The sequence below is a fragment of the Megalobrama amblycephala genome, linkage group LG10 (assembly GCF_018812025.1).
Source record: "Megalobrama amblycephala isolate DHTTF-2021 linkage group LG10, ASM1881202v1, whole genome shotgun sequence".
NCBI lineage: Eukaryota > Metazoa > Chordata > Actinopteri > Cypriniformes > Xenocyprididae > Megalobrama > Megalobrama amblycephala.
In genome coordinates this window covers 37669752-37776882 of record NC_063053.1, presented here as the reverse complement: position 1 = coordinate 37776882, position 107131 = coordinate 37669752, and the positions used below count along the sequence as shown (strand labels likewise).

Below are 107131 nucleotides of genomic sequence, written 5' to 3'. Positions count from 1 at the left end.
CTGAATATGCACATGAATCACGGTCACACGCTCAGAGCAATATTGTTTTATAGTTATAGCTACGTTTTATGGTATTAAAGTATTTCGAAGGACAAAAACATGAACTTTATTGGCTTTACTTCAAGTCAGCTGTCACTTTACTTTGGCGCGAGCCCCTATGCGCTTGACACAGCCCTTGCGACAGATCTGCATTCATTAATATGAATTAATATGATTAGCCTTTTGCTTGACAACGTTATCAAACAACTAATAATGTGTTGCTAATGTTACACACACCGTTGCCTTCTAACAATCAGTATCCTCAGAAACGCTTTGAACACTCAGAACGTCAGTGGAGAAAGCTTATAGTTCATCATAACATCGTAATAGACTCGCTATATTGATAAATCTACACAATTTTTCATATCAACAGAAAATGTACAGGGATAACCTGCTTCTCTCAAGACTTTCCTGCTTCAGAGCAGTCATAGTTAAAGGGGTACTTCACCCCTGGAAAGATGAATGTGTATTTAAAATGGTCATTTATGTAGTAGAAATGTGAAATTATTTTTGAATTTGGAGCTTTCTAGACTGAGAAAAGGCAGAAAATGTATTTTTGACTAATGTGGATGAAAGACAACAACTCCCAGAATGCACTTGTTTTGCTGCCCTTGCGAGGCCACGCCCAAACCACGCCTATCGGTTACAGGCGGAATTACCAGGAAAATTCAAACAACTAGGCTTGCTTTGTTACATATTAATTCTATAAATCGTGAGTTAGTTCATACATTTACAGCGAAATGGTGCTAAATTGCTTTGTGCCTGGATGTACACCCAAAACCAGGAAAGGACAAGTAAGTTTCCATCATTTTCCGATTAAGTTAAAGATTTTAAAGAGTGGCTGCGATGTAAACAGTTTGGAGATGACACCGTTATAGAAAAGCTAAAAAACGCAGAATATGTAGTCTCCATTTCAAGCACGAGGACTACGAAACAAATATCCTTGCAATGAAGAGAACCATTCTGAAGGACACCGCGATACCATCGATATTCACTTTCCCAGAGGACGAACAGCCTGGGCATCTGGTACTAAGCGTATTCGCCTAGAGGTAAGACTCGCTGATACTAGACTGATAACACAGTAGCCTATATGTAGTGTTGTAGGTAGCAGTAAAACTGCAAACTTAGCAAAGTAACGTTAGATAGACAATTACATATAAGTTGCATATAAGTTGACTGTTATCAAAGTAAAGCCACTGTTCTGTAAAACTGAGTTAGTCTATTTATCTATTTATGCTAACGTTACCACAAAAGCCTGTTGCTGTATTGGTTGAGATGACTGCAGAGACCGATAAATTTGCGAGATGAACCGCTGATGTAGTGCAGACAAAATAAAGTTAATTACTGTAAGCTTAAAAATATAATTGACACCCACTTTTGATAAAATCTTTGATCTATGTCCGTGAGTAACCTCAAACGCGCATATGTATGGGCGTGGTGAAAAAATGCGGAACTACCTGCTATTACTGGCCTCTGGCCAAAAAAGCCTCCGATGACGCAAAATGACGATTTTTGCGTCATCGGAGGCTTTTTTACAGAATAAAAATGCATAAATCTCTCATCTCGGGCTGATATGAAGGGGGAAAGCACGGTAATTTGAAAATACTAGTGGTATTCTACTAATACAAAGCTTAATGCTAAATCCTGAAGTAACCCTTTAATGATATGCTAAAGCCTGCTGGCACGTTGTTGTGATTGGTTACAAGGTAGTCTGTGACATCACAAACACCAACGATTTCAAACCGCGGGTTTTTAGACTGTCTTTGGTTCACTGCACTTTCAAACATAAAATACTCAGCAATGGTGCTGACTTATGAATTTGCACATGGTTTGTCTTAAAGCATATTAAAACACCACAAAGACATATAAACATTAAAAACTTGATTTTCACCACAGGGGGTCTTTAAATAGTTCACACTAGAAACAAAATATAAGAAGTATAAAAAATAAATAATTTTGAACAAATTACTAAACACAGATATATAAATAAAAATAAAACAGCAGAATAAAAATAAAATAGAAAAATGTAAGAAACAGTATAACAAGTTCTTTATAGAAAAAAAAAATAGAAACAGTATATAAATTGTGACGTCTCATTGAGTCACCCGAGCTACAGGTGACTGGCAGACTGTGATTGGCTGATGTAGTTTTGCACCTTCACGAAATCAACGCGCTTTCGAAAAGGGACTCGTTCGAACTGATGGCGGGAGGAGAGCTGCTGCTGGTTTGTCATGAGGCTCCGGAGCTCTCAGGGATGTGGAGGTTGCGGGACATCATGCACCACCGACGCACTCGAGTTCTCGATCTGATCCGCCTTTCCTAGAACGGATTTTTGGATTTCTTGATCTTTCGTGGGTTGTGTTTGTTTGAACGGTTCACACTTGTATCACATGCACAAGCTGACACACTGACTATTCATAAATACTGACTACTAAACAGTTCGTGTTTATTTCTTTAGTTTAATAAATCGTTTATGAAGCGGTTGTGTGGCGTCTCCCGGATTTTGTTGCATTCCTTGAAAAAGAATCGTAACAAAATGGGGGCTCGTCCTAAAGAGTAATTAGATGACAAATGAGAGTTCGTTTGATTCAAAATGAAAGATGGTTTAGCTCATTTGGCTTATTAATTATTGCTCTGTTGGATAAATGTGAAAGGAAAAAGTAAATCCTTGAGATGCACGTAAAAGTTGAATTTGTTTGAAATGTCCCGCGAGTTCAAAGGTAGTCACTGAAGGTAAGTGCATTTTTATTAAGGTACAGATGAAACATTGTTCATTTTCCCCTTTAGGTATTAGCAACGCTTTGCGTTGATTTGTTATTTTGCCTTTTTTGTTTTTGTGCAGGCTTTTGGGTGAAGCACACCGCCGTGGGCACGGATTGGGCTGTTCTGCTCAGTTTCGGAACTGTCGGTATTCTGGTGTTTAATGTCGCTTTACTCTTGAAAGCTGCACGAAGATTAGGCACAGAACAGTTTAGTGTGTGGATAGGCAGGGTAGAAGGGGAAAGAGTGAACGATGTTTTGTCTGTAGCTATTATGTTTTAAATGCACTTGCTTTAAATTGAGAGAGTAACCAACAAGTTTAAGATTTTAAAATGGCATTTGTTGTTGTATTGTTAACTTCATCAGAGGACGTGTTGAATCTGTTTGTGAAGCAACAGTTGTGGAAACTTGTACAGCATTTTAAAATTGGTGATGTGGATAAGTGAATAATAAAAAATGAACTTTGTTCTATTGTGTAGATTGAAAATAATCTTTTAATCATTTCCGCACAGGAAAAAACGCGAGGTTGCCAGAAATTTGGTGGATATTTTTCAGGGTTATCTTTTGAACAGAGAAAAGAAATTTAGCAAATGCAACAGAATCATGATAAAAGATGGATCAAGGAAACTAAGCGGTATATAATTAAGAACCGGTAACAAACAATGCAAAATTTAATTTGCACAGAAACATCAGCACGCGAGTTTGAGCTGCAAGTGGAGCTCTTAAAGTTGGTAAAGGAAGGTAAACTATCCTCAGTGAGAGAAATTTAAATTTGTCTGGCAGTTTTGACTTGGCCAGTAATTTAAGACTGCTCCCTAAATTTAACAAACATGACCTTGATGTGTTTTTCTAGAAATGTCTAGATCTCTTTGTCTCATTAATTTGCTTTCAGGATCCAGATGGCTGGGGGGTAAGATGAGCAGTCTATTGAGAGAACTGTGAGAACATGATTGTACTGGTGGGTCGGATGCTATGAAAAGAATGAAGAAAAATATATATAGCTATATGCTATTATAAAAAAAGAAACAAAAGTATGCTTTTAAAATTTAACTTTTTTGTTTTCTTATCTTGAGTTACAATGGCCCTCATTTATCAAACAAACGTAGAAACCAGCGTAGATCTGAACAACAAAAAAAAAATCAGCTTACGACAACATGTGTGATTCATTAAACTTCCGTAAGCGGCCAGTAGAGTACCTCAGAGATGACGTGTTTTTGTAGGCCAACCCAGAAGTTAGCGGTGCACGGGTTCCCTCGATCGAAAGCCTATGCATTTTTTTTTTTATTCCTTGTAGGCTATATTTTTCTGTTTTTCCTCAGCATTGCAGGCGTATGAAGTGTGAATCCTAATGTTCTGTTGATGCAGCCATTTGCGCATCCATTTTAATCACGTCATTTAATGGTTAATGATTGGTTAGTGAGTGATTTTCGGTCAGGAAAATAATCTAAATGCTCTCATAAGTTCTCCACCAGATTTACTATTCTGCACACGCGAATTCCTGCTGACTCAAACGTGTAGATGAGCTGAGACCTGACGTGAGATCTGATCGCTCACGCTCATGTTGATAAGTGCCAAAGTTTGTGTGGAAACGAGCGTAGGCAGTTTTCTGGCGTACGATCGTTTGATAAATGAGGGCCAGGATCTTTTAAAAGGGGGTGTGTGACATCTCAGTGAGTCACATGCTGTGTTCGAAATTGCCCCCTATACCCTCATTCACTATTCCCTACATTACCACACTAATATAGTCCACTTGAAGGAGTGAGTGAATTCGGACACCGTTTGCGCCGGAAGGGCTGCCGATTTCTCACAGTTTGTGCTTGCTGTTTAATAATCATTTGAAAAGTAGAAAACTGGCAGCTCCAGTAGTAATGAATATATATGTTGAACTCTGCCATGGAAACTAGCATGTACAAACCTTAAATGATTTAATGATTAATTAAAAAATAATTTATACCTGTATGATATTATGCTGGACCAGTGTGTTTGGAAAATTGAATGGATTGCTTCAGCTGCAGGCGCCATCTCCTGGCGAGACACGGGACTTTATTCAGCGTATGACTCACAGTGCATTATGGGTATTCTCTAGACATTGAGCTGCATCAGTTGTGCAGTAAAGACTAGAAGGGATACATGCGCACGCTGACTTTATCTACATTGACTACTGAACATTTCATGTTTTTCTTTAGTTTAATTGTTTTGTTATGAAGCGGTTGTGTGGCGTCTCCCGGATTGTTGCGTTCCTTGAAGAATTGTAACAAATGTAAATAAAACACCAAATAGAAATATTATAATAAAATTAACATAATAGATTCATCAAATAGTTCACATTAGAAACATTTATATAATATATGTAAACTAAATACAAATTGAATTAGAAAAAAAAAATATTTAAGAATTAGCAAAGATAAAAGATTAAATAGTACTTGAATAGTTCTTAAATTAGAAACCGTATATAAATGTAAAAAATACTAAATATAAATATTACAATAAAACAAAAATTAAGAGCAGAAACGGTATAATAAAATTAACAAGGGTAATAAAAGATGAAGATGAATTAAATATTAAGTCCTTCACTCAACAGGAGCAAGGGCCCGTTGCTCTGCCAACCAAAGTTCCACAGTTTTGCCCTCATAGGTGCTGCAGAAGGCCTTGCCAGCGTCCCGTGAGTGTCCGTACTCTTTGGTCTTTGGCTGCAGGTGAATATCTTGCGGTCTTTTACCTGCTTCTCTGAAAGACCTTCAGCAATGGCCTCCTCCCTCTTCTTCCTCCTCCAAGCAGTGGTCCGAGGAACATCCCTGACATTGTCAGCAGCAGCTAACCTCTTCTGCTCGGACCGCCAGTCAGAGACAGATCTTCCCGCAGCCGTGGCACAGAAATGTTTCCCTCTGTAGAAGCTGTGCCCAAACTCCAGTCTCTTGGGCTTTCCACAGAGCCCGCAGGGATACCCCTTTGGATCCCTTCTCCGTGCCGTGGCTCTGCCATGCTTCACGGCTTTCTTATCTTCTATAGCCCTCTTCCTCCTCCTCCAGGCTGTGGCCCTTGGCACTCTTTTAAGAGCCGTGTCAGTCACAGCTGGTGGAGCAGGGAGCACTGCCAAAGACGCACATGGAGGAACTGTAAAAGACAGTTATTTTAGACATTTGTTGACTTTCATATGACTTCATTCTTTTACATTCATTCATACTTCATACAAATCTTACTTGACACTTTGGCTGTCTTCATTTTTAGAGGCCACTGCTTGGATGTGGATGGGGTGGCTTCAGAACCATCTTCCAGGCTCTCACGAAACCTTCTCTTCTCGCATTCCTCCGCAGAAATAACAGGAGGCCAATGTGGTTTGCAGAACTTCATCTTCCTCTGTTCTTGTTTGGAGGCTTCTGCCTTGCAGACACGTAGTGTTGTGTCGTCCACATGTGAGGATAGCTTCTCCCTCCGTTCCTGGTCTCTCTGGGAAAGGACTGGAGGCCATCTCTGCTTTCTTGCCATTTTACAATGTAAACACTGCTTTCTCAACTCAAACTGGTCAATATTTCACACTGTGGGGCCACAACACTTATACTCGGGTGAATGGGCGGGGAGCAGGTGGCCGCTGGGGGGCCAACAGAGAAGACTGGCCCGGATTTTCCCAACCCTATGATGTATAAAACGATGAACACACCAGGGTTTCCACAGACTTCAAATGATTAGTAAATCTAGACTGTATATGTAGCATCTAAATGTCAGAATTAACTAATCAATTATTTTAAGTTATTAACATGAAGAAAGTCTGTATCTAGCTTACAGACATTATAGATCAAAGCCGTGGGCAGTTCTTCTAAACTGATGTTTTGGTTTGCATTTAAAAAAAAAAAAAAAAAAAAAATTCTTCACTAACCTGATATTTATGGCGAAAACTTTGCATACAGACAGCGACGTGAGTCGAAGGCGCTCTCAAAGTTGCTCGGAGAACTGGAAGAGTCCATAAAATGGCAGTTTGTGGTTTTTCACGGTCACTTCGTATTGCTGTATTTAAATTTACAGTAACATGTCCCAAACTACATTGAAAGTCCATTTGTACATGAGTCCACTTAAAAAGGGTGGTCTGGGGTGCAGTTTAAGTGAACTCTGGTACGGTTCGCTGCTGATATGAACGCAAACATACCAAATGGTGGAAGTGAACCGCTATTAATACCGTGTTATTTGATTTTAAAAATGCGTGTTTGAGTGAAACACACTTTCCTGACGAGCTTGACGCATGCTGCAAGCAGAGAACTGTAGTGTAGCCTCTCATTTCTGCTCGTCTTCAGCGTTCCACATTCTCGGCAGATGAACAAAACCAACGGTTCAAAAACAAATATAAAAGGGAGGAGCAACGTTATGCATTTTGCCACCTTCTCCTGCGCTGTCGTTACTAAGCAACGGAGTAAACCGCTGCTAATTTGACGCAAACGAACTGCAGGTCGGACCCAAATAATATAATGTGAGGGCAGGGGGAGGGGGGAACAATCGAACTTTGGTTCGGTCCAGGCAATCGAACCAAGTGTGAAAGCACCCTTAAGTGTCACGGTTTCGGTACAGTTCGGTATGTGCTATGTTCCGTAAAAAATACGAAATAAACTACAAGAAAAAGCACAAAAATACATGAGAGCTAAGATGCAAATAAAATAATGCTTTACAGGTTCAGGTACAGAAATTGAATAAAGTAATCAAATATAAAATAACACTGCATATAAACTTATTTGAATAGTTAAAGATGAAACATTATTGAAGTTACAAAAGCTATTCAGTCAAGAGTGATTTCCTCGCCATTTGTCGTTCGATGAACAAAACTCAGAGCAGGATTATTAGCCTGCTGTCCCTTTAAGACAATTCAAAGATCCAGTACACTTATACACATGCGTTGTCTGTCTGGTTTTTCTCCTAAGACATAACCTACTCGCTAAGATGGGCATGTTGACAATGTGTAAATTTGTCTGTTTAAACAATTTTTTTTTTTTTTTTTTTTTATTTGAAAATGCATGTCAACTCTGACAAAGTCTTAAGTCTGATGTTAAAAGTTTATGAAAATGCAGTGTACCAGTCCAGAATGCCTCAAGTCTCTCTTTCTCTCATTCAAAGTCCGCTATCTGAGCTTGTGTCATAAGTGATAAGCTATTTAACGTGAAGCACCATGTTTCAGTTGAAAAATCACAGACATGGAGATGTTAAAAGAAATGATTGCCATGAAAAGGGCAAGTTGTTAAATGTGACAAAAGTAAAACTCAATGAGTATAAAGAGGTCTTTAAAATAATACAAACCTTGAATGATAGAAGTGACTATTTTGATGAATTTATTCTGTGACCAGTAACTTTTGTCTGATCTTTGTCACCACCATGTGCAGGGCAGATGGCTCCGGTTCAAATGTAGCAGAACACTGAATGGACAGTTGTGAGAATTAAATTCACTGAGTGTAATCTCAGCATTTGCTATGTTTCTGATTTGAAGATGTCTAATGAATTTTAGTTATTAAATACTGCTGTCATTAACCTGTCTCCATGTTTTAACACTATTAGGCAGTCCAATGGCTCTGGTGGCTCTTGAGTGCACCTTCCCTAAGCTCCAGAAAACACCTGATTCTTAGAAAACTAAGATTTCTCTATACCACTCACCAGAAACCGCATTCCTAGGATGGCTTGGTTTTCATTGTGACAACTCCAGAACTTGATGCAACTATGCCAGGGGACAAGATAGAGCTAGAGATAGAGCTGATGGGAATGAGCTTTCAAGAGCCGGCTGAGACCATGAGGTGATTGTCCATAATTCATGGGGAGACCATAGCAAAATGTATTAACATGTTGGTTGCCCTATTGGCAAAACCTGTATAGAAGTTATGGATTCAGCATTGCGATGAATCCCTGAATTCATGAGCTGTGTTGATTCTGAACTATGTCTCTGTCATAGTTTCACTCCTGCAGGTCATTAGACAGGATAAGACACAAGACAGTTCCAAGGCATGGTGGTGGTTAAAGATGAAGACTGCTTTTGATGATTCAAGAGAAAGTTAAGTGAATTCAGCATTTAAACTAAAAAATTTAGGTTTGGAGGGTGAGGATGCCGCCCCGGGGTCCCCGAAGGCCTGCAAAAAGTCGGGCAAAAGGTCTGGCAAGAGTTTGGGCAAGCGGCCGGCACCCGCCGACAGCCCACCCACCTCCTCCAGCCCGTCGCCCCCTGGCAGCCTGTCGGGGGACAAACACCCGAGGGAATCCGCTTCCGTAAGTCCGTCTTCTCACGGGGGGCTCCTTTAACCGTTTGTGCGCCGAGTAGGTGTGTTTGCTGACTACTTCTCTTTTTTTTTTTTTTTTTTCTTTTTTTTTTTTCAGGAGCCGACTACGCCGTCCAAGCAGCGCAAACTCAGAGGAAGACGGGATTCCCTCAGGCTCACCTGTCCCCCCTGAAGAGGATGATGCTGCTGAAGGTTGCCAAGAGGGCCCGAAAGCAAACTGTTCTTTTTTTTTTTTTTTTTTTTTTTTTTTTTAAATACACGTTTAATTTAATAACAATTGAGGGCAAAATAATACTGACCCAAAAAAAACAAAAAACAAAAAAAAAATAATATTAAAAGGAAAAATATTAATTAAAAGTGGGCGGGGCATTTTTGATTAGTGGGCGTTCCCTGTTCATGGACAGGTGACTAGTTGTCATGGTCATTAACAAGGGCCGCTATTGGTTAACAAAGGGGAGTATAACGACCTCCATTTTGTGGATCTCATTACTGATGCAGTCATCACGAGAAGTGAGGTAATCTGTTGTATTTTTCTTAATTTATGCAATTAAGTGTTGTTATAAATGGCACGTTTGTACATTTTTCGACATCCATCGGTACAGTTAGGGTTAGTTCACCAGTACATGCTGCTCATAAAGCTGTATCGCGAGATTCTTATGAATTATAATCCGTATATATATATTTTTGGGCCTAAACCTGAGCAGCCAGGTGAGTTATTTGAGCCAAGGTCCTGGAAGGTCACTGCAATAAAACAAGTAAAAAATTTTTAAAACAGTCATATCTTAGTCTAAACCTAAAGTAATATTGTCAAACTATATATCATTTGAAAGCTTGCAGTCTCTAGATGTTATATTTGTTGCCTGCTTTTCTCAAAAAAAACAACTACACATGTACAGTAATTTTAAAATTACAATTTTTTTTTTTTCCCTTTACAGATCATGCCGAAAAGATACAGCTCCGGTAAGTTGATCTATTCTGTGATCCTAGTTCCTTGTGCCATCACAAAGTGTTATGAATCGTTTATGACACAGTAATAAATCATTTTGCATCATACACTGTGTGTTCGAACAAGTTTTTTTCATTTTTCTCCTATTAAAATCGTCTTTTCATATAGCAGTCAAGTGCCCGATGTGCCCCGCGTGGATCGTCAACATAAGCAAGCATCTGAGGACGGTCCACGAAGTGGCCAATGAACAACAAAGAGGCCTCCTGGCCCAGCTTGGCCGGCACAGAGTGAGGCTGGCCAACCTGGTTTGCCCACTCTGCGGCAAGCTGGTGAAATACCCCGAGAGTCACCTGGAGAAAGGCCACAGGGGCATGTCGGTAAGTCAGTCTTAAAACTAAAACGTTTACATTAATGTATGAAATAGCTGTCTGTTTTACTGAAATGTTGTTTTTATAATGTTTAAGGAGTCATCGCGCTCCGCGACGGTGAGGTCACTGGAGAGGTCAGTGACCGCGGGGAAGCTCAAAATCTTGAGGGATTCGGAGCCGGCGATCCCCCTGGTCCCCGACTTCTCCCAGCACGAGGCCCCACCCGACGTTCAACTGTCTCAGGAGGCGGCCTCACTGACCACGGCTGCAGAGGAACTGACCCTGATGCAGATATAGAGTAGGAATCCGTTGATCATCATAATCCTAATAGTGCTGAAGTTACTCAATAAGTGAACTTAAATTGATGGTTTGTGTTTCAGGTGAACTTTTTCCACCGGTCCACCACAAGGAGTTGGCGTCCAAAAATGTGGATTTTTATTTTAGTTGGTGACATTTTTCATTTGTTTTGTTTTTATATATTGTTACTCTTGTAAATAAAACATTGTTCTTTTAATTTTGTTCTTGTCTTTTTTGGCTGCAAACTTGAAACTTAGTGGAATGCATCCGACAGAGTGCGCCAAGCATGGTACAGGTGGTTTCATCCATAAAAATTTATATAAAATGTAAAAAAACATCTATAAGCACTTTTTCCGGGAACCATTATTTGGCGGCCACTATGTAATTGGGGAAATGGGATGTCTTTGTATTCCCGGCTCCCGTTCATACCAGAAGGTCCCAAACGACTTGAAACTTAGTGGGATGTATCCGACAGAGTGTGCTTAGTACAGTTATAGGGTTTTAATCCATAAAACTTTATTCAAAATATGAAACATCATCTATAAACACTGTGTCCAGGAACCCATTATTTGGCAGCCATTACTTAATTGGGAAGTGGAATATCTTTGAGTTTCAGCTCATATCTCGGGAACGCTATGGACTTTTTTTTTTTATATTGAAACTGTTGAAAATACAAAGTTGTTCCACATATATGACCGCCTCTGAACTTGGTCAATACTAATCCTATATACAGGCACTGGACTAAAAATACATTTAGTCATCGCTCCAAAAATTAATTCAACGGGACATGCTATAAATTAAGTCTCTGTTTGTCATTAACACTTATATTTCTCAAATTGCCGTATACGCTCTCGTTCTTGAACCCGCATTTTTTCTAATTCGAGCCGTCTATCGAATTCACGTTCCTTATTCTGCAGATTTAATATATCTAGCTGTTGCTCAAAAGTTAACCCGCTCTGTACTCCCGTCAAAACAACTGAAGAAACCTCTGGTGACAACGCTTCTTCATATTGTGTATATACAGTTAAAATCTATTTCTATTTTTCAAGATCATGAAAAGCTTTTAATTTTATATTACTCCTACTTCAAAATTAAAATGCTCAACTACTTTAGTCAGTTGCTCTTTTGTAAGGCCATTCAATTTCTCTACAGTAGGAGCAGCTAAAAAGTCCTGTAACTTATCCATTTTATCTTATCTTTTCTCAACAATAAAATTAATAAATGAAATTCTCACCAAGTCTCCTTAAATGCACAGACCAGAGGAAGATGAAATAAACAGACCAAAACAAAGTAGACAGCACTCTAATGCCAGAAGAAATTAAGAGCCATCCCGTATCTAACTAAGAGATCAAATAGCTAAATAAACTCAACCCTAGTCTTCAGTACGCCCACATGCAGCTCAACGGCTAATCCATCTACCCGCGTCCGACGTACCAAAAATAACAAACTAAAATAACAAACTAAAATAAAAAACAGCGTTACCGCTCTACAGCCTAACACGGGAGTTCGCGTGGCTCTGACGGTCTAACCCGTCTCGCTTCTTGGCAATTAGAGTGCAAGTCTTACTGACCTTTGGTCATGTACAAAAGAGCTTAACCCACCATCAAAGCCTCAATTGCAGAACAATTCTTTCCTCTCCAGTCCCAGCAAAATTATCCAAATCAAAATCCAAACTTTCAGTATGGCATTATGCAAACTCTCCCCAAAAATTCACAATATTACATAACTCAAACTTGACCGAATAACACGGCAGATATTGCATTTTGAGAAATAAAAAATGGACTTTTCAATATCGATCAGATACAATACGGATTTTGGTAAGAACTGAGGATTTTGGCAAGGAATGAGATAAATATCACTGCCAAATGACAGGTTTAAGGTTGAGGTCATTTAGCCCAAGATGTTCTAACGGACAAAACATTGAGAACAAAACTGACTTTATGAATGACTGAATGTTATCCATATGTAATCCAAGAAAAGTTGTTGTTTTATTAATTTGTACGTTTTGATGCTTGTCATTTTGCTGAAATGATTTTAACATTAGGTTTGTTCATTTGTTTTTTTATGGACTATAATGACTAAATAGATCGGTTGTAAAAAGAAAACAAAAGGGTTATTACGTAAATGTTTTGAGCCATTTTGAAATACTGTGAATTTTCTATTTTTGAAAGGATTTAAAAAAAAAAAAAATCTGCAGTTAAGATGATATACGTCTGTAGACTGTAAGCTGAAGGATGATTCTCTAGAGACTTTAAAGTGCTTGCATGGATTATCATGGGTCTTATTTTTCAGTGTTTACTTGTAGTTGGACCACAATTATGTTTTGAATCTTAAACATGATCTATAAGGGGTATAGTGAAAGGAGTGAATTGACCATCCCTCTTCTTGTATTGTATAATGAATTGGAAATCATAGTTTTCTAAAACACAGATGTAAATATACTGGTGTTTATGAGAACAGGCAATATCTGTATTTAGCATATAAGGGTCTGGCTTATGCCAGGAATGCAGTAACAGTGCTTACTCGTTTAGCCCGGATTCCAGAGAATAAATATGTACTCGTTTTGTAATCAATGAATTTGGTGAAAAAAAGAGAATTAGCCAAGATCGATAAGATCTGTAAAAGACATGTAAAGACAGTATGTGTAAGATCTGAAAGTCAATAAAGCTTTGTAGGATATTCTGTTCTAGTTAAGTCCTTTGAAGGGTAAACGTATTGCGTTTTATCCAGTTGTAACCTGTCAGGGGAGCATGGGTCAGCAATGTAAAATTTTGAAGCGCTCTCAATTGTATGACCAGATGTGGTGTTTAGGACTCAACATTAGCCTATAAGGGGGTACTGAAGGGGTGGATTCTGGAATCAAATACATCTTTTGAGCGATTTATATTCAAGATATTAATCAATATTTAGCCTTATAAATATTAAATTATTTGAATGACTTCAACTTGTTTAAGCATTTTCCTATCCATCTTCAAACACTAGAGAATAATGATGAATATTGTCTGTACCTCTCACTGAAAGAAAGGCACAACTCAGTATGTTTTGGGAATCTTTCCTGTTTATAGTTAAAGCTCGGGTCAACTTCAACCTTGAAGAAGCTCTGAATCTTGTGTATCTATGCTACTTAAGACCTTTTCACGACCTAGAAGGTCACCATGTACCTAAATCCCGGGTCCGAGCGTCAGAATCGTGATGGATGGAGATGAAGCTGGCTTCTGCTGATAAAACTGCAAACTATTCAGTAAAATTTTTTTAAACTCTGACTCTGGGTCTTCATTCATCATATCTGGTCTTTAACTGTAAAATTTCATTTCACCATGTCATTTGTTTCTTTTGTGTCTTGTAGAAGATGGATTACAGTGTCCAGTTCCGCAGGGAGGCCTCCGGTGAGCTCACCCTTAAACCCTCTCCTGAGGCAGCGGCTCTTGCTACTGCCTACAGGAAAAATCCCACCCCGGGACGCTCATGGCCTGCTGAAAGGGTGAAGGAGGAGGCCATCGCTCGCGTGGCAGCAGCAGGAGGTGACAAGTCCAATCGCCAGCTTGTGCTCAGTGAAGGCACCCTGCAGTTTGGCCAGTACCGGGGTAAAACCTTTAAATGGTTGCTTTCCAATGATGTTGATTACGCAGCCATGGTGCTGGCCGTGCATCAGCGGGAGCGTGAGGGCGGCGACACCACCCAGTCTGCTGTCATGGGCAACAAGGATGCATTGCTGAGGTATGCAGGCCTGTTTCCTGACATGGTGGCTGCCATCAATGAGCGCCGGGTCAGAGAGGGCACTGGCACACCGGCCTAGGAAGACCAGGTGCTTGTTGGATTTGGCAACTTTGCCACCATCTCTTTCAAGGACCTTTATGAGGCGACAGACCTCATATGGGTTCACATCTCTAACAGAGGATGCAGACAGTAGAGAATGCGTAATGTTGGGGCTTGAGCTAATTCTGTGTCCCTCCTTTTCAGCTTCATCAAGTGGGTGAGGAAGCAGACAGCCAGACCGGGTACGAAGATGGAAACTCTGCAGAAGTACATTCGGAGAAGAGACACTGAGATGCCGTCAAAATCAGCGCCTCCAGGCATGAAACTTAACCTTGTTTTGTTTATGTAGGGTTTATATTATAATTCTTGCATAAACTTAAGTTATTGACGCTCATTGGGGAACAGTTCAACTTTTGTATACCGGAACCTGTGCGTCAGGCACAGAGCATTGGATTGCCCAGACAACCCATTATCTCTCTGTGGTTGGCAAGTTCCCGGACTATGCCACAGACCCTAGCAGTCTCGCTGCCCAGCTGCCTCAGAAAAACTGACAGGTCTTTGCACATTAATAATTCTTTACATCCTATTTCAGGTCACTAAGAAACTGGCTGGTGAGGCTGCTGGCACAGCAGCATGGGCTACAGATGTAGGAAATGAGTTTGGGCAGGTCCTCATATGTGTCTTCACTGAAGCAGAGGGTGACGGCCTGCTTCCCATGTGCTCAGGACTCGTAGAGCGCTACCGGAGAGCTGGAGAAGCTCCTCCCCAAGTCCTCTACGTAGACGGTGACTGTTGCTCTGCCACCGGGAAAGGAAAGGCGGCAGCTATGTTTAGTGAGTGGGACCAGCTGATTGTCAGGCTGGACGTGTGGCACTTCATGCAGAGGTTTGCAGTAGGAGTGACCACAGACAGCCACCCGCTTTATGGCCGCACTTGAGGGGCCCAGGAGACTGAGCAGCTAATTGAAAAGCTGCTTAAAGACTTCGCAGGGGCAACAGACACCATGGGCATCAAGCTCCTTGACCAAGAGAGGATGCAGGAGATCTGGCGGACCCAGCAGCGCCACATCCAGTGCATCCAGGACCCGCCAGGTGTACAGCTGTACAGGAAGACGGGACAGGTGACCAAGGATGTGGTCATTCTACCCGTGTACCGCTGTGCACGTGGCTCGACATCCCTGGAGTCGTTCCACCTGCACCTGAATCGCTTCGTGCCAGGTTTGCATTACTCAAAAATAGCGTTTGTTGTTTATTTGTGTTTGCACTGTTTGTTTGTTTTTTCCATGGTGATAATTTCTTCTTTTTCTTTTTTAGGTACAAGGGCAAATGCCTTGCATTTTCAAATGTACCTGTTGGATGGACTGGTGCAGTGGAACGAGGTGCGTGGGCCCGCGGCAGTTGAAGGTGCCAGCAGGGAGGAGATCTGCTATGGCGGCCAGCTGCTGCAGAACTGTAATGCACTGAGCCAGCAGCTTCTGGGTCTGAAACTGGTTCAGGATTACACCAGCCCCGGGGAATACACAGGTTTGTGTTCACGCAGACATTCTACTTTTTACTGTTTTTCACCCTGTATTTTTACAGGAGAGCTCATTGGTGTGGAATACTTGTATTCCCAAACCAGCAGAGCGTTTGAAGAAAAGCAAGGTGTAGATCCTGACATTCCAGATGGGATTCAGGATGAAGACCTGCAGGGTGATCTGGAGGGTGATGAGGGGTTTGAGGATCTGTGCCTTGATGAGCCCATAGAATTTAAGGAGCTCGAGGGCAATGACCTGCAGCCCCTTCAGGAACAGAAAGCGGATCTGCAACCTCCTGGTCAGTCCTCATCCCAGAGGGACCCAACTGCTGAATCTTCCTCTCCTGCCTCGTCCAGGTAAATGAACACCCATAAACACACTGTGTACACTGAGATTTTAGGGTGTGTGATAATGTTAATATTTCATTTTGGGGTCTATTTTGTAATAATGGGCCCCATTCATGAAACTTTAGTAAATATACACAAGCAAATTGTGGGTAATTTGCTCATAAAATGGACCTTTATGAAAACTCTTCTCCGGATTCACAAACACTTTGTATACAACGGATTTAGTAATTAAATGCATGTATATGAATGAATTCTAGGCATTCATAAATAGGGCGCATGTGCATGCTCATTCGTCATTAGCTTAATCCCCGCCCATGAGATATCATACAACTATGCAAATTACATGTCCAGGAATGCTGTGGAATCTTCTGGACTTTTCTTAGGTTTGGCTTCAGTATATTGCATAAATTCAACAGGGACTAATAGGCCATATGCCTAGCAATAAATAATCAATTATCGTGTCTACCAAAGTGTTTTTAGCCAGCTAAAACATGTCTGGTTCTCTCCTGAAAACGGCCAGCTGCTGGCGCTTGAAAGTGCATTGCCAGCACAGCGTTTTTCCAGCTGAGATACTTTGGTTGCTATGATACAGAATATCCATGACAATAACATGTTATTATTATCTCATTTTGAAGAATATTACTGAATATAAAAATGCAGTATCCAACAATATTAACTTCATTGTTGTTCAGTCGTTGTACAAGTAGAATGATTGGTCGGTATAATATTATATATATAGAATCCGAACATTTACAACAGAACGACTTTTCGAACGATTTACACATTTGTTCTGCATGTGTTTCATGAATAAGGCCCATTGACTGTAGATTATCTCACTTATTTCACAGCTATAGTAGATAAACGGTTGTGAAAATTCCTTTAAATTTTGGTACATTTATTTGACATCACAGGTGAAAAAAAATTCTATAATGTACTTAAAGTACTCCATTTTCAAGTACAAAATTAGTGCATGAAAATAGAGCACCTTAAATACATTATGGAAGTGTACTTTTTCACCTGGGATTGAATTGGAGTTTATTAACTTATTTTCATGTACAGATTGAGAGTGTGGGACCAGATGGTCAAGCTGGTTACGACCACGTCATTAGGCTGGCCGACAGTCTGGTTGACCTGCACCATCAGGGGTTTGTCACTCAGAGTAAGGTGGATGAGATCGTCATGCTGTGGAACAACCTGTCAGATCATGACGAGTGCTGGGCCACTGAAAGTGCCCAAGTCGAGTAGTGGAAGCCATCTGCCTGGCTCTCTGCTGAATTTACCCTGCTGGTCAGACCATCGCCGGAGTCCAGGTAAACCGATGGGCTGCCATCCTAAGGGATTACAGGATGATCCGAGACATAGTCCTGGGCAGCCCCGGAATCATGGCTGGAACAAAATTAAAGCTCTCTGAGCTAAACCAACTCACAATCTCCCAGCGGTAGGTTCAGTAATTAATCGTTTTCATTTTTGTCTGTTTTCATATTCATAATCATCATTACACACGTATACTGTCTTTTATGGTCTTTTCTGTACATAGGCACAATGCTCGAATAAAGAAGCAGGAGAGGGAGGTCTTACAGCTGGACACTGAGCCTTTTACTGCTCCTTTGGTGGCACCTGAACACCTCCCACCGGTACTGCCAAAACTAATGGAAGCAATCCAGCATGGACACTCATCTTTTGAGTTTGAAATACCTCAGGATGCGTCTGGACAGGCAGCACCGTGTTCTCAAGGCCAGCCTCCTCCAGCGGGCTCGACGGCAGCAGCTATTGCCAGACCTACATCCCACTCAGCCACTTCTTCCATACCTGCCTCTGCTGCTGCACATACATCTACCGCAGCACCTGTGCCTTCTGCGTCTACAGCCACGCCCATACCTGTTGTAGGAGCACCTGTACCAGTCTCAGCACCAGACGAGAAGAGGGTGCCCAGGACCACAACATGGCGGCGAAAGAAGCTGTCAGAGGCAGCCGCAGCTCAAGGTTTGAACCCGACGAAACGTCAGATACCTCTGCAGTTCCTTTGCCAAAAGTGTGGCCAGCGAAAGACTAAAGATTTTGGCCACAGACAGTTCCGGGGTGTCTACTTCTGTGCAAAGGCTTCTGGGAAGACAAGAGAGGAGAGACATATGTATATATAAATATTTATTTATTCATGGTTTAATGCCATATCAGCAGCAATGGCTATATTCATGGCAATCAGCAGTATCACTTCAATACATTGTATACCATAATTTAACAATTTTGTCTTAAAAACAAACACTATACAAAATCAGACATATATACCAATAACAACAACATAAATAACAACAATTACATAGAGTCTTTCAATTGAATATTCGACAAAAATTCTAAAATTACTCCAGGAGAAACCTTTTTAAAAAGGTCCATTAATGTGTTCTCTGTATAAAACCGTTGTCTAATATTATTTAAAAAAGGACATTCTATTAAAATATTTTTACACTCATGAAATTCTTACACAAATCACAGACTGGTTTTTCTTCCCCCATCAGTAAATATGAATGAGTGAGTCTTGAATGACCAATTCGGCATCTCGTATATACAACCTGGTCATATCGGTTTTCAAAATAATAACTAATAACTCCTTGATTTAACACTGGATTCACCTCATATAATTTGTTATTTACACATTCGTTCCATTCCATTTGCCATTTCAAAAGGACTGATGTATCTGGGTCTGGCTTCATACAAATGTGAATATGGAGGATGAAAAACTGAAAAATATGCTGGGTTACTTTCATTAGCTTTTAGCTTAACTACATAGTTGAGAGACAGTTTCAGCCTTCTGTTATATATAACGATGGTTCTCTTGCTTCTGTATACAAGCTCTGAATTGGGGAAGTCCTAAATGCTCCTAAGGCAAGTCTCAATCCTGTATGATGTCCTGTGTCCAGCATTTTGATGTATGACTTCCTAGCAGATCCATAAACAATACTCCCATAGTCCATTTTTGATCGAACAAGTGTCCTATAAAGTCTCAAGAGTACTTCACAGTCTGCACCCCATTTAATCCTTGCTAGCACTTTTATAATATCCATTGCTTTAAAACATCTATTTCGCAGCATTTTAATATGAGGAATAAAGGATAGTTTGTTATCAAAACTAATTCTCTTTTACGACTTTTATAAGTTCTCTTTCTAAAAAAAGCTCAGGATCTAGATGCATAGATCGCAAAAAAACAAAAATGCATACATACGGTTTTTGATTTAGAAAATTTAAAGCCATTTTTTACTGACCAGTCATACATTTTATTTATACATATTTGTATTTGTCTTTCAATTACATTCATATTTTTCCCTTTATAACAAATACACACATCATCTACATATAAACTACTAAATACCCATTTTTATTTCAAATTTATCCAATAGAGTTTTTCGTGTTCGAGTAAGAGATGTATTATCTGACTTGCATGTACAAGAATCAGGAGTGCCTCAAGGAAGTATACTTTCAGTAACTCTTTTTAGTATTAAAATTAATGGTATTGTAAGAGTTATGGGGTCTAATATCCCCTAAACCCCATATCGTACAAATCTTTTAAAATACCATACCTCCACATAGTATCATAGGCTTTTTCTAAATCAAAAAATACCGCTACTACATGTTCTTTTTTAATAAAACCATCGCGTACAAAAGATTCTAATCTTATAAGTACTTTTTCCTCGTCTAAATCCACACTGATATTTACTGATCTTTTCATTTTTTTCCAAGGTCCACACCAGCCGGTCATTGATCATACGTTCCATGGTTTTACATAAACAACTAGTTAGGCTATTGGACGATAATTATTTGAGTCAGTATGGTCTTTTCCAGGTTTAGGTATTGGTATAATTATTGCCTCTTTCCAGTAATATGGTAATTCTACTGATTTCCAGATCTTATTGAAATTTTCCAGTAGAATCAATAATACACTATAGGGTAAATGTTTCAAAAACTGATAGTGAACTTTGTCAGGTCCAACGGCAGTGTCATTGGAGTTTTTTATGGCTTTCAAAAGTGTATATATAAATAAACATTTTCCTTTTTCTAATGTCTGTGTACATTTCTGCTTTATTAGATATGTGCAATACTTACAGTATACCAAGTATGAGTGACTCAAAAATCTATTAAATAATATAACATGTATAAAGGTTTTACAATACCATAGTAATTTTATTGCATACCAGATAAAGAACCTGTTCAAAATTAATTTAAAAGCACTTCAAAAACTTTAAAATGCTAATGGATAGGGAGGATTGGAAACAAATACCTCATTGTCCAGAAGTCAGAAAGAAAAGATGACTGAGTCCTGAATTACATTGATGCATATGGTATAAACAACACATTCTGTATTTGATCATTTTTTATTATTATTATATATGTATATGTAAAAAACAAAAACAAAAAAAACCACACGCACAAGGATTGATTACTTAATTTTACTGATTCCAAATTAGTTAGTAACGTAATCCTTTACCTTAATTGTGTAACGTAATCAGACTACTTTGATTACTTTTGACTATCCTATTTAGATCAGTGAAATGAGATTAATCTTGTACCATATTGATATAAAAATACAAAGAAAATATATTCCATTCTTTATCAACATGAAGTGTGTTAAATATTACATTAAGTCAGAGATTAAATAAAAGCTAAAAAATTAACATTTACATTTTTTTTTAAAAATCTAAATAAAACTAAAAAAAAAAAAAAAAAAAAAAAAATATATATATATATATATATATATATATATATATATATATATATATATAGTTTCTCCATGTCATGTGACCACTGACTGACAGAACTGTGAACTTAATTTTATTATTTCTGTATTATTGGCCTAACTTATTAACTTGGGAAAAAAAAAAAAAAAAAAACAGGAGGTTCAGCTGACAAAAAAACCAACAACAAAAAAAAAAATATTAGAGAATCCCTGCATTGCATGTTAATATGAAATGTGAATTTGCACATTTTAATGTGTTTGAAAGACAAAAGCCTTCCAAAGACACTAATACATGGTCAAATGACTATATTCAATAATTACAGGGATAGTTCACCCAAAAATGAAAATTATCCCATGATTTACTCGCCCTCAATCCATCCTAGACGTATGTGACCATCTTCTTTCAGACGAACACAATCTGAGATATATTAAAAATATCATTAGTGCTCAAAGGTTTATAATGGTTCTGAATGGGGGGGGGCGCGTTTTGAAGTCAAAAATAATGCATCCATCCATAACAAAAAATCCATACGACTCCAGTGGGTTAATAAAGGCCTTCTGAAGCGATGCATTTTTTTGTAAGAGAAATATCCATTTAAAACTTTATAAATTCAAATAACTAGCTTCCTCATTTTAAAGAGAAATTTCAGAGTAAATCATGATAATTTTCATTTTATGGTGAACTATCCTTTTAATGTGTTCATCAGGACTGGATTAAATATGCAATGCTGCAATGCTGAGAAAACCTTTTTTAAAAGTGAAATGATTTCTGTAAATCTAGTGATCAAATGCTGTGTGTGTCTCAGTTTTCAGTGATTGCACAGACAGACCAGCCACTAGTCATGTGAATGTTACACAAACCTGGAAGACCTTCTGGACATATATAAGCAGTAGACTTTTATAGAGAGAAAAAAAAAAAGATTAAAAAGTAGTGGGGAGAATCAATGAATTATGATCAATTTACTGCCATCGTGAGAATAATGTAACCAATAATAAGTAAAAAAGTAACTGTAGTCTTATTACAAGTATTTTAAAATGTAATATAATCTAATAATCTATATACTTATTTTTGTGAACCACTTTCAGAATCTGTGAAAATGAATAATTTTAACAAAATAAGAGGGATCATACAAAATGCATGTTTTTTTTTTAATTTAGTACAGTCCTGAATAAGATATTTTACACAAGAGATGTTTACATAAAGTCCACAAGGGAAAAAAAATAGCTGAAATTATAAATATAACCCCATTCAAAAGTTTGTGAACCCTTGATTCTGTGTGTGGTCACCTGATGATCCATGACTGTTTGTGTGTTTTATGATGGTTGTTAGAGCCCTGCACGGCCCGTGTCCAACAGCTTGTCAGAAATTTCGAGCCCAACTGGAGCCCGTTCTTCTTTTTTTATATCCTCCCGTAACGCAGCCTTTGCAGTTTTGTTTTTAATTGCAAAGTAGTTGTAATCCTTCTCGTTTCTTTATTAAGTCAATTTAGAAAAATATTTGGAGCACTTTTTTGTTTGTTAAAGTTTGTTTCTTAGAAGTGTGCAGCTGCCGACAGGAAGTTGACCACGTTTGATCGATTTAGACTCTCAAATCAACACTCGTCTTGCCTACAATAAAAGCCATTAGATATAAAACACTAATATAAACATTTCACGGTGTTAGTTTATACGTTTATTAGCACTAGCACAGTAAAAAAGCAATTCTGACAAGCTTTTCAACGGGCTGCTCACAACAGCGTGCGGAAAAAACTCACAGGTTGTCTTACTTCAGGCCTACAGCTAGCTATGCATTAATCAAAGCTTCGCCACAGAACATAGTCATTTTCAAATGAAAAGTGAGACCACATGCTACAGCCAGAAGATCACTCATATAGAGAGAATCGTGGAGAAAAAGCACAGCATCCGTACTGGAAAGTTTTAATTAGGGACGCTCATAATTGACTGGTTAACTGTTAACCAAGACGTTTGACCAATTAATACTATCGGTTAGACGGTTTAAAAAGAAAACAAACCATAAACATACAGCTATAGACAATAAATCCTATAAACCGTAGCCTATTCAGAACAGAACCATAACGAAAAATAAAAGAACATGTCGCCTACCTCTCCAATTCAGCACAAATCCAAATGTTTCCATGTTCACAATGTATTTGAATGCTAAACTATTATTTAATATGTAAATTATAAGCTTTGTACTTAGCTCGCATTCCAACAATTATTTTGATAATAAACAGGCTGCGATGTCCAGTTAGAAATGTGAGAACTGATAAGCTATGTTGTGTATGTGCGCAAGGCGCCGGCACGATTTCTCCATTGAGCGCTGAATGATTTTGAGATTCATCTTTTCACACTGAGGACGACTGAGGGACTCAAACTCAACTATTAAAAAAGGTTCAAACATTCACTGATGCTCCAGAAGGAAACACGATGCATTAAGAGTCGGGGGTGAAAACTTTTGAATTTGAAGATCAAGGTAAATTGTATTTAATTTGTCTTCCGGGAAACATGCAAGTATCTTCTGTTGCTTCCGAAGGGCAGTACTAAATGAAAAACAATGATATTTAAACAAAATAAGAAAAATTGTGACATCTTCATCCTGTTCAAATGTTTTCACCCCCAGCTCTTACTGCATCGTGTTTCCTTCTGGAGCATCAGTGAATGTTTGAACCTTTTTAATAGTTGAGTTTGAGTCCCTCAGTTGTCCTCAGTGTGAAAAGATGGATCTCAAAATCATTCAGTCACTGCTGGAAAGGGTTCAAATACGCAAAAAATGCTGGAAAACTGAAGAATCTGCAGCAGCTGGAGGATTTTTCTGAAGAACAGAGCTCAGTTTAACTGCTCAGAACAAACAAGAGACTCATGAACAACCATCACAAAACACACAAACAGTCGTGGGTCATCAGGTGACCACACACAGTATTGAGAATCAATGGGTTATTTTAATAAATTCAGCTTTTTTTTTTTGTCTTATGGATTATATGTAAACATCTTATGTAAAATATCTTACTCAGGACAGTACTTAATAAAAAAAATAACATGCATTTTGTATGATCTCTTATTTTGTTAAAATTATTCACTTTTTCACAGATTCTGCAAGAGGTTCACAAACTGTACTTATATAAATATGAATACAATACTGTTGAAATAACAATATGACACTATTTAAATACAAAAAATAAGTTTAATATATTCTAAAATGATTTATTATACATTGAAATATTTAAATATGATTTAAATGACTTGATATATAAGGGTCCTGAATGTCATTTATGCATATTTATGGTATGAACAAGACATTTTATGTAATTGACATTAAAACTTGAGTTTTTTTTATGAGTAATTTAAATACAAAAATATTTTATTAATAGAAATAAAATACTATTTAAATAGAATACTCATTTTAATACATTTAAATATTTTATGATACATTTAAACAATGACTTAAACTGTGAACAATATAAAGGGTCCTTTATATCAATAATGTATAAACAAGAAATGTTATGGAACTGACAATTCAAACACTGAATGTTTTAAAAAAAAAAATATATATATAATTTTTTAAAATATAAATTGAATATTATTTGAATATTTAATTTGTTTTATATTCAGTTTAATATATTTTAAATATTTGACTATACATTGAAATATAATTTAATTAATTAAAATATAATGGTTCTTGATATCGTTGACATAGATGGTATAAACAAGACATTTTATTGAATTTTACCGAGTGCTTTAAGAAATATCATTTTGAATGATACAAAACTATTATATGATGTTGATATGTTTTAAAATATTTTATTTTACATTGAAATATTTAAATATTGCTTAGCCCGCCCCTGAACGATCCCAATTCCCTGATTTCTCTCATTCTCTCAAGGCTCCCAGGGGCCTGATAAGATCCAGCAGGTTCCTGTTTCTCAGAGACAGTAGAGACGTCTCTTTAGTGTTTATAACGGTGACATTAATTCTCTTCCACCTGTAAACCACTGGTGTCTGCAGGAGCATGTTATCGTTCCCTGAAACAGTGTTTTAAGCCTTTCTGCAGTCTGGACTTTCCTAAAGACAAAAGTAGAAAAACATTTATTATTTAACTTGATCAGGTTAATGAACAGTCTTTAAAACAAACAAACAAACTGTTGTTTAATGCATCAGAGCATGATGGGATTAACACTAGCCGAGCTTAACAAGTGATGAATAAATGTTGTTTCGTTAAACTAATGCAGTTAACTAATGTTACACAGCATTCTTCAGCTGATATAACTCAAGTGAGCTGTTACTTTACTAATTATAGAAACACAGGACATTTAGAAATTAAACAAATTTAAAGAAAAACAAAAAAGGGGCATTTTTTTCCACTACACGTGTCTCAATATCTGTAAACAATGACAGAGCCACAATCAGCTCAAATGATGCTGCATCATAATTAAACAGTTAACGTTAACAAACACAAATGATTACATGAGGAAATGTCATTTACTCACCAGAACCGGAACATGTGAGCTGCTCATCTTCCCGCTTCACTGCTGCGGGTTTCGGGACTTTAATAACACTTTAATAACCCGCCAGAGGGAGCATTAAACCACTGAGCAACACTGGCCTCACTGAAACTTTATATTTATATTCTTTTAATAGCAGGATTATATTATCACGCCTGCGCATCAAGCGCCTCCCGCCGATGTTTTGAACGCGCTCGAGCTCGACACCTAACCGGAAACCGGAACAAAGACGTCATTTCCTTAAAACGAACAAATAGCCGTTAAAAATATTTATATTTTTCTGTGTCTTTGGTTGAAATGATCTGATAGATTAGATATTTTTAAGAAGTTTAACAAAATATAATTAAAGAGTTTGGAATCTCTCAGCCGTACTCGCGTCTGGTTAGGACAGTCTATGGTTAGGACGCGGTGTGCAGCTCCCCCTCGTGGACAAGAGTGGTACTAGCCTAGTCATTACTGTTGACTCTCTTTTTCTGGCCACTAGAGGAGATATTTTAAATGTCCTGCTCGCGTCCGTCTATATGATGGCAGTGAACAAAACTTTAAAAACATATGAGTATCAACAAAAAAGCGCCGAGTATATCGTTCCTCAAATAATGTCATGGTCTTTGAAAATGGTTTAAATGTCATTGCTAATTCATTATTCGTATAACAGCAGACGATATGGCCATTCGTGAGGGACACAGATTCATATTTTTGTTGAGAAATATTAATTTTTACCAGTGTGTTCGGAAACGGAGGGAAAACGCCACTAGATGGCGACAAGAGCGTGTCTTTTGAGTGTTTACAGCTGCTTACAATTCACATAAAACTCCTTTTCTATAAATTCTACACAAACACGCACACAACATGCAAAACATCACACACATGAAGTGAGAAATGCAAGTTTGAACATTTATTGGTTTTGATTTCTAAGTGAACATATTAGATTTAAATGTTTTCACACATGATCAATGGATGTAGATAGTTAGAAAATGATCAAAAACGCATTAAAACAGAAATATTAAGCTATTCCAATTATAGTAAAATGTAATTAAGTTAGCTTGAGAAAAACAACTTACTAGCGCTATTTAAATGTATTCTGAGACTAAAATTCTGACTTGAACTCCTTGAGCTTTGAAGCTGGAATCACCAAACTCTGCTTAATGTGATCTTTTCCTAAAAATGACTATTAAAACTCTGAGGGGGATAGATAAATAAATAAATAAACAAATAAACAAATAAACAACAGACTTATATGGACGGAAAGTTCGAATGAGGCAGAACTGTTGAAACTCCAACTGTCAAAATTCTAATTTAAACTACCAGAAGCCATTTTATGTATTATTTCTATATCCATCTATATACATGGGTTTCATGTGACGTCACTGTATTCTATCGCCGCCATATTTGGGACCGGTCACAGCTGCGCGCCCTGTTTAAGTCTATGGTGACAGCAGCTACAACTACCAGAGGAAGGCCAACGAAACGCTTTCAGAAGGTTCACAACAAATTTATAATATATCTTGGATATGTGGTGCTGTTAGCCGTTTCAACAGTCGTCAGAACTACAAATTTATTTGATCCCAAAGTAGTTAGATCGGCAGAATTATTGGCTTCATTCAGAAGGGACCACACCACTGGCAGCCAAACAGCAATGCACAACATTAATAACTGCTGGGACTGTCATTTACGTAACATTATAACGAGGACACTATTGTAATAAAATGTTGTGAATTCTCTGTGTTGTTGTTTCAGCGTGTTGTTGTGGTAAGAGCGCGTCGACTGAGTTAAACATTGATTACATAACTTGTTCAAACTTCACTTGTGCATTCGCGTCATTTTGTACAGATAAAACTTATTAATTTTATTAAGTATAAATATCTGATTATTCTCATAAAGGATGTGTTTCGTTGAGGTAAATAACCCACAGAGCTGATGATCATCTATAGCTTCAGTGCGAGCGCTCAAAAAGACAAAACATTAATATGATTGGGACTGTCTTCTTCTTATACATGATATTATAATCGTATATACTTGTAAAATAACGTTGTGAATTATTTGGGCTTATTTGCTGTGTTTCGGAGTTTCAATGAGGTTACTTCAAGTTCATCTGTGCGTGATTTTGTGCAAATACTAGTTGTAATATTATTTTTATTTTGTATTAATATCTGGATTATTTTATATAGGATGTGTTCCGTTGATTAATTAAAAAGTTGAAAGTTAATTAACTTTCAGTTTATGGGTTTTTTTATTCTCTTCAGCTTCAGCGTGCGCAGCTCAAACAGCAATGATTAAGTCATTAAAATGTTTAACGTTACTACACAGTATTATTAAAACTTTAATATTTCTTTTAGAAAACGAATGCATTATTTTTAATAACTAGCTCTTATATTCTAGTATTATTTTCATCAACACATAGTTTGATTAATAATAAGGATCATGAACAATAACAGATTTTTTTTTGTATACAATAACATCAATAACAGATTCATTTTGATAACAGTATTATTTGAGCTGCGCGCGCTGAATGAACACCCGTAAACTGAAGCGCTTTGCTAGAAGGTTAATTAACTCAACAGGACACATCCTATGGTAATTCATATATATTTATACAAGCTATACATAAAATTACAACTTATATTTGCACAAAATCATGCACGCATGTACTTGAACTAAGTAATGTAGTCAGCTGGTGTCGTGAATTTGTTCATCCTGTAACACGCCGAAACACAGCAACTAGAATTCATAATATTTTCAAATAAATCAAATAAATTTGAAGTTCTGACGACTGTTGAAACGGCTAACAGCACCACATATCCAAGATCTATTATAAACTTGTTGTGAACCTTCTGAGAGCGTTTTGTTGGCCTTCCTCTGGTAGTTGTAGCTGCTGTCACCATAGACTTAAACAGGGCGCGCAGCTGTGACCGGTCCCAAATATGGCGGCGGGCATAGCGGAAGTGACGTCTTTGAAACCCATGTATACCTTCAAACTTCAAGCTACTACTTCAAAACTTTCTGGTCAGGCTCTCTCAAGCCAATTTCAAAGTTTGTCTCGACAAACTTTATCGTAAATTACGTTCAGCATTATTACTCCAGTCTTCAGTGTCACATGATCCTTCTGAAATCATTCTGATATGCTGATTTGATGCTCAAACATTTGTTATTATCAGTGTATTTCAGGATTCTTTGATTAGTAGAAGTGTTATTTTTCCATGAGCATTTATTTGAAATGGAGGATTTTCCTCAGGGCCTCACTCATGTTGACATCAGGAGAGAATAACTCTTGAATGTTGAGGGGATTCGCTCCGGGACCATAACTTCAGACAGGGACTGTCGGTTCTATTGCTCACTGATGGTCATATCTACATGACTTGCACCTTCTCCCCTTTGATTTGGCATCACGCTGATGGCCGTTTACACAAAAGCATCTGTTCTGTTTTGTCATGTGACTCTTAAACTCGAGTTTCCCTGCCTCGGCTGTTCTGAAAGGAGGGTTTCCAGGTCTCTGTGCTAGTCTGTGAATCATGACGGAGTGAAGCTAGCAGAGCAGCTCTCGGTCACATGACACGCTCCTCCCCCGCAGACAGACTTCCCGCTCTTTCGCCCCAGGAGGTTCCGCTCTGTCTGTGGGGGAGGGACGCACCACGTGACAAAGAGCTCCTCTGCGTCAGGCCGAGCCGTCCTATCACTGCTAGAAGATCAGGGTTCATTTGTATATGGTCTACAGCTCAGAAAATACTACGGTAAACCCACACAAAACTGCTGGTTTGAAAATATCCTGGTTTTTAGATGTTTACAGGGCTACGTCCCCACGATTTACAGTCACATTTGACGTAAGGGAGTAGAATAAGTGGTTTATCCGCTCACCACCACTGAAATACACACCTGGGGGTCCCCGATATATATAGCTGTGGTCCAATCTCTCAGTTCGTGCTCGCTTCGGCAGCACATATACTAAAATTGGAACGATACAGAGAAGATTAGCATGGCCCCTGCGCAAGGATGACACGCAAATTCGTGAAGCGTTCCTTATTGTTATTCTTTATGATTTTATGATTAATTTACTGTAATAATTCATATTTCATACTGTACAAGCGAAAGAGCCTGTATTTTCGGGTGCAGGACGGCGCGCGGCCGCCAGAGCGCGCCTCACCCTCACTCTCGCTCTAGAGCGCGCCTCACTCAAACGACTGCATAAACTCGGGTTTTGAGAATTAACAGGAGCATAAAAGTTTGATTTTAAGCAAAATAATGTTGTAAGCATTCGCAATGATTGTATTTATCATCCTGATGTTTCTTCAGTCGATTTTAATATTAATCTGTCGGTTGTTAATGTACTAGCGTCGCGAATCTCCGTTCAATCCAGCAGATCTCGACAGGAACTTAATCAAATATGATTAAATAGAATAAATACTAACGTATAAAGAAGTTAAATTCACTTACCACACATATGTGTTGTTCTCGCGCAGCTGTCGAATGTGCGTAGTTTTCCTTGGCTTGTGTTTCTTCTGTAAGTTACCTGAAAACACAGCGAAAAACACCAAATGTGTTTTAATTTCCACTAACAAAACTTAACTAACGGTGTTACTAAATAAATGTTACTGCTTCGCAATTCAGATCAACTGCAGGACAAACAAACAAAACATGTTCTCCTTTCGAGCATCATCTGACAGATTATAACCGAGGAAAACATCTGAAAACGTCAAAAATATGCTAGATTTGAGGTTGTCTAACTTACAAAACTGAACTAAATATGATGTAAATATGACTGGATATCATCACTGTAGTTGAAATGTTGGAGAATAACAGTCTCATCTGATGCAGATGAAGAGGATCATCGCACAGGTGTGGGTGAGGAGCTGATCATGTGATCATGTCTGACTGGGTGCAGGTGGTGACCAGAAGGCATGCTGGGAAATGTAGTTCTGTGGTGACTTTTGGCACGTGTGTAGGATCTAGTTGCATCTTTCCCACAAACTACACTCATGAGTTAAAGGGTTAGTTCAGCCAAAAATGTAATTTCTGTCATTAATTACTCTCCCTCATGTCGTTCCACACCCGTAAGACCTTCGTTCATCTTCAGAACACAAATTAAGATATTTTTGATGAAATCCAACAGGTTTATGACTCGATATCTATAATCAACACTTTCAAGGTCCAGAAAGGTACTAAAGACATCATTAAAACAGTGACTGCAGTGGTTCAGCCTTAATGTTATGAAGAGACGAGAAAACAAAACAAAAATAACGACTTTATTCAACAATCTCTTCTCTTAGATTGAACCACTGCAGTCACATCGATGTCTTTAGTTTGGCCATTCCTGACTATTGGTGTTTTATTTCAGCGTCCTGTTATAATCAGGGTTGGGAAGGTTACTTTTAGAATGTATTTCACTACAGATTACAAAATACATGCTTTAAAAAGTAATCTGTAACGTATTTTGTTACATTACTCAAGTTTAGTAACTTAATCTAAATACTTTGGAATACTTTGAAATACTTCACACAAAGGACCATATTAACTTGATGTTCTGTTTTAAGTTTATAACCTGTAAATAAAAATGACCTCTAACCACCAGGATTTGGTTTTCCACTAAAGTCTATTTTTAACATCAGTTACAAAATATATATCTGCAGTTTATTAGACATAACCTATGTGTTGGTAAAGAATTTAAATATCTTGATAAACAAATTATGAAAATATGTGTTTCTTTTAACATCACATCCATATATAATTACTATTGATATATCATTCCTAAATTATATTTTTATATTTGTAAAGATAACAAAACAAAATATTAAATAACAACAATAAAATATTGTTAATAATATAGGTTGTTTTATAGGTGTATAGAGTCAAATTGACACAGTGGTTTAAATTGTTTTATTAACAAAGTTTTTTTTGTAACATTTAGAATGTTTATAAAGAAAATGAAATGAAATGATCTACCCAATAATCTCGAGAGAAGGCCGATATTTAAAGCTGACTCACCTTACGGTTTCTCAACAGTTTTTTGCATCTCTCCACCACATTTTACAGGTTTGGAAAAAATATGATCATTTTGTGTGAACGATCCCTAGTATAAATACGTTTATAATATTTAACCTTAGTGCACTGATAGCTGCATTAATATTAACCATATAAACAACAAACAGCAAAGAAAAAAAAACTATTTGATTTTTTAAATAATCCTTTATTTAATTTTTTTAACTATTATTAGTGATGCACCTATTTTGATTTTTCATGGCCAATAGAACCAAATTGTCCGATTCTGATACTGGTTGCAGATTTTTTTTTAATTCACTCTCTGACAGTAGGTGGCGCTTGTGGAACAGCAGTGATAATAGCGTTTCCATGGTTACCACTATACCAATATACCTAAACATTTGGAATGAATTATAGAGGGTATGCATCGGGTGTGTCTCATACGTCCTGAAAAGTGAAGCCGCGGGCTCTTTGATCGCCCCCTGGAGGCTGGATGCAGTACAGGTCATAAACCCCGCCCTCTCAATGCAAGTCGAATGAGACTTCAGTGAAAACTTAAAAATAAATTCTGCTTCAAATAAAACTTTCTGAAAGATGGTTCTGGTCATTTAAGGTAGTTGTTATCACGCTGATATATATTCAATTGTTCGTTTTTGTGATGATTTAGATTTTAGCTAGCAATTTGATGCTATAAAAACGGGGCGTGTCGTCGTGATTCGAAGTTGATTGACAGCTTGTCTGAGGACTGTCGGAGCTTCGAGGGGAGATTGAAGATGTATTAACTAACTGTTAATTTTCGATTTCTTTGTTATTTAACACCAACAAAATGAGTTGTTCAGCAGTAAACTGTACTAACTGACCTACAGGATCTGACGGATCACTGAACTTTTTTCTGTAACATTAAATGTGGGCGTTATAAGCTAATTAATAAATGTTATTAGTTAAGATAACACACCTAATGTTAACCATGTCGGGAAAAAGCAGGTGATCGTTATCTGGCAGTTACTTATTATTTTTATAGGTATAAAATAATAATTAGCAGGACAAAACTAATGATAGCTTACTCTAATTACAGCAATCGATCTCCTGTAACGTTAGTTGAACTTGATTTAAAATGGCAGGACCGTTTCTGGCGATTTAGAGTTGTTTCTAGTGGCATATTATATTGATTTTATCTACTGAATTTGCTGTTTCAAAAATATTATTGCTCTAGAAACAGAATAGCCTATTATTTTATAGGTAGACTTTTAAATTGTGTATAATTTTTATAGTCTATTTAAAATACATGAATGATGACGCAGTCGCCTGGGCGGAAGTTTGATATCGCGACTCCGCCTCCGGCTCCACGACGATTCCTTCTGCGCATGCCCAGGCTCCAAACATTTTTTTTTCTGACGTATTGCGTAACGTGTCAGCGCCCATTCATCCAGTGCCCAAGGAAGTCGACCGGAAGTTGAAGTCGGCCGCGTGCCGCCATCTTGTAGCAGAACTTCACTTGCGTTAGCCATCCCATTGACTCCCATTCATTTTGGCGTCACTTTGACAGCAAATAACTTTACATCTGAGGCGTTTAAAGACTCAATTTGTCCATTATTTATTTCTAAAGATACACGACAATGTATAAAGGGCTCCATTACCTTCTATGTTACATTATGGCCCCGTAGAAACAGTTTTTGTAAAAATAGGCTAACGATTGCGTCATAACCACTCGACTCTCTGTCGCACAGTAGAGAAATTACCGTACAGACAGGAGGAGAAGCTCGCAGGCAATAGTATGCATTAACTTAATATGGCGTACTGGCGTTACATTTTAAAATACTATACAAAATAATTAATCAGAATAATTACTCCTGCTCACTCACGCCAAAGAACTCCCCGCTCAAGCTCGCCGTCTCTGCAAGATTAACGATGGCAGTTTGCACGCACAGCTACTAGAAGATTTACATCTGTCAGACAGGTTGCTGACGTCATCAAGCTTAGTTTGAGTCTGCGCGTCAGAAACGGAAGTGCTAAAAATCGCTAAAAATGGGCTTCACTTGTCTCAGTTGAGTTCCAATGGGGTCGCTGTGTCCATTTCTTTTACTGTCTATGCATTCATCAGCCCATTTTGGCTTCAGTTCAATACAATGGAAGGAAGCGGCGTCGCGTCGTCCATCTTTTTTTACAGTCTATGGTATGCATCGACGTCACTTTCCCGCCGAAAGCGCGCTCCCTCAGCTGAACCTGCTGCGTGACTGGATTTAATAGAGGAAAATGCGAAAACGCGAGTAAAACTAACGAATTACACTAAAGGTTGGAATTGAATGTGTTCCTTACAACGTGTCAAATAAAACTAATCCATGGATATTGACATGCAGCCAGGAGTTGTGTTTCATGACATTTATATGTGCCTGATTTCGACGGTGGTGAGACACATAAAGCAAATCTGCATGTGAATATTTTATATAACTACAATATAGGTAGGTTTAAATCCGCGTAATCACTTATATCAATGTTATATCGTCATATTGTCCAGCCCTAAAACATATATATAGTTTTATAGTATAGTTTTTGTCAGTGTTGTTTATTTAAAAACACACAATTATGCAGAATATAAGATCGAAAATATTTAATTGATGAGTTGTCAACATAATATATAACAATACAATATATACGGTATGATTTTACCTCAAAATCCAACATTTTGACATAAAATGATGACTGCAAATTCATGTTTCTCTGCCTGGAGTTCAGATGTCTCTGTGAATTGCAAGTGATCCATTTGCTTTTTTCTATTGCTTTCTGATTTTTTTTTATTTTTTTTATTTTTAATATATGCCTCAGGTTTTGTACAGTCAATCACAAAGTGATTGTGTGTTTTTCGCGACATTCACGCTGAAAACCCAATGCTGCCGCTCAGTCTTTTGCCTCTCAGTGGACGTGACCGCAGTCGTAACGGTCGACGGTGACGTCACTTGCATACCTTCTATTAAGATTTAAAGTTTGTCTGTAAAGTACACCAAGAAATTGGCTTTATAAAACATTATTTAACGCATGATTAATTGGATGTTAATTCTATGAGGATTTTGTGTTATTTTTCAAAGACCTAATAAATTCTTATAAATATTAAACGTAGGCTAATGATAACCATACGAGCTTAACATACGAGTAAATGGGAAAATAAGGAGTAAATAAGGAAAATTACATTTTCAAAGACCAAGAACAGCTTAGGCCTACCTCGAGATGCTTTTTCAGATTAGATGTTGAATCCTGAAGCCGATAGAAGTTAGACAAAGCTTGCATTGCACTATGATGTTACTGTACGTCCTTCTTCATGTTTATATAAGTAAAACTGTCTTTGAATTTCCACTAGAGAAATGCATTATTATGCCCTGTTTTCCCGTCCATTATTCGCGTGCGATCTCATGTCTGACTCTGCAGGTTACTGATATCTGAACAGGCTGCGCGCGGTTTTTTTTTTTTTTTTTTTTTTTTTAAACAGACAGAGTCGGAGAATCATCAATCGGCTCGTTGGTTAAAAATCCTCAAACAGCTTACGTTAATAGCCTATTAAATAAAATAAATGACATTACAGTTCAAAGTAATCTCTTTGGTAATCTAAAATACTTTTTGAATGTAACTGTAATTTGATTACCATCTATTTAAAATGTAACTGTAACGAAATACAGTTACTCAAAGTTTGTATTTTAAATACGTAACGTCGTTACATGTATTTCGTTACTCCCCAACCCTGTGTGTACATGTGTCTCACCTCTGAAAAAAAATGCTTTTTGAAGTTTCATACAGAAAAAAGGTGAAGTTTCAAGGATTATGGGGGGTTCCTGTTCATAACCTTCCTCTCATAAGATTGCGTAATGCTGAATTTTCATGAACTACAATATTTTTGGTTTTATGTCAATGTTTATGATACATGATGAACAGTATTAGATTGGTTTTTAACTGTCTACATTTGCAATTTAAATAATATTCACGAAAAACGTAATGAAATTCAAAGAATATAAAGCATTATTCAGCAAAATAATAAATTCCATAAATAAAAGCACAAGATGTTGGAAAATAAGTATAAGGTGTTGTTTATATTTACTGCTAAAGCTTATAATAACACCAATTTATTCAATACAAACAACATTTCTGAGGAAAAATATTAACTATATACACTTAGACTTATTTTAAGTTATTTCCACTATTGCGTGTTGTTGCCATATGGCAACATATCATAAAGTACCTTTAATATTTTTTTTTCAAAACATTTTTTTACAGCACTTCAAGTTAAGCCATTCTAAGAAAAGAAAAAGAGTCAAATATTTTTTTTTATAAATTTATCATAATGCATGCGGTAGAGGGTTAATTAAGTTTATTTATATAGTGCTTAACACAATACAGATTGTTTCAAAGCAGCTTTACAGTATGCAAAAATAATGCAGAAATCATTAAACATGAGACAAATTCAAACTCTGCTTTAAAGCATCTCTAAAAAGAATATCAACTCAAGTCAAGATTCAGTTAATTTCAATAACTTAAGTTTATGCAAGAATTATTATATAAACCCTACAAAAACAAAACAAAGTTAAAGGGATAGTTCACCCAAAAATGAAAATTTGATGTTTATCTGCTTACCCCAAGCGCATCCAAGATGTAGGTGTCTTTGTTTCTTCAGTAGAACACAAATGATGATTTTTAACTGCAACCGCTGCCGTCTGTCAGTGGTATAATGCAAGTCAGTGGGAACTTGGACTATAAGAGTAAATAAAACACGACAGACAAATCCAAATTAAACCCTGCGGCTCGTGACGACACTTTGATGTCTTAAGACACGAAACGATCGGTTTTTGCGAGAAACCGAACAGTATTTATATAATTTTTTACCTCTAATACACCACTATGTCCAACTGCATTCATCACTCGATTCGTTTGGTCTGATCGCGCTGACAGCGGCAGTGATGTCTCACTCTCATTGAAGTATATGCGCGAGACATCACTGCCGTTGTCAGAGCGCGATCAGACCAAACGAATCGAGTGATGAATGCAGTTGGACATAGTGGTGTATTAGAGGTAAAAAATTATATAAATACTGTTCGGTTTCTCGCAAAAACCGATCGTTTCGTGTCTTAAGACATCAAAGTGTCGTCACGAGCCGCAGGGTTTAATTTGGATTTGTCTGTCGTGTTTTATTTACTCTTATAGTCCAAGTTCCCACTGACTTGCATTATACCACTGACAGACGGTAGCGGTTGCAGTTAAAAATCATCATTTGTGTTCTACTGAAGAAACAAAGACACCTACATCTTGGATGCGCTTGGGGTAAGCAGATAAACATCAAATTTTCATTTTTGGGTGAACTATCCCTTTAAGTCAGTTTCATGCCTGGAGGCACAGATTTTGACGGCATCTCAGCGTCTCTCCTCCGAATGTACTTCTGCAGAGTTTCCATCTTCGTACCCGGTCTGGCTGTCTGCTTCCTCACCCACTTGATGAAGCTGAAAAGGAGGGACACAGAATTAGCTCAAGCCCCAACATTACGCATTCTCTACTGTCTGCATCCTCTGTTAGAGATGTGAACCCATATGAGGTCTGTCGCCTCATAAAGGTCCTTGAAAGAGATGGTGGCAAAGTTGCCAAATACAACAAGCACCTGGTCTTCCTGGGCCGGTGTGCCAGTGCCCTCTCTGACCCGGTGCTCATTGATGGCAGCCACCATGTCAGGAAACAGGCCTGCATACCTCAGCAATGCATCCTTGTTGCCCATGACAGCAGACTGGGTGGTGTCGCCGCCTCACGCTCCCGCTGATGCACGGCCAGCACCATGGCTGCGTAATCAACATCATTGGAAAGCAACCATTTAAAGGTTTTACCCTGGTACTGGCCAAACTGCAGGGCGCTTTCACTGAGCACAAGCTGGCGATTGGACGTGTCACCTCCTGCTGCTGCCACGCGAGCGATGGCCTCCTCCTTCACCCTTGCAGCAGGCCATGAGTGTCCCGGGGTGGGATTTTTCCTGTAGGCAGTAGCAAGAGCCACTGCCTCAGGAGAGGGTTTAAGGGTGAGGTCACCGGAGGCCTCCATGCGGAACTGGACACTGTAATCCATCTTCTACAAGACACAAAAGAAACAAATGACATGGTGCTGTTTTAATGTTAAATGAATAGATAAATAGATTTTAGTGAAGACACTTTTTTTGGCTCTACAATCAATTCAAAATCTCTTTTATCTACTCAAAAGGAGCAAAAGATCAAAGGTCAGACAGGTCACACAGACACCTGTGCATGGCCCTGCAAAGCTTTGCTGTCTGACCCCCATCCTCCAGTCACATGGCAAAGCTGGGGTCGTTTTCACAACCTGCTGTTACCTCACTTTTGCAAATATAACTGAAAATATATTATATTATATCACTATATAACTATAACTATATAATATAACTACAAAAAAAATGCATGCATGTATATAGCCTCCCAGTTATGCAAATAACATTATGCATTTATTTCAAAACAATAGTTTGAGGCACATCAGAACTTAAGAAGAGGCAACCACAGCCCTGTGAAATATTACCATGGTTTTACTACAGTAACTACAGTTTTATAACTATGTAACTAAGCAGTGGTGACAAAGCGTTAAATAACACAATAACCACGAAATTACAGATGCTTTACTACGGCATTCGTATTTTAAACATGAAAGATGAGGTAAAAACATCACTTCACAGGTACAGTACAGACGAACCACACGAAAATTAAGCAAAACGTAGTAAAATCATGCGCTCTTACCTCTTCAAATACAATAAATGCACGTATATTATCAGCAAATAGTAAATGTCAACGATTGATCTCATCCAAAAAAGCACTGAATGGCGCTGACGTCGCCCGCGCCTCCAATCCCTGGTGGTCCCGCCCACAGACCAATCGGGATGCATGAAAAAGTGGAACGTTCTCGAAGGACCAACGGCAGGCTACTCGTCATGACCATATAGGGGAGCTCGCTAAGTGGAACTCTGAGTGGAACAGAGCTCCGACCAATGGCGAGCCAGACGACGGGCCAATCAGGAAGCAGGAAAAGTGGAACAGTGGGACAGAAGTGGAACCGAAGATCGTCGCGCAAAACACACATATGTGTTGTTCTCGCGCAGCTGTCGAATGTGCGTAGTTTTCCTTGGCTTGTGTTTCTTCTGTAAGTTACCTGAAAACACAGCGAAAAACACCAAATGTGTTTTAATTTCCACTAACAAAACTTAACTAACGGTGTTACTAAATAAATGTTACTGCTTCGCAATTCAGATCAACTGCAGGACAAACAAACAAAACATGTTCTCCTTTCGAGCATCATCTGACAGATTATAACCGAGGAAAACATCTGAAAACGTCAAAAATATGCTAGATTTGAGGTTGTCTAACTTACAAAACTGAACTAAATATGATGTAAATATGACTGGATATCATCACTGTAGTTGAAATGTTGGAGAATAACTGTCTCATCTGATGCAGATGAAGAGGATCATCGCACAGGTGTGGGTGAGGAGCTGATCATGTGATGTGATCATGTCTGACTGGGTGCAGGTGGTGACCAGAAGGCATGCTGGGAAATGTAGTTCTGTGGTGACTTTTGGCACGTGTGTAGGATCTAGTTGCATCTTTCCCACAAACTACACTCATGAGTTAAAGGGTTAGTTCAGCCAAAAATGTAATTTCTGTCATTAATTACTCTCCCTCATGTCGTTCCACACCCGTAAGACCTTCGTTCATCTTCAGAACACAAATTAAGATATTTTTGATGAAATCCAACAGGTTAATGACTTGATATCTATAATCAACACTTTCAAGGTCCAGAAAGGTACTAAAGACGTCATTAAAACAGTGACTGCAGTGGTTCAGCCTTAATGTTATGAAGAGACGAGAAAACAAAACAAAAATAATGACTTTATTCAACAATCTCTTCTCTTCCCTTAGATTGAACCACTGCAGTCACATCGATGTCTTTAGTTTGGCCATTCCTGATTATTGGTGTTTTATTTCAGCGTCCTGTTATAATTCAGAGAGCCATTTACACTGGAGTCTGGACACAGTTTGGACAAAGACTGTTTCTCAATGGCTGTCTGTGCCTCTGACAGAGGAAGAAGAGAGGAGAAACCATTGCACAAGAACCACCTCCGAAAAGAGACAAAAAATGCAAATGGTTCACCTGGAGGATTCTGGACACTCACGGTACAAATCCTTTATATTTTATTATATTTGGCCATTTTGTTATAGTGTCTGCTGTTATTAATCATTCTTTAAAGATTTATTTTAATATTTGTGTTTAGTATTTTGTTTACATTTATATATAGTTTAACCATTTAATAAACAAAACTGTAAAAACAAACTAAAAGATGTTTTAAGGGTAGAATTGCTGAGTCATTCCACGAAACCGGTACGATTCGAGTCCCTCTAGCTTTTTTCAGTGTATTTTATCTTTTGGGTCACCAAAATATATTTTTAAAAGCTTTTTGTGTTAATTAAAATGTTTCCTTTAATAATGTTTAAAAACAATCTTCATATTAGAAATTATTTTGTTTTTTTGTCCCTCAAGGCCTTCTTTGAAAGTGTTCTTGGGATATGAATAATAAAATGAGGAAAAAAGTCCATTAATTTTGACATTCCCATAAATATATATCTGTGCTTTTTTGCTGGTAATGTTTTTTTCTAAGTAAATTCATGATTATTCATTAAAATCACATCATTTAGCTCCATACCTCAGTAACCCCTCAACCCCATCACACAAACCATAATGAACGGATACTTTTGTGACATCATTAATAGGAAGTGACATCATAGAAGTCTTCTGAACAACATTGTGACCAAGTTACCACCTTCTTTAATAATTATAACTAAATGAGGTTGTGAAATTGTGTTTGTCGAGCTTAACGACTCAACCCCGTTACATCAATTAAAGATAGAAAACTATAACTTGTGAAAATTATCAACATTATTCACGATTTCTTAATATCATCCATGTCATGTGATCTCCATTTATTCACTAGATTTAGAGCAGTGGCCAAAAAAAATCTCAACCCCGTCACACCTACATTTTTATTATTATTTTTTGTTACATTTATGAAAAAGTAATTTAACTCCCTGAGGTCTGAAGGTTTGCAGGATTTTTTTCACATTGCAGCAAAACAGACTTAAAATACTCTGTCATTTCTTGTCATAGAGACATAAGTAATATATCAATTTAAACTATAGAATGTCTTCTTTTATTTGTGTACACTCAGAGTAAAAACACAATGTTGTGCTTTTTGTAAAATAAAGAAAACTAACATGATGCGTGATCTCTCGTCTCCCTCTGAACGAAGTCCAATCTGATAGTTCTCATAAAATGAACTGTAACTTATGAATACTAATGACAAAAAAAATGACACTTACGTCTAAGGAAACGTTGCAATGTCAGGTTTTAAATCGTGTAAGTCAAATCAAAAACAAACATTCTGTGTTTATGTAATCTGTATGAAAAGAGAGCCATGTCAGAAGTCTGTGATTCAGCTCATTACCCGCTAATGCGGCCATGCCCACGGAGTCAGTGCTATTCAGACGCAAATTCAGACGCAACACATGTATACATCGTCTCAATCGTATATTTATTGTCTTGAAAAGTGTTTATTTGGATGTTAAAGCCATGGTTAGCGATCTGTAGAAGACATGCCGTTAGTTCCTAGTTCCTTTTCTTCTTTATATGAATTTGTGGGGTAAAGGTGTACAGAGAGCGCCCTCCGGCTGCAAGTATGAATTGAAAACACCATTCCTGAAATGTCCTCTTCTTCTTTAGAATAATTTGTGGACTAAATGTGCACAGAGAGCGCCCTCCGGCTGCAAGTATGAATTTAAAACACCATTCCTGAAATGTCCTCTTCTTCTTTAGAATAATTTGTGGACTAAAGGTGTACAGAGAGCGCCCTCCGGCTGCAAGTATGAATTGAAAACACAGTATCCAGCACTCATATTGATGACAATAAATATTACTTCTCAGTATAGAAAATTGACATAAATATATAAGAATCCATCAATATTTCTCCAAATGTGCATGCTTTTAAGCTAAAAGCCTATATGAAATGCCATAGAGGTAACATAATTGTTCAGACACTTTGCATCACAGAAATACATTATATTTTAAAGAATATAATAGAATACCATTATTTTAAATTGTAATAATATTTCACAGTATTGCTGTTTATGATGAGCGTAGACATTATTACAGAGGGTTTTTTTCACAGCCTACCTGACTGAAAGGCCTCATTAATATGCAAGTCATTTCAGGTCATTATTATGTGATTCTTTTGTCTTCTCAGGTGTAAATGGTCCATTATTCATGATCATTCATGCCTCCACGCATACTGTGTTTCTTGACAAAAAGTGTCTTACAAAAACTAAATCAATATATTGTTTTATATGAAGGAGTAGGCAGCATAATTTTTACATAATTCTGAAGCAAAAACTCTAGTCTACAACCTCCAATACCCAAAAGTCTTGTGAACACAGATTTAATAAACTTTTTTTGGCCTTATTTCAGTGACTTAAGTTTTTTGTTTTTTCAATAACCACGCATAAACATTATTCCTTCAAAAATACAAACATGTACATACATGTTGCTCACATATTATTGTAGCCTAGTTTGTGCTGAATACAGTGTAATGACACTTTTGTCATTTATATGTTTATGAACAACTGAAAAAAGCACAAATGTCAGGGCATGTCAAAACTTCTCCAAGCCCCAAATCAGCCTCAGACTCCAGAGGGTTAAAGTTAGTTGAATTCTGTCTGAAATGTTCAGAGCAATCATAAGAAAACTGATTTTAGTTCACATTCTGAAGTTAAGCCTTTGATCAAAAATGAGGTTTCTGTCACAAAAAGTGTCCATTTCAGGCTTTAGTAGCAAAAGTGTGAGATTTTATGTAACTTTTATATTTGAGATTACTGAATTAGTGTGAGGGTCATCTGATTAATAGGAAAATGTTGATTTTATCACAAACACATTTTATAATAATATTCAGAGAGCTCCCGTAGTGTCCATAACTTAAAATAATGACCAATAATAATAGGGATTTGATGCCTGAGATGGGAAAATATGTTTTTCTGGAAGTTAAATATGTTGTGGGGTGTTCAGAAAAGCAATACATTTTGGTAGAAAATCTAAAAATGTGTAAGTCCAAATCGTACCGGTTTCGTGGAAAGACTCTGCTATTAAATAAATTCAACTTACTGCATATAATCGAGGCCCAAACTGCCCACAGTGACTGCACGTGTGCCGGCGGAGCAGAGAGAGTTGGCGCGGGGTGAGGAGGTCACTGCCCATGCTGCCTGACCTGACGACAAAGAGGAAGGGTGGAAGTCCTGTCCCAGGCTTCTTCTGTCTGGCTAAAGCTGATCTGAGGTCAGGGCACAGCACACCTGCTTCCAGTTTTCTCCTGTAGTTGTTGTACCTATTTGTCACAATTAATAGGATGAGCTGAATCTGAGAATCGCAGCTGGCTCTCAAAGAAACTACTCACCAGAATCTGCTGATCGGCCTCGAACAGCTGAATCCTGGTCCGCCCCCTCAGCGTAGGGCAGACGTACTGCCTTTACAGTCCTACTTAACGCTTTTTACAAGTTGAAATCTCATAATTACGGTAATTACAACATGGTGTGAATGCACCTTAAGTTCAAACACACTGCTGCTTTTCCAACTCGCCCGATCCATTCAGACGTGACACAGACTCGTGTGTGTTCATCACAACATTAAAGGTTCTGCGGTGAATCTAGCTGAAAACAGCCACGACCACAGAACTGGAAAATGTCATAATTACAAGCTCGTCAGTTCAGCACCAGAGTAATTTAACGTGCAGTTATTAACACTGTACAAATATGGTGTTTTGGCAGAAATCTGAATGTTTCTATTATTACTTATATTAAATAGTGGGGAATAAAAAAAACTTTTACAGAGGTTGTTTTTGTAGTTTCTACATGTTTAGGGTATTTTTTTTTTATTACAAATTCCATAGTTTATTACTTTTATTAGAGCTGGGCACTGACACACATTTCACGATTTAATTTTGATTTACAAGCTTGAGATTCAATTCAGTTCAATTGTCACGAACTACATATGAACTGCAAAAATGTGAATCTGTGAAGACGGTGACACGTGCACATGCGTATCATGTGTTTAGTCTATCCACCTTATTTTTCAGCGCAGTAAGGTGTTTTCTGTGATGTATTATCTGCTATAGGGAAATAACAAAGTGCAGTAAACTGTAAATGCATGTGTGAGTGTATCAGGATGTGCAGCACGTAGTCTTCCTTTACAAACTGACATCGCCAACAACATGTCGCAGCGTTTTTAATCATTTACGCGGATCCGGGTGAACGGGGATAGTTTTGATAATGTTCAGTTTTTAGTACATCATATATGTTTCTACTATTTTTTTTCTTTTAATATAAACATTTAAATGGTGGCTGTCATAAAACACGAAGGATTTATTCAAACACATTAAATATATTGAAGAACAGGTAAAATACAATGAATATGCAATATATAGTGCCGCTTTAAAGTTTGTGAACCCCTTGCTGAATCTGTGAAAATGTGAATAATTTTAACAAAATAAGAGAGATCATACAAAATGCATGTTATTTTTTATTTAGTACTGTCCTGAGTGAGATATTTTACATTAAAAATGTTTACATAAGACAAAACAATAGCTGAATTTATTAAAATAACCCCATTCATAAGTATGTGAAGCATTGATTGTCAATACTGTGTGTGGTCACCTGATGTTTGTGTGTTTTGTGATGGTTGTTCATGAGTCTCTTGTTTGTCCTGAGCAGTTAAACTGAGCTCTGTTCTTCAGAAAAATCCTCCAGCTCCTGCAGATTCTTCAGTTTTCCAGCATCTTCTGCATATTTGAGCCCTTTCCAGCAGTGACTGAATGATTTTGAGATTCATCTTTGCATTGAGAGTTAGGGGGTGAAAACTTTTGAACAGGATGAAGTCCAAATTTTTCTTTGTTTAAATATCTTTCTTTTTTTTTCATTTAGTACTGCCCTTCGGAAGCAACAGAAGATAGATTAAATACAATTTACCTTGATCTTCAAATTCACAAATTTTCACCCCCCATCTCTTAATGCATCTCGTTTCCATCTGGAGCATCAGTGAACGTTTGTTAAAATTTTTCACAGATTCTGCAAGGGGTTCACAAACATTCAATGCATATATTTATCAGAACACTCCTCTCTTGAGTTATTTTTCGAGTTTATTATAGTGACTGAATGGCTTTTCTGAGGTAATTGTGATGTTACGTGACGTTATAGTTCTCCAGCTGTTTTATTGGCGTCTTTGAAACACTGATCGATGGATTACATTAGACATGATTCATTTCAGGAAGTTGTTCTGTATCTTCTGATGTTCGTTCATGTTTATTTGCTGCTGTAACATGTAGTAAAGAGGAAGAGATGATCACTTTATGATCTGTCACCACATTAAAGACACACAAAAACACATTTATTGGCTGAAATTGGCGTTAAAACTGACAGACTTTGAAAGCTGAGACTTTGTTTTCGTATCAAAGCACAAAGATTATTGTGATTATTGAACAACAAGTTTTTGTTCATTCATCAAAATACTGAAATCAGCACAGACTGAAATGTTTATTCTTGGGATTGAAGAATCAATATCGGTTCTTCAAAATGACAATCGATTATTAATCAAATATTATAAAATGTGACAATAACAACTGTACAGGCTGAATTTATGGAAAATGTCAATGGGACTGGAGTGCCATACATCTGGACCCAGTTAGTGTGTCATGTGAAGCAGCTGTTATCTTTTGGGAGCTGCTTTCACACTCACACCATTCCTTTCTTTCTCACAGATACCTTGCCATCTCTCTCCTCATGCTTCTTTCTTGTCAAAGCACTTTTATATGTTTGTATGTTTAGTTGAGGAATGACTTACAGCACTGAAATGTGCTTCACGGTTCTTCTCTGCTCCTTTCTCTTCATGAAGTTGGCCATTGTTTCTGTTTTCTGAGCATTCAGCACAGATCTGACCTCTTTTCCCAAACATCCTGTAGTGACGCCTCCTTCCCTCCCTCTGTTTTCTTCTCGTGTTTCTCTTCTTTCCTGTGCTCTTGCACAACTGCCTTGTTTTCATCTTGGTGGTTCATTACAGACACAAGCAGGTAATTGACTTTCACTGTTTGTTTAGTTGCTTGTTTTTGACAATCACAACATGCTCATGAACTTCATTTACAGTTTGTTGAAATGTAGATTTGTTTGTTAATGAATGTCATGAATATAAACGGACTGACAGAAAAACAAAAGGCTTTGAGGTTGGTGTGCAGAACACAGTCTTGAGGTTTGAAGGTTTTCAGCATTAGAATACTTCAGTTCTTGTGCAGCATTAATGACAAGCTGTGATAGTCGGTTCGTAATCGGTTGCTCGTGTGTTCAGGGTGGTTGTTAAACCGTTGGCAGGCGGTCACTATGCACACAATACTATGGTCAGTGTTGGGGAAAGTTAGATTTTAAAGTAATGCGTTTCAATATTGCGTTACTCAAATGTAAAGTCCCTTTCACACCAGAAGTGAAATGAATAAGCTGAAGGAAATGTAAATTCACTCCTGTACAGTAGAGGGCGCAGCTCAAACCTTTCAGCGGCGCTGCCAATCTGGATCACAGAAGAAAGTTCAACACCCTTATAAAACAAAAATGTAATGTTTAACTAAAGTCATTTTTACTTATTTGTATGGTTGAATTGGATCATCAAAGGTCAGCAGCAAAGACATTGGTTAATAAAGTGAGATTAAATACATAAAGTATATTTGTGTTATTTAACATTTTTAATTATTGCATGTTTGCGATGAGTCTGTTTTTATTCATATTGAGGAATACTGATTCTGTTTTTGTGCATGTGAGATGAGTAAATGCTCAGATTTAGTCCCATCATGTTGGTTTCTCTCAAGATGGGGACAGAAAATGTGGGCCGTCCTTAGTGCAATCGGTGCCCCGTGCCAAACAAACCCATCCGACATGGAACGCGATCGCAAACGGACCGAGGGGCGCCATGTCGGACTGCAGTCAATACATGGGAAAACAAAGTAACTTGCATTACTTATTTGAAAAAGTAACTCGGATATGTTGTTTGTAAATTTAAAAGTGATGCATTACTTAGTTACTTGGAAAAAAGTAATCTGATTACATAACTCAAGTTACTTGTAACGCATTACCCTCAAGTGTTCTAGGGCATGCAATCTAAAAAACACTGGGTTAAAAACAACCCAATTTAACTTCAGACCGCCACCTGCATTTCACTCGTAACAGAAAAATGCTGTGACTGACTCCATAACCTGTCCATAAATAATCAGTGTACAATTCTGAGAACATATTTTAACATCCTATATTCTGTGTCTTTTTGAATAAAATCATATAATCTTACGCAAGGCATTTTCATCACGTGAAAAGACCGATGAAACACTCGTTTAGGCGCCCCTGTACGTTGTGTTGCATAAAATTAAATGATATGCAGAACAATAATGATTTTTTGATCAAATAAAATGTATTTTACCGAAGACATGCACTAATTTGACGGAGCTGCACTGCTCTCTCCTGAAGAGGGCGCAATAAGCCCGAACTAAACCCCAGGATCTGGGTAACACCAAAACTACTCAAACGCCGGGTTGTTACGCCTGACCCAGGATCTGACAGTTCATGTACATGTTGCATTACTGTCGAGTCCATGTCGTAAAAGTCTGTTTGCGCCGAAATGTGATTGATTTACCAAAGAATCCACAGTGAAATGAACCGAATACAATTAAAGCTCAACTGAGACATTCACATTGTTGAAAATAAATAATCATATTCCTGCATTAGGATGCTTTGAAAGGTAATGTTATTTTAGTCCTGTATCGCTCTTCTCTCCTCCTCATCTCACTAACACCAGTGGGCGGGGCTAATGATGCAATGATGAAGTAGGCGTTGATTTCTTCTGTGGAGGCGGAGTTTCACCTATACATTCCAGGACGAGTCATTCATTGGACCTGGTGTCTATAAAATTTTTATTGGACTAACAAATTTGGTCTGAAACTTACAGAATATTCTTATAGTTCAAAGACCTCTTATATATCAAAAGCTCAAGGAAAAGTTGATTTCTCAATTCATAACCCTTTAAAACAAGAGCCAAAGCAAATACTTGACATTGTATTGCCATTTTTATATAGAAACAGTACAGAAACAAACTATCTGTGAAATTAGATACTAGTAACACTTCCACGGATATTGAGATAATCCGTATCATAGCAAGCAAAGCGTCTCAAATAACAAAAAACGCTCTCAAGCGCACACAGCTAGGCAATTTCAGCTGGATAAAAACACTTTGGTGGGCCTAAGACTGGCTTCAAACAGCTTATATTTGATTATTTTCATGTTTATTATTAAAGGCAGAGTAGGTAAAAAAATGTATAAAAAACTTTTTTTCAAAATTTGTTTAAACTTTATTTATATATCAATACATAATTAAAATGTAAGTACTCTGAAAAAGAAAGTATAAAAATCGAGTGTCTGTAGACCTCTCACGACTGTTTTAAAGACAGCTCATTATTTCCATTCACTCCACCCCCTCCCTTCTGGGCTCCTTCCAAAGCCACGCCCCCAAAACGCATGAACGCGCGACTCCGACCACTGAGCTGGAAGACGCATTATTTACCTGAGACGAGCGGAGAGGAAGGAGCACAGTGCATGTAGTGACATCATGTCAGAATCACATGTAATAAAAATAACTTTATAATTATGAAGATAAACATAATTTAATTCGCTAACGAGTTAGTTATCTATAAGGCAAAGCTAAAAACAGGTTGCATGATACACGTTTTTCCATTACCATCATTTACACTGTGATGAAGATGAATTTCGTGTAAGATTCATAACATATACGTTGTTCTACAGATAAACAGAGTAACATACACTCAAATATCAACTCACAACTGCATTGCAGACACAAAATAATAACACACACATACAACAAAGTGTGTACGACACACACAGATACAAGATAAAGACATCAGTAAACATAGGTAGAGAATATAAAAACAAAACAAAGGCGAAAAAAAAACGTGCAGGTAAACTTACAGGTGAACATGGTAAAAGAGTTAGACAGAGGGTAAATATAGTTCTAAGAAAAGTTCCTAGATGCGGAGTAACGTTAGGCCTACTATCTGTTAAACATGTATTTAGTTATCTAAAGCAAAATTATGCACAATTCAACACTATAGCTAGTAATTTCATCTTGAGCTAGGCCTATAGATTATTTATCGTCTCTACTACGGCTCGCTAAGTAATGTTATGTTAGCTATATTACGCAGCTACGTGTGCTAATGACACATGCTTCATGAAAAAATAAACAAAAAAATATGTATGATCAAAATACAAAAAGAAAGATTTACCTGTCCAGCAGAAATAAAGCCATCAAGGAGTCACTTTTCAGCCCCTTGAGTTCCCTCAGTTCTCGCCATCGCTGGAGAGCCACGCCGATATTAACTCGCGTTTTATTTCTTTGTTTATCCAAAGACTTTTTGTTCATTGCCTTTTCTTGTACTGTTACTGTCTTCCTTTTTTGCCTGGTTTGCCTTCACTAACTGCATAGGCCGATACTGTGAATTTTGCTTGCTGTTTCTCTGCCATTGTTTTGGTATTCCTAGGATCCGTGCCTCTTGAATTCCCCAAATCAAACGTGCGCGCGCAAGTGGGCAGGTCATGTGTGGCAAAAGGGTGGTTGCCATGGTTGCGAGAGAGTGACAGTCGCCTAAGCCAATCCTATGTTTCGTCCCGGATGGAAATAATGAGCTGTGTTTAATACAGATTAAACGGTCTAGAGTCACTCGATTTTTATACTCTTTTTATCAGAGTACTTACATTTTAATTATGCATTGATATATATAGAAAGTTTAAACAAATTTGGAACAAATTTTTTTGCCTACCCTGCCTTTAACGAGAGTAAAAACTGAGACTCTTCAATCCTCCTCTCTTTCAGGAATCATGTGCTGTGCTTTATAACTGATTTAACTTTTTATATATAGACATCTCTTGAACTGAACTGAAGCGGATGATGACATTAATAATGAGTTCTGAACTGAACTAATTTCATAAGTGACGAACTTTACTCTATTGAGCTAAAATGAGCTGAATAATGACACAGTTGTCTTTCTGTAGCTGCTTCACAGCAGAATTTGAATTTGTCTCTTATTTGATGAAGTTTGACCGTATGAAGGGTTCAGATTCAGTCCGTTCAGTCCTTCACCCCCTTTTACAGGCTAATGGCATGTTATCATTTCCAATTCCGTTCTTTGTTGAAATTTGCCATTTGTCTGGCAATGTCTTGAGATGATGCCTAATATTTTCTCCAATAAGAGCTTCTAGAAAAGGCCTTGAGTAAAGATGTTATTGTAATTGTGTTGCAGTGATGGTGGAGGATCGAGCAGCCAATGGAGCACCAGAACCGGTCACCATGGTGACGGGCGGCAATAAACCTGTGCACCGCTTCCTCAAAGGACAACCCAAGAGTATCGGAGTGAGACACACAACACTGAGAAATAAACCTTAATTCAAATAAAATAAATTATTAACAGCTATTTGATTGCATTTTACATATGTGAAAAGTAACACATTTATGAAACGCAAAACAGCACAAAGATGAGCAGTACAACTGAGAAGCAGTCTTCTGAGAGACTCTAACCCATTTTTTAGATAGTGCTGGTGATGATGGGCATATGTCTGTTCATGTTTGGAATCGTCATAGACGTGCGGTCAGATGTGACCACCTCAGCAGACATGTACAGCCCGTTCTGGCTCGGGACGCTGGTATGTTCTCTTCTGATATATTAATATGTTTTGCTTTGAGCGATCTTTGAATCCACAACAAACTACAGTGTTAAACTACACCTCCACTGTAAAAAAAAAAAAAAAGGCAAGAATTTACAGGATTAAAGAGTATTATTTTACCATAAATTACTAAATTTACAGTGAAATTAATGTATGCTGAGTCATTTTCTTACGAATTACTGTTAATCAACAAAATGATACTGACATCACAGTAGTTTACCGCTCTTGTTTTACTGTGAATTCACATGATAAAGTTGTTTTTAAACATGCCACTGTAAGACATTATATTATTTATGACTGTAATTGTTTCGAAATCACCATAATGGTGATCAGTGTTCGTTTGCTCTGGACCTTGTATATTCATATTCAAATTTCTGTGCTAGCCGAGTCATTTGGCTAAAACAATGACAAGCTAGAATATAAAATAAACTAATTGGCTAGTTTTAAGTTAGTCAAACTATACTATAATTAGCATTATTTCAGCATTAAGATTTACCAATATCTTATTTCAAATTCATAATTGTTCGTAGATGGATATTTCACAATAGTAATTTCTTTTTGAAAGGTGTGAGATCATCTTGAAACACAAGATTGTTTTTCTTCCGTCACCTGATGACGCACAGACATCAATACTCGACATACAAAACACAACAATGATGACACTCAACAAATAATAATAATGAAAAAGATCAATTCTGAACATTACATTACTAAAAGTGAACCAAAAATAAGTTCAAAAGCACATACAAAACCAACAAGAATCAAGAAACTCCACAGCGTAGTCTATTCATGCCGCACTGCATGCTGGGTACCTTCATCGTAGTACATATGCACTGTAGAAATACAGTATGATATTGTTTGTTTACATTCATTTTTGAGAGTGGAATTAGATACAAGAGAAATATTAACCTGGATTATACTGTAATTTCACACTAAAATTAAAACTAGCCTCATGTTTCTTGATGACAAAATCACTGGATTGGTCTATAGATTCTATATGAGATTATTCCACTCATAAATGTCTAAAAGAGAACACTTATTTTTGGTCCCTCACGTGTAGTTTGTACTTATCATGCCCTGTTCATTCAAGTCCATTTTACAATTTAACTGTAATGGAATATCATTTTAGTTGACAAAAATATTATTTTACTCACAATGATGTGGAACCTGCAGAAAGATGTCAGACATTTAACACAAACACAAACTTTAACAAAAATGTGTATGCATCGTACCTCAAACATCTAAACAACTGATCAAATTAAAATACGGGTGGTGAAAACCTGAGATCCTGAAATATGGTGAAAATAGCTGCATTTTATACGTCACTGTTTTGAATTATTATTAATAGTTGAATATTAAATGTTTTGTCTTTTTTGCAGTTCTTTATCTGTGGTCTTCTGTATATACTGTCAGAACGCAACCCCTCCAAAAAGATCGTAAGTGCCCGTTTAGCCTTTGTGTTTCACAGTCATTTTAAGAATGCACTTTCTCTATAGATGTAAAGTGTGATATGAATGTTCTTTAATGTGTGTTATTTCGTTTACACGTTGATGTTTGCTCACAGATCACCGCCAGCTTTGCTTTGAGCATCATCTCAACCATTGGAGCGATCTGTGCGTGTGTGGATTTCTCCAGAGCCATCGTTGGGCTCCATCACACATACTGGTCTCATCTGAGTGAGAATCAGACAGAGGAGGAGAGACACTACGTCCTACAACATTATGTGAGGGTTTTTATTGATTTATGCGATAACACTTTAGAATACTGTTCTGTCATTAATGAATAACTACACAGGAACAAATGAATATTAAAGAGGATCTATAATGCCCCTTTCACAAGATGTAATATCAGTCTCTGGTGTCTCCAGAATGTGTGTGTGAAGTTTCAGCTCAAAATCCCCCACAGATCATTTATTATAGCTTGTCAAATTTGCCAAAAACACGCCGTTTTTGTGTGTGTCCCTTTAAATGCAAATGAGCTGCTGCTCCCGCCCCCTTTCCAGAAGAGGGCGGAGCTTTAACAGCTCAACAACAACAAAGCTGGAGAATCTCACGCAGACAAAATGAGGAAAGTGTTCAGCCTTACATTGTTCAAACCGGAGTCGACACTGATGGAGAGACTCAGGAAGAAGTTACAACTTTTAGACGTTTCTGAACGGTTAGTGGATAAATTGATGTAGTTGCTGTGGAGTTGATTCAACTCATCCACTAGCATGTGCCGTCATGTTCATCTTTTGTGTTGAATTGACCCTCGTTTGTGAAGCAGTCCGGCGTAAAATGACGACATTTACAAAAACAACTCTTCCTCTTCTCTAAAGCAGCCCAACATGGCCCCGCCCCCTTTGTTGCGTGTTCTCGGGGGCGGGGTTTATGTAAATTTTAGGGTTTGTGATGTCACTAACCCGGGAAGAAGCTCATTGTAGTCCCTCCCAGACATTTGCAAAGTGATTTCTGTAAAAGGAAATATGTCCCTTTGCATTGAACTTTGAGCGTCGTAACTTTGCAGATGTTGTTTATGATCAAACAGCAACATTACTGTATAAGCAGAAACTCGCGTTTGTTTTCCACAGATGTCCATCGACCTGATGGAGCAAGTGTTCTTCTGCCACAGCTTGATAGGAGGGATTCTGCTCATAACCATGACGTTCTTCGCCCGGGCGGCGCTGCGGTCCAGCCGGACTCAGGTGATCTCCGTTCCTTCTGTCGTAGATAGAGCCTTCCCATCACTTCATGGATTTAGTTTTAATACATTCATTGAAATCATTTACACTCAAATCAATATTTCATGCCTCTTTATTTATTTTCTGGTAAGCAGTCATGTAGTGTCAGATGATGTATCCTGATCACCCTGTTAGGGTTTATTTTGCCACAATTAACCAGCTGGCTGTATGTTTTCCTGACACAATTCATCATTTGATTAGTGAAGGCTGAGTGTTTCTGGATCGTTTGCAGGCTGTTGTTGTCATGAGGAACCTGCCGTCAGCGGAGTGAACAGACCGGATCATCTGAACATCCACCTAATGAAGAAGGATAATTCAGTGAGAATCCACTGAGATCTTCAGATTTGCTCACAGTAAATGGGCATTATAATGTAGTGTCTGTTTCAGTGTTACTAACACCAGTGTTTTGTTCTGAGACCGACAATATAAGACAGTCATCAGTGCAAAAAATGATGCTCTTGTTTTCCAGTCAAATACTTTCTTAAATCAAGATACATTCATTCAAGAAACAAAATTACACTTTATTTTAAGGTTTTGTATCAAATGAAGTGAGTTTGTGCTTAAAACAAGAATATCTGCCAATGGGGTCAGACAAATAATCTTGTTTTCCCTTTGCATTCAATTATTTTTCTGACACATTCACAGATATTTGTTCTCGTTTTAAGCTTAAACTCAATTTTGATGCATTTCTCAGAAAACAAAACTTAATATCTTCAGTCATTTTGCTTCTCCAGGAAATGTATCTTGATTTAAGAATGTTTAGATATTTGTGCTGGAAAACAAATTTTTGTTTTTCAATTCTTTGCACATTAACACAAAAACACATTAAATCTTGGCTATATACTGTGAGAACATTCATCACGCCTTGAACTTATCTTTGTGATATCATTGTATTTTATATTAAGCTGTGTATTAAAACTTTAGTCCAGGAGAAAGACGTCAACCTCTCATGTACAGAAGATGGAGAAAGTCATAAACACTCTTTACGATGCAGATATGAGCACACACGTCAGAGAGCGCTTCATCTGTTGTGTTCAAACATCTTTACACTCAAATCATAATCATTCCTAATCATCTGACACGTTTCAGACACACATATACATCTTCCAGATGAAAACGCTCAAATCAAACAGATGTGAATGAGTGATGAAGTTTATTGACAAACTGATTGTAAACTTGTATGTCCAAAACCTTATCTTTGCTAAATAATACTATCTATAAATACTGTAACAGACCTAATAATTAAATCTAAAGATTTGCTAATATTACTAACACTCAAATAAACATAAATGTGTACTGAAACATCTCTGTGTCTGTATAATTCAGAAGAACACAGACATTCTGCTCATCTCAAACTGCTACAGTCTGACAGAGTTAATGTATATTTTACTGTAACTGTTTCAATGTTACAATCAGGACAATATAGTATAATTATAGCACATTATATATATTATAGTACAGGTCATGTGGTTAGTTAATGTCATGTGTTCAGTTAAACAGACTTGTATTACAACCACTGCACTCGAACTATTTCTATTTTTCCATTTGTTATTTTGTATTATTTTTTTGTACTTAGAAACAGAAGGAAAAGATCATGCTTTTACATATAGATGCATTTAACAGTGAACAGCCAGTGCTGTTATGACAGTGTAACACTAGTTACAGAATATCTCTGTGAAACACAGGTGAGAGGTCAGGATCAGGATATATGTGTATTTTATCTGTGTATATAATCTAACCAGAATATAAAATCAAACTGCATTTGGAATAGAGTCTGATGTTTTAGCAATATAATGACGGATGTGTTTGGTGCTTCAAAGGGTCTGATGACAGAGTACACACACACACACACACACACACACACACACACACACACTCGTGCTCTTGTCCATGTTCTTGATGACTAAAATAGCGCCTAGCTAGTAATCAGTTCAGCTGCAGCGCCCTCTGTTGGTGGAAATAATCTCTTAAAGGTGTGTAGAATATACACAATATATGTTATAACATCTAGCCATGTGCAAAAATTCAGTCTTTTTCAGAATCGTGTAATAACCACTGGAACTGGATTTGTGTTTTATGTATTTTTATATGATTGATCAGATTTTATTTTTCTATTCATTTATTTTTCTTTGGATTCTGATTGTTTTGTGTAAACGTAAAAAGCCAAAAATAATGCATCCGTCCATCATAAAAATAATCCATATGACTCCAGAGGTTAATATTTTTTTGTAAGAGAAATATCCATGTTTAAAACTTTATAAATTCAGATAACTTCCGGCGGATGACCGTACGCAGAATGCGCAAGTCGACTTACGCCAAATGAGTAATCGTCTGACGCGATGTGTGACGCGGGATGTAGGAGTATCATCAGTTTAGACGCCTCTCACGCTTCAAACAAAAAGGGCTGTGCAACACATTTAAGCTTCTCTTACACCACCAGTCAAAAGTTTGGAAACATTACTATTTTCAGTGTTTTTGAACGAAGTCTTTTATGCTCATTCAATATTCATATCAATATATTGTGAAATATTATTACAATTTAAAGTTCTGGTTTTCTATTTTAATATACTTTAAAATATAATTTATGTCTATAATATATTCTGTAATTTATTCCAGTGATCAAAGCTGAATTTTCAGCATCATTACTCCAGTCTTCAGTGTCACATGATCCTTCAGAAATCATTCTGATATGATGATTTATTATCAATGTTGTGCCTCTTAATATTATTTTATAACCTGTGATACTTTTTCAGGATTCTTTGATGAATAAAAAGTTAAAAAAATATCAGCATTTATTTAAAATAGAAATCTTTTGTAACAGTATAAACTACCGTTCAAAAGTTTGTGGTCAGTCATTTTCTTTCTTTTTTTGAAAGAAATTAATACTTTTATTCAGCACGGATGTGTTAAATTGATAAAAAGTGATAGTAAAGATTTATATTGTTAGACAAGATTTATATTTTGAATAAATGCTGTTCTTTTTGACCTTTTATTCATCAATGAATCTTGAAAAAAGTATCACAGTTTCAAATAATAACATTGATAATAACTGAATATCAAATCATCATATCAGAATGATTTCTGAAGGATCATGTGACACTGAAGACTGGAGTAATGATGCTGAAAATTCAGCTTTGATCACAGGAATAAATTATACTTTACTATATATTCACATAGAAAACAGCTGATTTACATTGGAATAATATTTCACAATATTACTGTTTTTTCTGTATTTATTATGAAATAAATGCAGCGTTAATGAGCATAAGAGACTAAAACAGTAATGTTTCCAAACTTTTCACAGGTAGTGTATATCAAAATCCTCCGATATTTCTCTTTATCGTATAACGCTTCGCTTCGCTTCAGAAGGCCTTTATTAAAGGTGCTCTAAGTGATGTCACGCGTTTTTAGGCCAAAACATTTTTTGTCACATACAGCAAACATCTCCTCACTATCCGCTAGCTGCCTGTCCCCTGAACACACTGTAAAAAACCGCGGCCTCTGTAGTCGCCACAAGCTCCAAAAACAGCAATAAAAACAAACTGGTGCAGCCTGGACCACGAAACATAATAAACACGCGCCAGCCAATAACCGACAAGAATGATTTTAAATGCGCGTTCATGACTGTTTCAGGAAGCACGGAGGGGAGGAGGAGGAGGAGGGAGGGTCTAGCTAGCCTCTGTTTTGTTTGACAACACTTCGAACGTCAACAGGAAGTTACTCCACCCAGGATCGCTTAGAGCACCTTTAACCTCCTGGAGTCATATGTATTACTTTTATAATGGATGGATGCACTTTTTGGGGCTTTAAAATCTCACCCCCGTTCACTGCCATTATAAACCCTTGAGCACTAATGATATTTTTAAATATATCTCCAATTGTGTTCGTCAGAGAGAGGATAGTCATATACAGAGGATGGAGTGAGGGTGAGTAAATCATGGGTTAATTTTCATTTTTTGGGTGAACTGTCCCTTTAACAAATTAATCTTGAATTTTGACGCGTCTGGCGTTCCGTACAGCGTGGCAGAGTTAAAGCCTCGCGCTGAAAATCTAGAAAAGAAATGAACACAAGCGCGGATCTGCCGAGGGCGGGGCCTTTCACTGAACCTCCTTCCGATAGGTCGAATACACCGCGGAAGTGTTCTCTGATTGGTCATCGCCTTTTTTTCTGATAATTACCTCAGTCGTTTACGGTTTTAATTTTAATAATTTTCATCAGCGGATAATCTACTTTACCTTCACACGCACTTTTATTAAGATCCTGTCATTACTAGGCTTCAGATGCCGTGCGCGGTAAACACAGCACCGCCTACTCGAGTTCCGCTCATCAGTGAACACTTCCTGTCTACGCAGTCGCTTCCGGATCTTTCCTTTCCTCCGTGTGTGATCCAGCCCGGTCGCACATGTCTATCTGCGCCGTAACAGCTGAGATGCCGTCGAAGATTCTGCCTGAAGCCGAGCCCAGCGCGCTGCTGGAGGAGCTGGAGGAGCTGGAGAGCCCGCCGCTGCTGCTCAAGGTCAGATTACTCTCACTAATGAACTCACACGAGCTGCTCTAACTGAGAGAGCTCGACACGAACCACCACCACCATCATCATCATCATCATCATCATCATCATCATCACTGACAGACTCCAGTCAGATCAGATCTGTGTCTGTTTCTGTGTTCTAGTGTGTTATTCCGCATTCAGACTGTACATGTACATGTGTTCACATGTGCTGAAGTGTGTGACGCACTTCTGTGGTCACGTGTGAGCGTTATGAACATGTGTAACACGTGTGTTGTGTTGCTATGCTAACATCTTCAGAAAGGATGAATCCACTGACATTTAATCCTGGGGTTTTGGAAGATATTTATTATGTTTCTATAGGTCTTTTTTTCTCACTCTGTATGTTGTTATGCTGTACTGTGGATGTATTATTTATGTAGATGTACTTTTTAAAATCAATTTGTTTACTTAAGTCAATTATTTTTGTTTTATTCAATTTATTTTAGTCAATGTAAGGCCAGATTTACATTTGTTTTTTGAGAAGCAACATCATGAACATACATAGAGCACATCAAATATAGTAAACAAAAGCTCAAGCCTGAGAACCAATGAGCTTCGTTCTCACGCATCATGTGATGTTTGTGTGAGATGGTCTGAAAGATTTGAAGAGTGTTTAGATGATTTATTTTGCTTTATCAATATGACACATTCCAGCGAGAGGAACCTCAGACGGCGTTTCTTATCACTTTTTGTCTTTTATTTTCTCCAGAAAAAGAAGAAGAAATCAAAAGAAAAGGTGGCAGCAGAGCCAGATGAGTGTGAATCTCCAGCTCCTAAAAAGAGGAAGTCTGAGAAGATTCTCTCAGAGTCTCCAGATGTCAACGGGAACACGGACACAAACCACATCAAGGTAATACTGTTTATCCCACAATTCCTACTTTTTTCTCAATTTACCGGTTTTTATCCCACAATTCCAACTTTTTACTCAATTTACCTGTTTATCCCACAATTCCTACTTTTTTCTCAATTTACCGGTTTTTATCCCACAATTCCAACTTTTTACTCAATTTACCTGTTTATCCCACAATTCCTACTTTTTTCTCAATTTACTGGTTTTTATCCCACAATTTTGACTTTTTACTCAATTTACCGTTTTTTTTATCCCACAATTCTGTCTTTTTTCCCCTCAATTTACTTGTTTTTATCCTACAATTCCGACTTTTTACTCAATTTACCGGTTTATCCCACAATTCCTATTTTTTTTTTTTTTTTTCAATTTACTGGTTTTTATCCCACAATTCCAACCTTTTACTCAATTTACCGTTTTTTTTATCCCACAATTCCAACTTTTTACTCAATTTACCGGTTTTTATCCCAAAATTCTGACTTTTTATTCAATTTACCTGTTTATCCCACAATTCCTACTTTTTCTCAATTTACTGGTTTTTATCCCACAATTCGGACTTTTTACTCAATTTACCGTTTTTTTATCCCACAATTCTGTCTTTTTTCCCCTCAATTTACTTGTTTTTATCCTACAATTCTGACTTTTTACTCAATTTACCGGTTTATCCCACAATTCCTTTTTTTTTTTTTTTTTTCAATTTACCGTTTTTTTATCCCACAGTTACAACTTTTTACTCAATTTACCGTTTTTTTATCCCACAATTCTTTTTCCCCCTCAATTTACTTGTTTTTATCCCACAATTCTGACTTTTTACTCAATTTACCGTTTTTTTTTATCCACAATTCTGTCTTTTTTCCCCTCAATTTACTTGTTTTTATCCTACAATTCCGACTTTTTACTCAATTTACCGGTTTATCCCACAATTCCTATTTTTTTTTTTTTTTTCAATTTACTGGTTTTTATCCCACAATTCCAACCTTTTACTCAATTTACCGTTTTTTTTTATCCCACAATTCCAACTTTTTACTCAATTTACCGGTTTTTATCCCAAAATTCTGACTTTTTATTCAATTTACCTGTTTATCCCACAATTCCTACTTTTTTCTCAATTTACTGGTTTTTATCCCACAATTCGGACTTTTTACTCAATTTACCGTTTTTTTATCCCACAATTCTGTCTTTTTTCCCCTCAATTTACTTGTTTTTATCCTACAATTCTGACTTTTTACTCAATTTACCGGTTTATCCCACAATTCCTTTTTTTTTTTTTTTCAATTTACCGTTTTTTTATCCCACAGTTACAACTTTTTACTCAATTTACCGTTTTTTATCCCACAATTCTTTTTCCCCCTCAATTTACTTGTTTTTATCCCACAATTCTGACTTTTTACTCAATTTACCGTTTTTTTTTATCCCACAATTCTGTCTTTTTTCCCCTCAATTTACTTGTTTTTATCCTACAATTCCGACTTTTTACTCAATTTACCGGTTTATCCCACAATTCCTATTTTTTTTTTTTTTTCAATTTACTGGTTTTTATCCACAATTCCAACCTTTTACTCAATTTACCGTTTTTTTTTATCCCACAATTCCAACTTTTTACTCAATTTACCGGTTTTTATCCCAAAATTCTGACTTTTTATTCAATTTACCTGTTTATCCCACAATTCCTACTTTTTTCTCAATTTACTGGTTTTTATCCCACAATTCGGACTTTTTACTCAATTTACCGTTTTTTTATCCCACAATTCTGTCTTTTTTCCCCTCAATTTACTTGTTTTTATCCTACAATTCTGACTTTTTACTCAATTTACCGGTTTATCCCACAATTCCTTTTTTTTTTTTTTTTCAATTTACCGTTTTTTATCCCACAGTTACAACTTTTTACTCAATTTACCGTTTTTTATCCCACAATTCTTTTTCCCCCTCAATTTACTTGTTTTTATCCCACAATTCTGACTTTTTACTCAATTTACCGTTTTTTTTTATCCCACAATTCTGTCTTTTTTCCCCTCAATTTACTTGTTTTTATCCCACAATTTCAACGTTTTACTCAATTTACCGGTTTTTATCCCACAATTTCGACTAAATACTCAATTTACTGGTTTATATCTTGCAATTCAGACTTTTTCCCCCCACAATTTTGAGTTTTTCTCGCCATTGCGTTTCTTGCAAGTTCTGACTTTTTTCTTGCAATTTAAAGTTTATATTTAATTTCTGACTTTTTCTCACAAAATTAAGTTTCTTCACATTTTTTTTTCTTGCAATTATGACTTTATCTGCAATTTTGACTTTTCCCCCCTCAGAACTGTCAGATACTCAAAATTGTAAGATATAAAGTCTAAATTGTGAGACACTTGCAATTCTGGAGAAATCAATTTTGAACTTTTCTTTTTATTATTTTTCTTTAATTCTGCGGAATAAATGTTAATGGTTTTCATGTCATGTACTGAAATCGCTGTACAGAAGAAAAAGAAAAAGGTGAAGGCAGAAGCAGAGGTCATGACGGTCAGCGCAGAGACGACTGAAACCTTCACATCCGCTCCAGCAGACACGCCGGGACCGTCCAGCGAGGACTCGGACAGCGACCGGGAGAAAGTGCGTTCACGTCTCACGTCCCTCTGCTGCTGGTCAGTGTGTGTTTGGTGTGTGCTGACGGCTGTGATTATTTCCACAGGAGACTCCGGAGCAGGTAGAAGGAGCCTTTTCCAACTTCAGGATCTCACCGGACACCATCAAACTGCTGCAGGGTAACGCTGGACACGCGTGTCATACAGTCACCAACATTTACATGATTTACTGGAGTAACACTAACTCAAATATGGGTTATTCATATTGAATGTTGTTATATTAATAATACAGATGGGATATACGGTTCCAGTATATAGTAGTTTTGTGTTTATGACACTGAAAGCATACGGTTTCTTTTACCATGGTATTGAGATGTACTGAAATATGTGGTGATTTATATTTATTTCTGTTTCTTTCAGCACGTGGAGTTTCATACCTCTTTGACATCCAGGTGAAGACCTTTAACCCGGTGTATGAAGGGAAAGATCTGATTGGTCAGGCGAGAACCGGCACGGGAAAGACGTTCTCGTTCGCCGTTCCTCTGGTGGAGAAACTGCAGTCCGGACCGGAGGACAGGAGGAGAGGCCGACCGCCGAAGGTAACGCTCACGTTCAGTCACCAGTGCTGTGCATTATGGGTCTCTGCTGGGCTTCAAATGCCATGAAATATACAGTCGTCAACAGTCCACCCGTGACAGTGACCGATGCAATGATTCAGCTGGACGTGTCCAGAGCTGTGATGGATTAATGTGATGTTTCCTCTCAGGTGCTGGTTCTCACACCGACTCGTGAGCTCGCTATTCAAGTGACCAAAGACTTCAAGGACATCACCAGGAAACTGTTTGTTACGTGTTTCTACGGAGGAAGCTCATACAACCCACAAAGTAGGATTTTAATCATCATAAAGTTGTTTTGAAACACTGACGACTGTAACTGAATGATCAGTGACCAAAGAAACATTAGATGATGTATAAATGCTAAAAATTGTCACATGTAATAACATGACGACGTGCATCAGTGGATGCGATCCGCAGCGGCATCGACGTACTGGTGGGAACGCCGGGCCGGATCAAAGACCATCTGCAGAACAACAAGCTGGATCTGTCTCAGCTCAAACACGTGGTTCTGGACGAGGTGGACCAGATGCTGGACATGGGCTTCGCTGAACAGGTGGAGGAGATCCTGTCTGCCTCCTATAACAAAGGTAATCTAGTCCTGCGCACAGATCAGGTCCTCGTGTTCATGTTCCAGAGCCAAACCGCTGATTGTGACTGACCTTTTCCTCTTAGATGCAGAGGAGAAACCGCAGACCTTTTCCTCTGGGTTTAGATGCAGAAATACAGGCTCTCAGTTCATCCATGTGGATCTCATCGGGAAAAGGACCCAGAAAGCCGCCACCACAGTCGAGGTAACTGTGAACACCGATGTCTCTGCGTTTTGTGCTCATGAATTCTTCTTCAGATAGGGTTTCTCGGATTCTTCTTCAGATAGGGTTTCTCGGGATGATTTTAAAGCAATAGCTGGGACATTTTGGTCAAAGCAGCTCTTGACAATGATGTGACTAATCAGTGTTTATGAGGTAAACAACATCAGATACAAATAGCTATAAACAGATACTATAAAATCGTATTAATGCCTTAAAAACACTGATACTTTATATCTGTCACTGTTTCTACAACACTGCTTCTGAAGAGTATAAGTCTAAAGACTCGTCAGTGCAGGGTTTCCTCCTCTAGGTGGCGTCTTACACTCAGTGTCACAGAAACACTGTGACGGCAACAGAGTCGTTCTTTTCATCTCCTTCATTGTTTTTCCATCATAACCACGAATGGTCACAGAATGAATTGGGTGTCTTTACTCACTCAAACAGGACTGAAATAAGACGATCTGCACGCAGTTGCCACGATGATAATTACCCCTTAGAATCACAATAATGTTTGTCTTCTTTATTTATTTTTTTATTTAACCTTAGTTTTAACCAGGCTGGTCATTAAGAACAGGTTCTTATTTTCAGTAACAGCCTGACGGGAGAGTAAAGGTCTCCTCAAAGACACACAACCATACATTACTATACACATACAGTAAAATAAGAGAAGAAAAATATTGCATCAGTTAAAACATTTACAGGTTGTAATAAGGTTTCTAGTATTTTGTAAGTGCACAGACTGGAATGTGTGGAATAGAGACACATTCCAGTCATGTGGGGCAGTAAGTTCAAAACCATAAATAGTTTTCTTTCTAGGGATAGTCAAAGAGATCATTAGATGATCTAGTTGTATATGTATTATTGTGAGGTTGCAGCAACTTTTGAAGATATTTAAATAATAAAGCTTTATAAATAAACGAGGCTCCAGACAAAACAATTCATTAAGGATCCATTGACTCCTATAGGAGGGAAAAACAGGCGCCAAATAATTTAAAGGTGCCATCGAATGAAAAATTGAATTTACCTCGGCATAGTTGAATAACAAGAGTTCAGTACATGGAAATGACATACAGTGAGTCTCAAACTCCATTGTTTCCGCCTTCTTATATAAATCTCATTTGTTTAAAAGACCTCAGAAGAACAGGCGAATCTCAACATAACACAGACTGTTACGTAACAGTCGGGATCATTAATATGTACGCCCCCAATATTTGCATATGCCAGCCCATGTTCAAGGCATTAGACAAGGGCAGCCAGTATTAACGTCTGGATCTGTGCACAGCTGAATCATCAGACTAGGTAAGCAAGCAAGAACAATAGTGAAAAATGGCAGATGGAGCAATAATAACTGACATGATCCATGATATCATGATATTTTTAGTGATATTTGTAAATTGTCTTTCTAAATGTTTCGTTAGCATGTTGCTAATGTACTGTTAAATGTGGTTAAAGTTACCATCGTTTCTTACTGTATTCACGGAGACAAGAGCCGTCGCTATTTTCATTATTAAACACTTGCAGTCTGTATAATTCATAAACACAACTTCATTCTTTATAAATCTCTCCAACAGTGTGTAATGTTAGCTTTAGCCACGGAGCACTATCAAACTCATTCAGAATCAGATGTAAACATCCAAATAAACACTTTACTCACAGGAATCGATGTATGCATGATGAACACTTTGTAAAGATCCATTTTGAGGGTTATATTAGCTGTGTGAACTTTGTGTTTGCTGTTTAAGGCAGTCGAGAGCTTGAGGGGCGGAGAGCACGAGATTTAAAGGGGCCGCAGCCTGAATCGGTGCATAGTTAATGATGCCCCAAAATAGGCAGTTAAAAAAATGAATATAAAAAAATCTATGGGGTATTTTGAGCTGAAACTTCACAGACACATTCAGGGGACACCTTAGACTTATATTACATCTTGTGAAAAAGACACTCTAGGGCACCTTTAAGAGCCACACAACAATGAACTTAAAAGTTTTAATCACTTGCTTTTAGTCATCCTGTTGTTTATATATCTCCCCCTTTACATTTTCAGCTTTTTCATCTTGTGATTTTTCTGGGAAATTAATTTCACTTGTCATCATTTTTATTTAATATTATAGTTTTTGTTAATATTTTGAATTAGATTAGATTTTTATATTTTCTGCTTTCAATTTTCGTTATGTTTTAAATTTTTTTGTTTTTAGTTTTTTGTTTTTAAACAAAGATTTTTATTTCAGTATTAACATTTATTTCAAGCAGTGAAAAATGTTTTTAATGGTTTTAGTTAACTATAATAACGCTGATGCTAGTAAAATCTTTATATTGAATGAGTCAAATAATGTTCTTAGTCCTTCCTGAAGCTACGACAGTTTACTTTGAATCAAATTTGAATGCGAGCTACTGAGTAACGCACAACAGCGCCATCTGTTGACTTTAAAACATGCAGCGCTCACATTTATTTAAAGGTGCCCTAGAACTTTTTTTAAAAAGATGTAATATAAGTCTAAGGTGTCCCCTGAATGTGTCTGTGAAGTTTCAGCTCAAAATACCCCATAGATTTTTTTATATTCATTTTTTTAACTGCCTATTTTGGGGCATCATTAACTATGCACCGATTCAGGCTGCGGCCCCTTTAAATCTCGTGCTCTCCGCCCCTCAAGCTCTCGACTGCCTTAAACAGCAAACACAAAGTTCACACAGCTAATATAACCCTCAAAATGGATCTTTACAAAGTGTTCATCATGCATACATCGATTCCTGTGAGTAAAGTGTTTATTTGGATGTTTACATCTGATTCTGAATGAGTTTGATAGTGCTCCGTGGCTAAAGCTAACATTACACACTGTTGGAGAGATTTATAAAGAATGAAGTTGTGTTTATGAATTATACAGACTGCAAGTGTTTAATAATGAAAATAGCGACGGCTCTTGTCTCCGTGAATACAGTAAGAAACGATGGTAACTTTAACCACATTTAACAGTACATTAGCAACATGCTAACGAAACATTTAGAAAGACAATTTACAAATATCACTAAAAATATCATGATATCATGGATCATGTCAGTTATTATCGCTCCATCTGCCATTTTTCGCTATTGTTCTTGCTTGCTTTCCTAGTCTGATGATTCAGCTGTGCACAGATCCAGACGTTAATACTGGCTGCCCTTGTGTAATGCCTTGAACATGGGCGGGCATATGCAAATATTGGGGTCATACATATTAATGATCCCGACTGTTACGTAACAGTCGGTGTTATGTTGAGATTCGCCTGTTCTTCGGAGGTCTTTTAAACAAATGAGATTTATATAAGAAGGAGGAAACAATGGAGTTTGAGACTCACTGTATGTCATTTCCATGTACTGAACTCTTGTTATTCAACTATGCCGAGGTAAATTCAATTTTCGATTCTAGGGCACCTTTAATGAAATGAATGTTAATAATCACATTAAATATTATCGCGATTTATTTTTCCATCCACAAAATATAAGACGCCTTAAAATGATTGTTTATATCTTGTTATACTGATAAATCTCATGTAATTACGTCAACACAGCAAATGATGTGACCGGTCACGGAGCACGCGAATAACATGCACATTTACAGTCGTGACGTGTGAATTTGTATTTTCGCCAGTGGCGACCTTAGCAAAAATATCACTTGCAAATTAATATTTTTGGTCGCAAATGCAACCGTTTTAGGTGCAGTCTGGAGCCCTGATAAAGATGCACCAGTGTATTTCCGTCTCGTAGGCAGTGATGTCCGGTTCAGAAGAGAAGAGAGTTCACAGTGATGTTCTGTAAGATGTGTTGGTGATCAGTGTAATTGCTGCATACACATCTAATTAAGAGATGATGAACACAGTGATCTTTTGATTTTGTGCATATTTAAATAAAATGTTTGCATAGTCCAAATTTCAAAAGATGCGCCAGTGTTTTTTGGAGTAGAATAAGTCAAAGTGACGTCATTTCGATTTTTTAGTTGTGAATACATCACAAACCTTTGATCTACATATATTACACACTGCATGAAAGTGAATATCAGACACCTGTGATGTGTCCATGTCAGTGAAGTTAAGCACTGGTCTGTTGCAGCACCTGGCGATCGCGTGTCACTGGTCTCAGAGGGCGTCGGTCATCGGTGATGTCATCCAGGTGTACAGCGGCAGCCACGGCCGAACCATCGTCTTCTGCGAGACCAAGAGAGAGGCCACCGAGCTCTCCATGAACACGTCCATCAAACAGGTGCGTCAGCAGCATGGTAACGCACACGTCCGGCCGAGATCGGCTCCGGTGTAACTCTCGTCTGTCCTTCAGAGCGCGCAGACGCTGCACGGAGACATCGCCCAGAAACAGAGGGAGATCACGCTCAAGGGCTTCAGGAACGGCACGTTTGAGGTGCTGGTGGCCACCAATGTGGCGGCGCGCGGCCTGGACATTCCCGAGGTGGATCTGGTCATTCAGTGCTCTCCCCCAAACGTATGTCCACCACACCATCCCTGGCTTTCTTTATTTAGTCTTAAAAATGCAATTTTTTCCAATATCAGTTCAGTTTATAGTGCATAATTAGTATTTGATGATAATTATAAAACACCAGTTTTTCAAAAAAGCTGATATAAACTCTGACAGCCAATCAGAATCCATCCTGCTGTAAGAGCTCGAGCATTTAAAGAGACAGACGACAAACCTGAGCGCTTACAATCCACAGAACGATACTGTGTGCTGGTGTGAACACTAATGTAGTTATCATTGTTGCCATAAGCTGCGGTTTGAATCTTTTCGACGTTTTCATTTGTATTTTAGTACATGTTTGCACTCTTCATTGACAGCAATAACCATGAGGCCCTGCTGATGGATTAGTTTTTAATGATCTTATTTTGGCTGTACATGCAGGATGTGGAGTCGTATATCCACCGGTCCGGACGGACTGGCAGAGCCGGAAGAACAGGAGTTTGTATCTGTTTCTACCAGCGTAAAGAGGAAAACCAGCTCAAGTTTGTGGAGCAGAAAGCGGTGAGACCACACACCTTTAACCTCTATTAGACGCACATTCCTTAACCGCTTAATACGGGTTAACTCACAAACTATAAGTGAATGTGATATGAAGCGTGATCAGATTCTTTTTTTGTATATTATACAATATATATTAAATGCTTTATTTTCCCACAGAACCTCGTCCATGATTTCAGTTTTCTGTCTAACTATATTGTTTTTAATGACAGTAGTTATGACAGGCCTTTCTGAAATTGTGAAATGTAAATAAACGGTCACAATTTATATTACTGTGTATTTCATTAAAATGAATTATGTACAGCAGGGGTGTCCAAACTCGGTCCTGGAGCGCTGCTGTCCTGCAGAGTTTAGCTCCAGCTCGCCTCAACACTCCTGCCTGGAAGTTTCTAGTATGGCTATTAAGACCTTGATCAGCTGGTTCAGGTGTGTTTGACCGGGATTAGAGCTGACCTCTGCAGGACAGTGGCCCTCCAGGAGCGAGTTTGGACACTCCTGCTGTTCAGTGCACTTGTGTTGTGTTGTAAAACACTTGTGCTGATGTTGAGGTGGATACAGGTGAGGTGAGGACAGGTTTGCTGGTTTGGGGAGGTTTAAGGTGTCGACAGTGTAATTATAGATGTCATTGCAGTAATTAATGATGGCTAATTAGGGCTGGGCGATATGGCAAAAAAATAAAATCTCGATTTTCTCAGAACGATTGATGATTCACGATTTTTATTTATTTATTTATTTATTTTTTACCTTTTAACTAGTCAACTGCAGTTTGATTTAAGTAACATTCTCTTTATTAACAATCTGGTTAAAAAAAGTTCCATTCCAAGTGCAGCACATGAAGTGATAAAAATGGTTTAACAATTTTTTTTAAATATATTTGCAAAAATATGCCTGAAATATGAAGACAAATGTTGTACAAACTTATCTTAAATACATCCTATATAATCAGAAATAATATAAAATAAGAAAATGCTAAATATTTCTTAATCAAAAAGTAATAGCAATAAATAACACCATTAACAGCACATGCTTTGTAAAAACAGAAAACAGCAGCAGCTTTCAGCCCGTCACCATCATGCAAACATGAATATCAAACAGGTTTATACATTTCATTGCGCTATTTGTTTTGTGGACGTGTTTAGGTGTTGCGCTTGTGTGTCGCGTCTTTTGCAGCGTCTCACCCATGAAACGGCGTTCTAAAAACACGGCGGTCAGATAAAAAAAAGCTCATCTCACGTAATAACTCTGCCTTTTTTCTCATTCCACTGCCTGCGTCTCATTTTTATAGCGCAATAACGCATTTCTCAATGAACAGCCGCTTAAGAACAGTGATGTGTTCTACATTCATAGAGCGTCACATGACAGTGGTTAATCAGGCGCGCCGGCGCCATCATGAGGTCCGATCATTCTCCTAATACGGTTAACGTTGCTGTATTGTCAACGTCTAATTGTAACGCTTGCTAACATTTTTATTCAAAATCGCGATTTCTCGATTTAAAAAATAATAAAATCGAGGCAAAACATTAAATTCGAATTAATCGAAAAAAATGTAAAAATCACCCAGCCGTACAGCTAATCGTTTTTTTTTTTTTTTTTTGTAACACTTTATTTTACAGTGTCATTACATATGTTAAATGTAGTTACCGTAGTAAAAACTAAAGCGTATGCATAATTACATGTAGCTAACCCTTTAGTAAGTACACGTAGTTACGTATTATTACTCCATACTTAAATGTATAATTATACATGTTACAAGTGTGTAATATAAGTGTTACAAGTGTAACCGGTATTTTGTTTAAGTAGAATTACAGTGTAATCACATGAATATGTACACAATAAGTGCACTGTATCAAATGATTCAATTAAATGTTACTACAGACACTTGATATGAAGAAGATCCAAATGAACCAATGGTGTCAGTGGAATAAATGATGTTGTTTAACCGGTAACTCTAACAGTACTTGTGTTCATCTTCTTCAGGGAATCACCTTCAAACGGGTCGGGGTCCCGACAGCCAACGACATCATCCAGTCGTCCAGTAAAGACGCCGTCAAGTATGATGTGCATTAGTCTTCTGACGCTTTGAACAGAGACAGCGTTGATGCTAATTCAAAATATAATCATGTTAAATGTTATGAGGAACATGCAGATGGTCATGTGAAGACTCATGTGTGTTTACGGGTCACAGGTTCCTGGACTCGGTTCCGGCGGCGGCGGTGGAGTATTTCCGCGAGGCTGCGAATGAGCTGATCGAGCAGCGCGGGGCGGTGGAGGCGCTGGCGGCCGCTCTCGCTCACATCTCAGGAGCCACCTGCCTCGAGCAGAGGTCGCTCATCAGCTCCGACGCTGTACGTCCAAATCAGTGCTTTCATTCTCACTAGAGCACATGCTTTACGAGAGACAGGGTTTACACACACTTTTGAAAGAGTCTCTTCTGTTCAGAAAAGCTGCTTTTATTTGATTAAAAATACAGTAAAAATAGTGAAATATTATTAAAATGTAAATCGGCTGTTTTCTATGTGAATATATAGTAAAGTGTAATTTATTCCTGTGATCAAAGCTGAATTTTCAGCATCATTACTCCAGTCTTCAGTGTCACATGATCCTCCAGAAATCATTCTATGATGATGATTTGATGCTCAAGAAACATTTATGATTATTATCAGTGTTGAAAACAGTTGAGCTGTTTGAGATTTTCTGGAAACTGTGATATTACAACATTACTGTTTACAGTATTTTAATCAAATAAATGCAGGCTTGACTTCTTTCAAAAACATTAAAAAAAAATCTGAATTATTCCAAACTTTTGATCGGCAGTAAATACTAAATGCTTTAGAAATATTAGATTAAGTAAATAAATATCAGTAAGTATTGCAGATAGTTCAGTCAGTTGCACAGATTTATATGAACAGTATCTGCAAACATGGAAAAACATTTTATTTTAATACACAACCCTTTTTACAGTTAGTAGTCCAGGCCTTGAGTGGAAGAGTTCTTCCATCAGCATGATGGGAATGTGTGAAAGCAGACAGATATTTACGAGTGGTTTTGTGAACTCTTGTCATGTTCTCTCAGGGATTCACCACCATGATACTGAGCTGCTCTCAAGAAATGCACAACATCGGTTTCGCCTGGCGCGGGCTGAAGGAGCAGCTCGGAGAGGAGATCGACGAACACATCAAACGAATGACCTTCCTCAAGGGCAAGAAGGTGCTTCACTCACTCTTTTCATGCTTTAAACCAAACCTTCATTTGAGGATGGCAGGGCTGCATTTCTCTACAGCGCTCCTCAGATGTAGTTTGGCATTATGCCATCAAATTTGTTGATGTGGCATACGAAAACAGTTTCATCTGTCGACACACATTCCATAACTTTTTGCTGGCGTGGGCTGAAGATGATCTGACTCTAATTTGGTGAAATTCATACAAACAGTCTAAGAGGAGTTTGAAAAAGTAGGTTTTTAAAGAAAATCAAAATGGTGGACAAGTTGGGTTGAAGCCAAAATTGGTATCTATAGCCGCGTTTTCACCAAAATTAATCGGAACAATTTATCCCAGGAAATTTTTTTTCCCCCCAGACCTATTGCCGTCTGCGTTTCCATCGTGGTCTAAAGTACCGTGAAGATAGTCCGGTGACGGTGCACCATTTTCCAGTTTGTCCTCCGCAGATAAGCTTAATAAAGCCTGAACCTCATTGTTGGTCCATCTGTCGTATTTTTAAACTCCATTGTTGATTTGAAGAGCAAACAACTTACTGCACACACCTCAACAGACTTAAAAAACGATTGTTGAAATAAAATGCTGCGTGGAGTCAACCAATCGGCAAGTCCCACCCCCAAAAGTTCCTGAACTTTGCTACCTAGCGATCAGGTACTTTCTGAGGGGGATTTTTTTTTTTACCTGGAACTTCATTCAGACCCTGGTTCCTGTGGTCCAAACGCACAGTACCACCTCAAAGTTCCTGCGGTTTCTCAGCATGACCCAAGGAATCTGTTAAGACCGGTTTCATTACAATAGGGGTGCTGCCCCAAACCTAATGAGACTAGTCTCGTGAGTTTTGGTCAAACTGTTTAGAATTTATACGCAAAAGTACCCTTTTTTCATGCCTCATGACCACTAGGTGGCACTGTGCCGAAAGTCATGGTTGTCATAAAACACACCAAGTTTGGTAATAGGCTAAAGCGTGTCCGTGGTGTGCTCAAGTTAATTGAGACTAGTTTGACGAATTGACTTGAATTACATGTCTTTTTGTTGGCATGGTCTGAGGATGATCTGATTCAGTTTTCGTGAAAATCGAAGCCATGGTCTTAGAAGTTTCAAAAAGTAGTTTTCTAAAGAAAATTTCGAAGTTTGACTGACTCAGTGTTCGGCATAATCCAAGGAACCCAGTTTCATTACAATAGGCAAATTTAATCAAGCTATTATCATTTTTAAAAGATTTATTATAATTTGACCATAAGGTGGCGCTGCCTGAAGCTTTGAGTACCTTTAGGGCATGGTGCCGAAGACACGTACCGAGATTCGTAACGATACGCCAATGCATTGATAAAACATAGCATTTTATGACAAAATTCAAAATGGCTGACATGGGAAAAATTGGATATTGTTCGACTTGCATGCATTTTTCATATCACTTGACCACTAGGTGGCACTGTGCCGAAACTGTGCACATACCCTCAGGTTATGGTTGTCATAACACACACCAAGTTTGGTCAGAATACACAAAAGTGTTGTGGAGATATAGCCTCACGTCCATTTTGTCGTGCTCTTCTGCAAATTCGTTCATGCGTTATTCTGAAATGGTTTGACGAATCAAGTTGAATTCCATAACTTTTTGGGCCTATTTACACCTGGTCACTTCATGCGTTTTCTCTGATCTGATTTATAAAAACAATTGCATTTACACTTAGCCACATAAATGTGTCTCTGCAAAACGGATATAAATCCGATCTTCAATTCTTGCGCTATATGCAGATTTCATGGAGTTCACGTCACCGAAAGCAACAAATATGAGCTGCATTTTATTGATCATCAGCTAATTTAAAAATCAATAGACCACAATAGATCATTGTCTCATTACCTTTAATGAAGATTGGGTGCGTTTTGAGCGCCTGCAACTTACTTTCAGTTTGATTTGTGGCAGTTTGCGCGTTGTCTTTGCTGATTAGATATTCATCTACTCTAATGCGACGATGTGTGCTGCAGTAGCGCTGTCATATCTAACCATAACATGTTATTTAGCCTATAACACGCTCTCACACGTTTATTTTTTAGTATTTTTGGGAGGAGTTAAATTTACATATGTGACCCGATCCGATCTGGCGAAATGAGTCGGAAGTCGCAACGTTCTATTTTAAGATATGGGCCGATAATGTGGAAAAACAATGAAAAAATCGATTTTTTTTTTTAAGCTAATTTCAAAGAACAGACTTTCAAAAATAATCTCCCAAAGTTTCGTAGTCCAGATAATTGAGTAAAGGTATTTAAATGGCTATTAAATTTGACATGGTTTTACTAAATTCGCTGGAAATGAACTTCTCAACTCCTCTCGCCACTTATGAGCATTTCCCAGTATCCCCTGAAACGTCATTATCTCTGCTCTACAAATATGGTGTTACACGTTGTATAGAACCAATCAAAAAGCTTAGAAATGGAAACACACTGACCTAAACGCTGATTTTTAACAATGGGAAGCCCCGTTTCGACTGACAGGCACGCGATCAGTCCAGCCATCCTCCTGTCAGACTATAAAACTCCCATTTGCGTGTCTCTCTTTAAAAGCCAATAAAAATTGAATCCATATAGGTAGCACAAAAATTCTTTTTGCATACAAAACCAAAGACTTTAAACTTTCATATCAAGCCTCCAACATGCTTCTGTTGTGTTGTTTTCACCCTCTAATGAGTCTGGGTAACATGCGTTTACAACAAAAATAGCACAGCAGCTAACTGAATACAAGTATGTATTTCACGTGCTCATAACTTAATGAAAAATGCACAGATCATAAAAATCGCACAACAATATTTAAAGCAGATTCTCAAGATTAAAATGAATCCGAAATCAATATAATATATTGCATTGATCACAAGATATTACTCACGAAATGATTTAACATACTTGGCTAAAAACACGTCTCTCATCTCTCCTGGATGCAGTGTGTATCCAATGTTCCCGGACCCATCCATGTTCGTTTTCCAACGTGGAATAACACAAAATAGATATCACATATAGGAGAGCATTACCAAAAAAGAATTTTTTAGCGATCTTATTGTGTTCTTGAGTTATTCCATGTCAAATAAAAAAAAGAAAAATTATTTAAAAAAAATTATATATATTTTTTTGTCTTTTATCAGCTGTTTCTCAGCAAGAAAATGTCCAAATGTAATGTAATTTATATTTTCTTAAAATGTAAAATGTTTTCTATCAAATGATACCTACCTTTTGACTCTCCTTGCTAGAGTTTTGGAGTTATGAGTCTTTACTTTTGTGTGTGTCGCTCAGAAAAAAAAAAAAAAAAGAACTCTAAAAAAGCCTTCAGGTCTTAAAGGGTTAATTCAGATAAATACTTTAAAATAATTTGAGCTTCAGCCTGGTTTAATAGCATTTATATAAATGTCTTTGGTCAAATTAAGCTGTAAAATAAATAGTTTATCCCTTTAAATGCAATGGATTTTGAAAGATAACAAAAAAACGGGCAAAAAACTTTAAAAGCGATTTTCTCAGGTTTTCAATTGGAAAAAGAGGGCAGATGACCATAATTAAAATGGGTATATCTTTAAAACCATTCAAGGTATGACTTTGACTAGGGTATCATTTTAAAGCTTATTGTCTCATCTTTCCATTAATACCAAAATCTCAATTTTGAAATTTGGGTCACTGTGACTCATTTTGCTGGATCAGGTCACATATGTGATTTCAACAACCAGATGCATTTAGAGCTGTTCAGTTTTGACTGGAATGTGTCCCAGATCACCTCCTGAAGTAGTTTGAGCGATCGGATTTATATCCGTCTTGAATGCGTTTCGGAGGGCATTTAGACCTGGTCTTTTCACGATCGGATTGATATCCCATCAGAGAAAACACATGAAGTGACCAGGTGTAAACAGGCCCTTTGTTAGCATGTTCTAAAGATGATCTGGTTCAATTTTTAAGAAAATTGGAGCAACAGTATCAGAGGAGAATCAAAGAATTTTGTTTATGGTTCAAAAGTTATTAGGATAAACGCAAGTGCAACTTTGGACAGCTGGTGGCGCTAGAGCGATTGAGTTGGAGACTCCAAAACTGCTGTGGTTAATGTTCAGACTGTCCTCTATCAGTGTGCCAAATTTAATAACTTTTTACCATATGCTTCTATGAGCTAAAGAGCAGAAGATCATCACTGACGGGTACAGTAGCTGCTACACCTTTTCTGGCCCATAAGTAAAGGAACATTTATTATTCAAGAACAACTTTTATCAAAATGAATGTTGCTCTGCTGCATGAATCAGTTTAGTTTCCACTTTAGTTTATGTATAATTGAAATTACTCAACATTTGAATTTCAAACAGGCAATATAACCATCAAAAATGCTTCTCAAAGCACCTTTAAAACTATTCAGTGCAAAGCTTTCGTGTGCTTTAGTCAACGTTGTACTTTTTCCTCCTTGCACAGATCTAATTGAATTCATTGTCAATCATTTTATGATCAGAGTTGTTGCAGCCCTATATTATTGTCAATATATTAAATTTTCATAAACCATAAGTAAAAATATATATATGATATACTGAAGGATGACTGTAAAACAACTGAATTAGCAATGCGACTCAACGCTCTGCTTCTCTTTAAGGGTTTGAGTGGAAATGAACTTTGTCTTCTTGATGGGAACAGTGGCGTTTCTAACGTGTCCTGTGTTTTTGTTTCTCTCAGGGTGTGTGTTTCGACGTCCCGGCTGATAAAGTGAAAGAGATCCAGGTATGAAGATGCGCTTGTGTGTTTGGAGTCGTTTGTAAAGCGACTCTCGAGGGACGTGTCTGTACAAACGTCCAGCTGATTCCCGTTTCCCAAGCCACTCGCTGCTCTCGGGTTTCGCTAATGGAGGCTTGTCAACAGACGCGCGTCCTCCTCGTGTTTGCTGACTCGGCTTGTTTTTGTCTCTGCAGGAGCAATGGCAGGACGGCCGGCGCTGGCAGCTCACCGTCGCTACAGAGCTCCCAGAGATGGAGCAGAGCGCGTATCAGGGCGAACGGGCGTCTGGCGGATTCGGCGGCCGCGGCGGACGGTCGTCTGGTGGATTCGGCGGTCGTGGCGGACGGGGCGGACGGTCGTCTGGCGGATTCGGCGGCCGTGGTGGACGAGGACGCTCATTCGGCTTCAAAGGCAACAACGGTTTCGGCGGTAATCGAGGAAGAGGAGGCGCTCAGAAACGAAACTTCCATCAGGCGTTCGATTACTGATCGTGGACTGTGATGGTCTGTCAGACTGTCGTGTTTTTACTACCATTTGATAAGTTCATATTCGCTCTTTACTGGAGCGTTAAAAACCATGAAATACACTGATTGCTTTTACTTGCAGTTGTGCTATTTATATGATGATTCCCATGATTCCCGCTGGTATTAAAGTGGTCTACACCGTGACTGTGTGGTGGTGTTTTTTTTGCTCATAATGTGGTAATATTCACTGGCTCGTATTCTTACTTGGGCTTAAATGGAAACAAGGTTTTGCTTCGATCCTAATTACACACACCTTAACCAGCTAATCAAGGTTTTCAGGATTCGCTATGAGAAACGCTAAAGGGCAGAATCCAACGTTCCTGCTGTTCTTAACCTTTGTCCTCATGTTCATTTGGGAATGAGGACGACACGCAGATTAACACACAGCATTAACTTTATTTAAAGACTTGAAAAACAAAAATAAAATGGCTTACATCTTCCCTTCTGTCACTATTATCAGTGACTCTGAGTCATTCAGGAAACATTTCACTGTCCTTTCATCAACGTGTCCGTTAATTAATGTGCGTTTCCTTCAGTTGAAAAATCAGATGGTGAAGTATGAACCTGCTGGTTGGGTTGATTTAGTCGTATTGGCCTGATGAGGTATTGTGAATATTACAGTCTGTCTGGAAGGAGTAACCTGAAAACTCCATCGTCTCACCTGAAATCAGAGGCGTTCAGGTTTCAGTGGCAAATCTCTTACGTTAGCTTGTGATCAAATGCTTTCATGGATTGTGTTCTCCAGTACTTAAAGAGATAGTTCACCCAAAAATGAGAATGTGATGTTTATCTGCTTACCCCCAGCGCATCCCAGATGTAGGTGACTTTGTTTCTTCAGTAGAACACAAATGATGATTTTTAACTCCAACCGTTGCCGTCTGTCAGCCGTATAATGCGTGTCAATGGGAACTCCGTCTATAAGAGTCAAAAAAACATGCACAGACAAATCCAAATTAAACCCTGCGGCTCGTGACGACACATTGATGTCCTGAGACATGAAACGATCGGTTTGTGCGAGAAACCAAACAGTATTTATATCATTTTTATCTCTAATACACCACTATGTCCAACTGCGTTCAGCACTCGGTTAGTGAGGTCTGATCGCGCTCTGATGACGGAAGTCTCGCTCTCATTGAAGCAAAGCGCGAGAGATCACTTCCGTCATCAGAACGTGATTTCTGACCTCACACACCAGATGCTCAAGGCAGTTGGACATAGTGGTGTTTTAAATGATATAAATACTGTTCAGTTTCTCGCACAAACCGATCGTTTCGTGTCTCAGGACATCAATGTGTCGTCACAAGTTTAATTTGGATTTGTCTATGCATGTTTTTTTACTCTTATTGACATGCGTTATACGACTGACAGACGGCAACGGAGTTAAAAATCATCATTTGTGTTCTACTGAAGAAACAAAGTCACCTACATCTTGGATGCGCTGGGGGTAAGCAGATAAACATCACATTTTCATTTTTGGGTGAACTAACCCTTTAAGTTTAGGATGTGAAGATGTTTTCTTACACAGGCATCCCATCCACATTGAGTTCTGTCTCCAGCCTCTGTCGCTCTCGTATGACGGACTCCAGTGATCCAAGTTCTTCAGGTGATCCACAATCTGCAGAACAAATGCACATGAGCTTCAATCCAACAATCATCTGATTCCTCCGAATTCATGTCGTGCTCCGTCCTGAAAATACTATTTAATGTCACATTGGACTAAACCTACTGACTTTGCTCACACAGGATATAAAAACATCCCAAAATCTTTTTTATTTTCTCAGTTTTTTTGAGGCGAAGCTAGAGTGAACTTTATCACTCAGACACTGAGGTGAATGAGCTTATGCAGCCTACATTTGGGTGGTGGATAGACATACAGATGCAGGAAAACCTTGACCTGGGAGGGATTCCTGGAAGCAGGTTAAGCAACTTAACCCAGATAAGTTTACTCAGAGTAAACAGATAACCTCAACTTTCGGTTCCAAAAACTGAGGTAAGTTTCAGGGTAAGAAACTGTTGCAACTCTCAATGTAAGAAAGTCTAGCCAGAAAGTTTGGGGTAGTTTGAAAGCTTGTCTGGTTTGATGTTGGTGGAAGATCCAGATGCAAAATCTGTTCATGCTTATCAGAAGCAAGGCTTCTGAAGATACGGATGTTCCAGCTTCGGTCAAGAGATCCTTAATCTTTGACGTCCTGAGGTCTCTTTTGTTCGACCATAATCTGATGTTAAATCCATAATGTTGTTATGATATACATTTTAAATCTGATTACTCCTGAGTTTCCAATGAATATAGCCTTTGAAAAGTCGTCATAGTTGGGTGAACTTCTATAGCGTTTACCCAGCTACATTTGATCTTACGATCATTTCTCAAATGTGAGAATGTGTGATTCAGAGAAGGTATGTAAAGTCAAAGACTATAGAATAACACAAGACGTGTCACTCGTATTGTTTTGAATAGAGGGTATGCACGTGACGTCACCGTCGACCGTTACGACTGCGGTCACGCTCACTGAGTGGCACAAGACTGAGCGGCAGCATTGGTTTTCAGCGTGAATGTCGCGAAAAACACACAAAACACATCCAAAATGGGAAAGAGCTTTGTGATTGACTGTACAAATAGCTTTGACACAAAACCTGAGGTATATATTTAAAAACTGCAGAAAGCAACAGGGAAAAAAGCAAATGGATCACTGCAATTCACAGAAACAGTGGACTCCAGGCAGAGAAACATGGATTTGCAGTTATCATTTTGTGTCAAATTGTTGGATTTTGAGGTAAAATCATACCGTATATATTGTATTGTTATATATTATGTTGACAACTCATCAATTAAATATTTCCCATCTTATATTCTGCATAATTGGGTGTTTTTCAATAAACAACACTGACAAAAACTATAGGCCTACTATAAAAACTATATATGTTTTAGGGCTGGACAATATGACGATATAACTTTGATATAAGTGATTACGCGGATTTAAACCTTTTATAAATATTGTAGTTATATAAAATATTCACATGCAGATTTGCTTTGTGTCTCCCCGCCGTCGAAATCAGGCACATATGTCAGGAAACACGATTCCAGGCTGCATGTCAATATCCAAGGATTAGGTTTATTTGACAAGTTGTAAGGAACACATTCAATTCCAACCTTTAGCGTAATTCGTTTGTTTTACTCGCGTTTTCGCAGTTTCCTCTGTTAAATCCAGTCACGCAGCAGGTTCTTTTGCCACTCAGTCCAGCTGAGGGAGCGCGCTTTCGGCGGGAAAGTGACGTCGATGCATACCCTCTATAGGAGAAAGTGTAACGCGCAATATGGCGGAATAAGTCCCGCCTTCTAAATAAGAGCCAATCGCCGACTGGTAAAGTCATCGCGTCACTTCAGCGGCCGTTAGAATCACCGGTTTCTATAGAAACGGTCAGACGCGCGCCTCCGAAGAGACGCGCATTTAGGTCTGCGCATGCGCATTAGCTTGATCCAGCCTGAAAAATACATTTGTTTTGTCATGATTCGAGCGTTTAGAAACTAAATTTATGAGCCGGTTGTTGTTAGATCTTATTGGTGATTTCAAATATGAAATTTAATCGTAAGGTTGGCGAACAGTTTTGGAGAATTTGATGTTTCCCGATTCAAAGAGATTGCATGATGCCCAGGATGCCCGAGAGGCGTTTCAAAGATGGCCGCCGAGTGAAATGACTTGTCTTAAAGGGACTTTGGTAAAGTGTACGCTTCTCTTCCAGATGTGAAATTCGTAAATCACAAATGATCTTGAAATTGTACGCGGCTGAATGGTTTCAGAGCTCCACCCTCTAAACGCCACCTAATTAATATCATTAACATATAAAAGATCACAACGCCCAAATCCTTTATTTGAGAACAGCGAGCAGCAAAAATTGCTTAGATTTCCAAATACCTGCAGTTCTCCCAGTCCCTGCCTCAAGGGAAAGTGTGTACGTCTGCTTCAAGTCAAAGAAAGTTTTTATAAATATGAACGCTGGCGTGGAATTTAGCATTAGCACACTCTAAGATCAATCCGTGCATACACACGTTTTATAAGCGAGGCCCATCATTTTTGCTTTTCCATTTGCTCCAGTAGCAAAATAAAAAACACAGCATGTGGTTTGTCACGTCCATCAGAGATCTTACCTTCAGCACTGCTTCTGTTTGCTCGTGCTCATCTGTTTTGTTCAGCTGCAGTCCTGCAGGGGTAATTAGTCATTTTAAACCTTAGTTAATCTTAACTCTTGTCCACAGACTAGTACAGGACAGGACCGTACCCTGTGAGCAGTAGATGGCCGGTCTCTCCTCCTCAACACACTTGGGAAGATCATCTTTTCTCAGGGATTCAGTCGTGGAACCGCCTCGATCGTCCGTGAACTTCCAGAAGGCCTCTGTAGCCACACGGGAAAGATATGGCATGTTCAGATATTTGCGGATGGAAGCTGGTGTTTCAGGTTGCCAACTGTCATTGGTAAGTACCTGTAAATCTCTCCAGCGGGATGTTCCTTTGTGCTGGAGGTGGAGGTGACGCTGCTTTACTGTCGGTCTCCAAACACCGTAAAGCTGAAGAGAAACACGTCACATCACATGAGTCTTATTTCTGCATTAGAAATACTGACCTAAATCACATTTAGGAACACAATTCATGCAAAAAAAATATTGTTGGTAAATGTATTGTTGGCTATATTTGACAAAGTGCTTTTCTAAGTCGCTTTGTATGGAAGCTTGTTTCCACCAGTGAATAAAAATATAAAGGTAATTGTGACATCTCGCAATTCTGACTTTCTTTCAATTACAAGTTTATATCTCGCAATTCTGACTTTCTTTCAAATTCAAGTTTATATCTCGCAATTCTGACTTTTTTCCCTCAATTACAAGTTTATATCTCGCAATTCGGACTTTTTTCCCGCAATTACAAGTTTATATCTCGCAATTCTGACTTTTTTTCCCTCAATTACAAGTTTATATCTCGCAATTCTGACTTTTTTTCCCTCAATTACAAGTTTATATCTCGCAATTCTGACTTTTTTCCCTCAATTACAAGTTTATATCTCGCAATTCTGACTTTTTTTCCCTCAATTACAAGTTTATATCTCGCAATTCTGACTTTTTTTCCCGCAATTACAAGTTTATATCTCGCAATTCTGACTTTTTTTCCCGCAATTACAAGTTTATATCTCGCAATTCTGACTTTTTTCCCTCAATTACAAGTTTATATCTCGCAATTCTGACTTTTTTCCCTCAATTACAAGTTTATATCTCGCAATTCTGACTTTTTTCCCCTCAATTACAAGTTTATATCTCGCAATTCTGACTTTTTTTCCCGCAATTACAAGTTTATATCTCGCAATTCTGACTTTTTTCCCGCAATTACAAGTTTATATCTCGCAATTCTGACTTTTTTCCCTCAATTACAAGTTTATATCTCGCAATTCTGACTTTTTTCCCTCAATTACAAGTTTATATCTCGCAATTCTGACTTTTTTCCCGCAATTACAAGTTTATATCTCGCAATTCGGACTTTTTTCCCGCAATTACAAGTTTATATCTCGCAATTCTGACTTTTTCCCCGCAATTACAAGTTTATATCTCGCAATTCTGACTTTTTTCCCGCAATTACAAGTTTATATCTCGCAATTCTGACTTTTTTCCCGCAATTACAAGTTTATATCTCGCAATTCTGACTTTTTTCCCGCAATTACAAGTTTATATCTCGCAATTCTGACTTTTTTCCCTCAATTACAAGTTTATATCTCGCAATTCTGACTTTTTTCCCGCAATTACAAGTTTATATCTCGCAATTCTGACTTTTTTCCCGCAATTACAAGTTTATATCTCGCAATTCTGACTTTTTTTCCCGCAATTACAAGTTTATATCTCGCAATTCTGACTTTTTTTCCCGCAATTACAAGTTTATATCTCGCAATTCTGACTTTTTCCCTCAATTACAAGTTTATATCTCGCAATTCTGACTTTTTTCCCGCAATTACAAGTTTATATCTCGCAATTCTGACTTTTTTTCCCTCAATTACAAGTTTATATCTCGCAATTCTGACTTTTTTTCCCTCAATTACAAGTTTATATCTCGCAATTCTGACTTTCTTTTAATTACACATTTATACTGTATCTTGCAATTTTGACTTTCTTTCAAATTCAATTTTTTTTCTCACAATTCTGACTTTCTTTCAATTATAAGTTTATGGTGGATCCAAAATGGTCAATATTCATATTCATGCATTTTATTCATATTTCATGTTAAAGGTCCCGTTCTTCGTGATCCCATGTTTCAAACTTTAGTTAGTGTGTAATGTTGTTGTTAGAGTATAAATAAAATCTGTAAAATTTTAAAGCTCAAAGTTCAATGCCAAGCGAGATATTTTATTTAACAGAAGTCGCCTACATCGAACGGCCAGTTTGGACTACATCCCTCTACTTCCTTCTTTAATGACGTCACTAAAACAGTTTTTTGACTAACCTCCGCCCACAGGAATACACAAGAGTTGCGTTTGTAGAGTGTGTTTGTCGCCATGTCGTCGAAACGGTGTTATTTTCATCCCGCAGTCCAATCACCGGGTCTGATTCCGGCTCAAATTGATAGGGTAAAATTAAAGACATGTTTACAGTAACACTGAGCGCGTGCATCTCCACGTTATGGAGGCGTGACCTTTCCGGGCAAGATGCGCTAAGCTGCTGTCGAATCACAACACAGGAACCGCTGGCACAATCAGAACTCGTTACGTATTTCTGAAGGAGGGACTTCATAGAACAAGGAAGTCATCAGCCCGTTTTTATGACAGTGGAAACAGCGGTATACAGATAAGTAAATTATGTGAAAAATACTGTGTTTTTTTACACGCGAAACATGAACACGTGTTATATTGCACACTATAAACACAATCAAAGCTTCAAAAAACCACGAAAAACGGGACCTTTAATCATTTATGGCTTATGATTTATCAACACTGATTTCATATATTCATGTACTCCTACTCCATATATTAACCCTCATCATATTTTCAAGTATTTACTCTTTATTGTACTCTTTTATGGTTATTCTTATTTTATCTTTAAGAGTATGTATGCTTGCTATATTCAATAGTTCTTCAAAGTGTTCCAGTGTGACAGGTCATGTTGACATATTTGTGGTTAGATATTGGACGCCTGCCAAGTACTGAAGTGATGATGTTTTCAGAATTAGTTGCTCATTTGAACTTGACGTACCTTTGTATGAAAATATGTCTGTTTCCATTTCTTCAGACATGAGATAATGCAAGATCTGCAATATTCTCTTAAAGGTGTCAAAACAACACCTTCGGTATCTCTTTTCATCTTTCTTTGACATTTGACCAGTCACTCTGACCTAGCCATTACACCAACTATGACATAATGAATCTGTTTGACCTTTTCTTATTAGACCAAAACATGAGTTTGAGTGGGATGTAAGTTTTCCTATGCTTATGGTATAAAACAGACTGGCTCTTTGATAGTTTAACTTTCTTTGCTCTTTTTGCTTCTCACATTTCTTCTGCATCTTCTCTTCTACCTCTCATTTCATTCTGCAGATATCTTAATTTTGTTACAATAGATACAATACTCTGGATTTTATTATAAACTATTATTTAATTGATTAATTTGTTTGTCGCTATAATTTTTACGTAACAAACTAATTATTCCTTATTCAAATTTGATCTCTGACATAATCACTGCTGGACTGCCTGGATCTCATTTTCTCAATTTTTGCATCAGTTTATATCTTGCAATTCCAACTAAACTCACAATTATGAGGAAAAAGTTTTTTTTTATTATTATTATTCTGTGGCAGAAACCAGTTTCCACAGTATTTGGATAAAAGTGTCATCTAAATGAATAAATGTAAATGCGTACACAGATGCACTTTTTCTGTCTCCTCACTGAGTTCCAAATTATTATGCAAGTGACGTATCAGCAGGATTTCAGTGCAATGAACATTCAGATTTTAGTTTTTCAAAGAAAGTGTTTGTTTGTTTTATTTCTCATGTCTTCTCAGATAACTCAATCTCAGACAGGTTTGCTGAGTAGTTTGCCAGCTCTTCTTAGGTAAATGGAAAACATACTTAAAGAGGTTATTCCACATTATTAAGCAAGTCACAGTTCTCATGAAATATGGGGGGAAGAAAGATCTTTCTGAAGATAAAAATCATGAAATGTTATATGCAAAAGGCAAAATCAGCTAATATTGATCAAAATCTAAATGGAGATTGTTGAACTGTCAGAAGATCTGTGAGTGATTTAGAGCACTGAAGATTAAGCTTATTAAGGGAAGTTAAATGAATTGTATTAAAAGGGAATGTATAAAAAGCCACGGTATGCAGCAAACAGGAATTTGAAGCCGCTGGTGTCTCTAGAGTCTCTCCATGCAAGCTGGCAGATTTGTGTTTACCTAAGAAGAGCTGGCAAAACATTTAACAAACCTGTCTGAGATTGATACCGGTTATCTAAAAAAATATTAGAAATAAAACAAACAGACATTTTCTTTGAAAAACTAAAATACTACTCATATGTCACTTACATAATAATTTGAAACACACAGTATATGTTTGTGAAAACTATAAATATTGAAATGATTTTCCAAAAAGTTTATATGTGCAAATACCTTTGCGCCTCTTTATTGTTTTGCTGTGTGGAAGGAGAATATAAACTCTGAAAGCGTTGTGGCCTTTCTTGATGCTTTTGTCTTGAAGCTCTTTGACGTCCGTCAGGGAATTGAGTGCGCATCGGAAGTTTGCTTTCCATGTCTTGGGATCGGGTTTGTCTATGCCAGGTTTGTATCTCCCTAAAATCCATGAAAGCAGAGTTTGTTTGCATGATTGCTATCTACAGTGCCAGTTTTCCATACAATTCAGTTGTATGCCTGGACAAGTGGATAAGTGTTTGGTAAAAATGCATACAGTTGTTGCAGATGTGGTGCACAAAAACTATTCAGACATATATCGCAATTAAAAATGTAAAAATATTGTTGTGTTATATATCAAAACAAGTCACATTAATTTTAAATACACCACATTTTTCAGTCATATTTCACAACATAAAGTGTTTTAGCTTTTCAAAATATCAAGCAATAGATATATTGGTCAATAAAAGAAGACAAAAAGGTTGTCAAATTTTGTGGAACATGTTGATAGTTGTTATGATTCTCTTCACATCGAGTTCATTCTGGGAAAAGCTCTGGTGTCACTTGGTTTGATATTTTATATCTAATGAAAAAACACTTTTAAGTACCACTTTTGTGTCCAAACACTTTTTTAGGGCCGCCGTGTATGGAATCAGATTTTGTGGATGAGTTCAGTGAAGACTGACCCTACAGCGAATCTGCATTCGCTCAGTGAAAACTTGGACGATTTCAACGCAGCTGGTGTCATTTGGTAATTAATGTACAATGCATATGCTACCATGCATGTATAGCAAATAGTTAACCTCAAGCATTATTATTCTTCAAAATGTTTAATTATTCTGATCAATTCTTGGCAATTTGCAATTACACTCTTAATCATGTTTTACTTAGTGTGAAGAACATTTTAATAATCTAAAGAACCTTTGGTTACACTTTATTTTGATAGTCCACTTTAGACATTATACTAACTATAAGTAACTTTGCAACTACATGTCATTTAACTCTCATTAGAGTATCAGTAGGCTAGACTTTTAGGTTAGGAGGTAGAATAAGTTCACATGTACTTGTAGAAAGTTGAATGGACCATCAAAATAAAGTGTTTGCAGATATTACTACTAATACTCTAATGACTGATAGTTGCAGAGTCACTTAGCAGAATGTCTAAAGTGGACTATCAAAATTAAGTGTTACCTCACCTCTTTACTATACACTTTTAAAAATAAGGTTCTTTCTTCGCATCAACGGTTCCATGAAGAATCTTGAACATCCATGTTTCCTTTCCATTAGACAACAGGTTAAGTATTTTTAAGGAACTGATTGATCTCTGAAATGTTCTTTGAGGAACCAAAGATGTTCTTCCATGGCATCACTGTGAAAACCATCTTCTGGATGTTAAAGGTTCTTCATGGAACCATCAATGCCAATAAAATATATCTAAGAGAGTATATGATTATCACAAGTGAACTAAAATAAGTATATTTGAATCAGAAAATCTTTGGATTAATCTTTTGAGATTTTCACAGATATCAGGTTGGAAACATGATATGAAGCATATTTGTCTTAATCAAGCTATAGACATTAGTTTTTATGTGTTTTAATCAGAGACGTCGGTCACTTTACCTGTGTGGATCGCCCAGTTTCGGAACAGAGTCGCGTCCTTCTCGATATTCCAGCCGTGCCGGGCCGCATGTTTCCAGGGAATCTGGAAAACTCTGGCCGACTACAGTTTGATGCAGTGTAAAGAGAGCACAGAAACTGAGATTTCTACACTCTTAGAAATAAGGTTATAGAATCTTGGGGTTCTTGATGCAATTTTATAGAACTTTGAGCCTTTTCTTCTACATCTGTATAGTAGTAAATCCAGCATTTGAGTTAATTCAGCAGGATGTGATTTGGCTCAAATATCAGGGTAAGATGGAATTCTAGATGTAGGAAAGTGATCAATGAATCAAACAGTGTGAGTTTAAAGCAGCAGATCTCACCTCGTCCAGCCACATGACTCCAGGATATCTGCCCGAATCGATCTGTTCCTCCAGCCAGGGCCGTAAGCGCAGGCGTCCCTGATGCATCTCTGGAGTCTGATGGACAGGTTTCAGCTGGTGCTCGGGGTGATTTACTCCAGATGTGTCCTCAATGCAGCCGCACCATCGCCTTCATGCAGACATGAGCTTCCTTCAGACACAAACACACAGCGGTACTGAAACACATCACAGAAAGCAGTGACACGCAGGAGGAAACATCACACCTCATTCAGTCAAGAGTGAAATCCCAGCCTCCTCGTACCTGCACCAACAGGTTTGGAGGGTTTCCTTCAAACCGCAGGATGATTTCTGTGGTAATGGGGGGGCCAAACACAGTCACGCCTCGTCGATCTGACGCTTCTGATGTGAGTTACTCCACTGAAACCTGCAAATGCATTTTATTAGTGAAAGATAATTATTACTGCAGGGACGAACAAACTGCAGAAGAAACTGAAGCATCTTTCAGCTGATAAAATATCCAAATCTCTGTGCAGCTCAATACTCTGAGATGTATGATTGTTACTGTGGCATATTTGTGCCATAAGAGTTACACGTTAGATTGTTATCAGTCTCAGCTATGTTGATGAGTCATTTCTGCTTCGCCTTATTTCCTGTGAACTTCATGCATCTCAGGTATTTTCCGATGAAACAAGTATTGGTCTCGCTCTATTCATTCGCAAATATTTTGCTAGAATTCAAACTTCCGGGAAACAAACAAACAGCCATTTTCTCAACTAGTCAGCAGGCTGTAGTTTGGTAGCAGATAAAAAGTAAATTGTGAATCAGGACCAGCTCTGATTGATAATACAGGTCAATGATTGCAGCTGATGACATATATATATATATATATACACTCACCGGCCACTTTATCAGGTACACCTGTTCAACTGTTCTTCAAATATCTCATCAGCCAATCACATGGCAGCAACTCAGTGCACTGAGGCAAGTTGACATGGTGAAGATGATCTGCTGAAGTTCAAACTGAGCATCAGAATGAGGAAGCAAGCTGATTTAAGTGACTTTGAACGTGTCATGGCTGGTTTGAGTATATCAGAAACTGTTGATCTACTGAGATATTCATGCACAACCAGAGCCTGAAAATAAAAAGGGAACCTATAATGCCCCTTTTACAAGTTTCAGCTCAAAATACCCCACAGATCATTTATTATAGCTTGTCAAATTTGCCCCTATTTGGGTGTGAGCAAAAACACGCCGTTTTTGTGTGTCCCTTTAAATGCAAATGAGCTCCGCTTTCCAGAAGAGGGCGGAGCTTTAACAGCTCAACAACAACAAAGCTGGAGAATCTCACGCAGCCAAAATGACGAAAGTGTTCAGCCTTACATTGTTCAAACCGGAGTCGACACTGATGGAGAGACTCAGGAAGAAGTTACAACTTTTAGACGTTTCTGAATGGTTAGTGGATAAATTGATGTAGTTGCTGTGGAGTTGATTCAACTCATCCACTAGCATGTGCCGTCATGTTCATCTTTTGTGTTGAATTGACCCTCGTTTGTGAAGCAGTCCGGCGTAAAATGACGGCATGACAACAACACTCTACTACAACAACTCTTCCTCTTCTCTAAAGCAGCCCAACGCTGCATCGCCACGAAAGTTTAACCCTTGCTAATTTAGTTCGTTACTTATGCACTGTTTAAGAAGTTTTCTGTGCGCAAACATCAGAAACGCACAGAAATCCGCGTCTCAGACAGTACGAGAACACTGAATCAAGCTCTCTATCACATCTTGTTGCGCTTCAGTGGATGTATTCAAACAAAATTATGTCAAAATGCCGTTCTTTGCAAGTATCCTTGTAAACATAGTTCAGTAACATAGTTATGCAGGTGTATCAGTATATTGGATCCGTGCATCAGCTCTTAAAGTGACAGCAGCCTAATAACCTTGCTGATGTCTGTGTTCTTAGTGTTAATCAAACATCAAAAGACAAAGAACAATCACTCGTTGCTTTTGACTGTGTAACTTTAATAATGATTAACAGATATGGAAGTCTCATCCAGTGGTTTATATGCAAACACATAGACATGCACATTTCCCAACACTGAATATTATAATATTTTCCTGTATGTGAGCTTTTGGAACATTTTCAGTGTTAGAAAAAAAAATACTAATATTTGAGGCTTTTCTGCAGCTCAGGTAATATTTCAACCTTCAGCCTTTGCCTCCAGTTCTTCAGTGTAAATCTGGTTTGTAATTTTGTCACAGCTATCTTATGTTTACATAAGACCTGCATCATTAAATGCAAGCTATCTTCCCTAGTAAGTGAATAATAAACAAGTAATCCAATAGGAGGAAACCAAACCAAACAGCAGCAGAACATGCCAAGACAATAACTGACAAGAAACTACAGAAATCACAGATTATATATAGACACAAGATAGCAAGCAAACAAAACTAGACTAACAGGTAACCAAGGAAACAAACACAGGAAGTGAAAACAACAATGGGAACAAAATACAAACTAAAAGTCCCAGAAGTCAGCCTAAATGTGACAGTAATTCAGAAATTGGGTCATTTAACTGTGCATTTATTAATTATTTTTTAAATCTATTTGTCCACCTGTTAATAAATGATTGCTCAGTTGATTGATTGATCACATGATTATATGAGCCCCCAATGATTTTTCTTCACACTGACCAAATACAGAAGCAAAAATGACCAAAATGATCAAAAACTGCATAGGCCCAGCAAGACCTTTTTAATATTATTTATTTCATTCGCATTGATCACTGTAGATCCTGCTGTCTGTGACAGAAATCAGACGGACGCCTGGGGCACGTTCAAGCTCACACCGGTGCGCAACGTTTTGCTACGGTTTCCGGGTTGAACGACACGTTTCCTGGAAACGGTGTGCAACGGGTTTGAGATGCGTTTTCTCTCGTTTGGTGGGTGTGTCAGAAATGTCAGCCCAATCAGCGGCAAGCTGTAAATAACCCACGCGGTATTAAAGAGACAGCTCGCACACTGGGTATTAATGTAACATAAAAATACTTTACTTATATATTTTGGTGTTGTATTGTGAAGTTACACTTTAATAAACTTTTCTATACTCCTCTGATTATATAATGGTAAATATTACAATATCAAAGCACAACAACAGTGATCAGCAATAATGATAAGCCTATTAAACAATAAAATAATATAGATCATAACACAGTCTTGGAGGTAAGAAGTGGATTATCCTTCACCTGAAATGTTTGTCTTTTCATCCTGAGATGCAAGGCAAATGTTGTATCAAAATAATTAGAAGTTTTCACAAATCCCTTCACTCGATTGGGATGTTCTCTTTTATTCTGGACGGCAAGGGCAGTGGCTGTAACATCGAGGGTACTTTGCAATATTAAACATGTTTATATCGATATCATCAGGTTCAAAAAGAACACAAAGAATGGCCTTCTCAGTTGCCATAGTTGCAACGCTTGCGTCATCACAACAGGGTGTTCAACGCGCCACCGTTTCCGTTTAAAAAACGTTTTGCAACGTTTTGTCGGGGCTGAACGCAACCCTGTGTTTGAGACCAGCACTGTCACATGATCATGTTTCCTCAGGCTGAGCTTCAGAATCTTTACAGAAATGATGTCATAATGGAATCCCAGCGAATAAAAATATGTTCTAAGAACGTTTTGCTCAGGGCCGGGTCTAGAGGGGGGCTAAGAGGGGCAATGCCCCCCCAGATTTCTCTTGTGCCCCTCCAACATCCCCAGGATACTCATTTTTTTTGTGATAGCAGACAAAATGTAAAAAATATATAAACACTAAATTAGTTACATACGCGCATTACTAGACACGTTGTGCGGTTGTGCATCCTTTTACAGTTCTCCCTCACAGACACGCTCAGCACTTCAGGTGCTCACACCATGCTAGAATTGCCATAATTACAAGATTTCAACTTGTAAAAAGCATTTATGTCCTCATCCACATCCTTTTTCTAAGAAGTTTTCCAAGACTTTTGCACACCTTATCTGATCACTTCAAGACGGCCATTGACGATCACATGAGCAGATGACATGCAGCTCCTTCATAAATGCGCTCTCGTCTCTATTTAAACGCGCACACACCGTTAATATATTTGCTACATGATCATGGAACACTTGGAAATTTATCTTGGAATTTTAAAAATGTAATTTCCAAGTCATGAAAAATCTCAAAAATTAATTAAAAAAAAAAAAAAAAATAGATGTAACTACTCTAGTAAAATATAAAATAGTTTTGTTCAGCTCTAAAATATTCTATCAGCACATTGCGCTATTTGTCGAATAGTAGCCTATTTTTTGATGTGATAACACCTTTCAGAATCTGCAAAATATCAATAATTTAAAAAATAAATAAATAAGTGAGATCAATTTTTTTTTTTTTGCAACAAAAATGTATTATTATGAGATGTTTACATATAGCCCACAATATATAATATCTGCCTTTACACAAATTAAGTAGTTCAAAACTTTACATACACTTAATTTATTCTCAGTACTGTGTGTCATTAATTTACAACTATTTTTATGATTTTCTTTATGATAAGTCCCATGTTTGAGACTCTTCTCATACCCAACTGTTACAAATGGTGAAAACATTTACCGATACTTCAGAAGGAAACAATGCATTAAAATTCAGGGGTATAAACATTTGCACAGGATGGTTGAGGGGTAAATTGTTTTTATTTTGTCTTCTGGAAAGTGTTTTATGAAGCTTTTGTAGGACAGAACTAAAAAAAAAAAAAGTAGATCTTTAAATAAAATAAGAACTTCCAGTATTATTCTAGTCAGAATTTCCAGTCATCCTGTTCATAGGTTTACAACGCACTGGCTCTCTAGTGACAACAACACACACTATTAAGAATCAAGCATATAACCATAATGCAACCAGCTCTTCTAATGGTTTAAATTTCTTCAATGAACCAAGTTGTCTTCTTCCACTTTTAAATTTTACCATTCTTAAATATTTAGAATAAATCCAAAATTCTTTCTGCAAAACAGAAAACAATGGCTTTGTTTTAAGGAACTTACAGTAAATTAATATAACATGAATATAACATTTTCCCAAAATGAAAATATTGTTCAGTAGAAATTGAATGTGTACATCTTCCATTATTATACCAAAAGTTATGTAATATTTAGAAAATGAAGTAATCAAATTAATTGTAATTTTAAGCCATTCGTATGTTAGACCAAAAGTCTCTAAACAGTCTAATTAAACAGTTGTACTAACTAAACAGTCAAAAAACAAATGTACTGTTGTTTCAATTTCAGAATCACAGAAAGTACTTTTGTGATTTATATTAAATTTGAAGCTGTTATTAATCTGAAAAAATCTGAAAAATGGAGGAAACTGTTTAGTAGTTAAAAGGGGGTGGGGGGGGGATCATAAACCTATGAATCATAAATCATATTATGCTGCCCCATCAAGTTTTCGAAATGCCCCCCCAGTCACGCAATCCTAGAACCGGGCCTGGTTTTGCTTATGTTCCCATTAAGTTATGAAAGCAGTTATTTCTGAATGTTCAAAATGTCCAGTCTTTTTAAACTTTTATTTTAAAATTTTAAAGGTTTATTTACTTTTTTTTCCAACCCTTATATCGTTATACGAATGATGAGGGTATCATTCTTCAAACATTTTGGGAACGTTACTTTAGAATGTTCTCCTGAAAACAAGTAGCAACATTTAAAAAATTTCATTCCATCAACGTCAACATTCATATCAACATTCCATGAACGATGTATAAATAATGTTTTTGTGCTAACGTTTTGAGAGCATATAACACTGAACTGACATTCTATCAATGTTACTGGAAGAACGTTTGTTCATAACCTTGAGAGAACCTTGGCAGAACGCTCCCTGTCAGCGCTCTGCTGGTGCTGTTCACCTGTCGGCCACCAGAGGCCCTCAGTCGACTGTTTATTTATTTATTTATTTATTTATTTATTATTTTTTATTTTTATTTTTTGTGCCTCTCTGTTGGTGGTTTATTTATGGTGTCCTATGTGTTTCTGAGCAGCTTTATGTCAGTAATGTAAGCCCCGCTGGTCAAGGCTACTGTTCCTGTTATGGTAACCTGTTTTGGAACCTTTTTAACCCTGCTTTGCCCTCATAGTCTTGTAGCAAGTGTTTTCGTTTGTTTGTTTGTTTGTTTGTTTGTTTGTTTGCTTGTTTGCTTGCTTGCTTGTTTGGACCTCTTGCTGACCCCTGTCTGTGTGTTGGACTTTGTCCATCTCAGGATCCTGGAGTGTGGCTGGCGCTCACTATCTTATTCATGGATTATCTGATAAAGATGATCTGGCCTCTAGGTAACAAATCAATAACTCTCAGTTCTAAAATAAACATTGGCTAAATGACAGCATGATTTGTTTTAGATGTTGTATACACACAAAATATGCATGTGTGTAGGTGATTTCTCTTGCTTACCAGCATTTAATAAGCAATGGCAAATAAAAATGGGTGCCTGTTTTTGGAGCAGTATTCTCATGGCATAATAGGATACATCTTAAGGGAAACTCTCTCTCTCACACACACACACATGTCTGATGTTAAACTTTGTTTTACAGATGTTTAGATATTTTATTCTAAAACAAGACAAGGATATTGAACAGGGAAATGATTTTAGCGGCGTTATCTTGACAGATTTTATTACCTCTTTTTATTTCCTGGTGCTTTATACCGTTGTGTCACATGGATGGGAATATGCATAATAGAATTATATGCAAATGAGGTTATGCATAGTTAAAGCTAGTCGCTGAAGCTCCATATATGGTTATTTCAGGAGGATACGATCACTCTTCTGCTGGATTGATGAAGGGAACGTTTCACAGGTTCTGCTGTATGTGTGGTTTATAAATCTGAAAACTTTGATGCGTACAGAAAATCTGCCACTGTTGGAGTGAGGTGTGTGAGTCTCAGTGTGTTGTGCTGCTCGTCCTGATATAGTCTTCACGTCAGGCCCGTCGTCTCCTCTGATTCTCACTCAACTTCAGCCCAAAACTAAATAACAAACACCTGTCAATCACAATGTGCAGGAAATAAGTACGTTTCTGACTAAACTTTGAATAAAGCTTTAAGAAACTCGGCTTAGAAACAGAAAGAGTTCCTCAACAGAGTGCAAAATCCAGGAGTCTCAGTCCATGGAAACGTGATGTTTTATTGGCCTTATAGTCCAGTCAGTATGAGTTTAGGAGTCGATGCATGAGTTTATAAGTTCATAAACACAGATAAAGCTACACAGTGAGCATAACCATTAAGGAAGTGATGCAGGACTCACTTCTGGAAAATGTTCCACACATAATTCTTCACTGGTGTTTTGACTTTTTTCTCCTGCTGACTATAAACTATAAACCACTCAACTGTCAAAATGGTCATAATTTAATAATTTGAACGTTTCTACTTCATCCTTCTGATAGGAATTTTGTCTTTTTGATGATTTGACATTTTTACCCAAGTTTATAATTATGGCTGAATTTAAGGTGTTTCCCAATCAACAATTACACCTGTAAATGATTATTATATCAGAAGTTGTTAGGATTGGAACAGGAAACATTTCTTTGTGATCAGAATACTGTAGAAAGTGGTCATGGACACTCCAAATAATGATCTGATGCAGTTCACTTCACATTTTGATTTCTCGTTAAATTGACAAGTTGAAACTGTTAGTCTTTGGCCTGGTTTCACAGACAGAGCTTAGCCTAAGGGCTTCAATTAGGGCATTTAAGCAACTTTTATAAACGTGTCTTAGTAAAAAAATATTAGTGATGTGCATCTTGAGACAAAACAATTGCACTGACATATTTTGAGATATTTCAGAGCAAGTTTCTTTCAGTTGAAACAGTTCAAACATGCATTTTAGCTTAAGCCTTGTTTGTGAAACCAGGGGTTTGACTTTTGTTTTTATTTTGTAAGAACGTTTCAATCAAGCAGCTCGATCAATAACCCTAATTCTACATACTAACTTATGCTGACACTTTATTTTGATTCTCCCAACAGATATTCTCCTGACTAAATAACTTTACAACATTTTAACTTATTCTACTAACCCGAACAGTCTACTAATACTCAGTGTTTCCCAACCCTTTTTTCAGTCACGGCACCCTTTGAAAATGTGCAGTTATTTTGGCACCCCACCCTAGTGTTGTCACAATACTGGAATTTGTAACTTCAATACAATACCTTGAAAAGTATCAATATTTGATACTATTTTTGATCCCACAGGGAAGAACAGCAGTATATACTGTCATATAGATATTTTAATAGTATCTCATTTTTTGTCCATCCTTTGAAATTAGGCAATCAATAATTTCTTCTAAAGAGATCACTTTATATGATGACATATTTTAATTTAGGTTTTTATTCATATTTAAACATTGCTCAATTACCATTACAGCGATCTCACTTAAATCTCACTGTTCACTCAGTGTATTTGTGTTTTTACAACAGGCTAATTTTGTTGCAGTTGCACAAGAATTCAAACTTTGAAATGAGTTTAAACAAACACAAGTAAAAGTCAGAAATAAAATAAGAACAATAGCACAAATAAATACAAAGAATGAAGATACAAATTGCTTTTAAGTTTTTCAGGTACGTTTAACAGTAGTAGGGCTATTCAGATAAGAAATACTAACTGAATAATGTAATTAAATGTAAAATAACCTTGGATAATCTTCATTGTAAAAAAAAAACAAAATAGAGAGAAATAGAGAAGTTACAAAAGTCATTCAGTCAAGTGCAATGAGGGATTTTCTCTTTTAATTAACATTAAAAACACAGTAAAAAACACAGTGCTCTTAAAGTGACAGCAGCCTACACTCTAAAAAATGCTGGGTTAAAAACAACCCAAGTTGGGTTGAAAATGGACAAACCCAGCAATTGGGTTGTTTTAACCCAGCGGTAGGGTTAAATGTTTGCCCAACCTGCTGGGTAGTTTTATTCAACTCAACTATTGTTTAAAAATTACTGTATTGCTTAATTAAAATTAACCCAAAGTATGTTGAAAATTAACATTTATTAATGTTCAATGAATATTTATTAAACAATAAACATTTATTAAATTGCTTATTAATACATTTATATGAATAAACTATTAAACTATTACATTTATATTAATAAAATATTAAAGCTTATTAATAAACATTCACCTTTTGTCTATTATTGTTGCCTCTAATTGCATCTTTTAATTTCCCAACTATTTTGGGTTCATTTTAAGCTTGCCATATAGCAATTTTTAAACAATAGTTGGTTTAAATAAAACTACCCAGCAGGTTGGGCAAACATTTAACCCAACTGCTGGGTTAAAACAACCCAATCGCTGGGTTTGTCCATTTTCAACCCAACTTGGGTTGTTTTTAACCCAGCATTTTTTAGAGTGTAATAAACCTGCTGCTGTCACTTTAAGAGCACTGCGTTTTATAACTGTTTACGTTCACTTAGGACATAACCGATTGTGTTTATGTGAACATTTGGCAAGGCGGACATTGTGACAATATTTTTGTGCATATATGACTATTATAACAAGCCACAAAAAAGAAATCAATTTGGCACTGGCGAGCTGTTTGAGAGGCGGCTTTATGTGTGTTCGCTTTAGATTTGAGCGCAGGAATGAAAATTATGGCAACCCCACGTCAAAATTCAGACCGACCTTTCTTGTGATTTGCATTTTTAATATGAATTTGTGTGTGTCATTTATTTTTATTGGAGATATCATAAAATTATGGAATATATTAAATGCTTTTTATTTATTTATTTTACACATTTTTTGTATTTACGTATTTTTTACACGGCACCCGGTTGGGAAATACTTCTCTAACTTAGTAGAATGTCAGAAGAATGTGTGTAGGTTTATCATAATAATAGCAGCTATTTTAGTGTTTATTGCTCTCTCTATATTTTACTATTTTTTTACTGTTATTTTGTTGTGAACTTCCTGGTGTAATAATAGTCCACTGAGGCGAGCTGCAGCTGAACACAATTTATTGAAATGAAAATACAAAATACAAAGGAACCAAAGACTTGACTTGAACATGACTATGAAACCCAAAACCAACGTGACACCCGGTCACTGTAGATTCTGTTTACGTTTTCTAGAGGAACTTCTGGATTCCTGGACCTGAGGAACTCTAAAAAATAAAAGTCCTTTATTGGCATTGATGGTACCATGATGAAAATTTAACATCAGAATCTTTACATTGTTTTTTATAGTGGAAAAATGTTCTTTAGATTTTTAAAATACTTCAAATTTTTTTTTTTTTTTTTTTAAGAACTGATCACTGAAAGGTTCTTTGGAGAACCAAAAATGGTTCTTCTAAGGCATCGCTGCAAAACCCCTATTTGGAGCCTTTATTTTAAAGAGTGCAGGTGTTTAGTAAGAATGATCAGCTGATCTGTGATTGATCTTCTTCAGTCCCTTCAGCGTGTAGCCATGAACACGAACATCAAGGAAGTTCAACCTTCATTTTCAGGGTGGAGAGTCACAAACTTGCACTGACTCTAAAATGAAGCTCGTGTTTGAATGTTAGTGTCACACAAGAGAAAGAGTTTTCAAAGAAAGAGTCAAAAAGCTGAGATATTCTCATGATTATTATATAACCGATCTCAATACACAGGTGTTTGTTTATCTTTATCTATTCCCTGCAGTATTCGCTGAGTAATAAAGTGCTGTGCGTCATTTTTTTTTCTCTGAAGATTGTATTAGTTATAAAACTCATCTCCACCCTTGAACTCGACCCAGTATGAATATATCATTAAATAAACTCAAGACAGCATCTTCATTTTGTGTATTTATTCATTAATTCATTACGTGTGGTATTTTCCATATTAAATTTCAGATGTTTGTTTGTGCACAGGTCAGGTTTGACTAAAGGCCTATGAGAAGAGTAAGACCCACAATTGTCTGAAAACAAGTCGTGTCTGAAAGAAAATGGCAAAAAATATAGTGTGAGTTTATTAGATCAGAATAAAAACAATAGAAGCCAATGGAAAATCTCCACCATGATACCATGAAAAACAGTAGCTCCTGTTTCTATGATTAATGCAGTATTGTAAATAATGAGCGTTTCAAAAGACACATGAAATATTTATAAATTTTTCGAAGCATTAAGAGTCACATGGAATATCATGATCATGTTAAGTGTATGACTGAACTTTGGTCCGAGTCATAAATATGTTTTCCGATCAGGGATGTAATAAGGATGTAGAGTTGAGATGAATCGCGCAGATCTTTGGACTCTTTTATAACCGCGCTGGTTGAGATTGCACTCATTACTCAAGGTGAGATTTAAGTCATCTGTCAGTCTGTGAACCTCCACATAACTCCGCTCTGGTTAATGGAGTGAGCGAGACCGCGTTCGGATATGGAGGAACTGAAGCAGAGGAGACAAAAGAGAGAAGGTCGTCACAGGTAAAAGACTCGCCATCACCAATACAATCAATCAATCAATCAAATCTGAGTTTAAAATCACAGCTCAAATACTTACATTTAATTCTTCAGGTAAAATACGTTTCTTCATGAATACAAAGCATTGTAATGGAGATTTGAATTAGAAACTCAGCACAGCACCACATTCACATTCACACAACAACAGAAGTATAATGTTTATTATTTTTATTAACTGATTGGAATAATATTAAAAATACTTCGATTATACATACACAACCACAAAAGACTTTAGAAACACAGTCTTGAGAAAAATGCTTCAAAATGAACCATATTGCTGGATTAAAGTTTATATATATTTGTAAATTTATTATCTTGAATATATACTACTATGTAATAATAATGAGGTAATTTGACATTAATAACATTCCCTTCATCTTTATGTGGTTTTACCTCTTAAATTCTCAACACTGATATTGTAATAAGACAGATATATATATATAATATTGAAATAAGACAGTGTCACTCTAGATAAACGAGTACTGTAAACAGGGCCTAAAATGAACACTCGCCAAGCACCAAATGCAAGTAAAAATCTGTATTGGCGAGTGTATGAAGTGGTGTCAATAAGCAGTTGGCTGGTGACATTTTTTATGAATTCTAACAAATGCAATGTTGTGAGAACCTGAACGTGAACAAGCGTGAACGACACTCGGGCCAGTCGACACTGGGGCAGCGCTGCATCGTCACGATTAAGCCTTGCTAATTAAAATATTCAAGCTCAAGAAGACGTGAAAAGGAACTTAATTTGTTACTCGCTCGGCCGTGTGGGAAGTTTTCTGTGTGCAAACATCCGTGTCTCAGACAGCGTGAGAATATTGAATTAAGTTCTCTTTTACGTCTTCTTTAGCTTGAACAGATATATTCAAACAAAATTATGTCAAAATGCAATCAAGTCTCCTTGTAAACATAGTTGGTTATGTCTTAACTAAATGTAAACAGTTGATAATAAAATGCATGGTAACTATATTAAATCTGTTCATCAGCTCTTAAAGTGACAGCAGCCTAATAAACCTGCTGCCGTCTGTGTTTATGTTAATGTGTTATGTGTTAATGTTAATCAATCCCTGCTCTTGACTGAATAACTTTTGTATCTTTAATAAAGATTAATCTATTTTTCATGGCTGATAAAAAATATTTATGGCCAGTTTAAGTCACCAGCCATTGGCATGTGTGGCAAAAAAGTTAGTTTTATTTGGCTGTAAGCAATATGATTCACAGCTTCAGGAGCCTCAATGCAAATATAATGTTTACTACATATTAAAAAAAATTAAGGATACGAAATGTTTTACAAAATACAAAATTTTACAAATCAAACGTGTTAATTGTCATACATCTATTGGAAGATTTATGACAGAACTATAATAATAATGATGGGCTATGGGAGCTGTGCAGTCATATGTTATTCTAGTGTCTTGTCTCATATTTAATAATGTATTACTTTTGTTTTATTTGTCACTGCGGCAGAACCCTTAAAAGGGCATCTATTTACCCCTAAAAGGTTCATATTAGTACCTTAGAGTAGCAGTATATACATTCATACCTTTTAGGGGAAAGTAAGGTACAAAGAGGCTGTTGTACACTTAAAGGTACAATTTTTGCAAATTTTTTATAAGAATGCTGGAGAAAAAAATCAGTTTTACTCCCAAATAGAGCAGGTTTCAGGTGACTGAACTGAAGTAATACATTGTTTTTGCATTTTAGCACTGTTACCATCCTCTCACAAGTTCCTCTGTCTGATTTTTGCCTTTTATGTTGAACTTCTGTACAGAGACACCTGGGACCCCTTCCAGCTGAACCCGATCGGAGCGGAGAAAGAGAAGAAGAGAACATGCTTCCGAATTCTGCAGAGCCTGGTGGCTGTTATTGTGGGCCTGCTGGTGCTGGTCAGCGGCGTCGTGAGCAAGGTGAATCATGATTATTACATGACCATAAATATTTATAGAGGATAACAGCACCCCCACCCATCCCTGTTTACTTAGCGTGTGATCGACATCTCCATGGTGACGTGTACATTCACCGGGAATCACGCTGACACGAACATGAATGTTGTTGTAAAACATTGTTAAAAGATCAATGACCAGGAAAGACAATAAAAAGAAAATTCTAACACAGTACATGGGCCATGAAGGGAAAGCAGATCTCAAACAATGTGTACACATTTTAAAATGACTATTTTGAGAGGGGGAAAACAGTTCACGCTTTATATTAGGTGGTTTAACTACTTAACCATTTGATACAATTTACATGGTGCATTGTAATTACATTTAAAATACTTGCATTTATTTACCAGTTAGTAGTTACACTGTTAACTTTACCCCAAAACCTAACCCTAACCCCAATAATCCTAACCCTAAATCTTAAACCTAACCAGCAATAAATACATAGTCTTGTAGATATTAGCACATTAAGGCCAATCAATTTAAAGTTTGACCAAATAAAAAAATTTCAAATTAAAAAAAGATCATATTTTCATGATCACACAACATGGGAGGAATGATTCGAACTGTCATACTGGCATGCGTCAGGCTCACAAATAGATGACTCTGTGTGTAGTAATGTGTCCAGTGCATTAATGTCAATGCTGTTCATCTGTATTGCAGGGATCTCTGCTGGTCCTGACCACTCTGTCCAGTCCAAATTCTTTGAGAAGCGATAAGGAACAGCAGTTATACACGCTGCTGTTGATGTGTGTCCTACTGATGCCAAACCTCCTGATGTTCCTGAAGTCTCTGTGGAAGTGTCTCTTCAAGAATTATGTGGCTCCTAACCCAAAGACACTGGGAATCGTGAGTAGACGTGATGCAAAATAACATGAACTTCAAATTTTGTAGAAAAGGTAATAAGTAAGTCCAATAGTACACTAATCGCTACCCTACCTTTAGAAAGCCCTGTATAATTATGCTGGTTCATGTTCACCAGACACCATTCAGACGCATTTCTTATAAGGCTTCTTGAGTTAAAAATGTCTAGACGTCTAAAGCACATCACAGTGGAACAATAGGTTTGGATGTGGGTAATTTAGGAATGAAAAGGGAAAAGTGACATTTGAGTCTTGGATGCCCAAAATAGCTGCCCGGAGGCATTGCAAATATGGCCGGCGATTGAACAGACTTTTGCGCTGTCAAAGTGGTCATGAACAAGATCCGCAAATTGGTTTGCATTAATGAAGCTAGCTGAAATAGATGGGGAAATGACAAGGTAAAGAACTCACTCACTCAGATATCACTGCCTTCTGTCATGCCAAAATCAAACCGGAAAACAACTTAGGTTTAAAATATGAAAGTTGGTGTGAATAAAATCAAAGGCTCAGCTACATGTCCGAGACCATCATGACACCTGCAGTGTTTGCCAAGCATTGGTGAAATAATTAAGTATACAGGACATCTGAAATTTGTTATAAAGTAGGGATGTCCAACCCTGCACTAATCAGGAACTCTGCAGGATACTAGCTCTCTAGGAGCAGGATTGGGGACATCACCATTAAAAATATTAAAGCTAAAATGAGAGCTGGCCAACTCACTTCACTCCGTCCTGATCTATCCCTTTGCCAAGGTGGTCTTCCTGCCCTAACCAAGTTGACCAATCAAGACCTCCGTAGCCTTGGTAGACCCATCTAATCAACCACATAGACCAGCTTCAACCAACTACAAACCGTAAAAGACCAGCAAAACCAGCCTCCGTCAAAAGCTGATTTTATTTGGATTTTTCTGATAGTTAGACATTGATGACTTGATGGCAAAAGAGTAATTCATGGTGTAGTTGCTGTAGCTGAAACATGCATGAACTGATGATATGTATACCTTGAGTGCAATGAAAGTCACAATGCGTAAATGTAATGATGGCTGTTAATGCTTCTGCAGATGTGTGTGATTGAGAGTCTGGTGGCCGTCGGGACGGCAATGCTGGTGCTCATTGTGATGCCTAAGCTTGACATCCTTACAAACCTCTGCATCCCTGGAGGGATCTGCATCCTTTCAGCCGTGTTCCAGATCGCCTTCCGCTTGCAGACAAGGAGCTGGATGATCATCTACCCCATAAGCTCCCTCATCCTAGTGCTCAGCGGATACGCTCTATTGGGGATTGACTACTACGTAAGAGATTCCACATACATCCCAGACAAATGGAAAATTCTTACGTATATATCGGCATTGCGATTTTTGCATCATTGCTGGTTTCTCTGAACTGGTGGGAGAACCCTTTTCAGGCCAGCACTAACATTCAGGAGATGCTCAAGGATCTGGACTCTTTCAGAGACTCTGTTTATCTGTTCACCAGCCTCCTTCGAATAGCCGTGACTCTGGGGGTGTACTTTCTGTATTTCTGCCTGATTGCTGAGACTCGCATCAACTGGGACGACTACACCCAAACCAGTAAAGGAGCCGTAGAGATAGGCCTTGGGCTGTTTTTCCTGCAGGCGTTCTGCTCTGCTGCGTGCCACTGGTTTGGAGTCGTGGCCTGCAAGATCCACGCCGTGAAATATGGTTTTGCCCTGCCTGTGTCATTAATCGGTCCAGTAACAATACTCCTGGGCATTACGCTGTTCCTGACGCAAGCTAAAGTCTCTCCAGCTGAAATTATTACTGTAAGCGTATTTTCTGACACTGATAATTCTACACAAAATATTTCACAAAAGATTGCCACTCCTTTCTGGCAATTTTGCTATGAACGTGAAGGTCTCAAGAACGTCAATACCACCCCGGTTATAATGCTGGAGATTTCCAATAGCATCTGCAAAACGTCACTCAACAATCCATATGACATGTGGCCTTTCTCCATGCTGGTGCTGGAGGGGGTCTGCATGTGGCTCGGGCTCATCTCATGCACGTATTACGTGTGGAAAATAAAAGTGCAGAGAATTGAACGCACGTCTCAGCTTTTCGTACGCCGCCTGTATGAATCCGCCTTCATTGACCTCTCTATGCTGCTGAACACGAAAATGAAAGTCATTCGTACAGCAAACAAGGAGAGGTACATACATTCAGACAAACTCATGATCTATATGATACACATAATACAGTACAAGTGCTTTAATTGAGTCAAAATCTGTTTCCTTTCCTTGTTCTTTCTGTCATGTAGTAGTGACATTGAAGTGGAAAACTGTGTCATTTACCTTTGTGCAACAATGTGGCATGAAACATATGACGAGATGCTGAAAATCTTGACTTCAATGTTCAGGTATTTATACTGTGATGAATGAGTTTGAAAAACCTAGTTGCTTTTTTAACTTTCGAGCAGCCGGCTGCAGTTCTTTATTCATATCTCTTGTTTGTTGGTTTCAGATTGGACAGATACCGAGGGGATCCAAAGGAGGAACACAAAGATGTTTTTGACTTTGAGTGCCATATTTATGTCGACGATGCCTTCATGATAGAAAAAGACGAAGAAAAAGGCACTGAGAAAACGCTTGTCAACAGCTATGTTAACGACCTTGTAAATGTTGTCATGGAGGTCTACAGGTAGGGCAAAGGTTTCCTATCCTTTATCAGCATATTGTATGTGACTCATCTGGACAAACTGATGTTAATGATATTTCACAACCAACTGTAAACCAAATATTTTTGCCTTCAAGGGTATTTACAAATAAGGAGCCTGATGAGGTTTCTATCATTGAAACACCATATGGTGGTCGTCTTGTGTTTGTCATGCCAGAGGGAAACATGCTTTATTTCCACCTGAAGGACAAAGCACTGATTCGAAATAAAAAGAGATGGTCACAGGTGAACATCAAAGTCCTATTCCTTAGTATGAAGAATAATTCTGTCTTTGAACCCTTGCCTGAACCTGTCTGGACATGTGTGCATTTTCAGATCATGTACCTGTATTACCTGCTAGGTTGGAAAGGATACAATGTCAAAAACCCTCAGAAAATAACAGTAAGTCCATTCAGTCACTGGTGATGTTTGATAAGTCAAGCTTATGTTGGTTTAGTGATTCAAACAAACCCCTAACCCTAAACGGTGCCGCATACATAAACCATACAGCTTAAGGTGATTAGATTTACGTAAAAAGGTCCCACACACTTACATCGAAAGAAGGACCCAAGCCGTATCTAGAGACCCGGCACACAAGGGCGGACGCTTTTGACTTGAGCAACCATGTAGAAACCACCCAGAACAGCTTTGCAACCCCCCAGACAACCTAACAAGATAACTTTCTGTTTTTGACACTGTGTGTTCTTACAGAGACAGAACAACCCATGCCGTGCCAGTCTCATATCATTAGACAGTGAGACTTATTTACTACCTTCTTATGACAACGACAGCAAGAGGAAGCATATATCTGATGACAACACGTATATCATGGCCTTGGATGGAGACACAGACTTCCAGCCTGGTGCTCTGATACTGCTCGTCGACCGTCTGAGAATGTATGACAATGTGGGTGCAGCGTGTGGACGGATCCACCCTACTGGAATGGGTAAAAATCATCTGTGTTCAGAAAAATCAAACTAATTGTCATCTTTTGAAAAAAGCTTTGCTTATTGGGAAAGTAGTATGTCAAAAACACGTATATGAATTACATAACAGTATTACATAGAACTGACAAATGACTGTAAATTACATAAAGGAAGAAAGAAGAAGAAGCTGTCTGAAATTTTATAACGGATAATGACATGCCCTTTTATAGACCGGCTATTCTGATCTATAGACAAAGTCCATTGATATAACCCTTCCCGGCAATTACTGCAGCTTTATAATAACGTCGCACCGCACCATGCGTGCTAGAAAGAGCCATCGAAAAGATAGCTAATCTCAACAAAACATGACAGCCACCATTTACAATATGATAACATTGCTCAGCTATCAGAAAGATTATACCCAGAAACTTAAATTTAGTTATGCACACTATACTTCATTGTTCAAAATAGCGATTCTTGTTCTAGAGACTCTATGAATGTGATGTTTCAGGCCCAATGGTGTGGTATCAGAAGTTCGAGTACGCGGTGGGTCACTGGCTTCAGAAGACGGCGGAGCACGTGTTTGGGTCGGTTCTGTGCAGTCCAGGCTGTTTCAGTCTGTTCAGAGGATCTGCGCTGATGGACGACAACGTCCTGAAACGATACACCACCAAAGCCAGTCGAGCCTCTGAGTATGTGCAGTACGATCAAGGTAAATCCCTACCTGAGCTCAGAATCCCTCTGAATATCCTTTTGGGGTTGGTTGGATGAATAGCCTAAAAACCCTATTATCTCAACAACAACAAAAAACTCTGGCATGTATTTTTAGCACCACTCTTCAGTCTAGCAGACAATTAGCAAGACTTATTGCATACGGTTCGTCTGTTTAGATCATTCTATATGAATGTGTACAGTCAGGTTCCTTTATGTCCTGCCAGTTCATCATCTCACTCAACCGCTCTCATTTAGGTGAGGACCGTTGGCTGTGCACTCTTCTCCTGCAGCAGGGCTGGCGGGTGGAGTATAACGCCGCCTCAGATGCTTACACCAACGCTCCTCAAGAGTTCAAAGAGTTTTACAATCAGAGACGTCGATGGGGTCCTTCGACACTGGCCAACACTCTCGACCTGCTCCACAGCGGGAGAGACACAGTCAAGAGGAACACCTCCATATCCATGCTCTACATCTTATATCAGATGTTCACTGTGGCTTCCTCCATTCTGGGACCTGCATCGGTTACCCTCATGGTTGCAGGTAAATATTCAAAGACTGGATCCCTGGATTTTAGGGATTTTCAATTACAGTGGTTCAACTGTCCTGCTGGAAATATCAACTAAATCCAGCTTCTGATGGGGCTGGGTTTGACCTGGTAGACCAGGGTTCCTCAAACCTGGTCCTGGAGTGCCACTGCCCTGCAGAGTCTAGTTCCAACCCTAATCAAACACTCCTGAATAAGCTAGTCAAGGTCTTCAGATTTACTAGAAAATTGCAGGTAGGTTTGGTCATGATTTGAGCTAAACGCTGCAGGATTTGAGGAACCCTGTGGTCAGCCTGTTTAGGAATCATCAAGATTCTAGGATGTGGTCCTGGAGTGCCACTGTCCTGCAGAAGTTTAGCTCCAATTTTCCTCAACACACCTACCTGGGAGTTTCTAGTATGCCTAGTAAGACCTTGATTAGCTGGTTCAGGTGTGTTTAATTGAGGCTGGAGCTGAACTCTGCAGGACTGTGGCCTTCCATTAGCAGGATAGTTTAAAGGGATAGTTCACCCAAAAATGAAAATTATCCCACGATTTACTCACCCTCAAGCCATCCTAGGTCTACATGACTATCTACTTTCAGACGAACACAATCTGAGATATATTTAAAAATATCCAGGCTCTCCCAAGCTTTATAATGGTAGTGACATTTTGAAGCCCCCAAAAATGCATCCATCTATCATAAAAAGTAATCCAATAAGGCTCCAGGGGGTTAATAAAGGCCTTCTGAAACGAAGTGATGGGTTTTTGTAAGAAAAATATCCATATTTAAAACTTTATAAAGTAAATATGCACCGATTTGTGCCGGAAGATGTCTAAGCTTATGATACTCCTACATCCTACATCGTGTCATGGGTTACTCATTTGGCGTAAGTTGACTTGTGCATTCTATGTATGGTCGTCTGCCGGAAGCTAGTTATTTAAAAGAATATTTTTTCTCACAAAAAAAACACTACTTCACTTCAGAAGGCCTTTAATAACTCCCTGGAGTCATATGGATTATATTTATGATGGATGGATGCATTTATTTTGGGCTTTCACTACCCCATTCACTACCATTATAATGCTTGGAAGAGCCAGGATGTTTTTAAATACATCTCGGATTGTGTTCGTCTGAAAGAAGATAGTCACATACACCTAGGATGGCTTGAAGGTGAGTTAATCATGGGATAACTTTCATTTTTGGGTGAACTATCTCTTTAACATTACACGTATTGAAAATGTGTTTCTGTGGATATATAAAAGTATGATTAGTGATGCCGAGTACAAAGTCTGATAATTTTCTCTTTTTCCATTTCAGGAGCTTTCCAGTTTGTGTTTAAAATTTCAGGCACTCTTTCCATAATAATTGCAGTTATACCTCCAACTGTTTACATGATCATATGTTTTGTGGCCAAACCCAACTTCCAAATCACAATTGCTGCCATTCTCAGTGTCATATATGCATTCCTGATGACTGCATCCTTCTTTTC

General features: G+C 37.6%; 6 protein-coding genes, 2 long non-coding RNA genes and 1 other non-coding gene across 14 annotated transcripts in view; 5 read left to right on the top strand and 4 right to left on the bottom strand.

Moving 5' to 3' along the window:
- Nucleotides 1–4809: 4809 nt before the first annotated feature.
- LOC125277565 lies at nt 4810–7390 on the bottom strand. The gene is made up of 3 exons (XM_048206031.1): nt 6674–7390; nt 6000–6430; nt 4810–5913 (listed from the first exon to the last, which is right to left on the bottom strand). The coding sequence occupies exons 2-3, from the start codon at nt 6283–6285 to the stop codon at nt 5354–5356; spliced, it is 846 nt and encodes a 281-aa protein (XP_048061988.1). The 5' UTR covers nt 6286–6430; nt 6674–7390; the 3' UTR covers nt 4810–5353.
- A 10049-nt stretch (nt 7391–17439) lies between these two features.
- On the top strand, nt 17440–18412 carry LOC125276395. Its single transcript, XM_048203813.1, has 2 exons — nt 17440–17709; nt 17809–18412. Exons 1-2 carry the CDS (start codon nt 17618–17620, stop codon nt 18410–18412), a joined length of 696 nt encoding a protein of 231 aa, XP_048059770.1. The 5' UTR covers nt 17440–17617.
- A 6276-nt stretch (nt 18413–24688) lies between these two features.
- Nucleotides 24689–26884, bottom strand: LOC125277567. The gene is made up of 2 exons (XR_007186920.1): nt 25482–26884; nt 24689–25056 (listed from the first exon to the last, which is right to left on the bottom strand). It is a non-coding gene; the product is annotated as an uncharacterized LOC125277567 (long non-coding RNA).
- Nucleotides 26885–28465: 1581 nt separating this feature from the next.
- LOC125277568 lies at nt 28466–35037 on the bottom strand. 2 transcript variants are annotated; one of them, XR_007186921.1, is made up of 3 exons: nt 34683–35037; nt 29925–30000; nt 28466–29435 (listed from the first exon to the last, which is right to left on the bottom strand). It is a non-coding gene; the product is annotated as an uncharacterized LOC125277568 (long non-coding RNA). The 2 variants fall into 2 exon arrangements; XR_007186922.1 differs by lacking the exon at nt 34683–35037 and adding an exon at nt 30220–30692.
- LOC125277683 lies at nt 29412–29518 on the top strand. Its single transcript, XR_007186967.1, has one exon. It is a non-coding gene; the product is annotated as a U6 spliceosomal RNA (small nuclear RNA).
- A 4478-nt stretch (nt 35038–39515) lies between the features above and the next one.
- si:ch1073-291c23.2 (uncharacterized protein LOC799862 homolog) lies at nt 39516–54356 on the top strand. Of its 3 annotated transcripts, XM_048206034.1 has the most exons (8): nt 39516–39658; nt 42721–42860; nt 49915–50024; nt 50201–50314; nt 51715–51771; nt 51900–52058; nt 52905–53018; nt 53287–54356. In XM_048206034.1, exons 3-8 carry the CDS (start codon nt 49917–49919, stop codon nt 53323–53325), a joined length of 591 nt encoding a protein of 196 aa, XP_048061991.1. In that variant the 5' UTR covers nt 39516–39658; nt 42721–42860; nt 49915–49916; the 3' UTR covers nt 53326–54356. The 3 variants fall into 3 exon arrangements, with proteins under 3 accessions (XP_048061991.1, XP_048061990.1, XP_048061989.1); XM_048206033.1 differs by lacking the exons at nt 39516–39658; nt 42721–42860 and adding an exon at nt 45492–45642; XM_048206032.1 differs by lacking the exons at nt 39516–39658; nt 42721–42860 and adding an exon at nt 46440–46560.
- A 3051-nt stretch (nt 54357–57407) lies between these two features.
- On the top strand, nt 57408–76051 carry ddx21 (DEAD (Asp-Glu-Ala-Asp) box helicase 21). The gene is made up of 16 exons (XM_048206026.1): nt 57408–57571; nt 58314–58454; nt 60918–61049; nt 61129–61201; nt 61442–61620; nt 61788–61905; nt 62040–62225; nt 62311–62429; nt 66528–66677; nt 66750–66911; nt 67326–67445; nt 69420–69493; nt 69628–69787; nt 70515–70649; nt 75345–75389; nt 75578–76051. Exons 1-16 carry the CDS (start codon nt 57458–57460, stop codon nt 75869–75871), a joined length of 2202 nt encoding a protein of 733 aa, XP_048061983.1. The 5' UTR covers nt 57408–57457; the 3' UTR covers nt 75872–76051.
- Nucleotides 76052–76283: 232 nt separating this feature from the next.
- irf1a (interferon regulatory factor 1a) lies at nt 76284–90614 on the bottom strand. Of its 3 annotated transcripts, none has more exons than XM_048206029.1 (10): nt 90549–90614; nt 86839–86961; nt 86538–86727; nt 86176–86275; nt 84538–84717; nt 80385–80468; nt 80183–80296; nt 80052–80104; nt 77429–77522; nt 76284–76568 (listed from the first exon to the last, which is right to left on the bottom strand). In XM_048206029.1, exons 3-10 carry the CDS (start codon nt 86622–86624, stop codon nt 76489–76491), a joined length of 792 nt encoding a protein of 263 aa, XP_048061986.1. In that variant the 5' UTR covers nt 86625–86727; nt 86839–86961; nt 90549–90614; the 3' UTR covers nt 76284–76488. The 3 variants fall into 3 exon arrangements, with proteins under 3 accessions (XP_048061986.1, XP_048061985.1, XP_048061984.1); XM_048206028.1 differs by lacking the exon at nt 90549–90614 and adding an exon at nt 87435–87530; XM_048206027.1 differs by lacking the exon at nt 90549–90614 and having other exon boundaries at nt 86839–87057.
- Nucleotides 90615–102005: 11391 nt separating this feature from the next.
- The window catches only part of chs1 (chitin synthase 1), an 8050-nt gene continuing 2924 nt past the window's right edge, over nt 102006–107131 (top strand). The window contains exons 1-9 of the mRNA XM_048206025.1: nt 102006–102972; nt 103081–103179; nt 103284–103460; nt 103574–103721; nt 103812–103877; nt 104187–104421; nt 104913–105113; nt 105371–105655; nt 106960–107131. The exon at nt 106960–107131 is cut by the window's right edge and continues 8 nt beyond it. Coding sequence (XP_048061982.1) covers nt 102125–102972; nt 103081–103179; nt 103284–103460; nt 103574–103721; nt 103812–103877; nt 104187–104421; nt 104913–105113; nt 105371–105655; nt 106960–107131 — 2231 coding nt within the window. The 5' untranslated portion in view covers nt 102006–102124. The remainder of the gene's footprint in view (nt 102973–103080; nt 103180–103283; nt 103461–103573; nt 103722–103811; nt 103878–104186; nt 104422–104912; nt 105114–105370; nt 105656–106959) is intronic.

Excerpts from the sequence above, each read along its gene's own strand:
- LOC125277565 (XM_048206031.1), bottom strand. The coding sequence starts at position 6,285 with ATGGCAAGAAAGCAGAGATGGCCTCCAGTCCTTTCCCAGAGAGACCAG. Across the intron at positions 5,914-5,999 it reads GAAGACAGCCAAAGTGTCAA|TTCCTCCATGTGCGTCTTTG; the intron begins GTAAGATTTGTA and ends TGTCTTTTACAG.
- LOC125276395 (XM_048203813.1), top strand. The coding sequence starts at position 17,618 with ATGATCCGAGACATAGTCCTGGGCAGCCCCGGAATCATGGCTGGAACA. Across the intron at positions 17,710-17,808 it reads CAACTCACAATCTCCCAGCG|GCACAATGCTCGAATAAAGA; the intron begins GTAGGTTCAGTA and ends TTCTGTACATAG.
- si:ch1073-291c23.2 (XM_048206032.1), top strand. The coding sequence starts at position 46,527 with ATGTCGGACTGCAGTCAATACATGGGAAAACAAA. Across the intron at positions 51,772-51,899 it reads GCAACCCCTCCAAAAAGATC|ATCACCGCCAGCTTTGCTTT; the intron begins GTAAGTGCCCGT and ends GTTTGCTCACAG. Across the intron at positions 52,059-52,904 it reads ACTACGTCCTACAACATTAT|ATGTCCATCGACCTGATGGA; the intron begins GTGAGGGTTTTT and ends TGTTTTCCACAG.
- ddx21 (XM_048206026.1), top strand. The coding sequence starts at position 57,458 with ATGTCTATCTGCGCCGTAACAGCTGAGATGCCGTCGAAGATTCTGCCT. Across the intron at positions 61,050-61,128 it reads CGGACAGCGACCGGGAGAAA|GAGACTCCGGAGCAGGTAGA; the intron begins GTGCGTTCACGT and ends TTATTTCCACAG. Across the intron at positions 66,912-67,325 it reads TTCAGTGCTCTCCCCCAAAC|GATGTGGAGTCGTATATCCA; the intron begins GTATGTCCACCA and ends CTGTACATGCAG.
- irf1a (XM_048206029.1), bottom strand. The coding sequence starts at position 86,624 with ATGCATCAGGGACGCCTGCGCTTACGGCCCTGGCTGGAGGAACAGATC. Across the intron at positions 80,105-80,182 it reads GGCCATCTACTGCTCACAGG|GACTGCAGCTGAACAAAACA; the intron begins GTACGGTCCTGT and ends TTACCCCTGCAG. Across the intron at positions 76,569-77,428 it reads AATGTGGATGGGATGCCTGT|GTGAGACGATGGAGTTTTCA; the intron begins GTAAGAAAACAT and ends CTCTGATTTCAG.